At 43.9% G+C, this 144,179-nt stretch overlaps 2 protein-coding genes across 4 annotated transcripts in view; one reads left to right on the forward strand and one right to left on the reverse strand.

Moving 5' to 3' along the window:
* Positions 1-29,086: 29,086 nt before the first annotated feature.
* On the forward strand, positions 29,087-110,487 carry AHNAK2 (AHNAK nucleoprotein 2). Of its 2 annotated transcripts, none has more exons than XM_034767862.1 (7): positions 29,087-29,339; positions 88,553-88,617; positions 89,572-89,667; positions 91,364-91,426; positions 94,402-94,543; positions 95,138-95,319; positions 96,276-110,487. In XM_034767862.1, the coding sequence occupies exons 1-7, from the start codon at positions 29,285-29,287 to the stop codon at positions 109,437-109,439; spliced, it is 13,767 nt and encodes a 4,588-aa protein (XP_034623753.1). In that variant the 5' UTR covers positions 29,087-29,284; the 3' UTR covers positions 109,440-110,487. The 2 variants fall into 2 exon arrangements, with proteins under 2 accessions (XP_034623753.1, XP_034623754.1); XM_034767863.1 differs by lacking the exon at positions 29,087-29,339 and adding an exon at positions 52,752-52,903.
* A 16,788-nt stretch (positions 110,488-127,275) lies between these two features.
* The window catches only part of PLD4 (phospholipase D family member 4), a 19,254-nt gene continuing 2,350 nt past the window's right edge, over positions 127,276-144,179 (reverse strand). The window contains exons 1-11 of one of the 2 annotated variants that reach the window (XM_034769815.1): positions 143,972-144,179; positions 139,809-139,898; positions 137,480-137,688; positions 136,950-137,133; positions 135,779-135,899; positions 135,247-135,374; positions 134,805-135,005; positions 133,909-134,048; positions 130,954-131,119; positions 129,506-129,602; positions 127,276-127,867 (exon numbers count right to left, since the gene is read on the reverse strand). The exon at positions 143,972-144,179 is cut by the window's right edge and continues 137 nt beyond it. In XM_034769815.1, the coding sequence (XP_034625706.1) occupies positions 127,650-127,867; positions 129,506-129,602; positions 130,954-131,119; positions 133,909-134,048; positions 134,805-135,005; positions 135,247-135,374; positions 135,779-135,899; positions 136,950-137,133; positions 137,480-137,688; positions 139,809-139,898; positions 143,972-144,097 (1,680 nt within the window). In that variant the 5' untranslated portion in view covers positions 144,098-144,179 and the 3' untranslated portion in view covers positions 127,276-127,649. The remainder of the gene's footprint in view (positions 127,868-129,505; positions 129,603-130,953; positions 131,120-133,908; positions 134,049-134,804; positions 135,006-135,246; positions 135,375-135,778; positions 135,900-136,949; positions 137,134-137,479; positions 137,689-139,808; positions 139,899-143,971) is intronic. The other variant, XM_034769816.1, reaches the window with a different exon arrangement.

The raw sequence follows: 144,179 nt of genomic DNA on the forward strand, positions 1-144,179 counted from the left end.
GAGGGCTTCCTCTGAGCCGGTGTCTGATCCAGCAATGTAATAACCTGGCTTTCCACAGTTCAGCAGCTCAAGCAAATCAACAGAAAAGCCTTCCCAGACCAGCTTCTACCACACACAAGCCCAAACACATGTTGTGCTGAATCTGTTTGCTAGTTAAAGTTCTCATCTGCTCCACACCTCCTGAGCTAGATTCAAGCAGGGTTTATGCTATGGTGAAATCCCTGCTTCAGGTTGCTGGCAGCAGAAAGTCCACTGGGTGGGGAGGGAGGTGCAGTTAGCAATGCAAGCTGTTGGTTTAGGCTTAGGCACCAGCCTAAACAGTTGGCAGGTGGGGTAGGGGTGTGGCTGGAACAGGCAAGGAGTGTGTTGATTCAGCCATTCCAGTCACTGGCTCCTGCCAGCTGTGTTGTTCTGGAGCTAATTAAAGCTGCCCCCAGCTTGGTGGCAAATGCAAGGGAGAGTAGCCACATTATCGGTGTGGAAACCCACTGGAACCACAACTGGCCTTTCTGGCCTGGAGTAGGCGGGTGTCATTTACCCCTCCCTGAATCAGCTTTGCTGAATCTGGCCCTATGAGTTTATTGGTAAGCAAAAAAATTCCAGGCTCTCTGGCTGCTCACAGGTCTTTGGTCATGAAAAGATTCACTGCACAAAGAAAGCATTTGGTGCTGTCCTATGCTGGGTTCTGGGGCAGGCCAGAAACTGCGAGATCACAGTGAGTTGTGGCCCAGAATGGGTCATGCACAAGAGGCAGAGGAGAGCACTGTACGCCAAAAGGCTTTTGGGCTTTAACTCATGAAAATATAGAACAGCATGGAAAAACCAGCCTGAGTGGGAAAACACCCAGCCAGTGTGTGCTGCAAGACTGAATTCAAGGCCAAAAAAGGCAAGAATGGGGTGGAGTCTAGTTAAATAAACAATAATTACACAGGGCTGGATTGTGGGACCGTTTCCATGCGGAGGAGGAGTTGCACACTGGGCCCCACGTTAAGTTACTTTTTCTATTGTATTTTTCTGTGCTTGGACTGGAGCTTAGTTCTGAAGACAGGCAGTTCTGCAGGAGATTTTGAAAGGTGGGAATTCCCTTCCTGTTGATTCATGCATGTAGTTGCAATGGTTTAAGGGTCTTACTTTCCCAGCTGAAGAGTTGTAAGTGTTATGCTGATGACTTAGTAATGGGGAGAAAGAGATTGAAATAAAACCCAAATGCAGGATAAAACCAAACAGAGCCATGTTTCACATACAGAGGATTTACAAAAGACAACAGTGAGAAGGCTCTGGCCTTGGCTACACTGGCAATTCACAGCGCTGCACTTGCTGCGCTCAGGGGTGTGAAAAAACACCCCCCCCTGAGCGCAGCGAGTGCAGCGCTGTAAAGCGCCAGTGTAATCAGCGCCTGCAGCGCTGCACGCTCGCTCGCAGAGCTGCAAGCTATTCCCCTCGGCAGCGCTGTGAATCCGCGAGTGTAGCCAAGGCCTCTGACACCTGCAGCCTCTGGTCAGTATTTGAAATAGTGGCCCAGGTCCTGCTCTGCAGCCGCCTTGCGCCAATGCAAAGCAACCCTAGAGCCAGCATAACCGGCCCCAGGAGCGTTAGTCCAGCATGAAATAAACACAGATCATTCAAGTATGAAAATGGGCAAATGTCAGAAGTGAACTGCAAATAAAAAGCAACAGTCCATGTACTACAGGAGGGTGGGTTGAACGGTGCCAATAACTCAGCTAAGCGGGGTTTCCATTGCCCAGGCTACTACAAAAAATTACCCCTTATTTAATTTTTTTGCATCCTACAAATTTTTGGGTCATTGGTTTCTGACCTAAATCCATATTCAGACTCATCCCCCTAAATAAATGCTGGCTTTCATCGCTGTTGGGTGTCTGAATCAATGAGATTTTTGTGCCTAAATTTAGGCTACCATATTGAAAACACTGATCTTATTTGTGTGTGTGTGTTGGAAGTCCCTCTTGACTTGGTGCATGGGGATATCCAGGGCATATTGCTGATGTAAATGGAGAATCTTTAATTTGTAGGTCACCTTTACAATGATCTAATGCTTCAGAACTATGCTGTAGTTGCATTAAGGTACTCCAGATGCATTGCTTTTGGATTTCAAACTGTTGATGGCTGTATACAGGTGGTTGGAAAGAACTCAATTACTCCAGGATAGAGGAAGATAGAGAGGATGATAAGAAAACAGGTTCACACTTGTACAGGCTTCTGTGAGGAGGGGTAGTAGTCAGTTAGTCTCGCTACATAAGTGTTGCTTTTGATACCGCCCCAATTAGGAATTTTAATTCAGTGCCAACTTTCTTTGATCAAGCTGCTGTCTATGTGAGACTCTTCTGTGCACAGGGGAATCATATTACCCCATTTCAGTTTCTCCAGGCATTTTCACACCACTTTTCCCTCTGCAGATGAAATTAAATACAATAATAAATGGCATTGCTATAGCATATGTGCTACCTCCAGACATAAACTGTATTCAGAATTATTCCCCTAGCATGGGAAAAATAAACCAGTTGAAGAAATAATAATATCGAGCATTTAAGTAGCTTCTTTGATCCCACAAGATCTCAAGGTGCTTTATAATGCCTGATCCTGAAGAAATTAAGCATGTGAGCAGTCCTGAATCCTGTGCATCAGGGTCACAGGTCTGGGCCTCACATTTACAGGAATCACCTTCCACATCTGGGTGAAAACTGGTGAAACTCTTTAACATCACACGGGCATTCCACAGGCCACTTACATATTGGAAGTGGGGAATATAAGTAGGCAGAATGTAGTTGTGGTAATTGCCATTTAACCAAGCCAGCAGAGCTAACACCACTTCATTTGTGAAAAGTTGTCTAGGATCTTTAGAGCTTGATCCTGCACGCTCTCTGGCCCTGATCCAGCAAAGCACTTCAGCACAGGCTTAATTTGAAATAAATGGGATTCTGCTTTTCTCTTCGGGTTCTTAGACCACGTCCACCACCGTGGTATCGGAGCACCTGTTCAAGTGTTTAAAGTTAAGTTTGTACTGAAATGCTTTGCTGGACGGGTTCTCGAGCACTCAGCGCCTTGAAAGATAAATCCCCCTATGACCACAGGTAGCAAAGGCCTTGTTTCTGAATCTCATCCAAAAGATGGATGCTAGCTAATAGATGCTTTGTAATCTAGTAATATGAGCACTTAGTGCTTTGAATATCCCCCAATGGTCGTTCTAATTATAATTCTTCTCTGTAAATTACAGGAAATGCCTGCTGGATTGACGTACCCAGAATCCTTAGCATGAAACTGAATATGTTTCTTTTAAGAGAGTGAAATCTAAAACATGTTGGGTTGTTAGCAGAAAACATTAAGGTCCCTATCGGTCATTACAAAATAAAATGAATACAGAAATCCTGTATGTATACAATACACCACAAACTTGAGGTGAGCTGCTGAACCTGTCCAATTATTTCAGTAAATTATATTGTTTCCTTGCAAGGGTGAGTGGCAACTGTCTGTATTACCTGCACAGTACAAAAACAGGAAAATAGATAATGCATAAAAATTCTACCTTTAACAGGGCCATAAGCCATGGGATGTTTCTCTATTCTTACACAGTTTTCATGGAAAATTTTACTCTTAATTCCTAACTACCCGCCAATTTTCTTCTCCTGTCTCTCTCTTTAATTTGTAAACCGTACAGTGCTGTTCCTTAATCGCTGTAACACAGTTTCCTGAATAGTCTGGCTCAGAGTTGGGTATTCAAATGCAAAAGAAAATGGAACAGTTTTACTTATCAGACATGAACAGTTCCTTTCATGGATTTTAATGGAGGCGTCTTTACTAAAACCTGCTTTCATAAGTATATTTCTGACTCTCAGATTTGCTCTCCTCTGGCCAGCTCAGAGATATTTTGCTGGCAGCATAGCAAGCTCTTATAATCGAGGCGTCTGTAAATCAGATGACTCTCAGGTCATTTGATGCTTACAGCCTGAGTCTATATAGTCACAAGAATGGAGGTTACAGAGTGTCAATTTAACCATGCAAAATGAATTCCCGATGAAACTTCTAAAACATCCAGGTATGGACGGGAGAGGAGTGTTCATAGGCTCTGAAAAAGGAAATTTGTCTTGTTCTTTTTAAATCCGTTGCTCATGGAGTTGCTGAGTGTGATACAGGGTGTATCAGTATGAAGAGTTATACCATCCACAACTAATATCAGTAATGGTTCATTCTGGCTACTTGTTACTGGATGCTACTTATTAATTATTATTGTATTCTTTGTATTAGTCACATACTGAAGCCCCAACCACGTGTGGGACCCCACTTTGCTAGTGGCCATAGGTTCAGAAGTTTTAAAGCCAAAAGGAACCATTATTCTCTAGTCTGCCCTCTTGCATAACACAGGCCAGAGCATTTCACCCAGTAATTCCTGTCAGGCTAAAGCAGATCTCTTAAAAAGTGATCCAGTCTTGATTTAAAGTCTCCGAGTGATGGAGAATCTACCACAGCCCTTGCTAAGCAATTCCAATAATTAGTTACTCTATTTAAAAAAAAAAATCACTGTATTTCCAGTTTGAATCTGTCTAGTTTCAGCTTTCAGCCATTGGATCTTGCTATATCTTTGTCTGCTAGATTAAAGAGTCCTCTAGTATCAGACAGTCCCCACGCCATAGAGTTTACAGTCTAAATGGACAAGGCAGAGAAAGGGTGGAAACCTGGACATATTTTCCCAGTTTGACCGATGGAAAACTGAGAAACGAGTATTTCATTTTGACTTGTCTTATAACATGTCAGAACAATTAAGCTAAAACGATGAGTTTTGACCTTATTGAAATGAAATCTTTCAAGAAGGTTGGCTTGATGTTTCCAAAATGAAATATTTCTGACTATTTATTTTGCAGTAAATTTCTAAGTGTTGACTTTTCAGTACAATTCAGGGGGAAAAGAAATTTTGAAATGTGAGAAATGCCAGCAGAATAGAAATTTCATTTCCTGGCTAGCTATTGCTACTCTCATTTCAATCTTCATTTGGCTACAGAATCTTGCCCGCATGCTTGAGGTTCAGCTGATCACCATATTTGGGGTCAGGAAGGAATTTTCCTCCAGGGTAGATTGGCAGAGGCCCTGGAGGTTTTTCACCTTCCTCCGCAGCATGGGGCAGGGGTCGCTTGCTGGAGGATTCTCTGCAATTTGAAGTCTCTAAATCATGATTTGGGGACTTCAACAGCTGAGTCAAGGGAGGGAATTATTCCAGGAGTGGGTGGGTCAGCTTTTGTGGCCCGCATCATGCGGGAGGTCAGACTAGATGATCATAATGGTCCCTTCTGACCTTAGAGTCTATGAGTCTATGAGTCTATAACTGCCAGGGTAGAAAAATTGAAGTGGCCGTGATTGAAACCTAGCATGGACCCTAGTTTTTTTTCTATGCATACAGTGGAAATATCAAAATCTGTTACTCTGTGACAGATACAGAAAAAAGACCAACATTAGAACATCTCACAGACATGATGGTAAGTCTTTGAGCGTCATCAGTGGTCTCTCTTTTTCTATAAAAAGTATAATACAGAAACATTAATTAAAGGTAACGTTAGCTAAGGGCAGATTTGTCATACCAAATACTGTCTGACTACTCATTTCTTCATTCACAAACTGACTGGTCCATAAATATTTCATTGGTGGCTCCTACAATAAGTTGTCAGTTCCAACAAGTGGCAGAATTTAGCCCCAGGAGTTCTGTGTGTTGGCATCGGAGTGCCTCTACCGTCACAGTGGCAGCATGTGCAATAGAGCTTGTTATGGGAAGTTATTTAAGGCTGGTTCTGTATTTGCTAGCCAAGTGCAGGCTCACACAGTTGCTGTGCACGTGAAAAGAAGGAGAGTCCGTCTGGCCATACTGAAATTAGGCCTCACATAATCCCAGGCAGATGCATATTTAGATTTTTATTTCTTGGTGGGTGAAATGGTATGTCTGGTGTATAGACAGTCCATTTATTTGGGGGAGGGGGGAACAAATGCCCAGGCCAAATCAGCTACAGGAGAATGGCACCTATAAGCTTATTTGCTACTTTGAATGTATCATTTGGAGGATAAGGTGACAAACTTCACAGTTTAAGGCTGATTTTAGGTCCTGATCCTTCAGCAGGATAAACAAACACAATTTCTCTGTATTTCTTGTCTGGTAGCAGCCTGTTTACTCACCACTTCTGATGTGCAGTTAGGCAACACAACCGTGAAAAGTTAATTCCACGTTGCACAGCCCCGGAACAAGCTCTCCATGCACACTGAAGAACCCAGCCTGCTATTGTCTGTGGAATGGTGAAAGGTGAGTGCTGCAGGAGAGTATGTGTGAGAGGCAGAGTGATGATGTCCCATAAGTTAGATACCAAGGCTGATTGTTAAGCAGCTATTTGGGAGTCTAGCAGTTACTTCATCCGCAGACCAGGAATACCTGCTCTTCTCAAGTGGTTATTTCTTGTGGAGGTCTGCAGCTTGGGGAATGCCATATCCTTTTATGTGTCATAATACTTTCCAGATCAGGGACCTAGTGCACACAGGAGTCCTCATCTCATTCTCAGCTGGTAGACACAGGCTGCTGAACCTGTTCCAGGAGACTCGGGGCAGCATGGGGGAAGGCCTGGTCCAAGGCGTAGATCTAGCTGTTCTGACTAATGCAGGTGGATCACCAATCTGATAGCTTTGCAGGGGCCACCGGCACTGCTTGCACTGGCTCTGAACCTCCTCTATACCTGCTGAAATAATTAAACCCATTGCTTGGCTCCTCAGCTCCAAACCAGGGTCCCTGGCGGGTGCATGGTTAGCGGACAGTCTGAGCTAGGCCTGCAGCAGTGGTTTGGGTTTTTCAGGGAGTCTTATCAATTTGCTAGATGGCATTTCTACAGCATTGCCAACTCCTGTGATTTTATCGCAAGTCTAGCAATTTTGGGGGTGCTTTTTAACCTGTCTCATGAAAACGTGACAAAAGGTGCCAACTCATGAATTTCCCCCTATTCAAAATGGCCACCATCTCTTATTACTGTCAATGGGGCTGAAGCCAGCAAGATGGCTGCCATTTCCCTACAGTTTATCTGGACGTGGGAATGGGGTGGCCCTTAATAAAGGTGGCTGACACCGCCGACTGTTTTCATTGCCATTGAGGCCACGCCTACAGGCAAAATGGCTGCCACTCTATGGTTTAGGGCCAGGACTCAGGGACTGTGAAAAACAGCAGGCACCAGAAGTGAGGAGAATGGGGGTGGAGAAGAGACAGATTTAGAGGTTGCAGGGGAATGGGGTGCTGGAGGATGTTGGGCAGGAGAGAGGCTGAGGGGGGTGCAGAGGTAGTGATGGGGGTACAGGGCCGGCTCCAGGCACCAGCGTAGCAAGCAGGTGCCTGGGGCGGCCAATGAAGAAGGGGGCGGCACGTCTGACTGTTCGGTGGCAATTCGGCAGAGGGGCCGTCACTCCCTCTCGGACCGAAGGACCTGCCGCCGAATTGCCGCTGATCACCATCGCGGCTTTTTTTTTTTTTTTTTTTTTTTTGCTGCTTAGGGTGGCGAAAACGCTAGAGCCGGCCCTGTGGGGGTAGGAGGTGGAGGAGATCGGATGTCAGCTCCCCCAGCCTGGGGGTAGTAGTGGGTCATGGGAGTCCCCACTGAACAGCTGGGGAAGGTAGTGCTGCCAGCATTCATGAACTGATGGCAAGTCACAGGATTTTGACACCTGCAGGAAGCGCTCTCTTTTCTCCAATCCTGTGATTTTCAGGATTGGGCAAGAATCTGTGTGCAAGAGCCTCGGGGCTAAGGACGCAGATAGTCCAAGGCCCCGGACCCAACAGTAACACTTCTCTGCCCCCTTTGCTTTGGGACTTCTCTATTTGGGATCCAAGCAGAGGAGAAGCTGCAGGGGGCAGGAGTAGGAACTGGTGCTACTGCATCTGGGGAAGGGGAGAAGCCCTGGCAGGCAGCAAAATAAGAGAGGGCGGGAATCAAGACAGTAATAGGAAATGGATGGCCATTCCCCTGTTTAGGGGTGGGGAGAGAGTAAGTGGAATCTCTGTTTGAGTGCCAGGGAGAGTCATGCATTTTGTGTGCTCTAAAGCTTGACTTTTCAGTCTGAAGTGATCACACACACGGGCAGAGGAGTAAAGGGGAGTTAAAGAGTCAAAAGCCAGACCAAAAAAAAAACATGGTTTGATGATGTTTTTAAAAACTTGTGATTTGTGGGGCCAGTCTTATGACTTTTTAGGAGCTGACTGATGAGTTTTGATCTCTTGAGGCTGGCAATATTGTTTCTACCACTTGAAGAGAGAAGTTAGACTTACAGGACAGTAACTGCCAGGATCACTTTTCTTAAGCTGAACCGCTTGGTAATAGCGACCATAATATAAGGGGGGAAATATCAAAGCAGCCCACCACAGTAACATTTAACTTCAGAAAGGGGAATTCCCCACACAAGAATGAGGAAGCTATTTAAATGGATATGAAAAGGAACTGTCAGAAGAGTGAAATGCCTGCAAGCTGCATGGAAGCTCTTTTAAAACCACCATAACAGATTAAATGTATACTCCAAATACAAAAAATTAGTAAAAGGACCAAAAAAATAGCCACCATGGTGAAATAATAGCGTAAAAGAGGTGGTCAGCAGCAAAAAGGCATCCTTTAAAAATTGGAAGTCAAATCCTACTACCAAAAATGGAAAGGAACATAAACTCTGGCAAGTCAAGTGTAAAAGTGTAATTAGGCAGGCTAAAAAATAATTTGAAGAGCAACTAGCTAACAAGTCAAAATATAACAGCAAGGTTTTTTTAAGTACATCAGAAACAGGAAGCCTGCCACACAATCAGTGGGGCCACTGGACGATTGATGTGCTAAAGGAGCACTCAGGGAAGACATGGCCATTGCAGAGAAGCTAAATGAATTCCTTACATCGGTCTTCATGGCTGAGGATCTGAGGGAGATTCCCACACCTGAGCCATTCCTTTTAGGTGACAAATCTGAGGAACTGTCCCAGACTGAGGTGTCAGTAGAGGAGGTTTTGGAACAAAAAAATTTAATAGTAATGTCACCAGGACCAGACAAGACTCTTGGGTGCCGGAACTATACATGCAGGGGTGCTGCTGCACCCCATGGCTTGAATTGGTTTTCATTATATACATGGTTTACGTTTGGTCCAATGGTTCTTACCTCCCCCCCACTATAAAAATTGTTCCAACACCTCTGCCCAAGAGTTCTGAAGGAACTCAATTATGAAATTGCAGAGCTACTAACTGTGGTATGTGACCTCTCATTTAAATCAGGTTCTGTGCAGATGACTGTAGGGTAGCTAATGCGATGCCAATTTTTTAAAAAAAAGGCTCCAGAGGCAATCCTGGCAATTACAGGCTGGTGAGCCTAACTTCAGTACTAGGCACATTGGTTGAAACTATAGTAAAGAACAGAATTATCAGACATGTAGATGAACACGATTTGTTGAGTCAAAAGGGAAATTGTGCCTCACCAATCTGTTAGAATTCTTGGGGGGGAGGAGGAACAAGCATGTGGACCCAGGGGATCCAGGAGATATAGTGTACTTAGATTTTCAGAAAGCCTTTGACGAGGTCCCTCACAAACAGGGCCAGCTCCAGGCACCAGACGAGAAAGCACGTGTCTGGGGTGGCACATTGTAAGGGGCGGCATTCTGGCCAATCTTGGGGCCGCACATTCCAACCGCCCTGCCGTGGTTCTTTTTTTTTGCTTTGGCAGCCCGGTCCGCAGCTCTGGAGCCCCCGGCCGGCTCCCCGCGCTCCGCCAGTCCCAGCCCAGCCCTGCAGGGGCATGGACCCTGGCCCAGGGGGGCAGGAACTAGCGATCCCCGCCGCTCACCGTGCCACTGGGCTCCCCGGGATGCTCCACTCCCCGCCGCCTGCACCGGCCTCCGCCTCCCGCGCCGCTCTGAGCCCAGCCCAGCCCAGCCACCTTTAAAGGAGCGGCTGAGCCAGCACCTCCTGCAGCCCCCGGGGGCTCCGCCTGCCCGGCCAGGAGAGGCACCCCAAGGCCGGAGGGGGGAGCCCCTCTCGCCTGGCTGCGAGGTGCTGCCCTTCACCCCCCTGCGAGCCGCCTTGACTGCCCTCCACGCGCTCCCTGTGGCTGCTGGTTTTTTTTTGCTTCGGCAGTCCAACCGCCCTTTTTTTTGTTTTTTTGTTTTTTTTTGTTTGCTTGGGGTGGCAAAAAAGCTAGAGCCGGCCCTGCTCACAAAAGGCTCCTAAGCAAAGTAAACTGTCATGGGATAAGAGGGAAGGTGCTCTCATGGATCAGTAGCTGGTTAAAAGATAGGAAAGAAAGGGTAGAAATAAATGGTCAATTTTCAGAATGGTAAATTGTGGTGTTCCCCAGGGATCTGTACTGGGAGCAGGGCTATTCAACATATTCATAAATGATCAGGGAAAAGGGATGAACAGTGTGGTGGCAAGGTTTGCAGATACAATATTAGTCAAGATAGTTAAGTCCAAAGCAGACTGCGAAGAGTTACAAAGGGCTTTCACAAAACTGGATGACTGGGCAAGAAAATGGCAAATAAAATTCAATGTTGATAAATGCAAGGTAATGCATTTTGGAAAACATAATCCCAGCTATAAATACAAAATGATGGGGTGATGGGGTCTACATTATCTGTTACCAAGAGATCTTGGAGTAATTATGGATAGTTCTCTGAAAACCTTCGCTCCATGTACAGAATGTTAGGAATCCTTAGGAAAGGGATAGATTATAAAACAGTAAGTATCATAATGTCACTATCTAAATCCATGGTATGCCCACAGTTCCAATACGGTGTGCGGTTCTGGTTGCCACATCTCAGAAAAATATATCAGAAATGGAAAAGGTACAGAGAAAGTCAACAAAAATGATTAAGTGTATGGAACAGCTTCCATATGAGGAGAGATTAAAAAAACTCGCACTGTTCAGCTTGGAAAAGAGGGGAGGTGAGACGGGTCTATAAAATCATGAATGGTGTGGAGAAAGTGACTAGGGAAGTGTTATTTACCCCTTCACAGAGCACAGGTCACCAAATGTAATTAATAGGCAGCAGGTTTAAAACAAACAAAAGGAAGTACTTCCACATAACACAGAGTCAACCTGTGGAACTTGTTGCCAGGGGATATGGTGAAGGCCAAAACTACAACGGGATTCAAAAAAGAATTAGGTAAGTTCCTGGAGGAAAGGTCCATCAAAGACTTTTAGCCAAGATGGTGAGGGATGCAAATCCCATGCTCTGGGTGTCCCTAAGCCTCTGACAACCAGATGCTGAGATTGGATGACAGGTGATGGATGACTCTGATAATTGCCCTGTTCTGTTCATTGCCTTTGAAGCATCTGGCACTAGCCACTGTCGGAAGACAGGATACTGGGCTAGATGGACAATTGGTCTGATCCAGTATGGCCGTTCTTATGCTCATTCTTATGTCCTTATGTTCTTTCCTTCTGTGAAGATTAGTACTAGATTTGCTTGTCTCTAGTCTCCCAGGACCAACGCAGTGTTCCACAGCTCTTTTGAAAATAACTAATTCTTTTAATACACTTTATTAAAGGGTGAACCACATCTGAATAGAGAGATGGACCTATGGACCATCTTCTTTCACATTCATAATTGCTCAGAGCACCTTTCCTCCAATTCACATAACAGCCCTGTGGAAACTACAGCAATGGAAAAGTAATATTGGGAAAGCAATGTATTTTTAGCTGCCTTTTATTGGCAATTAGTGGATGGAAACCAGGAGGTGAGCCAGGACCACATGACCAGCCAGCTATTCACAGACCTCCAGCAAGTGTTCTGGTCATGCACCACAGTTTGGGAACATCTACTTTAGGGCCCGATAATCTCTTAAAGACACAGACCTCCACTGGACGTGGGCCAGAGATGCACAGTCCCATGGGAAGCTTCATAAAGGATTATGTCTTAGGCAGGCATAAAGTTCCCGGGAGCTCCCTAGTGCACTATAATTGTGTTAATTTCTTCCGGCCTGCTGAGCCATCCTATAGCCAGATATGTATTTTGAGCATCTGGCTGCTTTTATCTCCAGGACAGCCTGTCGCCCAGGGCAGGGATGGATTAACTTTTTGTGGGCCCGGCACCAAACATATTTATGGGCCCCCATTGGGGAAATAGGGCATGTGATGGGGGACACTCCGCAGAGCGAGGGGCCGGTTAGGGGCAATGAGACGCAGCACAGCAGGAGTGGCCCCACTCAGCCCAGCACAAGGGCACTGTTTACAAACGCCAAACTGCTAGACGCACACTGGCCCGCCCAGCCCTGCGCTGTCAGCATGCCCCTTCCACACTGCCCCCGGGCTCAGTGCCCTGCCCTTATGCCAGTGCCCCCTCACCCAGAGACTTCCCCCACAGATCCCTATGCCCAGCACCTCCTGCCTAGAGACCCCTCCCACTGACATCCCACCACAACTGCACAGCACCGTGCACACCATACCCCCTGCCCAGCTCCCCCACCCACAGATCCCCTACTGTCCAGCACCCCCTTCACAGTCCCACCATCACAGCTGTACAGTGTCCCATATTCCAGAGGAAATTCTGCATCAAATTCTGTGCATAATATTTTAAAATTCTAATTTTTTTTTTATAATAAATAAATGTGGAAGTTCCACCATGGCAGTGGAGAGCACAGGCCACTGGCTGCATGGAGGTGGGAGATCACCCTGCAGCCTCCCCTGGCCCTGTGGGACAGGGACTGGGCAGTGAGACTGAACCTGACCCTGACACAGCACAAGGGCCAGGCCTGCCACAGAAACACCCTGGGGCCCTGCCCCTTTTGTGCCAGGCACACCAGATGTGGGCAGGGAGGCTCAGCCCAGCAGCAGGATCCAAGTGCAGTGGGACTTACTGTGGGGGGATCCAGATGGGGGTAAGAGGGTTCAGTGTGGGGCAGTCTGGGTGCAGGCAGATCAGTGGGGGATCTGGATGCACAGGGAGGTGCCAGGTGCAGGGGCAATGGGAGTCTGCAGGGGGGACCAAGTGAAAGTGGTTGGAGCTCAGCGGCGGGGGGGAGTCTGTGTGCAGGGGAGGTGGGGTTGTTGTACTTAAAGTACTGCACCAGGATCTTTTCAGGGGGAATTCATTGGTAATACATGCATCAATCAACACTGTATCATATGCATATGATCTATATTACACTCCTGCACTCACATACACACATACACACACACAAACACACTCCGTCTTGTTGCTGTTACCAACTAGTTGCTCCCCTTAACTTCACTGGCCAGGTGAGTTAGATAGGGGAGGGGTGGAGCTGGGCTTCTGCCGATCTGGATCAATGCTCTGATGTTGACAAGACCCAGGGTCCTCTGCAAGACCCCTCACATTTATAGCAGCTTCCCTCTCATGCAAATCTATATCAGATTCAAAAACTGTGTCCATTGGTCCTTTGTGCTACATCCTTCTGGGTGTTGTCCCAATACTGTTCAAAGAGGGTGTTTCCAAAAGAAGGTGCTTGATTCTAAACCCCTCCCCCTCGAGGCCGTCAATACGTCTGCTCTTCTTTAGTGAGCCCATTTGACAAGTTTGATTGTCCTTGGGTCTGGCTTCCATCCCCTCTCCAACTAGCTGTCTGGAGGTGCTGCTTTCCATGCCTTGCTCATTCACACCTCATTCATTCAACATGCCAATTGATTAAGGGAGTGTGGGGAGGGGGAATCTTATTCTACTCCTAGCAAAAAGACATTTTTCTTCTACTTTAAGTATCCTTAGGGGCTATAACATTATACCAAGGCTTAACACAAAGTTTTCTATAAGTTTTTCTACATAGGGGTCTGATACAAAGTTCCTATATCAAAGGACTTGTTTCAAAGTTGTATGAAAATAGCTTAATACAGGGTTATATGAAGGGGCATAATACAAAGTTATATGAAAGTTAGAGGTTATATATGGATAGGCTTAATACAAGGTTATATAGAGAGGCATAATACAAAGTCATATGAAAGTTATGTGAAGATGCTTAATACAGAGATTTATCTACAGGGTTCATTTGGGTGGGGGTCTAGGTGTAGGTGGTTGGGGCTCAGTGGGGAGGGTGTCTGGGGGGGGCTCATCGGGGAGGTACAGATGCAGGGGAGGTGGGGCTTGTCAGGGTTAGGGTTTGATGGGCTGGCTTAACAGGGGAGCCCCAGCTGCTGCCAAGGGGATCCGCATGCTGGGCCCCCGTTTCCCCTATCCAGGGATCGGTTACCTTCAGCACGTGGCCCACCAGGGTAAGCCCCCTGGTGGGCCGGGCCGGTTTGTTTACTTGCCATGTCCGCATGTTCGGGCGATTGCGGCTCCCACTGGCCGTGGTTTGCCGCTCCAGGCCAATGGGGGCTGCGAGAAGCCGTGGCCAGCACATCCCTCATCCTGCAGCCCCCAATTTGCCTGGAGCCGCGATCGGCCGAACCTGCGGATGCAGCAGGTAAACAAACTGGCCCGGTCCACCAGGAGGCTTATCCTGGCGTGTCTGATTTACATAATACACTGCACATGCTACACCACTGGCATTGAGTATAAAGTGATAGTGCTATTTTCTCTAAGTGATAATAGTACCATCAAAGGCCACATCCTCATGTCCTTCCTAAGGACTGGATCATTCTCTCTAGGGGTGAAACCTACCTTTTCGGTAAAAATAAACTCTGTGAGGTTGCTCTCCAGGATCTCCCATTCAAAAGGTGGGTTTTGCTTTCCTCATGGAAGAAGCATCATAGCTGGCTCCCGAAACTCGCTGATCCCCCCACCAAAGTCCAAACAGATGTCAGAGTGTCTATCCAAGGTCAGGGTCATCCATGTGCATACCCTATACCACTGCACTAGTACCCAGGTGTCCTGCAGCTCCTCCAAACCCCTGGCTGGCTTCCAGGCCTTTTTCCATGAGTGAATGTCCCTTGAATCACACTCCCTCCAAAGGACGTTTTCATTGCACAAAGGTCTGGTGTATCACCTCAGTGGTTAAGTTCTCACTGGGTGGTGCTGCTGGTGAGAAATATGTATCCTCCTGACCCTTCCATGGACCTGCAGAGAGAGCTCAGTTCTGTGTTTGGGGAAAAGAAGGGCAACAATCCCATAGAAGCACCCATCTATGAAGGAATGATGGCTTTTATGAATGGAAGGTCCTCTCCATGAACAGATTTACAAGACTGATTTTCCTCCCTTAGCTTGTACACAGGCCAAAGTCCCATTGACAACAAGTAGTGGCTTCCTAGAGTAAGGGCTGAGTGCAATCCATGTAAGGACTTCAGCTTTTGGCCCAACCTCTGTTATACGATGAACACTAAGAAGAACACTACCCATTTATTCATGGTGGCCCCATTATGCAAGGGGCTTTTCAAATAGGCAAGAAGTGGCAGCTTCTTCCCCAAAAGAGCTCATAGGTTAAGAACAATATTTCAGTTCCCAAGTCAATAAACTAAGGGACCAGTCTGGCAATATATTAAAGCACTAGATAGAAAATATATAGAAGTCAATGGCAGAACTCTTTTCCAGATAAAATTCTGGATTTAGGAATGCAAAAGGGGTCCAGTGATTTGAATAGCTGATCTAAAATGAGTCCGATTTCTCCCCATTATGATGCAGAGCACATGCATGGGCTCAAACACGGGCACACCGCCTCCCCCCACATCTCCCCTCCCCCCAGTTCAGTCCTATGCTAAGGAAATGACAACGAACAAAATGAACTAGCAACTAAGCCTTAGGTAACTGCATATAATAAGACTCATAAGCAGCTTTTCTCTTTCTCTTAGCCCCAAAGAGTAATAAAGACCCGGCAGCTACTGTACAATACAATCATTCCCAGGCTTTGGCTCGAGATAAACACTTTGTGTAACTTGATCTCTTGAAGATCGCTAATTAAAACAGTGTCTGCCTGTGCCTTTGGAAACCGTAGATGCATTTCTTGGCAGCATTAACGTGTTTTTCAAGACAGATTTCCTGCACAGATTCAGGCACTGGCAGTCTGCCATGAATGTGGCAGATATAAACTTACCTGATCAGGAATCTATAAAAGGACCCAGCAAATGATTTTGTTTTTCAAACAGAGAAGCTGTAAAATCTGATCAAACAATATGGGAGTTGTCACTGTAATATGGAGAGGTGTGAAAATCATACTGGGGCAGACTCATGCCGGGAGTTGCTGGGCATGCAGTGGTTATGCAAAATTCTGTGGCTTACATACCAAAGAGCAGAGGTGTAGCAGCAGCAACTCAGAAGAAACTAGGATAACACAGTCGCACCTCCACCTTCCTCGGGGGACTAAATGAAGTGCTGGTCTAGACAGGATCACTGACTTTAGTGGGAGATACACCTACTTACCAGGGATCTATCCCTGCAGGAGAGTCCATCAGATGATTTTTGTCCTCTACATTTTTTTCAGTTTTTCTCAGTAATTCCCCCAAACCAATCCAGTTTTCCCCTTGATTCATAGCTCCTCAACTCTTACACACCTTTCTTCTTGTTCCTTATGTGTTCCCTTACTCCTGAATCTGTGCCCCTGACCCCTCCAATTATTTTCATGTTTTTCCTGTTTCCATTTTGAATAATTTAGCCTCTGCAACCATTATAGTATTCTTATTCACTTTCCACCAATGCTCAGCCCTATCGAGCATATCATTTAGATTACTGGCCATAGCGGTTAGGGTGACCAGCTGTCCCGATTTTATAGGGACAGTCCCGATTTTTGGGTCTTTTTCTTATATAGGCTCCTATTACTCCCCACTCCCTGTCCCGATTTTTCTCACTTGCTGTCTGGTCACCCTAATAGCGGTATACTGATGCATGTAATCCTTACAACCCTCCTGCAGTACTTCAAGGACCGTATCCAGAAATCCTTGCTCCTCCTTTCCCCACTGGTTAGTCTGAACATTTCCTAAAGTTTGCCATCAGTATACCCGTTCAGCGAAGTCACTGGGAGATTCCTCATTAAGAGGCCATAACGTAGTCAATTCTAAATGTACAGATGTTTTCCAATAAAATAATAAATATTACAGGGCTTCCCTTTCTACAATTTCTACAAATAAAATACAGCTTGGCTATGCGTTGACTAAAGGAGTGTCATCACTAAGAGGGGAGAGGAATTGTTTAGGGTAGTAAAAAGTGTAACTGGGAGAAAGGGATGGAAACAAGAAAAGGAAGATGTAACGTGACTGAGGACCAACTTGCTAAGAGTGAGATTGTAGAAAGGGAAGCCCTGTAACTTAAGAAACTAAAATCTAGAGCAGCTAAAGCCCTGGAAAATATATTGTAAGGACCAATTTTGCACAGCCTCTTTGGGGATGGAGTAGAATGGCCTGTCGGTTCTCCTCCACCTTTAAATTCAAAAGGCTAAAAATATTCCCAGTGTAATTCCAGTGACTGCAATGAGGGAGGAATTTAGCCCTGTGAGTCTTTCAGTAATTTGAAAGTGACAAGGGCAAGAAGAGTGCTGGAACACTTTCTCCCTATAACATGGTTAAAGTGCTGTGCCATGGGAAAGATAACATTCAAACACAATCATCAGTCCATGTAAACTCTGTTGGGACACAGTGAGGACTAAGCCAGCTGAAATCACAAGCTGTGGAGAGGTCACTTGTAACAATTCCAGAAAGCTGATTTCTAAGTGCCAACTCTATGCCGATAGTTGTATTTTAAATGGGAGTTTGGTGTTGTCATTAAGCTTTGTGTCCGCTGGCTTCGCTGTGAAATGGTTTTACACCTGCTCATAACTAATCTTCCATTCTTTGCTGTGATCTCACCTTGCCATTGTGCTACTGCATATGGTGCCCTGTGAACACAATACAGAGGGAACACGGTGTGCGGGACAAAACTGTAAATCAGACTGGAGGCGTCCTACCTTGCATGTGAAATGACAACTCCTAGGCTAAACTGATTTGGAAATAGGTGTCTAGCAACTAGTATAATTACTATCACCATCCAATAAGAATATCCAAGAATAGACACAAAACAAAACAAATCTAATGCTGTAGTTTTAAGGGGGAGGGATAGCTCAGTGGTTTGAGCATTGGCCTGCTAAACCTAGGGTTGTGAGTTCAATCCTTGAGGGGGGCCACTTGGGGATTGGGGGCAAAATCAGTACTTGGTCCTGCTAGTGAAAGCAGGGGGCTGGACTCGATGACCTTTCAAGGTCCCTTCCAGTTCTAGGAGATCGGATATCTCCATTTAAAAAAAAAAAAAAAAAAGGCTTTCACATGAAGATGTCAGTCATCTCAACAGTTTCAGCCTTCCAGTATGAGAGTACAGCTCACCACCTGATAGTGGCAATCAGTATGACTTAAGGGGATTATGGGACATTTCTGGAGGCCGATCAGAGCGCAGTAATGCAACACCTCGTTCACACTGACGCCCGGGCATTGTAGCCAAGGCTCAGCAAATGTTATTCCTCTTGCTGAGGTGGGGTACCAGGAGCGCTCTAGCTGTGGAGTCAGAGCATTCTATGTGCCTTGCCAGTGTGGACGGGGAGTGAGCTAGTAAGCCTGGGGCTGCTTTAATGCGCTGTAACTCGCAAGTGTAGCCAAGCCCTGAGAGACTTTGATCTGGATCCAAATGTCCTCAAATCCCAGGGGAGAGGTTGATCTTGTGTTCTAGTTTAGCATTCGCTATTAAACACATTATCTGGTAATCATTATCTGGTAACTATGGTTTGAGCCCCCACCCACAGCTGGACTCCTATTTCTGGTTCTGGGAAATTAAAATATAACCTCCCTGGTCATCTCTGCAGGTGGGTTTTCCCCACTCTCAGTCACTTGGAGTCTGTGGGAACATGGGACCGCAAGTACCTTTTATTTGGGGGAAAGGGAAAACCAAATAAAATAACCATTATAACCCAACATACAGTTACAAATGAGCAAATGACCAAAACCCAGTCAGTGTATCATGAGTGTGTTTTAAGAAGGTCTCTGCTCCAGGGGTCGGGTCCGGGTCAGCAGGGGGCTCCAGGAACGGTTGCGGGCTGCCTGGCCCCTTGTGGTAGAGACCCAGGGGTCCGGCACGGTGGGGTTCTGGGGTCTGGTTGACTGGACTCGTGCGGGGGCAGGGCTGAGGTCCCGTGGTCTGGCCACCAGGCCCCATGCCAGGGGAGGGTCCCGCGGTATGGCATAGAGGGTCCAGCTGCCTGGTCCCGCTGCAGGGTCCAGCTGCCTGGTCCTATGCAGGGGTCCGGGTCCCGGCTGCCCGGCCCAATGCCTAGGGCTCTGCTCCTGGCCCCGCTCTGGGTGGGGGCGCTAATCATAGGGGATTGTACAGGGGTTGGGGGGTGCGCTGTGGTTCTCAGTCTGCAGCACACGTAACACATTGATAAACTGGTTGAGAACTATTGATTTAGATGCAGTGGTAGTTAGGGAGTGGCTCTCTACTACTTGGTTCAGTTCTCTGACATCTGCTACTGGTCCAGGCAGGCTTCATTGCAAAGTCAGCTCTGTGCTACCGCTACCAAGTCAGCCTGGTCTACTCCTATAGAATTGCTCCAGACCAGGTTCAGAAGAATCTCCCGATGAGACACTCAAAACAAAGTCCCTGGAAGAGAGCTCCTAGTCTTTAGCATAGATTCTTCTAGCTGCTCCTTGAATCTTGTTCTCAACCCAGAGTCCGTTCCTGTAAGGTCAGGGTGAACCACTCACATGTTTTGCACAATTCATATGCCCTTTTGAAAGCAGACTCACAGTAACAATCTATTCTCATTTACACAATCAGAACTTAGACAAATTCAACTAAAGCAACAACACACATAAGGTGGAACTATGGCATAGAGGGTCCAGCATCTAGCCCTGCTGCAGTGTTATAATTTATGTAAATAAGGTTGGCCCAGTATGGATTTTTCCCCTTTCCCCTATAGAAGGAGCAGAGAGTTCTATCCTTCTAAACCTTTTAGCTCTGGGGCTTACAGTATCAGGAGGAAGGGTTGTTTCCTTGTCTATTCTTGTTTTCAGTCTCGAAGGGAGCCTTACCACACAGAAGTTGCTTTCTCTGTTCTTTTGTTATCTGTCAATTTTTCCATGATGCGTATGTCCCAAAGCCTGAAGAACCAAGCTGTTAAGCCAGGGGGTTCTTTTGATTCTGAACACCTGTCTGAAGTTAACAGGTGTGACACTAACAGGATGTTGCCAGAGGGTATGGCAACACAAACAGAGGGTGCATGTATTGTTATAAAAGTAATATTGTGTCTTTATTTACAGGTAAAACAATCTCCTGGTTGTACAGAAAAGTAGAGGAGCTGGGAATAGGCTAGAAAGTAGTAGCTCAGATTTTGGATCTGTGGAGACTGGATAATGGATTTCTCTCTCTTGTTCTGTAGCAACTGAAGGTAGATTACCAAAAATCTCAATGCATCTGGATGGCAAATACAAATTTCACTCCCATGTGGCCTGTAAGGGCAGCTGTATGTGTCCAATACTGTTTCCAAGGCTAGTTCTCCTTCACCATTACCTCAGATAATTGCATGTGCCCACATTTGCTGCTACTCCCCCATGCGGTGACACTGCATACTGGCTCAAAGAGGAGAGAATTGCTGAGTTTTCACCAGGTCCTCTATAAAGGGACAGTCATTTCCCCTGTAGATATGCAAGATCAGGACTGTTGGAAAGGGCATTACCAGCAATGCAGCAGGAACTCCCATCATCCTGCCAACAGCTGCAACTTCCGGTGAAGCACGTAAGATGGCTGGTTTCCTAAAACCCATCTGCGTTGTTCTTTAGTCAGCTAGCAGAAGGATGTCTTCGGTATCCATTGCACTAGCTTTAGGTTGTCATTCATTTCAAATGATGTAACAGGTATGTAGCTCAGTGTCCCAACTGGTGCAGATTTTATAGATAGTTTTGGGTAACCTCATTTAACTAATGATTTAGGGACATTGGACCAAATTAGCTACACAGCAGATATATCTAGAGCTGGATCAAAATCTCCAAGTTATGACTATGCTTCTGTTCCTCCCTACACAATTTATCAAGTGGGACAGTTATAGCCCAAGCATATGCAGCCTCTGACTTCAGAAGGAGTTTTAGGTACATGATACATCAAACAATGAGGCCAGATTTTCACAAGACCTCAGGTCCACTGTAGGCACCTAAAAAAGGGCTCAGCACCCAGCAGCTCCCATTGATGCTTACGGCCAGATTTTCAAGAGCTCAGGATCCACTGTGCTGAGTCTGTTTGAGATTTTGGCCACTTGTTTAGATGCCTAAATGGAGAAATCAGGGTCTTTTGAAAATCTGGCCATAGTTGTCAGTGTTGAGCCCTTCCAGTTATCTCTGAGAGCTGGGCCTAAGCCACATCCTTAGATCCCAGCAGCTCTGAACTTGGAGAGGTTTGTCCCCAGATACAGCTCTGCACTTTGACTCCGGATGTCCAGAATTGTGATCCCAGTGTGATGAAGTGGGAATTTTCTGTAATATTTTTATGAAGCCCATATGTCTCTCAGTTTCTCCTCTATGCTGAATTGTTACCCCGTGGGTGGAAAAGGACTGTTTGTTCTCAGTGCAGGCCAAGGACATAGGTATGAATGTCTGAGGAAGGTTGGGTGATTAAAAAGGACTGCAAAAAGAACAGGAGTACTTGTGGCACCTTAGAGACTAACAAATTTATTAGAGCATAAGCTTTCGTGGGCTACAGCCCACTTCTTCGGATGCATATAGAGTGCATCCGAAGAAAAACTTTTGAAGTGATAATCAAGCTAGCCCAGTACAGACAGTTTGATAAGAAGTGTGAGAATACTTACAAGGGGAGATAGAGTCAATCTAGCTTGATTATCACTTCAAAAGTTTTTTTCTCTTACTTAATTGGCCTCTCAGAGTTGGTAAGACAACTCCCACCTGTTCATGCTCTCTGTATGTGTGTATATACAGTACTCTGTACTGGATGGATGACAAAGAGAGGAACTGCACAAAAATGAGGAAGCTAGTTAAATGGAAATTAAAGGGAACAATCAGAAGAGTGGAAATGCCTGGAAGCTGGATGGAAACTTTTTAAATACCATATTGCATTTATATAAATGCATAGTACATACAAAACTTGAATACGGCATGCAGATCTGGTCACCCCATCTCAAAAAAGAGATATTGGAATTGGAAAAGGTAGAGAAAAGGACAACAAAAATGATTAGGGGTATGGAACAGCTTCCATATGAATAGAGATTAATTAGACTGGGACTTTTCAGCTTGGAAAAGAGATGACTAAGGGGGGATATGATAGAGGTCTATAAAATCATGACTGGTGTGGAGAAAGTAAATACGGAAGTGTTATTTACTCCTTTTCATAACACAAGAACTAGGGGTCACCAAATGAAATTAATAGGCAGCAGATTTCAAACAAACAAAAGGAAGTATTTCTTAACACAATGCCAAGCCAACCTGAGGAACTCTTTGCCAGAGGATGTTGTGAAGACCAAGACTATAACAGGGTTCAAAAGAGACTAGATAAGGTTCATGGAGTATAGGTCAATCAATGGCTATTAGCCAGGATGGGCAGGGGTGCAAAACCATGCTCTGAAGTTTCCCTAGCCTATTTGCCAGAAGCTGGGAATAGGCGACAGGGGATGGATCACTTGATGATTACCTGTTCTGTTCATTCCCTCTGGGGCACCTGGCACTGGCCCCTGTCGGAAGACAGGATACTGGGCTAAATGGTATGGCTGTTCTTATGTAAAAACACCATAATAGATGCTCAAATTAAATGTATATCCCAAATTAAAAAAAATAGTAAGAGGACCAAAAAAAAAAAAGCTAAACAACAGAGTAACAGAGGCAGTCAGATACACAAAGGCATCCTTTACAAATTGGAGGTGAAATCCTAGTGAGGAATATAGAAAGGAGCATAAACATTGTCAGGTCAAGTGTAAAAGTATACTAGGCAGGGCAAAAAAAGAATTTGAAGTGCAACTAGCAAAAGACTCAAAAACTATCAACACCCAGCAGCTCCCATTGATGCTTATGGCCAGAAAATATCATAATGTCACTATATGAATCCATGGTATTCCCACAACTTGAACACTGTGTGCTGTTCTCGTCACCCCATCTCAAAAAAGATATAATAGAAATGGAAAAGGTACAGAAAAGGGCAACAAAATGATTAAGGGTATAGAACAGCTTCCATGTGAGGAGAGATTAAAAGGATTGGGACTTCAGCTTGGAAAAGAGACGACTAAGGAGGACTATGATAGAGATTTACAACATCATGAATGGTGTGGAGAAAGTGACTAAGGAAGTGTTATTTACTCCTTCAGAGAACACAAGAACCAGGGGTCACCCAATGAAATTAATAGGCAGCAGGTTTAAATCAAACAAAAGGAAGTACTTCTTCATATAACACAGAGTCAACCTGTGGAACTCATTGCCAGGGGATGTTGTGAAGGGCAAAACTATAACTGGGTTCAAAAAAGGATTAGATAAGTTCCTGGAGAATAGGCTAATCAACTGCTATTAGCTATTAGTAAGGGATGCAGCCCCATGCTCTGGGTGTCCCTAAACCTCTGACTGCCAAATGCTGGGAGTGGATGACAGGGGATGGATCGCTTGATGATTTCCTGTTCTGTTCATGCTTTTGAAACCTCTGTCATTGACCACTGTCAGAAGACAGGATACTGGGCTAGATGGACAACTGGGCTGACACAGTATGGCCGTTCTTATGTTTTTCTGATACTGTAGAAACTCAGAGTTACGGACACCTCAGGAATGGAGGTTGTCCGTAACTCTGAAAGGGTCTATAACTCTGAACAAGACGTTAGGGACTTTAGCCACAGGGGAGTTGGGTCTGCAGCCACAGGGTGGGGGCGGGGGTCAAAGATCTAGGCGGGAGGAGAGGGGGTCAGAGCTTCTGACCCTAGGTGCTGCCAGGGCTCTTGGCGGGGGGCTCAGGGCTTCTGCCACCTGGGAGCACCAGGGCTGAGGACTTTAGACCTGGGGGGAGCACTGGGGCTTCAGCCCCACGACTCCATTCCTGGCTTCTGTCCTGTGGGGGTTGCCAGGGATCGAGGCTTCAGCCCCACAGCTCCATTCCCGGCTTCAGCCCCACAGGGGGCACTGGGGCTCAGGGCTTTAGCTACAGAGGAACAATGGGGCTAAAATCGACGCTCCCCTTGTAGCTAAATCCCCGGCACCCCCCCACACACTCAGGCTGAATCTGGGAATGGAGTCGCGAGGCTAACACCCCAAGCCCAAGCACCCCCCCAGTCTAAAGCCCTGAGTCCTGGTGCTCCCAAGGGTCAGAAGCCCCCAGCCCTACCCCTGCCCGGAGCCCTGACCCCTCCACGCGGGTGCAGCCCCAACCCCCCCATGGCTGAAGCCGTGAGTCCGAGGGCTAAAGTGCCGAGGCAGTACAGTATTTTCTGTGTTGTGGGGTTTTTTGTCCCTGCTGCTGCTGCCTGATTGATGACTTCCAGTTTCACATGGTGTCCAGTTGACCAGTAAGTCTGTAACTCTGGTGTTCGTATCTTTGAGGTTCTACTGTATATATTATGCTGCTATATCTCAAACTTTTCCTGCCTATGTACTGAGAGGCAAAAATAAACTGAACCAACAGGAACTTTCAACAAACAAATATTTCAGCTTTGTGACTGAAACATATGGTTAAAGTGAGTAAAGGAACAGAGGGTTCCAGCTGAGTTGCCTTCCTGTGTTTGTTCTGCAACAGTTGTCATCTTAAACTCAATATTTACCATGTTAATCTGAAAAGCAAATTTTGTGAATGATCATCAACAGGGATTGTCATGGTTCTGTGTTTGTGTAGTGCCTACCACAAGGAGGCCCTGGTCTAGTAGTGGTCTCTGGAGTAGTGCAAATAATATATAATAATAATAAATAGGAAATAGCACTTGGATTTTTCTTTCCCTTCTGCACTAACAATAACCCATTTGTTGGCTACCACGTGCTGGAAGCTCATACTCTCTGGTCAGCTGGCTCTGAAAATATAGAGGATTCACATCAGATACAACTGGAAAATCCGTGTGAGTCACTGATTCATATTTATAGTTCAGGCTGTGAGGCTCAGAGCTTGGAATGGCCTGTCACTACAAGGCTGTGTTCAGTAAGGCTTTTGAGACAGAGAATCTTCTTGTCTCCTACTGGGTCAGATGCATCACTGGGTTAGGGTTCTTGAATCTCTTGTGCAACGTAAAGTTGTGCAAATGTAATATACTGGCAAAGAATATGTTATCTCCTCATCAGGGCCGGCTCCAGGCACCAGCCCACCAAGCTTGTGCTTGGGGCGGCACCTGGAGGGGGGCGGCGCGGTGTTCCGGCTCTGGCCGCCGGGGAGAGCGGGGCCGCGACTGGGCTCGCTGCCCTCCCCCTGGTGCTCTGGCCAGCTGGGGAGAGCGGGTCCGCAGCGGGCTCGCCGCCCTTTTCCCGGCGCTCTGGCTGCCAGGGAGAGCAGAGCCCCGGCCGGGCTCTCCGCCCTCCTCCCGGCGCTCTGGCCGCTGGGGAGAGCGGAGCCGCGGCGCTCCCCCCAGCGCTCTGGCCGGTTGGGGAGAGCGGCCCGTGGCTGGGCTCGGCGCCCTCCCCTGCCACGCTGGGGGGGGAGAGGACAGGGGCGGCGGGAGGCTTTTTTGCCTGGGGCGGTAAAAAAGCCAGAGTCGGCCCTGCTCCTCATCTAGTGGCTGGATCTCTAAAAGCTAGTAGCCTACTACTGCTCCCAGCTAAAGGAGCTACCTTTTTAGCTCAAGTGGTAGAGTTCTATGCTATGGTGTTCAAGCCCTGCTGATGATCCATGTGGATGTAGGGGAAGCATTGCACAAACAGTTTGACTAGAACCTTAAACCACTCCCATATTAAGGTACATTCAGATTCTGGTCCTCTCATGATCATCAGTCCAGAACCACGAATGTTTGTGAATCTGGGATGATGTATTTCACATAATCTCAGGCCCCCCCAGTCCTGGATCGCTAGTTGGCCTCCCCAGTCTCACTTTATCCTAGACACTTGGAGCCCCGCAAACTTTGTAAAGAGGGCAAAGGCCTGATCCCACACATCCCATTGCCATCAGTGAGCCCTCCCTGGAATCTTTGAGGGGTATCAAGTATCCACTCTCCCATCTGGGTAGTTCTATGTACTTTAAGTTGACTACAGTCTTCTTCACTTCCTGTCCTCTACTGTTGTCTGTCACAGGTCTATCCGTTGTCATCCATCTTTAGTATGGGACTCTGAACCTAGGACCTCATAGACTCATAGACTCATAGACCATAGACCACTCAGAAGGGACCATTATGATCATCTGGTCTGACCCCCTGCATGCTGCAGGCCGCAAGACCCTTCCCTGTACTCTACCGTTGAAGTCCCCAGTCCTGTGTTTTAGTGACTTCAATCGGCTGAGACCCTCCTGCTAGTGATCCCTGCCCCATGCTGCGGAGGAAGGCGAAAAACCTCCAGAGGCTCGGCCAATCTACCCTGGAGGAAAATTCCTTCCCGACCCCAAATATGGCGATCAGTAATACCCCGAGCATATAGGCAAGAGTCTCTAGCCTGACCCTTGTTGGCCATTATGTTGTTCATGTACCATTGCTTGGTTTTCCTTGGCTACTATGTTTTATCATTAAACCATTCCCTCCATAAACTTATCCAACTTAATCTTAAAACCAGACAGGTCCGTCGCCCCCACCGTTTCCCTCGGAAGGCCGTTCCAATATTTCACCCCTCTGATGGTCAGAAACCTTCGTCTAATTTCTAGCCTAAACTTCCCCCCGGCCAGTTTGTATCCATTCGTTCTCGTGTCCACATTAGTACTAAACTGGAATAATTCCTCTCCCTCCCTTGTATTAACCCCTCTGATATATTTAAAGATAGCAATCATATCCCCCTTCAGCCTTCGCTTTGCCAGACTAAACAACCCAAGCTCCTCTAATCTCTTTTCATACGACAGGTTTTCCATTCCTCTGATCATCTTAGTCGCCCTTCTCTGCACCCGTTCCAGTTTGAGTTCATCTTTTTTAAACATTGGAGACCAGAACTGCACACAGTACTCCAAATGAGGTCTCACCAGTGCCTTATACAACGGAAGCAGGACCTCCCTATCTCTACTAGATATACCTCGCCTAATACATCCCAAGACCGCATTGGCTTTTTTCACCGCCACGTCACATTGCCGACTCATAGTCATCCTGCGGTCCACAAGGACCCCTAGGTCCTTCTCCTCTTCCGTTACTTCTAACCAATGCGTCCCCATCTTGTAACTAAAATTGTTATTATTCGTCCCCAAGTGCATAACCTTACACTTTTTACTATTAAATTTCATCCTATTTCTAATACTCCAATTCACAAGCTCATTCAAGTCTCCCTGCAGAGTATCCCTATCCTCCTCCGAGTTTGCAACTCCTCCCACCTTCGTATCATCCGCAAACTTTATCAGCCCACTCTTGCAATCTGTCCCGAGGTCAGTTATAAATAGATTAAATAAGATGGGTCCCAAAACCGAACCTTGAGGCACTCCACTAGTAACCTCCCTCCAACCCGACAATTCACCCTTTAATACGACCCGCTGCATTCTCCCCATTAACCAATTCCCTATCCACCTCTGGATTTTCATATCGATCCCCATGTTTTTCATTTTAACCAATAGTTCCTCATGGGGTACTGTATCAAACGCTTTACTGAAATCCAGGTAAATTAGGTCCACCGCATTTCCCTTATCTAATAAGTCCGTTACTTTCTCAAAGAAGGAGATCAGATTCGTTTGGCACGATCTGCCCTTCGTAAAACCATGCTGTAATTTATCGCATTTGCCATTAACTTCAAGGTCCTCAACTAGTTTCTCTTTCAGAATCTTCTCCAGCACCTTGCACACTACTGATGTTAAACTAACAGGCCTATAGTTACCCGGGTCACTTTTTTTCCCTTTCTTGAAAATAGGAACCACATTGGCTATTCTCCAGTCTAACGGGACTACCCCCGAGTTTACAGATTCATTAAATATAGTCGCTAATGGGCCTGCTATTTCCCGCGCTAATTCCTTCAATATTCTCGGATGAAGATCGTCTGGTCCACCCGACTTAGTCCCATTAAGGCGTTCTAGTTTTGTTTCTACCTCGGATGCGGTAATCCCCCATCCCGTATGCCCCTCTGTAACGGTGCTAGTATCCCTAATACCTGTCTTCTTATCGTCATTATGGATTCCATAGCAATGTTCCCAAGCAAGCAGCAGGGGTGACTTGGCTGCACTCTGATTTGGATAACTACAATCTGCCTTCCTAAATTCCCCACATTCATATATTGTTCACATTCTGTGACACACTGTTTATTGTTCTTGGGCTCAATCCAGGTCACACTGAGATCAGGGGAAAGACTTCCCCTGATTTCAGTGGGTGTCAGATCAGGCATTTTGCATTGCTGCTAAACAGCTGCTATGCTCTGCCTTTGTGGTGAGCAATGTCATTCTTCTGTATCTTCTATAAACAATGAGTAAAGATTGTAAAGTGCTTTGGGATCCACCTGGCTGAAACGCACTGCCTAAATCTGGCTGAAACGCACTGTATTATTAGTATTATTCCATAGAACCAGCACCATCATGTAATTCACACCCCACTGTATTTCACCCTTGATGGCTGTTAAAAGGGCCACATGTGAAATGAGTTCTCCTAATGCATTTCTCCTTCTTTGGTTACGATACAGATGTTTAAACACGTCACACAGGTTTTAATCAGCCGAATGGCCCAGTCGACCGGCCTACTGAAATCAATGAGAGTCTCACTGACTTCAATGGGTCTTGGATCATGCCCTAACTATCAAGGAGCACAAAGGCAGAACAGCGGGGTGTCCATTCCCCTGCAATAATGTTTCTTTCAAGCTCCTGCTTCCCTACACAGAGACTAGTGGGACCTTGACACTTGTTGTAGATACACGGCATGCCACCATCTCACTCCCAGGCGGCTCCAGAGCTCGCACTACCTCACAAAAGCTGCTGCACTCTCTGTATCAGTTTGCTCTCTCAATTTCAGCTACAGGAAAGCAGTAGCCAATCAGGTGAGTGAAGCAGATTGGGTCTCTTCAATCAATTTCCCTAAGCCTCTTTGGTCCCTGAGAGGAGTATCTACATCACTCTCTTTTCTTTCTCTGCACTGACCTGAGGCTCCAGCACGGCAAGCTGTGATCACTCAGGCACAATGCAATGCAGGCCAGCCTGAAATAATTTGGTGGTCGTCCAAGGAAATACATTTAGGAATGAGTAGGGAGTGTATCAGCATTAAGTTTCAGTCTAGCTGCACTTTTCCTGCATCACAGAATCACAAAGTCTCCGTCTCCTCATCTGGAGTGGGATTGATTCAACACTCGGACCCTCTGAAAAGACAGAGTTTTCCTCTCTTATTATTGCTGTGCTACCGCAATCTACCAAGATGTGTGACTGCTTTCATCTAGTTCTTCCTAACTGGCAAGGATCTCCAGCCAGTGGTGGGCTTACTTTTTCTATACTTTGCTGTATTCTGCTTCTGCTTTACTGTGCTCTGCTAGCTGCAATTCCTCCTCCTTTGAAGCAAAGCCTGCAGCTCCTAGGGTGTGGCTTTCTCTGATGCGGCATGAATCAGATAAGAAGGAATAGAATTAAGAGACTCCTCTCCTGTAGTTATTCAGTCTAAACTTTCCTCAGTTATGCTGGAGCCAAGTTTAAGGAATCCTCCAACATTGTGTATGATTAAATGAAATGCTTTCTAAATTAGTCGTTTTCAGACTGCATGCCTTACATGAAACGTTTGCCCTTCATTTCTCATAGCTCTTAGAAAGTAAACAGCAGTATGCAGTGCATGATGCAAACAAGCTGGCTTTTATTGTAGCTAAAATCCATGTTGTATATTCTGAATTTTTAAGTCCTGTGCTTCGTATTTGATCTGATGAGTGAACAATATAGCATTCCAGAAGGGTTTTCTCTCTATTTCTCTACTACAGAGTAGAGTGGAGAGAAATCAGAAATTTAAACTTTCTTTTGAAAGAAAATAGTGTACAAACTTTAGTGTAAAATATTGCTGAAACAGAACATCAGCGACTGGATGATTTAATCCAAAGACATTAAAAAACTATATAAAATAAAAAAAAACAAATTCTAAGCTGGCCAAAGCATGCTGATATATTAGAATTTTGTCCTCTAGTGTGTAGTTAGGACAGTACTATGATAGGCAACTAGTAGTCTTAAAGTTGTGCCTTCATTTCTTCCCAGGATCTGAGAGTCCTGTAGTACCTCCTTTTATCCTAAAGCAGAAATAAACTGCATTTATCTATGTGCTGCATTAAATTGACCTTTATTCATTCTGGGGAGAAGTCAATTTAAAGATTGTGTGTAAAAGTTTTGAACGGATATAAAAGGGAGTGGGTTTTAATTAACATGCTTGACTATTTCTGCTTTCTGGTTTGTAAATATTTTGGTATTCTGTTTTCCATAGCACAAGATATTAAGGAGTAGCTTATCTTACCCTTATTTGTTGAATAAAATAATACATTACACCTTGCGTAGTCCCATTGAAATAATTGGGATGGCTCAAGATGTAAATTATCCCTCAGCATGAGTAAGGGAATTACAATCTAGTCCTCTATTAACTCATTGATGTTTTGTTTAGACTGTTGAGTCAATAATTTAAGATTGTCGTTTAAATTGAGTGCACAAGCACTCATCTCATTTGGTTTACTTAAAATATACCGTACTTATGCTTCCAGAACATTGTTTGATGGCCTTTAAGGGAAGATTTTCCTTTATAAATATGACTTTTTCAAACAATAACATTGTGTTGGTATTTGCTAACATGTTTATCTCCTTAAATAGGATCACTTATTTAACAAAGTCACCCCCTTTGCGGGTATTAATATTTCCCACTGTCCAAAGAGTATTGATTGCGGTTTCTAGGTGCTAAATAGAAAAAAAAAATACTAACACTCCACTCTCACTTCACCATTCGGGCCTCACCCATAACTGATACTTCCCACAGCCATTACCCTAAGAGATTTTGTGTTAGCAAAACAATCATTCTGTTCTGCCAACGCGTGGTTTCCATAAAATTGCTGTTCATGTTCCTTAAAAATGAATGATCACCCATACATGTAGAGGGGTCTCAAATTTGTATATCAGATTTGTATAGATTTCTTAGGCAAACTATGTAATGTCATCTTTCCTGTCTAGGATATGACATGCATCTGAGAAACCTTGCCAGATAAGAAAGGGAGGGGGGAGAGAAGTGTGATTAGGGGCAGGCCAGAAGGCGGAGAATCTCAGTACAAATAAGGAACTTCTCAAGTGGAGCAAACAACACATGTTCCTTCCTTTTAAAAAAATGTTGAAAATAGATAAGGTTCATAGTTCTTAGTCTAGTTTACTGCATTTAGCTTCGCTGTGTCTCATGATGATACCCAACCCACATGGCAAAAAGATAAACAATATTTTGCATGTTTCCTGTATGAGAAAGGCAAGGACACATTTGCGACCAGAGATCAGATATCTGGGCAGGGTTTGGGACACATGCTCGCTGCACATTTTGGAATTGTTGATGAAAATTGATGAAATATTTTTAATGAATTAATTTTTTTCAAGTTTAAAAAATAATAGAAGAGAAATGCTGCCTCAGCAAAGCAGGGAAATCACCAGATCCCCAAATAACAACCATTAAAGGGCTTCCCAGCACAATGGTCTTTTAACTTACCATCTACTGGAACTTCTTTTGGGGCCTGAACCAAAGCCCACTGAAGTCAATTGGAGTCTTTCTAGGCCCTGATTCAACAAAGCATTTAGCCACACTCTTAACTTTGAGCACATGCATTTCAATGGGATTTAACAAAGTGCTTACTGTTATGCATGATCTGAACTTCAAGTGGTTTGCTTAACTGAGGCTTTGGTTCTCAGGGTTGCTGCCTCCCAAGGGCCAGCTTCATCTTTGCCCTGTATGGGAGGAACACCCAACTGGGTATGCCAGTACACATGTGGCTGATGTCAGCAGCAACTATGAACGGGGCCAGAGACAGAATTCTAATGCAAGTAGTAAAAAAGAAGGAATGACCAATAAAAACAGAATTTCCTTTCCCCTTTGGGCAGATTGTCTTCTCTGTTATATGATACCATTGGCTCACTGAATTTTTGGATGTTCATTATGAGTAAGAAGCTGCTGATTATGGGCATCAACCTTGTAGATCTAAAGTAAAATAATAAATACAGTTGATTGAATGCCCTTTTTCTCTGAAATGCCCTCTGCTGATGTTTGTCTACAAGAAGCAATGATTTAACAACATGTATTCCAGTATCGTTAGGAGGCAATGATAAGGAAAACATTTTATGCTATTGTAAACTGGCATAACTCAATTGACTTCAACCAGCTTAGGGTCCGGTCTTCTATGCCATATTTCCCTTTTCCTTCTTTAATTCATTCAAAGTGTGAAAACGACACTGATTCTTAACATTTTCAGCAGAAACGTTATCGAATCTCAACTCCCCGCCTCTCCAATAAGCCGCCACAAATCCATGCACACTTGAATTCATGCTGACACCAAAACAATTGTGGTGTCAGTAGAGGCTGCAAAAGAATCTGATTCATTTTGGCTTCTGGTATGGTGATGGTTGCCAGCTCAGTCGGGGAGCCTATTAAGTTATCTCCCTGTGGATTCTTTTCCCCTCCTTCCAGGGTCATCTCACCAGCTTGTATTTGTTGCTAATGATTTTATATCTGTGTTTCCACTGGACACCCGCAGGTTCTTTTGTACATTGGTAAATGTATTAAGTACCATGTGGAATGGAAACCTCAAAACCACAGAGGCTCAGAATCAGCGAGGCTTTGTTGGTCTGTCATCACTGTGCAGTAAACACTATTACTATTTTGTACTTAATTGGGCAAACAAGGGATGGTATGTCCTAGTTAGTGGAATAATAGGTTGCCACTGCCAAGATTTCTGATTCATAAGGGAAATGAGCTTGATGTAGGAACCATTCCAAGAGGAATGAAAACGGGGATGCTTCTTAGCATGTTGTTTAGAAACTTCAAGAAAGGGAGACAATTTCTAGAGGACCCACAAGCAGTCTTGGTAGCAAATTTCCCCCAGGACAAATTTGTCTTTGGGATGGTAAATGTTCAGGCCTCATCCGCGTCTGTCCAACCTGCTCAGTATGGGACACTGCCCTTTTAAGTATTGTTACTGCGCAAGAAGTCTGCGAATGCAGGCCCAGGGCCAGGGTTAGGGTTTGCCAGCTAGAGCCGCTGGGTCTGTTGCGATTGCTACTGGTAATGGTGAAGGCTGTTGCTGAGTGAGATAACTGGCGCCCTTGGTTCCCATGATTGTCTGCTGTCAATGGAAACAATCACGTTTTAAGTTCTTAGGGCCTGATCTGCAGCCCACTGAAGTGATGAGATGTCTTTCTGTTGACTTCAGTGGGTTCTGGATCAGGCCCTTAAAACAGTGGTGCCCAAACTTCTCCTGTGGCACCCCCCACCCTTTACCAGTAATAGAATCTGTCCTCCCTTCCCCAAGTGCTGCAGAGCCAAGACTTCCTCAGCAGAGGAGCTTGGGCTGAAGGCAGAGTTGGGGGAAGAACCGGGGACGGGGAAGGAGCCCGGGGCTAGAAGTGGAGCTGGCCTGTGAGCAGAGAGGGAATGAGGGCAGAGCTGGACTGGGGATGGAGTGGAGCTGTGGCTGGGATCGGAGCTGGGCTGGGAGCAGAGCAGGGGGCAGAATAGAGCTGTGGCTAAGGGCAGAGCTGGGCTGGGAGTGGAGCAGGGCTTGGTGGCGCTCCCTCCCTGCCCCTGGGTGGGGGTCTGGCCCAGGCCTCACCGCACCCCCTCCTCCCAAACACTCCTCTGTGCTCCCCTTGGGGGGCATGTCCCACAGTGTGGGGACTACTGCTGTAAAAAGTGACTTCTGCAGCTTTAACTCATGCCACAGAAACAGTGACATCTTAAGAACACACCTTTGTTTTCCCCTTTAACATGGATGTTTATGTCATCTGATTTGGTTACTAGACATAGGCAGGTTTTGAAATGCCAGATATGTCCTGATTTGATATACTTACCCATACAACACCAGGTAACTGAATAAACTGACTTATGGGTACTGAGCTATGTCTGAGACAGATAGTAACTGATCAAATTACTGTGTCTGAGGGCTTGTTTCCATGTAGAACTATAGTGATACAGTAATACCAGTATAAATCCTCGTCTGGATGCTCTTATTCTGGAGTTATACCAGTACTGCTATAGCAGCATAAATAATTATAATGGTGTGGTTCTGTCGGTAAATTTCCCTGGGTTGACCAGCAATAAGACATGGGAGCCTAAGGGAAAACAATATGTCTCCTCAGTTGTCCTGTGTTATGGTGGGACTTTCTGTCTCACCTCTAAATGGATTCTCTCTCTTAAATCATGCAGCTGGCGTGTTGGGTGCTGCTCTGATGCCTCAGCCGCAGTGCACACATATGCAGATGTGCTAATCCGGTATACACTCATACCACACTAAAAGGAAAAGAGAAAACAGCCCAGTCACCTTCATCATTCTTGGAGCGACAAATCAGTGGTGGCAGGTGCTCTGAATAGACTCATTTTTTTAAAAGCGAGCTCAACACAAGCAGCCCTAAACTGAGTGCTTGAGTCTAGAGCAGCACCATGAATTGCACTGGAGATGTGCTCCGAATATGGATGAATGCAGAAGACAGTTTGAGGTGGACACAGTCAAGATCAGAGTTTCCATTACACAAAGGCGTTCTCTGACACATGGAGACCTTTCTGCATGAAAATATTCTTTCACTCAGTTCAGCCTTTTTTTATTTCACGAATATTTGCATTCCATTTTGGAATCAGACTAAATGTATCCCTATGGTAAACAGCATTTACTGTGTCTCAGAAGAGACACTAGCAGTTTTGCTGTAGCCGTTGTTACAACGGCTGTTGACGTGTGCGAGACGGTGTTGTATTTGGTTGGAATGGGGCTGGGAGTAACAACTGCTAAATTCCATTGGTTAATCTGCCACAAACCATGAGTCTGACCTTGCTTGCAGTAAAACCAATGGGAGAATTACCATTGCCATCAATGAGAGCAGGACTGGGTCCTAGATACGTGGCTTTGGCAGTGTTGCCAACTCTTGCGATGTGATCATGACTCTAACAATTTTGGTTCTTTTTTTCACTTATCTCATAAAAAAAATGATGAAAGGCGCCAACTCACTCCCTTATTCAAAATGGCCACCATTTCTTGTCTCACCATCTCATGACAGTCAATGGGGCTGAAGCCAGCAAGAAGGCTGCCATTTCCCTACGGTCCATCTGCATGTGGGAGTTAATAAAGTGGGCTGCCAACTCCCACTGTTTTGAATGAGATTTAAGTCATGCCCACAAGCAAAATGGCGGCCACTGTGCAGTTCAGGGGGCTAGATAAGACAATTTCACTGCCATTTTTAGTTGCGTTAGCTACATTAAAGCTGGTGTGGGCATGCCTACTGAACTGCAATCACACCTCCGATTGCAGTGTAGATATACCTTGGGAGAAGAATTTGTCAAACAGTGAGATTTAGTGGGTGGAGATGAAGTCAACAACTAGGAAAAAAGACCAAGATTATCAGTCAAGGTAGCAAGATCTGTAGGTGAAAATTGTAATAAGCTGAAGTCACTGGAGCTAAATCAATTCACCTCAGCTGAGGATTTGGTCCAGTTAATTGTAATGGTATCTGTACATTCAGCAGCTGTTCTCTGAGTTACAGAAAAGAGCAAAGAATCTTGCTAGGGTGGGCGAGCAATGGCTTGGTCTCCAAGTCAAATACAAAGAAAGGAGGGAAGCAAGAGAAACCTTGAGATTCAGAGATCTCAGCTGGTGAGCAGTGCAAATAAGGGAATAGTACAAAAGGAAATAAGAATAAACAAGTCCTAGGAAAGTTCTGTCATGGTCAATCATGCAAATATATCTCAAGCCATCTTAATGATTCTGAGTAAAGGGAAAGATGTCAGCTGCACTGAGAAAACACTACGAAAACAGCCTCTCTTCTTGTCTCTCTTCCATCCCCTCTGTGTTGTCTCTCGGCTTTGAGTCACATTAGTATAGTAACACAAGGATGCTCTGGCACAGCCTAGCCAACTCCCAAGGTGACTTACCTTCCCCATTCCATTTTCATGCCTCCATCTCTTCTTTACGTGTATGGTGTGTGTCTCCGATGCTCTTTTCTACACCTTATGAGTGACAGTAGATAGTAGGGACAGGAAGACACTTCAAACTTTTCCCAATTGAACTGACCAGTAATGGGGGAGGTCTCATGATGCCTTTGCTTGATTAATGAATTTATTCGCTAATCAGAAGGAAGCTGCCATTTGCACAAGAATATCTTGTTAATCAGCAAAGATGGAAGAAAAATGGAAAACATGCCTACCAGTCCAGTAGTGCTGTAGCGAAATATTTGCTGGGCTAGCTATATAGATAAGCATTAGGACTGCTTGTGAAGGGGTTACAATTTTCACCCCACAGTGGGTTTTGGTGTGGAAAGTAAGGATGGACAATGCTCAAAAGGTTCCGAATTGGTCCCACTCAGGTAAACCCTTAAAATACTGGATATGCTTGAAAATCTTCTGGAATCTCTCTAAATTGTTGTCTCTCCCTCTTCTCCCTTCCCTCTGTGCTACCTGTTATTCTTTTCTCTTTCTTCTCACAATGCTCTGTGGGAACCAGTGGAGGCTAGGCACTGAGGATGGGGCAAAGAGCTAGAACTCCTGAATCCACACCTTGCTCTATCATTGATAAACTATGTGATTTAGGCAAGTCACTTGACCCCTCAATGACTCAGTTTCCCCACCTTTAGCCTGTGGACAATACCGCTTACCTGTCCCACCTGGAGGTTAAGAATTAATTAGTTAATATTTGTGCAGAACTTTAAAAAATAAGGTGCTGAGCCTTAATTTTCATTCAGTGGAAGTCCGGCAGAAAGAGACAAAGGATGTTTGAAATCAAGGAACAAGCAAACAAAACCCTGGCTTGTGTTCAAAGAGAATACAGACACATCAGTGTTCTGTAGTCTGCTTACAAAAGCAGAAAAGCTCATCAAAGCCAAAATCCTAGACAAACTGAAATGGCTTTTGAGAACTCTGTTAAATCACAGATAGTTCATATGATGCAGGGTGTGGTTTCAAAACTAAAAGCACCCCACCCCATGTTATCATTGCAGGAAACTGCAGATGAATAGCTAAAACACCTAACCCATTGGAGTGGGAACATCTGGCAGACTGTGGCTAGAAAAGTATCTATATCTCCCCAGGTAGATGGTCACTTTTTAACTGGACATGCTCAAACTTTGATGAACGTGTTCAGTCTATTATGCTATATTCACTCTTGTAGATAAAAGGGCTAGTCAGTAGCTCTTGAGAGACTCCGTTTCATGCCTCTCTGAGTGAACAGCGTATTGGCTGGAGCAATTCTGAGTGTTAGAGCGCTCTTGATTTTTGTAATTCTTAAATCTGTTTGCTGTCAGGTTATATTTTGCTGGATATGTGCCCAGATTATGAGGTTTTTTTCAATGACATTGCTGCAAGCTGTGTCTTACTTTCCACACCAAAACCCACTGTGGGGTGAAAATTGTAACCCCTTCACAAGCAGTCCTAATGCTTATCTATATAGCTAGCCCAGCAAATATTTCGCTACAGCACTACTGGACTGGTAGGCATGTTTTCCATTTTTCTTCCATCTTTGCTGATTAACAAGATATTCTTGTGCAAATGGCAGCTTCCTTCTGATTAGCGATCAGAAAGGATAATCCCATTGTTCTGATAGATAGAATCTACCCATTACTGTGCTGTGTAAATGTGCTCTCTGAAAGAAGAGAAAATGGAGAAGAGCTTCTTTAACCGATTAGGAATCATTGGACCTAACTGGCATCTAGCCCTACTCCAAAATGGGGAAAAGGTAGCTATTTTTAAAGACACTTGTACATTCCATTAAAAATATGAAGTACAAGTTACCACAACTTCTCTATTTGTATGGGCCAAATTCAGAGGTGAGTCTAAGCAAGTCTAAGGAAGTCAAGGGGCATCAAACTTGGAGTAGCTCACACATTCTTTGGCTGTCGACAGTGAGTATGTTATATCAATTTATACTCCCTCTGTACTTGCTTTGGCAACCCGTGACTTAATTACTCATTTAGGCTCTCTTCGACTCACAGGGCCAAAATGCATGAGTTGGATCCTAGTACATTAGCTTGTGGCTGGTCTACACTACAAAGTTAGGTCCGCTTAACTACATTGCTCCAGGCTATGAAAAATTTCACACCCTGTGTGATGTAATGAAGCCAACCTAAGCCCTGGTGTAGACACTGCAAGGTTGACTGAAGAATTCTTCTGTTAACCTAGGTAGCACCTCTCGGAGAGGTGGATTTACTACAGCGACAGGAGAACTCCTTCCATCGCTGTAGTCAGTGTCTACATTACCCTGCTGCAGCTGCGCTGCTAGCGTTTCTACTGTAGAAGGGGTGGGGATTAATACACTCACAGAGACAAAATATGTGCAAAGCCTTTGAGAGAGGAAGTATGGTCTTGTGATTAGCCACATAACTAGAACACAGGAGGTCTAGGTTCTATTGCTTTGCCACAGACTTCCCATATGATGGCACACACTTTGAAACGTGCCCACTAAATTTGGATGCCCTCATTTTTTGAGTTACCTTACCTGCCACAGGTTAGGCAAACAAAAATGGAGACATCCAAAGTTAGTGGACACTTTGGGAAATTCTGGCCCCCGTACTGCAGTCGGGTGCATGTAAGTGGACCAGGATCTGGGAAGCACAGGTGCTGTTTGCTTCTGTTTTTCCTCTCGAGGGCAGGTTGCCAAAAGGGGCTTGGGTGGGGCAGGAATAAATTGGGGTCATGGTCCCTCTGAATCAGCCCCAAGAGAGTTTTCTGCTCCATCCCAATGGATCAGCCTTGGAGAGGCTGCACAGTATGGGGAGGAGGTGAGTAGCCCTCAGTGGTGAAAGAACAGGTTAAGGACTACTTAGAAAAGCAGGACATGCACAAGTCCATGGGTCCAGGTCTAATGCATCCGAGGGTGCTGAGGGAGTTGGCTGATGTGATTGCAGAGCCCTTGGCCATTATCTTTGAAAACTCGTGGTGATCAGGGGAGGTCCCGGACGATTGGAAAAAGGCAAATATAGTGCTCATCTTTAAAAAAAGGGAAGAAGGAGAATCCGGGGAACTACAGACTCACTTCAGAAGAAGTGCAACCAGAAATATAACTCTCCTTGCCAGAGTTGGATTGGCTCTGCTGTGCTAATAGGAGTAAAAACTAGTAAAACCTATCCTTGTCCCTAAACTCATCAGATCGGACTGACGGAGCAGATCTGTTGATTTCATTTGCAAGCAGTGGCCCTCTACCATATTTACAGCATCACTGTTCAGGTTAGAGCTCAGCCTTAAAGGGAAAGACCGGTATTACTACTTATTGGGCCAATTGTCAGCCGTTGTAAATCAATATAAGTCCACTGAGACCAATGGCACGACACTGATTGACACCCGCTGAGGGTCAGACACATTATTATCGCCCACCAATTTCTTTTACTCACGAGTTTTACCTTTTAATTTTCCATTCCCCTGGCTTTCCTTATGCTGATGAGTAATGGATCATTTACTGTACATCAAAATAGTACAGCTGTGCGATGACAGCTTCATTCCGTTTAATCTGTTCAGACAGCTCATAGCGCAGGAGCACACGTCCTTCGTTCGCCAGATTATACCCCTATAATGTGAACCAGCTGCCGAAAGCCACATCCTATTTTTGCAAAGGGGACACTAGCCTGGCAACTTCTTCCCACAAGATCATTTCTAAAAGCGATCATCTGCCATTTTAACAGCTGGCAGTAGCTGATAATAAGAGGAGCCCGGGGTAATGAGAGATCCAGTAACTGATGCACAGCAATCAGCTATGTTAACAATTATAGAAGCAAGAAGGCTTCAGACACCAGACATCAGTTTATCATAAGGAGAACTGAGCAGACTCAACAATTGTAAATAACTGTGTGGATAATCTTTATTACATCAGAATAAATAAGCACTTGCTATGTAGCTTTGTTCTCCTGCATTAGGTTGATCCTGCTTCCGCTGACTACTGCATGTAGTTCCGTTGGCTCTCATGGGGCTACATGCAGACATGGAGGACTGAATGCTAACTATTCATGTATCAAACTGAGTGAGATGACTTCAGGGGTAGATGTTGGTAGATTTAGGTACCCTTAATGTATATTTTGTTGCATCTATAATATGCTTCTCCTGATGCTTGTGAGTAAGGGCTAAAAGATTGTAGGATCAGATCTTTAATTCTTAAACTCACAGCACAGACTTATTATAGTTGTGCCTACTTTCACCAAGCAAGACATAGGATTTTCTTGTCAATCGTAAAATGCCCCTCTTCTATATACTGGTTATTGCAGAAAAATGAGTATTTGCAAAAGGAAACTGTTTCTTTGAGTATAAGAATATTTCATGTAATGAAGGAGATTTTATTTAATATACTGCATCAAGGATTTTGCTTTTGGAAACATGTGGTCTGATCCTCCAAACTCTTGCAAGAGGTGTTCAACACCTGTTAGAGTAAGGCCATCAATCAAACTTATAGATGGAACAAAATGGGAAGAATTAGTTTTTGAATGTTGAGGTGTGTTTATATCCTGAGTCATTCTGGTTCTCAAAAGCATAAGCTCTGATCCTACGTGTTTCTGCACAGGTGGACCCCTCGTCGTATCATGTAGAGCCCTACAGAAATCAATGGGCTCTGTGCAAACGGGCAAGGCTTGTCTGTGTACAGCTAATTGCAGAATGGAGGCCATAAGGAGTATATGTGCACATTGGCTCTAAATTCATAAGCCATTAGAATGGCAAGTGGGGAAAAAACCTGAAAATTTTGAAATAATTTTTGTTGTGTTAGTTTATGATCAGAGATGACTTTTCATGTTGTGACATTTTTCACAACATTTGTACTGATACTTTTATTTTAAAAAAATTGGAATTTTTCATTTTTTAAATAGGATTTTTTTAAAAAATGAAAAATATCCACCATGTGCCTAAGATGATTAATCAAAACTTTACACAATAGTAAAGCAAAAAATGTGTGTGTGTGTGGGGGGGGGAGAAAAGTGAATTCCTCTCTCCTTTTCTCTGTGCTAGTTTATAATTTTTGATTGATTAGCTTAGATACATGGTTGATTTTTTAATAGATAAACATTTCTGAAAATTTCCTATTTTGAAAAGAATTAAAACATCAGAAAGATTTAAAAAATGAAAAACACCACTAAGTTTTTTGAATATTTTTTTTTCAAAAGTTGATTAAAATATTTGAAAAAAACATTACGATTTCCCTCTCGAAATGGTGTTTTTTGACAAAAAAACAAAAGTTTGAAAAACTTCAACCAGCTCTAAAAGCAATAGATTATAAAAAAGAAAATCAGTAGCTCTCCTGGATGATGGGCTCTGGTGACTGTATACCAGAAAGGGTATGCCTCCCGTTTTATGAGCCCTCCTCCTTTCAAAGTAAGAGCTCCCTGTTTTTTGTTTGTTTTTGTTTTTTTGACTTTCAGGTGCTTTCTGTCTGTATGGCCTTTCCATTTAACTCCACGTTCACTGAGTTGATGTAAGAGACTGACATCAAACTTTTATGCTGAAATACTTCTGAAATGTTTAATGTTTAATCTATCTTCCCGAAACAATATAAAGTCTTGGTTCATTGATTTCTACCAATGAACAACTGCAGCCAATCGAACAGAGCAGCATGCACTATAATGATTAAACATTAGCTCAGTGCACCACTTCTCTATATCATCAAATCATGTTCCCTTAGTTATTAGCTCAAGAGTTTGTTCTAGGGTGGATAACAATGGCCATTCAACAGTCACTTACAAGCAGTGGCCAATAGACAAACTGAACTACACCAAATGTAGAGAATTTTGAAACAAAACAGAGGACTTCTTGCGGGAGGAGGGGAGCGAGGAGGAAAAGGGATTTCTCAATATGTCAGAATTATGAGCAGTCCCTCCTTTTGGTGCATGCTACCTGACACAAGGTGTGCCACTCATAAGCATCCCACTTCGAACAACACAGATTCAGTTCAATCTACCAGACGCTATGATTGTTCTGCGGCTCTGGCAGATACCTAGTGCATTTTACTTATTACACATAATCATGTCTTTTAATTCTAGACATAATCAGATCCTGAGCTTTCTATTTACGCTGTTCAAAATGACACTCCTGGCAAGCAGCATCTAAAATAATTAGAATTTCTGGCTGCATTCATAGCAACTAGATGTGCTTCAGTGCTAATCACAATAAGAATATTTTACTCTTCTACGGCACCTTCCTTCTGAGGATCTCAAAATACTTTAAAAACATGAATGAGGTAGATAAGCATTGTTCTCCTCATTGTTCAGATGGAGACGCTGAGGCAAAGAGATCAGAGGGCTCCACTCTGCTCCCATTGCAGTTAAAGGCAAAACTCCTATTGACTTCAATGGGAGCAGACATGGGACCTGAAGGGCCTGGTCCTACAAGATGCTGAGCACATCCTGAGAGACTTAACTTCCATCAATTTCACTGGGACCTGAAGGTGCCTTAGAATCTTACAGGATCAAGCCAACGTCAAAAAATCTATTGCAGAGCCAGCAATCCTATCTGGCCACTTTGCTGCAACTGCCATTTCCCACAGACTGGTCTCTAGGGCCATGCGTTAGCCAGTCCAATCAAACCAACAAACCAAACAAGCAGAAAGCAAGGAGATATGTAGCTATCTTGCACAGGATCCCATCACCTTTGGTTCTTCCTCCAAAAGTGAGTTCCTCACCACCACAGGTCCTAGAGGCCCCACAGAGTTTATTTACAGTGTGTGATATTCAGCCCATGCAGTGGGCCAACCCAAGACACAGACACGATGTGTGGGAGAGTCTGGGGGGTGGTGTCAGGTGCTCCACCCAGATTTGCTGCTTGGCTTGTACTGAGCATGCTCAGTAACACTGCTGAAGCCGGTTGCCCTCACTCTGCCCTCCGGCCTATTTGCAGGCTCGGTGGTCTCTGCCAAGGCCCATGTCAAGTCAAGTCCTATTTTGAGGGCTTAAGTGGGGCATGGGGCTTTGGGGTAAATTTCACACAGCTTGATTATAAATTTCAGCTCTCAGGAAATCAAGACACCTACAATCCTCAAATCTAACTAATTAAAATCATATCCACATCCCAGGGATGTCACATACACAGAGAATTAACACGAGCAGTGAATGCCATATCTAACACATCAAATTTCACTGACACATGAATCTACCCAGTTCTATGAATAACAGGCGGACACTTGACACCGATGAGGGGACTCATTTTATTAAGAAGTAAATCCTACCTGAACTGCTGACTTCAGAACGGGAACAATAAGTCCTATTGTCACTTCCTGAATCTTTCCACTCGCCTAGACCATGTTCACACACACTTAAAAAGCATGGGACACAAAGCCCTTCTACTGGGTGAGCTGAGGGGGAGCCTTGCCCTGGACAAACGAAATGGAGCTGTGTTAAGCTATTCTCAGTTAAAAGGTGCTCCTTTAATTTCTCTCCCTTTCCTTGCTTTCTGGAGCCTCTCTTCCCTCAGGAGCTAGTCTCTTCCTTGCCACCAATTGCCAAGTCTGACAAATCATGACCAAACACCAGAGCAAAACCATGACCATTAGTGATCCAGTAATAAGTGACAGGCAAGGGTACCAGCTCTCTAGGGTCTGTGGTACAGCTGTCTCAGCAAGTAGTCACTGTGGATGAAATTCACCCCTGTGCAGAGAGCCACCACAAGGGACCACTTAAAAACCATGTAAGTCCTATTTTGATTGAGACTTAGTAGTGCATAGGCTGAACCCACAGTGGTGTAATACCACATTACAAAATCCATTTTAAATAAATAAAAGGCTACAGTCTGATGTTTGCCCTCTGCACGGGGATCAAATTCACCCTTGTTGCATTTATAACACCTATTCCACTGCTAATGCCATATCCAGATGAGACCCCCCCCTCTCAGGGTAACCTAATCATTTTCTCTTTCTTTTCCAATTATTCCTTTGCCTTTCTCATGTCAGCATGTCCTCTATAGAGTTCATGGAAACCCCAACGTTTAGCCCTTCTTTGTTGAGATCTTTTGGTTTAGGGAAAGTACTGAAGAAGGATTAATTCTGAATCACTTCCACTTCTGGTTACAGTCTTTGTCATACGAGCTGATTGCAGCCGTATCACTGTCAACATCTTTACTTGCGCAAGAAGCAAAATGTTTAACTCTTTGTAAAGCCTGTGAAGGACAGGAGCGCTCAATCCCAACATCTGATGCTTAACTTATTTCTGCTCCTCTAGCTACAGCTTCAATGGTTTATAAAAACAAAAAAGGGGAGGAAAAGGGGTGGATTTTATTTATCAATTATTTTATTTATTGCATTTCCGTAATAGGCTACTCAGACGAAGCTGTAAAATTCCATGGGAATTTGTTATATAAAATACGGTAGTTAATTTACCGTACAAGATGTACCAGTGAAAACACAAATACACAGAGATGCTAATGTACAGAGCCCTCCCCTCCAATCACCATACAGCATGGATTCAGTTCCCCAGCAACTTTTCAGTTCAACTGAGCTCAGAACTTAGTCAGGGTTTTTGTTTTGGTTGTATATGTCACACGAACTATATCTGTACGTAACAGTGAAATATGGACAGATGGCTAACAACAGGTAGTGTTAAGAAGAACCCACAAAGTATCAGTAAGGAGAAGGATAGGGGTACGTGTGCAGCTGGTAGATCTGGAAGCTGGTACGCAATAAGAAAAGTTTGGGAACCTCTGAACTAGAGCGTATCTTTCAGAAGAACATTTATTATTGATTTAAGAATCATGGTTAAGCCACGAACATTCAAAATGTGTGTTTATTTAATTTGATTAATTCATTAAATAATTATTTTTGTTTTGTTGAATACATCCATACTCTGGCTCCAGGTGGTTGCACCAGGTTAAACATATTTTCAAAAGAAAATCATCCCTCTCTCCTAGCTAGGTACTGTTCTACTTCGATATATGATCAGGGAATGCCAGTGACAGCTGTTGATTTGATAGAAAAAGCCTGTTAGTCAAAAATAGAGCTTGTTGGGAAAAACGCGGGAAAACATTTCATGAATTTTTAAAATAATTTTTACCCTTTTCTTGAAGAATCAAAATATTTCAAATACCGGTGTAATTGGTCAAAAAGAACAGAAAAAAATGAAAAATATGAAAAATATTTAAAAATGTTCTTGTTTCCCCCCTCAAATTCCATCAAAATTTCAAAAATGTTCACCAGCTGTAGTCAGGAACTTGTAGTAAGAAAAGAGCTGAGGCAGTCAAATGCTATATTGATTAATGACATTGTACAAAATAGAGAAATCCTCTTATTTCAGTGGTTTGAACACTGCTGCTTAGCTCACTCCGGGCAGGGACACTTGTAGGAAGCCATCCCATTCTGGTCTATGTTTCCTGCGCAAGAGGATGTTCTTTTTCCTGTGATGCCCTCAGTTCCTCGTCGATTTTCTCGTCCCAAGTGCAAGTCTGGTTACACCTTCAGCTTGCCAGGATAGCTTTCACGTGGGGATTCTAGGCAGCGAATCCTGAACCCAAGTTGCCTGAAGAATTAAGACAGATAGGACAAGTAGGGGAAACAGGAAAACAATACTATGGAATAAATGATGCCATTTAGTCACAGCCCTTTACTGAGGGCGGTGCAGGATCACATCACCACTGGGGGAGCTCTCTGTGCTCCCAGGCGAGTACGGGGATTACATTTGGTACCATCTGGTGGTGTTCATGGCCTGCTCTACATGCAGGTGTGGAGAGTCAGCACGCCATAGCCCCACTTCCTCCTCTCCCTTCCCTGCCCCTTCTGGGGCAATGTGCACCCTATGGGTGCACTGAGAAAGCAGTCCTGTCACTTCCATGAGCAATAGGACTTTGATTTTTTCCCCTGATCCCTGTCAAGAGCTTGCAAGGCATTGGGAAGTTTCTTTAAATCAAGAGCTGACCCTCTCTGGCCTCTGGGCATCTATATAAGAGCCTGGAACAACTGGACCATAGGAAGGGGGTTCGTTATTGAGCAGGAGCTTTAATCATAAACCAGAATAGTCTGTTGCCGTGGTTGCAATGTCAGTTGATCCAGTTGTCCTCCTTTTTCTGGTTCATTCTGATCTGGTCTTTCTGGTTTCCTGCGGGTCTGTCCTGGTGCTCTAATGTCCAATGGGGTAGAATTCAGGAGACTCAGAGACTGAGAGTAAAAGAGAGAATCAGGACAGGACAAAGAGAGAGACTGTCCTATGTGAGATCATTTTTTCCTCTTTTCTCTTTTAGGATATTTCTGGATCATTCCAGAAACATTCACATTTCTGACTGGCTGAGCAGAGAGTGATTAGGTGAGATGATAGAGATTTTAGTCTCATTTGAGAGACATATGTAAAGGAGAGGACATGCAGAAAGATTTGGGACCAGATTCTGATATCAGTGACACCACTGTCATTCAATTATACCCATTAACTACACTGGAATTACTCTGAATTTACCAGCATCAGAATCAGGCCCTTGATCTCCAACACTAAGACTTCTTGAGGGAGACAGCATTGAAACCTAACTTGCTATACACAAACACTCAAGGTTTGTGAGATTATATGCCTACATGCCATTTGGTTGATTTTGTACAAGAAAGGCTGATATGGAGACATTAGCAATAAGTACATGTGTTGTATAGTGGTTATTAGTATTAAAATTAATAAGTTTTTTTAATGTAAGATGCACAGTAAACTAGAACCATTCTTGTTCAAGGGAAAATTTTCAAAAGCATCTAAGTGACTTCCTAAGTCCAATTTTCAAAACTGACTCATGCATTTGAGGTCCTAAATCCCACTGACTTTCAGTTAGACTTAGGCTAAGTCTCTCTTGAAAATGGGACATAGGACCCTTTAAAAAGTGTCACTTAGACCCTTTTTAAAAGTTTATCTGAAGCCTGAGAATTGTACTCTGGTTAGTCAGTAGCCTTAAAAATTATACATACATTAAATATAGAGACTAATTTCTATTTCCTCAAAGCAGCCAGCAGAATTTTCCTTCCTATCTATCTGTGACAGAAGTGGAGTTCTGTAATAGTTCATGGGATCTTTAGTGTGTAGATATATTGATCTAGTTTAATAGAGAAAATAGAGAATAGTAAAGAAAAACAAGCAGGAAAAGATTACAAGCAGGTAAGCACAGTTGATGCATAGGGCACTGCAGTCCAGGGCTGGTCTAAGGGTACATCTACACTACAGGGGGGAGTCGATTTAAGATACGCAAATTCAGCTACGTGAATAGCGTAGCTGAATTCGACGTATCGCAGCCGACTTACCCCGCTGTGAGGACGGCGGCAAAATCGACTTCTGCGGCTTTCTGTCGACGGCGCTTACTCCCACCTCCGCTGGTGGAGTAAGAGCGTCGATTCGGAGATCGATTGTCACGTCACGACGGGACGCGATAAATCGATCCCCGAGAGGTCGATTTCTACCCGCTGATTCAGGCGGGTAGTGTAGACCTAGCCTAAGATGTGGAAGAATTATGAAATTCCATTCCAGATAGGTAACGGCGCGAGGCCTGACTACTGAGGGTGTGCAGAAAGACCAGGAAAGGGACAGAAATGTAGCTAGCCCTGTAAGCGTGACGCTATCTATCGATCTAGGTTTTCAGAGTTTTCTCATCTTTTTCCTCAAAATGTCCAAATGACCACACTTCTGAAAAGAATGACTCATCAAACATTCATATACTTCACATGACATTATGTGTACTTATAAATTGGATGTGGTATGTTTTGTTATCACTTTGAACATGTTGTTTCCATTTTTTTTTGCAAATATCTAACAGGTTATTTTATTATAATTGCTATTTAGTTAGTTAGTTTAGTTACAGAAAAAGATAATTGGAGAAACTTCCCATTGGGTCTAGTGTAAATCCAGGGGCATCAGTGAACTGACATCTGATCAGCCCATGAGAGGTTTGGTATTTTAATAAAATTTACATACAGAATGTTCGTCATTCTTTTGCATATTCTAGTCTTCCCATGGAACCTGAGTGAAGACAACAAATCTGTAAGAGTGAGCCATGAAAGTGCTGTTGGAGGTGGGGTGGACAAGGGGAGAGGAAAGATCAGATCATGTAACAAATCTCACTGGCATGTAAATGCAGAAGCCAAGAACTTTCATCATTGCCTCTGCATGCTGGAAAGAGTTTCTCTTTATATTTTCTTGACAGATGTCTCAAAATTAAAGAGACATTTTAAAGGCTTTATCTAGAATCCAACCCTAAATTAGAGCAGCTGGACAGAGTAAACTCAGAAGAATGGGCCACTTTCTAAAGAACCGGAATCACTAAGGGAATTAGCTGTGACCATCTTGGTGTAATCATGACTCAGTAGGGAAGTTATTGATTACATAAACCTGTGCTGCTCGATCACTTGAAGTCTCCTTTTCTTAATGCTCCTCTGCTTTATATGTATTTGAGACAATATAAAATGGTTTAGTACCAATAGAACAAGGCAATATAGATTGAGATTCTACTGTAGCATAGTCCTTCCTGTAGCCAGAGTTACGAATACCTTGGGAATGGAGGTTGTTCGTAACACTGAAATGTTCATAACTCTGAACAAAACGTTATGGCTGTTCTCTCAAAATTTACAACTGAACATTGACTTAATACAGCTTTGAAACTTTACTATGCTGAAGCAAAATGCTGCTTTTAACCATCTTAACCTAAAGGAAACAAGCACAGAAACAGTTTCCCTACCTTGTCAAATCTTTTTTTTAAAACTTTCCCTTTATTTTTTAATAGTTTACGTTTAATACAGCACTGTACTGTATTTGCTTTTTTTAGTCTCTGCTACTGCCTGATTGCGTACTTCCAGTTCCAAATGAGGTGTGTGGTTGACTGATCAATTCGTAACTCTGAGGTTCTACTGTATCTACTAAACCAGTGCAATAAAGTAGTTGAAGTAATGGGGTTAGTGGTGTAGCACTGATGGCCATCTGTTCAACTCTGAAATCAAGTTAGAAACAAGATACTAATTGATGTACATATATATTCCCAAATATCCGTAATACAGAACATGCTCATTCCCTCCAAGTTCATTTGTGTTTTGGAGAAGCAGCCTGCGTCTGTCAACAGAGACGTCAATCTCGTCTCCTGTGTTCAGTAGGAAATCTACCCCCGCAACAAAATATTTAGTAAATGTTGTTGGAATAGACTGTTAAATGGGAAAGCACACACACTGCTGCTTTTACAAATGCCATCAGGGCCCTGCTCGAATGCTGTGAATATATGAGTGTGTATTATGAGCTGGGTTAATCCTTGTTATGGGTTGACTTAAAACCATATTGAAACTGATGTGTGAACATGCCCTTCATTTGAGATAGTTGTAAGAGTTAAGGGGCCATACCTAAAACAAGACCTGACAGAGTCCTCAGAAACCAGCACCATCTGGGCAGAGGGTTCAACTCTGTGTGTGTATGTGTGTGTGCGTGTGTGTGAGTGTCAGAGAGAGAGAGAGAGAGAAGCAGAGTGTGAGTGTATGTGTGTGTGGGAGAGAGAGAGAGGCAGCAACCTGTAAGTACATTGCGACCCTGGAAAAAGCTAGAAAAAGAGCTTTTGGGTCTGGCGTTGGCTAAAGAGACTTGGGGCTGTTAGCTAAGAATGACTTCTTTTGCTCTTGGTTCCTCCTGCATTCAGAGAAGCAGGACTTTGTACATTCCTTGTTAATAAACAAGACAGCATCAAAGAACATACTAGTCTCCATCAATTTTTACTCCCACCTAGAACATTCCCAGGGCCTTGAAATTTGACTAGCCAGTCAGGTCAAAGAGAGGCAATATATAATGGTTGGCTCCAAAGAGACAAATGTCTGAATCCAGCTGAGCCACCTTTGACTTCTGTCAGCTTGTGGTTCTTAGTTTTGCATACCTGGTGTGAGAAATCTTTGTCACACGCTAACACCCTCCTGACTGACTGGTCAGAAAGACTGCACCAGATGTTACATTTTCATATTTCAAACAGCGAGTGCCAAGGATTGAAATGCCCAGCTCAGCCTGCGATACTGACAAGTAACCATATCATCTGACTCACCCATCAATAAGAGAAGGCTGGGTGCATGGTAACCAGACTAAGGGATATTTCAGTGGGAATTGGGCTGGGCCCATGACACTGTACAATTGCTCTTCCTCGGGGTTTGGGCATGGAGGGGAAAGGAACTAGCTAGCTATTAAAGAGCCCTTGCTCCATTTCTCATCTTCCGGAGTTCACTCCTGTTATTTCTGCTGACTTCACCAAAACTCTGTTGCCCAGATCTTCAAAGGTATTGGGTGCCTAACTCTTATTCATTTCAATAGGAGTTACACAACTAAATACTGATTCCAATCCAGATTGCTTGGTAAACTGTGTGCAAGCAAAAAAATCTGTGTTTTAACATTTAGCTATTTGGGAACAAAGACTGTAGGCTACACTTACAGGATGGGGGACTCTATCCTGGGAAGCAGTGATTCTGAAAATGATTTGGGGGTGGTGATATAGAATTAGCGGAATATGAGCTCCCACTGTGACACTGTGGCCAAAAGAGCTAATGCAATCCTGGGCTACAGAAACAGGGGAACCTCAGGTAGGAGTAAAGAGGTTATTTTACCTCTGTATTTGGCACTGGCTCAACTACTGCTGGAATCCTGTGCCCAGTTCTGGTGCCCAAAATTCAAAAAGGATGTTGATAAATTGCAGAAGGTTCAGAGAAGAGCCATGAGAATGATTAAAGGGTTAGAAAACCTGCCTTATAGTGATAGACTCAAGAAGCTCAAGCTACTTAGCTTAAGAAAGACTAAGTCGGGGGGGACTTGATTAAGTCTATAAGTATCTACATGGGGAACAAATATTTAATAATGGGCTTTTCAGTCCAGAAGAGAAAAAGTACAACAGGATCCAGTGACTGGAAGTTGAAGCTAGATAAATTCACACTGGAAATAAGATGTACTTTTAGCAGGGACAGTAATTAATAATTGAAACAATTTATGAAGGGTCGTGGGGGATTTTTCATCACTGACAATTTTTAAATCAAGATTGGATATTTTTCTCTAGGAATTATTCTGGGGAAGTTCTCTGGCCTGTGTTATACAGGAGGTCAGGCTAGATGATCACAGTGGTTCCTTCTGACCCTGGATTCTGTGAGTACCTTCGAGGATTTTGGGCACATGCTTTTTTTCCTAATGCCGGAGACCATCTTCATGCTGCCTCTGTACCATAGGCCTCACATAAAAACACATTGCTTTAGGGAGGCTTATAAACCATCATAATATACCCTATGTAATAAACAGGCGTGACTGACAGGTGCACTGCTTGCCCAAGCATCCACATAACCTCACCCTTGGTCCTCCCCTCCCTTAAACTCTTCCTGCATTTGCTACCTGCACCTTCTGTATTTGTCTTGGTTTCGATGGCAAATTTGTTAGGACAGGGACTCTGGGTGCATAAATACCTTTAACAAGCTGGCACTCTGCCTTTATTTGATTTGTAAAGTGCTACTTGCGGTGTTATATAAACACCATAATTGGTTTTATCCTGTACACATTTCAGTGTTTGGCACTTGATTTTTATAAAGTGTGTGGCGCTGCACGCACAAAATAAAGCACAATTATACAGCTGATTTTCATGAGCAAATACCTGTTTGCCACATGGAGATGCAGTAAATGTGTGTGCAAATTAGGCACACCTCTGTTTTATAAACTCAGGTCCAAAGAACATTTAGTGTATCGAATTCTGCATGTTTAAACATTTTTAAAGCTCGAAAAATGCCGAACTATACAACATCTGCCCTGACGTGAAATGAAGCAACCCTGCAAACACAGTCATTTCCCCCTCGCTAGCATATTTTTTACCTATTCCTGTTCTGCTCTGGTGTGTTGGCAAAGTAGCTGGACACATTGTGGGACACTTTGTTTCCAGTTTGCATTTTGCAGTATCCCGTGGGCCCGTACATGTTTTAGCGAATGTAAAAAATTAGTACAAATCTTTGGAGGAAACAATGATGCATTGCATTTCCTCTGCCCTGATTTCTGGAAGTTTAACAGTCGCTGCCACATTATCAAAGACTTCTCTTGGGGAAGGGGGTTATTAGAAAACAGGAGGAGAGGGGAGGAACTCTGAACTTGAGCAAACCAGTTTTTGCCAATGCTAAGCAACGTTCCTCATGTCTTAATATCAGGACACATTGCCAAGACGGCAGTAAGAACAGAATGGCACTCCCTATCTTTAAGTCACAGTAAGGTAATGGTGCAGCCAGATCTGTTAGTTTCAGTGTCCAATTTTTAACAGTAATAAGCTGTTGACAATAAAAGAAAATGAAAAGAATTGTGTGTTTGAACTGAGCTGGTGTGAGAAGCTATATCCAGTACAAATATATTGTTAATGACGCAGTTATGCCTGGGAACGGATCTCAGGAAAAGAGATGTTTGATTTGCTTTCTCTCTCATACCCAATGTGTTTTAGTCACAAAGAAGTTGTGCTTGTCTCTCCACCCTGTATACATACAAGTGCTTGCAGTCGTAGGCTCACAGTGGTACAAAGACAGAGCATGTATTGAAACCCACACTTTCCTTCTACACCCCAGTGTGAGTTCCTAGCAAGGAACAAGCGCAGAGTTCAGTCCTGCCCTAAATGAAGCATTACAGCTGTTGCTTCAGTACAGTGGGTATTGAATTTCACAGGCTGTGTCATCTGCGACTGCACTCTTTGGCTTGGGGTATGGCAACAAGCCTCACCGGGGCTCAGCCACTCCCTTTCTGACTGTAGAGAAACGCCCCAGTCTACATAGAAGGAAAAATGTTTTGCTGGATTTCTGCACTGCCCTTATTCCAAATGCAATAGAGAGTGAGAAAGAGCGAGAGCTTGGGGGGGCAGGCTCTGGATTGGTGTTCTGGGCTATTTCAACTTCAGGGCAACTTTTGAGAACTTCAGTTATTTTTGGTAAGTTTGTTTAAACATCCCTCTCTCTTTCTATGATGCAGTTTGCTCACATTTGCAATAAATGGAGGGGATCTTAAATTAGAATTGTAGCTGTGTGTGTGCTTTGATATAATGACTGTCATAAAGGTGCCATGCTACCAGCTACGCACTCGATCAGTGAAACATACACAGACATGCACATATACCGACCATCGGAAATCTGATGATGCTGAGGGAGGAAAATAGCTGAGACTTAAAATAAGGTGCACCCAAATATAACACATGTGGCTGCATGTAGAGTTAAGTGCTTCAACATCTCATTTGTCTAGTTCTTGCATTTGGAGAAGCAGTGTTACAAATTAGCAAGCAAGTTCACAGCAGGATTGAGAATCTTCTGATCTCATTCGCAGTCACACACATAGATATCAAAAGCTTTCAGTGCACAATCAGCTTCGAGTCCTGCACACATCTTAAGATTCAACAACTTGTCTATTTCAGTCACATATCTTTCCCTCCTCCCCACTCTATATACTTTACAGTGAAACCCCTCATAGTGACCTAGGACATAGTGAAACTGTTTATACTAAGTTAAAATCCTACTCCCAAATTGTTTCAATGCACCACAATGTGCAATTGGCTTGCAAGTGAAGTTGTCTTATCATGAAGATGATTCTTCTACATGTGGTTTCCACTGTATGTGCACAGTTGTATTTTACAGTAGATAATATGCTCCCGCAAGAGGGATACTGTATATATGTGTACTATATATAATAAATACCATATACAATATATAGAGAGTCATAATATATGTGCATGGCACTAAGCACCCTATATATTGGTAGTATGTGAGGCTAGAATCAACCTCAAAGATTTTAAAGACAGAGATGCACAACCTTGCTGGTGCAAATGGGATCTCAGATATCTTTCCTATGGGAGATTGCTCCAGCAAAACCTGCTAATCAAACCTGGCTAAGATCTGTTTGTCTACCTATCTAGGTTCTTATATAATCCCATCAACACAGTTACTGTGCACCTTAGAGATCTTTGATCAGATTAACATAATGCTAAATTCAGTGCCAGGGGATTTGAAGTGGGGCAGCATTGCATTTGTAACTACCCAGAGAAAGATCTGGCAGTTTTAAAGTCTTTGATAGAAAAGAGAAAACATTATTCAAATTAGAAAACACCAAACAGATGGGACTGTGCCACAGAAGTAACAGTTGTTCTCTATGATTTGTGACACAAGACACTCTGAAGATTTAATTCTACTCCATATAATTATCATGATTGGTGTCATGAGAACGGTAATTGTTGTTTTTCTTGTACAGGTTGTTATACTAAAGAATAACCGTATATAAATTATTCACAGCCCTAAAGAGAGTTTCCTCCCAAAACTTTATGCTAATGTACTCGTATATACAGTGTTTTAGGAGTTTAATCAGCACCATAAAATGCATCATGCCTGAGGACTTTTTATTGGGCTGCCGATTTTTTTTTTCTTTTTAAACTGACAAGTGGGATTGAAACATTTATTTGCAATAACCTTAAAAGTTAAACTATAAAACAGCACTAGTCCTGCTACTGTGTTAATACCTTCTATGCTGGCTTTAGCTTCTCTGTTGGATAATGTAGATTTTTAGCTGAAATAGCATCAACAAAGTTTCTTTGATCTCGTCATTTTACTATTTTTGGTGTGGCACTCTCGTAAAGTACACTCAACTATTAGGTTGCATGGTTTGTATAAATCTTATTAAAGTAAAGTCAGTTTGACTGTATACTCTGCACTTAAAAGTAATTCACTGAAGATGGCTAAATTCCAGTCTACTGTACAGCTGTGTTTAGTATGAAAGATGGCAAGGTCTTTAAACCAGAAGGGGTGTCTGTACGGTTTGTTAGTGATAATTCTCCAGGGGTTTGGAGACAGTGAATATTTTAGGTTATTAATCATCTTGGGAGATCAATCTGAATTCCCCAAAATGAGGTCAACATGCCTTTATTCACTTTTGGCTGGACAAGGAGCTCAACACTGCAAGGAAATCCAGGCGTCTGTCTATAATATACCACCAGTGCTTCACTCTGTAAGAGGTGCCATTGTTTATAAAGGCACGATATTACTTAATGTAAATAAGGGTGGCAGAACCTGGCCTTTAATGATTTATTCCAAGAAGTATGCCGCTCTTTGCAAAGGAATAAGAATTTATGCTTCTTGGTTTGAGTCTTTAAAGAATCACCAAAGCTCTTGTTCTTGAATGTACTGACTTTGGAAAAAAAGGGTCTCTGTTGTACTGTAGAACCAGAAAAACACTAGCGAGTTGAAATAATAACCAGTCAGGGAAGAAATGGGGGCGTTTTAAAGGTGGGAAAGTAACCTACAGTGGATCATATAGAGGTAGCCATTTCTGTGTGCTATAAAATCAGACCAGGATATATAGCCAGCAAAACGCGCTTTGGAAAAGTCAGGACTGTCACCCTCAGGAACAACAACCTACCATGCTGCTGCTGGGTCTAAGGCTGCAGGTTCAGCCGTACACGACTGGGTCATTTCAAGAATGGCTCCATATTGCTGCAACCTTCCACCAAGAAATCTCCTAGCCACAAGCATGAATAGCTCTGCCTGAAGGTGGGGGACCCGACATTCCGTACAAGCGGGGGTAGTTCCATAGCTCAGGCAGGACCAACCTCTGCCGAAGGCAGTAAAACTGGAGCTCCCACGCTTTGCTTCCTCTCTGGGTCCTAGTGCCAGCTCTCCTTCCCTATCCAGGCCACCCAACAACAGCAGCCCAACCCACTCCCTGTAGCTCCCAGTGCCTGCAGCATTCCCTTTCCCTCCAGAAAAGGCCCTAGTCCTGAGGGGCTAGCTAGAACCTAGCTCTCTCTGCCTGCTCTGAGGCTAGGTCAGATGGAGATTAGGGCACTCAGCCTGGAGGCCCAGCAGGTTGGAAGGGGTCAGGAGGATGCTTCAGCTTCATCTTTGGGACAAGTGAGGAGAGGGACCCCTCCTGTGAATGGCAGCAGTGCCTGGCCCCTGCACAGGAAGAGTAAAGGTGTGAGAGGGGAGGGCACCTAAGACCACTCAATAGCCAGGCACACTTCATCCTCCAGATATTGTAAGGCAGCGCTTTACTGCGAGTGGTGGAAACAAGGGAAAGGACGGGGCGCTCCATGTGCTACAGCCTTCTTAATGACCTTCCTATTTCAAAAAAGGGTACGTCTCCGTTGGAGCTGGGAGGGGCAGGGCCCAGCTCACCTGGACGTACCTGACCTAGCTGTGCTCAAGCTAGCACCTAAAAATAGCGTGTCTGTGACAGCTCGGGTGGCTGCTCAGGCCAGCCAGCGAAGTACATACCCTGTGGGTAAGGGGGGATTGGATTGGGGATGGCTAGCCCGTGCAGCTGCCGTGGCCGCACTATTTTTCTGTGCTAGCTTGGGTATGTCTACGTGAGCTGGGGATCACCCCTCCCAGCTCAAAAGTAGCTGTGCCCCCCGAAGGCTGTAGGTGGGTAAATAAAGTCACTGAAGGACAGTGCCTTCTTGTGGCAGTCAAGGGAATCGACCCTTGATTGTCGGAGAACAAGCAGTGACTCAGGGGTCATTCACAATCTGATCCACCGCGGGGGGGCAAAGAGGGAAAACAATGGCTTTAATGGTGGCTGAAAATAATCCAGACTGGTTAATATGCAGAAGCAATAAAGGATGTAACTGGTGCAGGGCCTTATCTTGCTCCCAATGGCGAAACTCCCATTGACGATTAACAGAACAAGTTCAGGCCCACGGTGACAGCGCATGATCGCAAGCCAAACTTAAGAGAGCAGAAACACAAACACATGACACAAAGGGATGGGCTTCATCTGCCAAGTAAAGACTCCTCGGTCTCTGTAGAAAGTTACTTTTTTGCCCAACTGCAAATAAAAGTAATCAGATTAATATCTTTGCCAAGCCAGCTGAAAAACACTTGCCATTAGAAAATGGTCTAAGAGGATCGTAAATATCCAGTCTGCTGTCCACACAGCAGAATGAATACGCCCTCCACTTAACTTGGGTAGCACTAGGCTGTAACTTTAGTATACAAACAACGTAACTGTCATCACTGCAGCTATCTGGTTTTAAAGTACGGCTTTACCTAGTTTCTGCCTTCATCCTTGCGCCTCATGCGAGAGCTAAGGACCCTCCTGTTGAGAGGTGAATCCTCCGAGGTGCCTGCTGATTGTGGTTCTAGTTTGGCTTCCCTCTACTCCAAAGTTAGGGATCAATCTGCTAAACTTTTTTCTCTCCTTGTTCAGTACCAGAAGCCAGGCAATCTGGCCACCTCCCCCTACTTAAATTAGCTTAATGAAGCAATGACAGTTCCCATGGCCATCAGCATTACCGGCTGTACCAGAGCACCTTGCAAGCTGCAGTCACAATTTGAGAAATCTGATGTATTCAACTAGTCCAGCCACCCATTTTCCCGTCCACTCCCTACCCCTGTGGTTCTGCCCTAGTCCTGGAAGGGCAGCCTCATTCAGCTTCTCCTTAAGAATCTCCCTGGACCCCTCACATGCTCTCTTTCCAACTGTCATAGACTCATAGAATAGCAGGGCTGGGAGGGACCTCAGGAGGTCATCTAGTCCAACCCCCTGCTCAAAGCAACTAAATCCCCTGCTCCCAAACCTTTCACCCTAAGCCAGTGCTGATCTAAAATTCTTTACCATTCCACCAGTGCCCAGATGCCCAGTCTTTCCTTGCCCCTGCCATGACTGGACCTCATGCTGCTCCAGCCATCCAGCCCCACCAAATTATTTGGAGGGCTGTGGTGAAGAATATGAGTCTTAGACTAAAGCGAATACTCAAAGTACATGTGCAAGAACTGAAATCCTGTGGGGACTGTGATATTCCTTTACCTGCGTTGTGAGGACTATTTAATTAATAGCTGTACAGCATTCTGAAGATGAAAAGTGAATTATAAGTAGTAGTTAATCATTTTTAAGTATTGCTTCTATCCAACAAACGTGGTTAAAACTAGTTGAAAGTGAACCTCAAAAAGGTTTTAAGTGTCCATTTAGTTCAGATAAGCACCCAAACATCTTTTTATGTGAAATGTACCCGAGTTTATTAGAAAGTCCAAGCTCAGAAAAAAAAAAATCAGTCCAGAAATTTCAAAAGAACCAGCTTTCTCATGAGATGGCAAACATTTCCTGGTTCTAGCTGAGCCTTTCCTGTACTATTTCTGCATCTAATATCAGCTATAGACAGGTTAGAGAAGCAGGCAAAAATGTCATTAAACATTTCCCAACATTTTCAAAGCTCAGACAAGGTCAAGTTTTGGTGTGGTTCGTGTTTTAGGTGAAAGTTTGAGTTGATTATTATTTTATCTGACCTGTGTCTCCTATCACTAGTTAAAGTTGACTTCTTGCACATTATGGGCCTGATTATGGGGGGGTTAGGGGGAATGAGGCATGTAATTGTGCGGCAAAATGTGCACACAGTTCTGTGCCTAACTAAAGTAAGCAGTTACTCCACCCCCATTGTACTGGCAAACTGAGTAATTACATGGCTATTTACACAGTTGTGGTAGCAGTGTGCACTTGTGAGCCTAACTTTTTATAACCAGGTTTCATATTTACAGTTATTCATCACTAGAAAAAATAAGAGTGGTTAGTGAGTGGTGATATGTCACTATTAAACTCTTAACGAACTGTTGCGCCGGGGCATAATATGACCATTAATTAACTATTATAATATGGTAAGCAGTCGAAAACAAGATGTTTTTTAGAAATATTTCACACAAAATATTCATAGAGGGAGATTTCAGTTACTTTGGTGATTTGCAGAGAACTGGATGGAAACAGTGCATGGAACAATCGTGGAATGCATAAATTTAGTGATACCGCTTAGTAAAGCAGTGTTAAACTAGATCCATATTTGGATTGTATATCCATAGTGGATTTAACAACTGCTTCAGTCAGTCTGGCAGGAATTTATAAATGAAATGGATTAGATAAAGTTAACTCAGGAGTGATCAACCTTCACTTTTAAAAACTGTCTCTCTTTGGAGTTTTAAGAGAAACTGATTGGTATAATTGTATTGGCTGATGCAAGGAAATCAGACATCTCAAATGTTATGACACCAGTTACAAATTAATTGGTAAATTGTATGTTTTATTGGCCAAATATGTAAACCCGGTTTATCCACAAGAAAACCAAAAAGCCACAAAAGGAAGCCTAGCGCTTGCAGATTAGTTTCAGGGTGTGTGTAATCTCCTGCATATACTGATTTGTTTTTAGGAAAGTAAATAGAGACTCTACTGTATGCAGCTACTAATGGTGCGACCCTTGTAAGAGGAGGTTACTGCAGAAAGTGGCTCTGTAGTAGCCAGTTATTTCCAACAAGTACCACTGGGCATGCCAAGCATTTTGTTTGCAAAGGTGCTCTCTGCCTCGTTTCTCTCCTCCTCCCCACCTAGGACTACTAATCCCAGAATTGCCCACTTCACAGCTGCACAAGTCCATTTTAGTCCACAGGACTCCTCCTGCAGAAGACCAGAGCAACATTTCCATACCGTTGCCAGTGAGGAGCACAGTATGGATGGGAGCGTGGGCATTCAAAGGGTATTCTTATTAGAAGGGCCTGTTATACAGGGAATGCTAGAATATAAAATACTATATGATGGAAATAATAAAAGTGAAATGTAAATATAGGAAGGGGAGGCAGGACAGCGGCACAGATGGTTGTAGAATAGCAGTGATTTGTAGGTTCCTAAGACTGAATTCTAAGGAGAAGTACTGACATTGGTTTTGGGTAATCAACCACTGAAACAACTTAATAAGGGTTGTGGTGGATTGTCCAACACCAGTAATCTTTAAATCAAGACTGGATGCTTTTCTAAAAGCTATACTGTAGTTCAACCACAGCTGTTGGACTTGAAGCGGGAATTAATTCTGGGGAAGTTCTATGGCCGTTGTTATGCAGGTGGTCAGACTAGATGATGATCACAATGATCCCTTCTGGCCTTACAATCTATGACATTTACTATAGCAGCTGCTACCAAGTATGGCTGATGACAGATGCAGTAGCGAGTAGGTACTGTCATTTACTCTAGTCTGCACAGTGTCTAGCACAATGATGCCCCAACTTAGTTAAATCTCCTGGGGACTACTGCAGTTTAAATGTGAATGCCGCAATGTACACAGCTACCGATTAAAAAACAAAACACTCCTTCCTGCTAAAGGGTGGGCCACAAACAGCATGGGAAATAATTTCACAGCAAAGCATCAAGCAGCAGCAGTGAAGGACGCTGGGTGGCAGATGTACTTTCAGCTGTGTTACCAACAGGAGGAATTCACTATGTATGCAAATGTGTGATGCAGAAATCTCATAGATAGCATGATTAGATGATAAGATTAGATGTCTCTGAAATAGATTAAATTAGATAGATAAGGGGGACTTGAGGCAAGGTGTTTTGGTGGGGGGGGGGGGGGAAGAAGTTGTTCAATTTTTTCAGTTCTGACAATGCTCTTGAAGGAGATTTCAAACTCATGCAACATCTGAAATGAAGCTTATTATGGGCCCAATCCAGCAAGTTCTGCACACAGAACTCTTGAGTCAAAGACAACTAACCCTGGATACAGAAGAGCATGCCAGGAAACCAGAAGAGAAGCAGCTTTGCAGTAAGAATGCCAAATAGTTACGCCCATTGAAAGTTGGCAAGCAAGTTCGCTTTCAAACAGAGAAGCATCTGGCACCCTGCCAAGATAGCAGCTAGCTCATGCACACCAAGGTCACATGTCATAACTACTTTGAGGAGCACTCCTACGAGAACAGAAAACATCTAAACCCAGCCAAAGATAACGCTGTTCTCTCTTTCTTGAGGACGGTGAGAATGCCGACAGGAGCAACGCATCCCAGTTGGGGACACTGGAAAAGCCTGCAAGCAGCAGTCTCTGGGCAATGGACCCACCTCAGCAGTCAGCCAAGCCACTGCAGAAGGACCTGTGTTGAGAGGTGGCCATGTGATCAGAGAGCCTTTGAGGTTCATAGCCCATATGTACCGACACATGACCAATAAGAAGCAACTTAATTCTCTCTTCGGTCAGGAGGTTCAGGTCATTTGCCCTGACATCTCCATTTGTGTTTGATTAATTGGCCACGTTCGCTGTGCTTGGACTTTTTGGTTGGTTTACAATTGATTTTTTTTTTTTTTAACGGCAGCTGTAACAGTTATCACTGGAGCCTGCAGATACTGACCCCTGCCACATGACGGGTGCGTGGTTCTTGTGTAATGCTGGCCGAGCCATATGACTGGGACAAGGAATCAAAGCTCTGTCTCTTACCAGCACTTCTGTGGGTGGGGAACTGCAAGTAAATTCAGATGCTTTAAAGCACAGCCTTGGAGTAGGGTGGATACAGAACTGCAAAGCCCCACTGAGTGCTCCCAGAGATATACACAATGGGTCTGATTCTCCATTGCCCTGCACCTTGCAGGGTAATTTACCCAGTGCAAAGTGAGTGCAAAACAGGTGTCAAGTGCCACCAAATCAATCAAAATTTGTCTCCCCCACATTTTTCTCCTTTAAAAATGTATAATAGTGAAAAAAACCACCGCTCCTTCCAAAATTGGGCTGCAAATGGCTGTAACAGCCCAGCATCTGGGCTGGCTGACATGCCAACAACAAGCAGGCTGTGCTGACTCTGTTCTTCTAGAGATTGACAGTGATCAGATTTTGATGCACTGGCTTGCTTGGAGACACGTATGAGTCTGGTGAGTTTCAAGCACACCAGGCTCACAGAGAAGGGAACCTGGGCATGATGAGCTGGTACTAGGAGAGCCTGCTTATGTGCTAATAATACTACCTACCTCTGACCTAGCGCTTTTCATCAGCAGATCTCAAAGCGTGTTACAAATTAGGTCAGTATCATATTTTACAGATAGGGAAACTGAGGCAAAAAGCAGGCACATAACCTACCCAAGGTTACTGTGCAGGCTAGGGGCAGAGCCAGGACTAGAATTCAGGTCTGCTGACTCCCACTATAGTGCTCTGTCCACTGAATTATGACTAGCCCTATTTTTGAAGGAAGGACTAATAAGGTCTCTTCCAAGGGATAAAAATCTAAGTTCAAAAATGTCCTTGTGAGGAAGGCAGAGTCAAATCTGGGGTTTATCAAGCTTGCTATTGTTTACAGAAAAGGAACAGTCAGATTGCTTATAGTCTTATTCCGATTACGTCTTTCTACTGATTATTTGTATTATGGTGGCACCTCTCAGAGCCCCAAACAAGGATCAAGGCCTTCATGCTGTTAGGTGCCGTACAGATATGTAACAAGACAGTTTCTGCCCCACAGAACTTACCGTCCAAGTACCAGAAAGGTGGATAAAACAGACAAATGGGTAAAGGTGGAGGAGGGGAGGGTGAGATCTTTTCTGGAGGTGTTGGGTTTGTTTTACTATCTGTGGGGCTTCCAAGAACTCTCAGTGATTTCTAGTCCTCATAGGCCCCTGCTGCTCGGGGCAAAGCGACAGCTGCACTTATTCAGTAAATCACTTAGTGCAAGTTTCTCCTCTCAGAGCCAGGCAGCAGAAATTAGCGTCAGTGTTCTGATCCTGCTACATGTGGGGCTCACAGTCTGCTGTCATAGAGAAGAGCAGAATGTCAGAGCAGAGGGCTACCTTTGCAACACTGACTTCTCTGTTCAAGAGAAATCACGAGTGCAGGATTTTTGTAAAGGAAGCATTTTACATAAACTGCAGCAGGGTCAAGTGTTTTTGTTTACACCAGCATCTAGGTGGGGGGTGATAAAATGCCTGTTACCTGCATCTGCCCTTTTAATTACTGACCAGGTCCTCTGAAATATCCTTTTGCCAGAGCTACAGGCAATGAAGTTACAGCAGCAGCACCACAAAACCTGCCTGTCCAGCATTTCTTGATTCGTACAGTGACTGGCAGTAAAAATGGAGTGGTATTTGCCCTGAAAGGAAAAAAGGGAGGCAAGTAATAGAATACCCTAGCTGATGATCACCCAGATATCCAGGCTTACCCAGACAGGAATATATTGGGGATCTTGTACGGAGCTGAAGAAGCAGTAGATACCAACACGTCTCAATAGAAATAAAAATAAAAGTCCATAACTCCTGGGAAGGCTGTGAGAGTGACCCCCTAGACAGATACTGTGTCTTATATTGTATTTTAAAGGGGATGTGAAATTAACACTGATTGGACCACCCGTTTTTAAGGAGAACTCCTCACTGAGGTCAGTGCCAGGGCTCCACTGCTGTGGCCCACCTCCCTTGCCAGTACAACACAGATGCATTGAAGATTTTTTATTATTGTATATAATAAATCCTAGTGCATACTTATCAAATCTTGCTCCAGTAGGATTTGAAAGAAAGGGAGCTAGATCAATCCGTTATCATTGTTATTACAACTGTCGCCCCTAGGGGCCCTCATCATATTCCAGGACTCCAGCGTACTAGGCGCTGCACAAACACATCAAATCTCCACAAGAATGTTTTCATTCACGGAGGCAGTGCAGTCAGCTGGACTGAGCACTATACTGGGACTCAGAATACCCAGGTTCTATGCCTGGCTCTACTACTGGCTGACCTTGGGCAAGTCACTCCCTTGCCCGTGCCTCAGTTTCCCCATCTCTAAAATGGGGAAAATGATACTGACCTCCTTTGTAAAGTTCTTTGCGATCTACTCAGGAAAAGTGCTATATAACAGATATTAATTATTATTTGAGTAAATACATTGTTTTCAATTTTATATATATATATATAAAAAATTAGAGGACTCTTGCTGTAGTTGGCAAAGAAATCATTTCCTAGCTCTCTTTTAGGGCTGGATTCAATAAAAATGCTAACTGACTTCCTTGCCAGCGTTGGAAACAATTGCCTTCTCAAGGCTTGGTTGGTTCAGTTTCTATTGACAAAGGGAGAGCAGGGAAGATGTGGAAGAGTAAATATGAAGCATTTCCTTTCCCCCATTAGCTGAGGGAGGTAGTGTCGTCTTGTAGAGCTAGCCCTGAGCTCCAACACAGTTGGGTTCTAGCCTTGGTTCTGCCACTGATTTCTTGTGAAACTTTGTGCTAGTCACTTCACTGCGCTGCCTGAGTTTCCATCACTGTAAAACAGAGATAGTGATATTTATCTTCCTTTGTAAAGCCCTTTGAGAGCGATTGATAAGAAGTGCCATATAAGATCTAAGGAACAATAATCACATTAGTGATGTTAGGCTAGTGACTTGAGCTTTGCTCTCCAGGATGGAACAAGAGTTTGTTTTGCGGCCCACCTCTGCCCCCATTTTTGATTGGACCATCTCCCCTCCTAGCCCAGATCACACGGCATCCCTCCATCATCCACAGCAGTTATTGACGTGGATAAATAAATAACGTTAGGATACTGAGCTATTTTTAATTGTTACGGTGGTGGCTTCAGTACCTGCAGGTTCTTTCAGATTCTTGTCCACAGCATGGAGCCAGCTAGGCTGGCACCTTTTCAGACATTTAATGAAAAGCCTGGGCATCTGTAGACACAGCTGAAAGCAGAGAGGTGGAGCCAGCATCCTATGACCTCCTAGGACCTCTCCACGGACCACCAATAAGTGCTCCCGAGTCCTATAGTGAGCGACAGTCCACAATTCCATAAACCACTGCCTTATAGCTATTTGTGTTTGGTCTTTATTTTCTACCTGGTTCAGATGCCTCCTGTTAGTTGCCCTATAAATAGGGCCCTACCAAATTCTTGGCCGTGAAAAACGTGTCACAGACGGTGAAATCGGGCCTCCCCTGTGAAATCTGGCTATTGTAGGAGGGCCGTGGTATTACTTCTGTGCTGCCTTCAGAGCTGGGCAGCTGGAGAGTGGTTGCTGCTGGCCATGCCCCTAGCCCAGAAGGCAGTGCCGCCACCAGCAGTAGCACAGAAGTATGGTATTGCCACTCTTACTTTTGTGCTGCTGGTGGTGGCAATGCTGCCTTCACAGCTGAGTGCCCAGCCAGCAGCTGCCACTCTCCGGCCGCCCAGCTCTGAAGGCAGTGCTGAAGTAAGGGTGGCAATACCGCGAAGCCTCCTACACTATCCAAGGGTAGCCTTGCCACCCCCCAATCTCTTTTGGGTTGGGACCCCCACAGTTACGACACTGTGAAATTTAAGATTTAAATATCTGAAACCATGAGATTCAAGATTTTTTAAAATGCTGTGACCGTGAAATTTACCAAAATGGACCGTGAATTTGGTAGGGCCCTACCTATAAATGAATTCAATTAAGAGTTAAGTGACAAAGTACTTGATCTTTTGTGAAAATATTTAAAGTTAAACAGATTGAAAAGCTAGCTTTAAACAAATTCAATAGTTATTACTGGGTACAGGATGGAAATGATCATGTAGCTTCCCCTTAGTATTTAACATGTCATAATATCAGTTTCACAGGAGTCCAGTAAAGCTTTGCTCGACAGAACGAAATCTGGGTAGTTGAGAATTTGGTCCTATGTAATTAAATGATCAGCAGCTACCATATAAGTCCCATGAAATTTGCATTTCAAATTATAGCAATATGCTGTATCCCAGTCATTTATCTTGTGTTCACTAGTCAAAAAACAGACACTTCCTAAGGTCTACAGGGAAGTCAATGGCCGCTTGGAATCAGACTCTGTTGGAATCTCTCTCAACTGAGCTATACATGGAGCTCAGATAATTTTCCATTGAGGACTCCACCAAATGATGAAACCCTTTGAAAATAGTTTTGATAATGGAAAAATTCTGGACAAAGAGGCAGCATGCAGGCTGTGGTCAGATATCTAATATCAATAGAAAATGTTGATTTTTCCTATAGACAATAATACCTTACCCTGACATTTGTATAGCCTGGAAGAAAAGGGTTATTTAAAATAAATAATGAAGCAACAATAACATAAATCTGGTCTGGCAGAATATAGATTAAATAATAAGTTATTCTATTTTAGAAATGGCTTGAACTTTGCTTTAGATAGGAAACTTCTTCTTGTAGGTAGGAAATTCTTTTGTTAAACAATAAAAGCTGGGTATCCTGGTCCAGTGACCTGGACAGTGACACGTACACCTCTCTCACCCGGGAGTGGTGTGGGGTGGGTGGTGACTGACCAACCCAACCCAGCAATCTCTGCCCTCCATACCTGGCTGGACCTCTGGGATGTACCCGCCTCTCCTGGGGCCGCGTCTTCCTGAGGCAAAATGTGGGTGGGTGGGGGGTTTCTGTCCCTGACTCTACCATTGATCTGCTGTGTTAAGCAAATCACATCAGCTCCGTTTCCTCTCCCGTCATGTGCCTCGTCCATTTAGATTGTAAGCTCTTTGGGGCAGAGACTTTCTTTCACTTTGTGTTTGTACAGTGCCTAGCACAATGGGACTCTGATCTTGGTAGAGGTTTCTCGATGCTACCAAAATACAAATAATAATAGAAACTGAGAAAATTAAAACCAGTGACTTATGTGTCATTGAATCAGATAAAAGGATTTTGAGTGAGCAGGCTGTGAATGCCTTGGGGTCTGATCCCAAGAGGCCATTGATTTCCAGAGGCTTTGGATCCATCCCGTAACGCCTGATGAGAGCTCCCAGTACTGCTCCCTGCACAAATAAGACAACTTTCTGTGTTTCATTTTAGACAGAGGCTCTGTTTGGATCACTGTAGTTTAAAGCCAACCCAGCCGCACCGTTCCCATTTCTAATGTTTTCCACTCTCGGTATTCTTCTTTTTAATGTTGGTGGCTCTTGTGCCAAAAAAGGTGTTTCCTCCCACAGCCTCCTCAGATTGTTTTGTGATTCCATTTTTCAGTCCCCAGAGAGCGAAGGTTAGTCATAAGAATGCTTTTGGCTATCAGATTCATGTGTGGTTCGCTATAGCAACAAACAAAAGCATTAGTCAGAAACTGGCAGGGAGCTATAAACACATATTTTTAGAGATATTACCCAGAGTTTGCTTAATTTATGTGGTACTCTGTTGCCACACAACAGCTCCCTCATGGGGCTGTTTGGGCTTTTTGAGTAAAAACCTTAAAGAAAATTTGCAAAAAACATACTACGGTGAAATTAAAGGGATTTTAATTGATGCTGTAATTTAAAGATCACAGGCCAAATTCTGCTGTTATACCCATGTAAATTCAACCCTGTTATACTAAAGTCAGTGGAGTTGGCTTGAATTTACACCATTGTAACAGAATATGGCCCTATGTACATGGAACAACAAGAGAGGCATACCGAGTGAAATTAATCCTGCTTCTTTGCTGTATTCTCCTCCCTAATTTGACCGCAGCATAGGGATTAGGTATAAAAGAAAGTGGTTTGCAATCTGTGGTTTAATCTCACTGCAGACAGGCTTGGAAAGGAGTATCTGCAGCCTTACAGCGAGAAGTGAAGAACGATGAGCTGCAGGGGCAGCATGACTTAGCTAGAGACAGTCTCTCTGGTAATGCCGCAGCCCAACCATTTGTCTTCTCCTTAGCTCCATCACTTCTGGAATCTAAACCTTTCCCTTTTTCTGACAGCTTCACTTAATAAGAAACACATGCATGTAAAATGTATCTTCCAGCATCCTCGGACTGGAACTGTTCAGCAGGGAGATTCTCATGTTAACTAGAAGCCGGAAGGGCACATTTTCAGACTGCTCCCTTCATACATGTGGTTGCAAAAGTCTGCATGCATCTACATGGGGAAAACATCTCTGCATGGAATTTCAATAGCTTAACAGCTACGGGTTCCCTTGTGTTAGACTTTGCACTTATAAAACTCATTAAGCCCACTTGCACCTGCAGTAGACTATTCAAAGTGTGCGCACAGGTGTCAACGTTTTTCAAGCATGTAGCCACGTCTACACTACCCGCTGGATCGGCGGGTAGTAATCGATCTATCGGGGATCGATTTATCGCGTCTCGTCTGGACGTGATAAATCGATCCCTGAATCGACGCCCGTACTCCACCTTGGCAGGAGGAGTAAGTGGAGTCGACCGGGGAGCCGCTGTGAGGACGGCCAGGTAAGTCGGACTAAGATACTTCGACTTCCGCTACGTGAATAGCATAGCTGAAGTTGCATATCTTAGATCGATTCCTCCTCCCCCCCAGCGTAGACCAGCCCTGTGTGTAGGTGTTGTACATGCATTGCACACACACATGAAGGCTGAAGGAAGGCCCACTGGAAGGTTTACTTCTAAGTAAGGTGACCATATTTCTCTATGCTGAATACAGGACAACTGGTAAAATTACTCGTATTCAAGCGAGTTCAATGGCAAACAGTCAGAACTATGAAGTAGAAACGTTCAAATCAACATCAAGTTGACTGAGCCCCTGCTAAAAAGAAATACTGCGTAGCTGGATTATTTTTATTTACCTTCTTATCTTTAAGGCTTTAGGGTTCACACAGGGAGTAGTGACATACACATCCCTACCACCCCTCCCCCCCCCACACGGAGAGAAGTGAACCACACGTTCACCTCTCTCCCTGGGGGGGGGGGGGGGGGGGGGTGACTGACACACCCAACCCAGCAATCTCTGCCCTCCATACCTGGCTGGGCCTCCGGGATGGACCCGCCTCTCCCAGTACCTAGGGCCACGTCTTCCTGAGGCAACATGTGTGGGGAGCGAGGGGGGATGGATGCAGGGTCACATGCTCCTCCTCCCCAGATTTCTGCCAGGGTTCATATCAGAATGTGGCCAGCAGCAGCCTTTCAGCATTGTGTGGGAGGGAAAGGATGGAAGCTACTTCCAGCTCCAGGGGAGGAGGAGAGGAGAAGGGATGACCTGGCCCATGTCTTTACAGAGCTTATCTTTTCTGTGCGCGCACGCACACACACACACTCTCTCTCTCTCTCTCTCCCCCTCTCCAGGCTGCTGCTGACCACCGACATAACCCAGCCGCCTCCGGCTACAGCATGGGCAGGAAGGGGTTAGGCCTAAGGCTGCATTGTGCACCAGGGCCCAGGGAACCTGTCTGCAGGGGCTTCAGTGAACTCGGACAGAGAGTGGCTTAGCAGGGGAGAGAGCAGCTCCCACCCACTCTCTGGGGGCAAGACCCATGGTGGAGGCGTGGTGAGGGGGGTGAAGAGGGCCCGGGGGGCTGCTGTGGAGCCTGCAGGTTCGGGGCGTGAACAGCCTGGAAATCCCTTCCCCCACCACCACTCTAGAGCTCATCTGAGGGGTAGAGAGGCTTCCTCATGCCAGCTCTGTGCAGGATTTTGAGACATGCAGGGCTTGGCTCCTCCTGGCCAGCCCAACCAGAGGCAGTGGGGGAAGGAAGGAGCCTGCCGGCCAGGCTGTTGGTGAGCTGAGAGCTCCAACCAGGGGCTGGTTCTCCTCACAGCGCTGGGAGCGGGACGTGCCCTGCCAGTGTGGCTATGGAGGAGCAGCAGGGCTGGGGGGTGAAGGGGCAAAGCAGGGTGAGGACAACAAGAGGGGGAGCACGTAAAGGGCGGATGGGTGGGCAGCAGAGGCGACACGCTGGCCTGGCATCTGCCCACACTCATCAGTCACTGCAGCTCACACTACGCAGCCAGTGCTGGCCAGAAACAGGACCAGGGGGCACGGCCCTGCTGGCTGAGAGCTGGCACGCAGAAGGGGCTGTGCTGATGACCAGCAGAGGAGTGTCCGGCCCCGCCCGCTGCATCTTCACCCTGCCACCAGCTTTGCAAACCCACTCTCATCGTTGGCCACTGGACCTCCCCCACCCCCGAATCACTGCTGGTGGCAGGGCAGCTGGCAAGCGGGGATCCAGTCAGCAGCAGGACCCGCCAGTACTGATGGAGGGAGACAGAAAGTATGGGACAATTTGCCTGTTTTTAAGAAAAAGTCGGGACGCCTGCAGGAGGGGTTAAATACGGGACTGTCCCTTTAAAAACGGGACATCTGGTCACTCTACTTCTTAGAGTCCAGACATTCAGAATAGAGAAACTACCAAATAATCATGGCCAAAACTAAGTTTCAGAAGTAATTAACTCTTTTCTCAAACTGAATCCATTGAAATACATCACAAGTCAGCGCTGATAGATCAGTGTGGTCTGAGCTCCAGAATGAGAATCAGGAAATCCTGAGCGCTAGTTCTCACTCCTTGTGGAAGTCAGTTATTGTGTGTATAAAGCACTTGAAAATCTGTCCCTGAGCCCTTTTCAAAATCTGCCACTTTTGATTTGATATTAGGAGTGCTGAGCACTTGCCACTTTCACTGAAGGCACTGGGAGTTCAGCTTTTCTGAATATCAGGTCACTCGGTCTCAGTTTCCCCATAAGTAAAATGGGTATATACCATAGTCAGATGATGATTAGGTAATGTTTCAAATGTGCTTTAAAGATGAAGGGCCAAAATTTATTCTCAGTGACACTGGCATAAATCTGGAGTAACACTTGAATCTGGCCCAAAGCACACAATATACAACAAAATATTTTAATTATTGGTATAAATGTTAAAATGCTATTAAAATCACAGTTGAAGTAGGAATCCTAAAACTGCTGTGTCTAAAAATGCAACAAGGGTTCAGATTTCAGACAATGTCCCCCGCCCCCCCTTATGAAAAACAGATTGGACAATATCAAGTTAAGTGGTGCAATCATCCTTTGTTGGTTTTTGTTGTTGTTTTATTGACCGGGAGCCTAGTCTTGCAAACACTTGCTACTGGGCCTAGTGCTTAATATTGGATGTAGTCCCATGGAAATCAATGTTGGGATTAAGGCAGAGTTCTCTAGAGCAGTGTTTCCCAAACTTCGGACGCCGCTTGTTCAGGGAAAGCCCCTGGCGGGCCGGGCCGGTTTGTTTACCTGCCGCGTCCACAGGTTTGGCCGAACATGGCTCCCACTGGCCGCGGTTCGCTGCTCCAGGCCAATGGGAGCTGCGGGAAGTGGTGGCCAGTACGTCCCTTGGCCCGCGCCGCTTCCCGCAGCCCCCATTGGCCTGGAGCGGCGAACCTCGGCCAGGGGGAGCCGCGATCGGCTGAACCTGTGGACGCAGCAGGTAAACGAATCGGCCCGGCCTGCCAGGGGCTTTCCCTGAACAAGTGGCAGCCCTAGTTTGAGAACCACTGCTCTAGAGTATCCAGATACCGACTCCTGCAGCTCATGGCTTCCCTGAATCATGGAGTCTCCCTCTCTTTTTTTTCGGGATCAGCTTCCTTTGGTCTTACCCTGGGCTGAATCGATCCCTCAGTCAGAAAAGTCTCTCTGCTACAAAAAAACATGCCTCTTTGTCCCTCCCACTTGCCCCAACCTTCCTTTTTTGATTCTGAGAGTCTCTCTGTGCTTATAAGTAGGACCCTACCAAATTCACGGCCATAAAAAATGCATCACGGACCATGAAATCTGTTTTTTACTGTACTTTTATCCTATACTATAAAAATACCCAATAATATAGGGTAAAAGTATACACAAGTACACAGCGTTTCTTAAACTGGAGGTCCTGACCCAAAAGGAGGGGTCTCAAGCTTATTGTGGGGGTGGAGAGGCACAATATTACCACCCTTACTTCGGTGCTGCTGCTGGCGGCAGCGCTGCTTTCAGAGCTAGGCACCCAGCCGGCAGCTGCTGCTCTCCAGCTGCCCAGCTCTGAAAGCAGCGCAGAAGTAAGGGTGGCAATACCATGACCACCCCCCTACAATAGCCGTGTAAACCCCCCTTTTGTGTCAGGACCCCAGTTTGAGAAACGCTGAGTCTTAAGGGCTTTGCATGTTTATATTCTGCCGTTTTTAAATACAAATTCCTGTTTTGTTACAATACCGTGATATTATATCTGAAACCATGAAATTCAAGATTTTAAAAATGCTATGACCGTGAAATTTACAAAAATGGACCATGAATTTGATAGGGTCCTATTTATAAGGTCCTACCACTAACCCTGGTTTCTTTGGCCTTGGCTACACTGGCAATTCACAGCGCTGCACTTGCTGTGCTCAGGGCTGTGAAAAAACACCCCCCCCTGAGCGCAGCGAGTGCAGTGCTATAAAGCGCCAGTGTAATCAGCGCCTGCAGCGCTGCGAGCTATTCCCCTCGGAGAGGTGGAGTACTTGCAGCGCTGCGAGAGAGTACACACAGCCGAGGCAGCACTGTTGTGAATCCGCAAGTGTAGCCAAGGCCTTTGTTTCCTCTTTTCTGCTCCCAACCCCAACCTCCCTCAGAGAAGCTGGAGAAAACTAGTTCTCCTAGTTTCAGCCACCCTGTTGTCCTAAGGCCGTGGCTACACTCAAAACTTCAAAGCGCTGCCGCGGGAGCGCTTCTGCGGCAGCGCTTTGAAGTACGAGTGTGGTCGTGTGCCAGCACTGAGAGAGAGCTCTCCCAGCGCTGCAGGTACTCCACCTCCACGAGGGGATTAGCTTACAGTGCTGGGATCAAGGATCCCAGTGCTGGGGCACTGTTTACACTGGTGCTTTACAGCGCTGTAACTTGCTGTGCTCAGGGGGGTGTTTTTTCACATCCCTGAGGGAGAAAGTTGCAGCGCTGTAAAGCGCCAGTGTAGCCAAGCCCTAAGGTGCTTCCATCTGAATGGGAGCCATTCAGGTTAACGACTCTCCATTGTCCCTGGTCTGGGAGAGACATGCTACAGCCCTGATAGCAGAGGGTGTCATTCAGTAATGTAAAATCAACCAGAATTCATAAATTGTAGGTAGATTCCCCAAATCATCACAGCTTTTATATATATTACCTCTGAACACGGCACTACATTTTTAGTGAAGAAAATGTTAACTATGTAGCTCCAGGAAGAATGCACTCAGCATTTTAATTCACAAAATATGTTTAACCTTTACATGTGAATGGTCCTCAATGCCAAGCTACAAGATAAAAAGACAGCTATGCATTTAGATAAAGATGCCATTATTTTCTACTTAATAGAACTGCTTTGTACGTCTGGAACTATTATGCATCAGTGTTAGGATTAGTAATGCCAGGCAAGACATGGTGTTATTTTAGATTTTTGAAACAACTCCACCCCTCTCAGTTCATTCACCGCCTGCTGGAGCTAGAAAGTACAGTGCAATTATGTTCTCTACTATATGAGACTTAAAAGGAAACCCAAGACATTATCAAGGAGATAATTTTTAAAGCTATAAAAAATATGTTCACTATTGTTTATAATAACCCTTGTGAAACATACAACTGAAATCTGATTCCTTAACTAAATCGTATTTTTCTCCGTTGTGTGTGAACATTGGTTTGTTATCTTTGGGTGCCCCAGCCGTGCTGGATTGATGGTGCTGACACTGCTTCCAGGGAGCGAGGAGGGAGAGGTGCAGGGTGAAGAACATTAAATTATTTACAATACCCGCACAATGGTTCACATGGACTTTGCAAAAACTACAATAAACTAATCAATTAAATTTGTGATCTTCAAGCTCCAGCACTGTCTGTCCGTCTGTAACAGCCATGATCTTATGATCTTAAATGTACTTTCTAATCACTTGAAGATAATTATCTAATTTCCAACAATGTAACTGCAAGCTCAGAAAACAGATTATGATTATTTAACAAATACATAAAGAGTAGTTTTTCCAACTGCATCCTCGCATGGTTAAAACATACTGGGCCAAATTTACCCCCGTGTAACTAGGCCAGATTTTCCGAAGAGATCAGTTCCCATTTAGGAACCAAAATAAATGGTCAAGATTTTTCAGAAGAGCTCAGTGTTTTGAGTGCTCTGCTTTTTTGACAATCTGGTTCTACTAGCTGAGGTTTTTTGAAGATCTGGTGTCAATTGGCAGTTCTGAGTACTTGCAAATCTGTCCCCCTTCAGGTGAACCCAACCAAACGTCAATTTTGTTGAAGTCAGTGGAATAGCACCAGGGATGAATCTGGCTGTATCTAGATTTATCTGTAAATCTGGGTTCCCTTTTGTGAACCCAGAGTTTACAGTTTCCGGAAACTTTCTGAATTTAAAAGAGTTTCCTCCCCATTGAAGTGCATACAAATAAAGCAAAGTGTTCTGTGCTAAATATTATGTTGCTACAGCCACAGCGTCTTGGCAGAAAAGATTTTTATCTAACTAAATTTAGGAAACTAATAATGTTGTCTGTGATATAAAATATTTTCCCATAGAAAATTTCTGTTGCATTCCCCCCCACACTCAGACTTTCGTTATTGCTCTTAAATTGAGTAATTTAAGTTACAAGTCTTTTCTTTTGTAATGTTTAACATCAAAACAAGTTGCTTTCCTCAAATAGCAAAGAAGTTTCCAAGGGCAGATATTTATGAGTCTTTATAAATGGTTGTACAAAAGCTACAATGTTTTGATTGCATTCCTGTTTTGAAAGGCAATTCGGTGGACGGCCCCTCACTCCTGCTCGGAGCGAAGGACCTCCCGCCAAATTGTCGCCGCAGATTGCGATTGTGGCTTTTTTGTTTGTTTGTTTGTCTGCTTGGGGCGGCCAAAACCCAGGAGCTGACCCTGCTTGTTGCCTCTCCAGGTCAGTGCTGAATCACATTAGGCCAGTGGAAGCTTACAGCTATGCTCATGCTGTACCTGTTCTCTGGTTAGACAGAGAACTAAAGCCTCCAGGGCTGCCAGTCTAGTGCCGTATTATTGCCTAGGCCAACAAGGCCTAGGCCTAGGGTGGCAAATTTTCAGGGGCGGAAGCTCCCCTCCGCGCCCTGCCCCCCTGCTCCAGCTCATCTCCGCCTCCTCTGCAAGCGCGCCACGGCGTCCTGTTTCTCTCCCCTCCCAGCACTTGTGCCGCGAAACAGCTGTTTCGCAGGGCAGGGAGGGAGGGGGGAGGAAGGGGAACGCCACGCGCTGGGGAAGAGGTGGGGCCGGGGGCAGGGATTTGGGGAAGGAATCCAATAGGGGAAGGGAGGGGGCAGAATTGGGGAGGGGACTTTGGGGAGGGGGTTGGAATGGGGGCGGGAAAAGGGCGGAGTTGGGTTGGGGCGGGGCCAGGGCGGCAATTATTTCCCGGCCTAGGGGCGGCAAAATTATTAATCCGCCACTGCCTCAAGCAATACATTCATTTTTTATTTGATCAATATTTCAATTGGAACCAGGCTGAGTTTTGACAGTGAAGCAGGAAATCTACTGTAGAAAAAGCTTGGTTCTTTGGCTCAGTGGGTTGTGGATGCATACCAATGCAGTATAGATAACATGCTTAAGCTTGGGGGATCTTGTTTCACATTAGATACTCATTGCCTGCCTTTCTAGAGGAGTAATGCTGAATTCATGGCTATCTAGAAGGCAGTATATTAGGGAATTATTCCACTACATTGTGAAGGAAAGCCAGAGACTCAATTTTACCTGGATAGACTGGTTGGTGATACAGATCAAGGATTAGCTTAATGAGAATCAGTTTATTATGGAAAAAAGGCTGCAACTTAATTAACCAAAACAACTAGCCAGTCAGTTGTTGTGACAAGTTGTAACTCCCTTGTAATTCCAAATTCCCAAGCCTGGTGAGACACTAAGATCAGACACAAGCCCCTGAGGGCTTGCTTAAAATACAAAAATCTCAATAGGGCATTGCCACAGGCTTCCACTCACCGCTGGGGCACCTCCTTGTGGCCACGTCTGGTGATTAGCTCCACTCGGATGCCATATCCCTTTCCTCGCCCCATGGTCTCGCTCTCTCTCTAGGACCTGGTGTATTCCTTCTTTGTGACTCAGCCTTCCAGCCAGGTCACTATAATCCTCCCTTCCAGGGTATCATAGTCCTATTGGACAACTGTCCCAGACAGTCTTTGGCTCCACTGCCCAGTCTGTGCCACTTCTCCAGCAGCTTGTAGGGGATCCCAGCCTGCCTGCACTCTGGGTTCCAGTTCTATGTCCAGCAACTGCAGTCTGCTTGTGCCCTGACCTAGTTGCTATTTCCCTGGACTCCTTCCTACTTCTCTGCTCTTATCTTCTGATCAGCCCAAACTCCCTCCTCCCAGGGAATAACTGCAGACTACCTAACACCATAGCCCTGGACACACCTCCTTCTTCCAGGGAGTGACTGCAGACTACTTCCCTGTCACCCCTTTCTGCTGCCAACTTCTGGCTTTATACCAGCGCAGTCTTCACCTGCTCAGCTGAGCTTTCATCTTCCATCAGTCTTTCAATCCCTGGCTCTCCCTCAGTTGCGCCAATCAAGTTAATTAACCTTACTTAACCTACTCTGCCTTGTGTGGGGGTGAATACCCCATCACAGGCCTAGATTCCAAGGCCAGAAGGACCATTGTGATTATTTAGTCTGACCTCCTGTATAGCACAGGCCATAAAACCTCCCCAAAATAATTCCTGGAGCAGATCTTTTAGAAAAACCTCCACATCTTCATTTAAGAATTGTCAGTGTTGGAGAATCCACCACGACCCTTCGTAAATTGTTCCAATGTTTAATTACTCTCACCATTAAAATTTATGCCTTATTTCCAGTCTGAATTTGTCTAGCTTCAACTTCCAGCCACTGGATCCTGTTATACCTTTTCTCTGCGAGATTGAAGAGCCCTTTATTAAATATTTGTTCCCCATGTAAGTACTTACAGACTGTAATCAAGTCACCCTTTAACCTTCTCTCTGTTAAAGTAACTAGATTGAACTCCTTGAGTGTCTTACTAAAGGCAGGTTTTCTAATCCTTTAATAATTCTCATGGCTCTTCTCTAAACCCTCTCCAATTTAACAACATTCTTCTTGAATTATGGGCACCAGAACTGGACACAGCATTCCAGCAGCGAGCACACCAGTGCCAATTACAGGAGTAAAATACATTCTTCAGAGCTACTTGAGATCCCATGTTTATGCATCCCAAAATTGCATTAGCTCTTTTGGCCACACTGGGAGCTCATGTTCAACTGATTATCCACTACGTCTCCCAAATCTTTTTCAGAGTTACTGTTTCCCAGAATAGAGTCCCCCATCCTGTAAGCACGGGATACATTATTTGTTCCCAGATGTATACATTTATATTTAGCTGTATTAAAATGCATGTTGTTTGCTTCCACCTAGTTAATTAAGCAATCTAGATTGCTTTAAATCAGAGACCTGTCCTTTTCATTATTTACCACTCCCCCAATTTTTGTGTCATCTGCAAACTTTATCATTGATGATTTTATATTTTCTTCTAAGTCATTTATAAAGATCTTAAAGTAGGGCCAAGAACCGATTCCTGCAGGACCCCTACTGGAAACAGACCTGCTCAGTGACAATTCTCCATTTACAGTTACATTTTGAGACCCATCAGTTAGCCAATATTTAATCCATTTAATGTGTGACATGTTAATTTTATATTGTTCTAGTTGATACAGGCTTGATTTCCTGCAAGAAATGAGCCGTCTCCCAGGTTTGCCCTCACAAGAGTTGGCTCTTGAGTATCACCTATGGTGAGACTGATTCTGAACATTTTCACCATACGCCTTGTTTGGGAGGCAAAGCTGTAACCCATTTTTGGCCTTCCAAATTTTGGCAATGAATTTTGGACCAGTCATAAGATGTGACATATGATTTGAAACTTGAAACAAATATAAAAGTGCTTTCATGCTGGCAGTGAAGGCGTGAGAATGGGAGCATCATAATTTTAAAAAGAAGTTACTATAACGGATGGTAACTTGACTCATTAGAAGATCATCCTGACATCCTTATGGTTATTACTATAACTATGGCATACTATAAAACACCAAGAGAATTCATACAGAAAGGAAGACACATATCAACATCCCATCCTATCTAGGGTGACCAGATAACAAGTGTGAAAAATCAGGACAGACTGTGGGGGGTAAGAGGCGCCTATATAAGAAAAAGCCCCAAATATCGGGACTGTCCCTATAAAATCGGGACATCTGGAAACCCTAATCCTATCACATAAAAAGACTAACATATAGAAAATTCCTATATGTCCAAACCAAAAAAACACTAGAGCACAGGATGCCCATATATCCAGGGAAATTATTCCTACCCCTTCAGGACAAAGCAAAAATCAGAACAAGCCCTAGCATTAATGAGACATGGCCATTAAAAACACAAAAACATTGGGTAGATTGACCCAGGATAAGATTTCTTGAATCTCAGGCCAGGGCCTTTGCCATAAGAATATACTTCTCCATCCTGCCACTCCCAGCTGTATTCAAACCAATGGAGAAGGGGAAGAACCAGAAGGGATATATTCAAACACTTACTATTACTGCGTGGTCTTTATGTCTCTTGGGATATCACTCCTCACCAGGGCCAACCAGAGGATTCAGAGGGCCTGGGAGAAAGCAATTTTGGGGGCCCCTTCCATAAAAAAAAGTTGCAATATTATAGAATACTATATTCTCGTGGGGTCCCTGCTGGGCCCAGGGCCTGGGGCAAATTGCCCCACTTGCCTCCCCCTCTGGGTGGCCCTGCTCCTCATTCATTGGTTATATCCTGCTGAGGGTCCTGCAAATGTGGGGATATTCCCTTAATAAACTTTTGCTGAAGGGCTTGTTGCCAAAGGCTACATTTACCTCTGGAAAACAAGTTTAGTTTTGGGTGTTAGCCTGAAAATGTTCTATTAATAACAGAGGTTTCATCCTGGCAAACATGAGAGTTTTTGTGAGCCCCACCAAACGGCATTTCCCAGAGAGATCAGGAGAGAAAGTGTAAGCATGCTGCAGTATTCCTCAGCCGAGTGATGAGGAATGGATGTTCTAGAGAGAGTCTGATGAAACACATTAACCCAGGACCTGGGAAACTTCATTTTGACAATAAAGAAAAAAAGGGGTTGGAAAAAACCCCACTAGCATACTGTCCTTGTTTAAAATATGACACTGAGAAAGCCTGTGTATAACCCAGCCTGAGAACATTAATTCTCATGCTCTGAAATGTCCTCTAAGTCCGTTAAGTTTATCTTCCAAAATACAGTAGAGATGTGCCACTGTGCCAGGAAACAGCTCGTTCCTGAGTGAGCTGGTTAAATTCCTGGTTCCCATTGCAAATGATGGTTCTTTTCGTGAGCAATATGCCTTTTCTGGGGATTTTATCTGTGAAGAGGGCATATCAATTAAAACACAATCATTAATAAAATCATCCACCTCCCTTTCCACCCGTGGTTCGTTAGATCCTGTACTTAGAATAGTGTGAATATCCATCCTGCTTTGACTTCCATGTTTCTATCCCTCATCTTTCACGGATAGTTGGATAAGCCCAAAGAAAATGTTTTATAAGCCTTACGTTCTTTGGGACAGGAACTGTCTTTTTGTTCTGTTAAAAGCACCTAGCACAAAGGGGTCCTGACTGGGTGTCCTAGGTGAATTTGTAATAAATAAATAAATAATAAAAGATCCCCCAGAGTTCAGTCCAATCCAGTGGTCCCCAAACTGGGACACAGAGGAATGCCCAGGGGGCGCGGCAGGGCCCAAGCCAGCCCCCACAGAGGGTGGGAAGAGAGCATCATCTAGCCCTGTTCTGCCCCCTGCTCTGCTCCAGCCCTGCCCCCGGCCATGACCCCTGCTCACGGCCCCGCTTCCGGTCTCCACTTTTCATCTCAAGGTCATTAATAATCACTTTCCCGCCCCCCTCCCCACTTTTTTTAAAAAATACTATTCTCCAGTCATAGAGTACATGGCGTGTTCTAGGAAATCTCTACTGAAAATGAGTCTCTCAATTCTTGGCAGACCTTTCCTAGAGATGCATATTACAGCATTCGATTAACCTGTGGGCATTCAGTTTCAGGCATATATGTACCACATGAAAGCCAGGCAAGCATACGGGCCTTACAGCTCATTGTAGTTTTATCAGTAAAAGCCATTTATTGCTTTTTTCCCCCACAAATACATTTTATCTTCAGCAAGTGAATCTAGAAAGATGTTTCCCTAACAGCTGAGATTGCTGACTGCCTCAGGAGGGGGAACTGACCAACCAAGACACCCCCAACTCAAATGTGTATCCAAACAGCCTAGATCTTTGGGGAAGTTCATACTGGAATGTCATAGGCTCATGCCAGTGCATAGCCACTAGCACCGCTAATGAAAATGGGATCGACGCCCATGGTAAGCAGGAAGTTTTCTCGGTTTCTCTTTCAAACAAAATATCCCACGGGGAAGAGGAAAAACTAACAGGCAGGCGCTGAGTCACCCTGTGGTTATAGATTTTATTGTTCGTGTTCCTGTGTTCAAACAACATTGTCCTTTAAAAAAAAAACCCTCTCAGCTGAATCGTAGCTAAGATGTTTTAGCATCAGTTGAATCAGATGCACGAATCAGTCATGTCATGGCCCTTCAAGACTGCAGTTTCATTAAGCGAATCTACAGGGGGTTTCTTTTATAACAATAGATCTTGAAGCTTATGAAAATGTTGGCTTTTTTACTCGTTAGTGTAGCAATGGGTCATCATTTCCATTTGTAACTTGTGCAAAAAAAAAAAAAAAGAAGGCGGAGGCTCTGGGGAAAATCAGGAGGAATATTGGAATATTTTAGGCAGCTGATTACAAGGAGTGCAATAACTATTTTTATGCTGTACATACCATTTGCACAGCACATTTAGCAGATGGACTGGCAAATTCTGTCTAGTCCAGCCACATGATGCAATTAGGAAAAAGAAAGTGGTTCTGCTTATTGATTCATGAATCTTTATTACGGTAGATTTTGGAAAGTGCAGAAAAGGAAGCCAAAGAGCCGAGAGTAGTTTAAATACTGCAGAGTCATGCTTTTGCTCAGAAAATGGTAAGTAGGAGAGATGATGGGGTTGGTCTGTTTCACTGTTGTTTTAACATTGGTTTTGTTTGTTTGGGATGCTTTTTAATTAAATTAAAAGTTCCAATTTAGGAAACTTCCAATTATGAGAACTTTAGGGAGACCAAACCCAAGAATTCACTAGTTTAGTAAAGGCTGGGGGTTGACTGACTGTCCAAAGCTCTGTTGTGATTGGCCACATGAACCTTTTGGAGGATGTCTCAGCTATTCACCAGCTCCCCAAAGGGCATTCTGCGAGGATCTCACCATTGAAACACAAACAATCCCTAAGCCCATTAAGTTAATGGGAAAGGTTAATGGGAAATAAAGGTAATAAGGGCAGTGGATGGGAATGCTGGAAGAATGGGTGAAAAGATGCAGTTAAGGGACTGGTGAAGGGCTGAAAGAGGAAAGGAGCAAGTTTGAACTGCCCTTATCACCACCACCACCAAATGCAATGCCACCAGATATGGCCCTTTCAGCGACTGTTAACCCTCTTGCAAAGCAAGCAAAAAGCCCAGATTCAGGACAACCTGCCTATCCAAGAACGGTTCTTATGCATGTGTTTAAATCCTATTGACAATAATGAAACTTAAGCACATGCTTAAAGTTCAGCATGGGCTCAAGTGTTTTCCTGAATCAGGGGCTAACCTAGGAACTGTTTCATATCCTAAATTTAGCATTTGTCAGAGAAAGTGAATTGAAAGTAGCCATTGGGCCACAAACCACAGCTGCAAGCGCAGCTGGGCTTCTGAGGGCTAGAAGGAAAAAGGAAGAGTTCACATAGGAAGGACACTTTAAAGAAAGAGAAAACAGGCTGAGAAAAAATAACAAATAGCTCATATACTAAAAATAATGGAGAATAGGTGTTAGAAACATTTCTTAAATGTTCTTGCTTGTGCTTTTAATAGACACTACTCCTCAGAGCGAAGGACTACATTGCACTGATTGCCACAATAGCGTATTTTGAAAAAGGGTTTTCAAATAAAAATGCATAGAATTACAGAGTTGTTCTCTGACAGCAATCAGCCACTCAAGTGTGTGAGTTAATAGGCACACATCTGGGGTGACTAAAGGCATGGAGCTAAATGCATGTGAGGTGCTTCCACCGGTGTATTACTAATGCACATCTTGGAATGGCTTATTGGTATAAGGGCTTGTTTAAAACCTTCCAAGATGCTAATTACGCAGGTCCTCTGTCACAGGGTCCACTCACCGCTAGTGGCGCCTCCTGCTGGCCATCCTGGGGATTAGCTCCGGGCAGGCATTGCGCCTTGGTGGTGTCTCTCCCACCATCCTCTCACCCTGCAGACCTCTCTCTCTCCAGGAACTGCAGCCTCCTCTTCATGGTTCAGCTCTTCAGCTGGGTCACCATGTGTTCCCCACTTCTGGGGCTTCAGAGGCCTTCTTGGCAAATGGGCTCAGGCAGTCTTCCTGCTCACTGCCCTGTTGGTGCCACTTCATCAGCTGCTGGTCAGGGGACCTGGGCCCACCCTCTACTCAGGGGCCTGGCTCAGGGGCTCTCTCAGCAGCAGCCAAGGTTTGACCTACCTCACACCTTGCTGCTCTTTCTCCTAAGCCCTGCCTACCTCTCTGGCGTTCCCCCTTCTCTGGGTTTGCCAGTCCAAACTCTCCTCACCCAGGGAGTAACCTAGGCTACTTGCCTTTAGCCCCAGACACACCTCCCTTCTCCCAGGGAGTGACTGCAGACTCCTTCCCTGCAGCCTCTTTCTGTTGCCAGCTACCTCTATACAGGCCCCTCCTGTTCCTGTGCAGTGGAGCCTTGCATCTGATTAATCAATTCCTGCTCCCTGGCTCTTCCTCCCGGGGCAGCCTGGAAAGTTAATTGGGCCTAGCTGGCCACCTTAACCCCTTCCAGTCCTGTGTGGAATGGACACCCCATCACATCCTCCTTATACTGTGAATTTATTTATGTGCGCTGATTTACACCAGCTGAGGATAAAAACCTATTATGGCTCCAATCCTGCAAAGGCTTACACAAATGCTTATATTTAAACAGGAGAGAAAAGGTGGGGGAGGTAACAGAAGTTGATCCAATAAAAGCTATTACCTCCCCCACCTTTTCTCTCTAATATCCTGGAACCAACATGGCTACCACAACACTGCATGCATACATTTAAGCATGTGAGTAGACCCAGTGACATCACTTGACATTTATTTATATTGTACATGATTTGCAAACTTGCTCTTAAAATCCAGCGCAGGCTCAAAAATCTGCTATTATTATTTTCATTATTGTGTTATTATATGCTCAAAATGTGTTAGGCCCTGTACAACATGCAGTATAGGAAAACACAGTCCTTTCCCTAAAGAGATTGCAATTTATGACTGCATCCTGCAAACACAATGCACATGAGTACTTCAACTGAACTCAAAGTTAATCCCATACGTAAAACTGCATCCACATCACGAAAAAAGGCGTTTTCTTACCATGTGTTACCTAACATGTAAAAAAATCACAGTGAAGACAAAGCACTTTGTAGTTTTCACACATGTTAACAGGTTGAGGTAAACAAGAAAGGGGAGTGTCACATTTGTCTGCTAATATGCATTAAAACTACAACAGCCGTGTCTTTACTTGTGTTAGTTGCCACATACTAGGGAACACATGGTAAGAACACACTTTTTTTCCTGGTGAAGACAAGGCTTGAGTGTTAGCATGATTCAGGCTAAGGCTACACTAGGAAAAAGGTGAATTTTTACCCCTTGTTAAACTAACCCGTGTTAATCAACCCATATTAAAATCCTAGTGAAGACAAGAGAATTGAAGTTTTAACTCATGTTAGTGCGGGTTTTTACCATGAGTAGCCACAGGGATAATTACCATGCATTAGCTATAATGCTGTAAAAACATAGTGGTGACAAGGCACTGTTAAACTAGGTGAAGTCAGCCACACACAGGGAGTATAGTGTTGACGTCACCTACCTACCTCATCATAAAAATTACAGATGCCTTGTCTCCATTTACAGTGAGATAACGATCACACATTCGTTATCTTGTGGTAAAAACACCTTTTTGTCAGTAAAGACAAAGCCTAAGAAGCTAACTGTACAAACATTTATGCACATGTGTAATTTTAACCCTGTGAGTAGACATAAATGGAACTACTTAAATGAGCAAAATTACTCACATACCTAAAGTGTTTCAGGCTCAGGCCCTAAAAAGACAAGAAAACAGAACAGGGTGGGGAGAAGAGATACAATATGCAAGCAAAACAGAGAGTATACTGATTGGTACACACACAATTCATTCAAGTTTTTAAAATACACTTTTAATGACATTTTATATGAATTTTCTTATTTTCTCTTATTTTCTTAAATATATAAATATTATTGTAAATTAATTTCCCAGTCTCCAAATTAAATCTAGATTTTAATTAAATGTAAATGACAAATTCAAGCATGACTGTTAGATTAGCTGATACTGTCACACTTTATTTTGCTTTTTTAGAAATTGTTACAGCTGTAGATTTGAACATTGAAATAGTTACCTGGTTTTAAATTTTTGCATTTTTTTCCAAATTGAGTTGGTCACGCTAGAGAGAAATTATCAGAAAAACTTATTTTAAAAAGCTAATGTGATTTTGAGTCATATGATATGAACTTGTTCTGTTCGATATAACTCCTACTCCCTACTTTCAAAAAAATTCCTCTGTTCTGAAATCAGTCCAGTGGCTATTGGAAGTGGTTACAGACATGAATTCCATTTTGTTTATGAAAACATTTTGGACAAAGCACTGATTGTTAAGGATTTATGAAAAGAATTAAAACCTATGAAATGTTGGCATAACTGCTATTTAGAGCATGAAAATGACATACACATGAATCACAGTTTCTTGGCACAGTTATTTATATACAGAAAAATAAAAAGCTTTGCTCAAGACAGAATTAATCAGCGTAGTTTTCATTTTTATAAGTTTGATTTTAGTGTCTTGTGAAATAAGAAAAATTTGGGCCAAATCCTGGGGCTAGTTTTACTATGGCAGAAAAGGGCGTATTAGCCCCAAATGGCTGCATAAGGAGGCTGAATACAAGGCTAACTGATTTGGAGGGCAACTGACCTATGAGTAGGCAGAGGGCAGCAAGGACAGATTCATATTCACTCAGTGGCAGGACGTGCAAAGTTTCTTGAGAGGTAGGATATTTGTGCAGGAGACCTCCTCTCTCCATCACCCGAGTCATTTCTATATGGGTGAGATGGGGTTGGGTTTCCTAATTTTTTCATGAAGTAAAAGTAAATAATTTTTGCCGTACTTCAGGAAGAGATGCACGGGGTGCTCCCTCCCTTACTAACCAAAACTGAAGAAAGAGGTCTTTTTACTCTTGGGGATGGATTTGCTCCTTAAAATACACGGATGCATTTTGGTGTATCTTTTGGTGAATCTCTAATACGGTGACCAGATGAGGGAAAGTAAATATTGGGACACATGGAGGGGGGGAGGAGGGGAGGGTGCCCGCTGGCGAAGCAAAAAAAAACAAAAACAACCCCGAGTCAGTCCTGCCTGCGGAGCAGGGACACACCCCGAAATATTGGGACGGTCCCGATTTTATCGGGACATCTGGTCACCCTAATCTGTATACACCTCGATGTTCAGAGATAGGTGAGGGATTTGCCTGTCAGATGTACAATACCCCTGAATGAGTCAGAATGATGAGTGATATCTACCATCTGTAGGTTGGTCAGGTATTTGAAAAATACCTGTGGGTATCAGGTTCCCCCACCCTGTTGACCCATCCCTGGCAAAATACAGGAAACTCCCTTTGCTCCGTCACTGCTACAATCCACCTATCTGCCAGTGCTTGCCCTGGAGAAGAGATGAACTGAGAATTCAGTCACAGACAGTTAAAATCAGAATTAAAAATAGCAGTCAAGGTTGGGAGATAAGTGCCCAACTGTCACTGAAACTCAGTAGGAATGAGGTGCCTAACTCCCTTGGGCCTTTTGAACATCCCAATCTTAGGGATTAGGCTAGACCAGCAGGTGATAAAGACATATAGTAGTTATAGGTTTCCTTTGTTTAAAGCATGTGGTTTAACATGTTGTGTATAGTTTCATTGTACCTTAGTCAGAACTCCTAGTGTAAATGCATGCAGTCACCGCATAGGACATAAAAAGGTGTGGCTTTCTGCTCAGCTAAACAAGCCAATCATGTACAGTTTATAGGGCCATTCTGGTTTAGAAAACGGTGGGCTTGATTCCCTGCTGCATTGCTCCTGTTCGATAAACGGGTAATTTCACTGCAATCACTGATGTCATACCGGAGTAAAACAGGAGGGAAAACAGGGTGAGTCAGCCCTACAAACTGTACAGAGAACTTTTTCCTTTCTGTCTTCCAGTAGCAAATGACAACATTATTGCCAACTGCCCACACTCAACACTAAAATTAACCTAGCAATGGCAGGACTTCAAGTGCTGCATTTGACATGTCTGAGGAGCATGTGAGCTAACAGACTGAAATGATATTTTGTTAAGTCACTTTGCTGGCCACCTGTGCTTGTGGGTGCATTTTTGTTTTTGTTTTCCAGTGAAAATACAATAATACAAAATGTCCAAGAAAATAGTAAAGACTTGGGCTTACGGTAACAGCCATAAGACTAGGCATCTGCAGCTGCAGCTTTAGAAAAACCAACCAAATTAAACGCTCTGGGCTCAGGCCTACAGCCATGACACACACAAATTCTCTTTGAATTACATGTGGGTAAAAGCTCCCCCCTCTCCATCCCTCCCAGGCCAAACTTTTCAAACTTCAGTGCCCAAATTTAGGCTCCTAAACACACATTTAGGCTTCTAAACAGAACTGTACTGATTTCAAAGCCGCCAAACCTTTGCAATGCTCATTAACTTTAGTGAGATTTATATTGGCTCAGCACCTGTGAAAAATCAGGCCCATATAAATGACGTAGGCTCTTAGGAGCCCAACCTGCATACCTGCCTTCTTTGAAAACTTTAGCCCAGAATTGTTTTGGACATTTATATTTGAAGAACTCTGTTCTCTTCATTTAAGTGAAGCTTTTAATCCTCAATCAGATTGTTTTGCTGTTTCTGAGTATTATTATTTAATACCAATAATATTATCTAAATAATTTCACATTCAAAGAAAAACCAGATTAGGAAAAACTAAAGAACAGAGTGCAGAGCCCTATGAAGATGAGCTAGCAACAACAAAAAAGTCACCGTAGAAAAAGTGACTTGGAAAAATCATAGCAAAAGATCAGCATTATAGAGGGTTAAATATACACAAGTAGGGCTGGCCTGTTCACACATCCCTGTTATCATTCATCAGACTGTACATGGGAGATCTGACCTGGAGATTCTTCACTCAGAGTGGTCAGTAAGTTGAACCATTCTGCTTGTGGGTCTCTTTGCTATTGTCTGAACTGCTCATACATTTCTTTGACATTAATAGGATCATCTGTGAGTGAGAACTACTCACATGACTGACAATTGCAAGATGGGCCCTAAATGTGGCATAAAAAACACAAAGTAAAAAGAAAATAGAGCAGGAAGTTTGATTGGGCGGGGAGGTAAGAGAAGTGACTAGAAAGGGCAAGAAAAAAAGGAATATTTGCTCATGAGGGAGTATTAGTGGAACAATATGCACATTAGAGAATGTGCAATTCTATCACACTATCATCGATTAGGCCTACATTTTCAAAAGTGACTAGTGATTTTGGGTATCTCAATTTTTGGGTGTCCAACTCAAGGCACCTAAAGGGGGTCTGGTTTTCAGGAAGTGACAACAACCCAGCCTTTGAAAATTAAGCTTTTTAGAGATGTTTCAGTTTAGGCACCCAAAACTGAAGGATTCAAAATCCCTGGTCACTTCTGACCATCTGGTGTCCTTGGATAAGGGATGGAAGGCCTTCAAACTTTAGGAAATTTGGTTCCACTAGACAAAGGTTTAGTTTGCTTTTTATTTTGTCTAAATAAGTTCAGCTATCCCTGCATGGCTATCTGATACTGACCAATAACAGCTGAGTCTTTTTGGTTATCATGGCCCTAAGCACTCTGCACAAAGATAGACCTACATTCCACAGCAAGGCCCCCTGGTTCTGATCTATCCCAGTGCTGAATTTGCAGCCCATTGGAAATTTTCTGGCAGCTTCAAGTAAATTCAAACTCTGACGCTTTTATTGAATCATATTTGAAAAATAAATCTTGCAACCAGCATAATATTCCATGTGCTAATTCACCTGATTTTATCCTGCCCCCAAATTTTCCATTCACTGCAGATTTTTGTATTGCCAATGCATAACTGCATTAGAATGGCGGTGGCTTTGGTGGAAAGAGAGTTTTAACCTTGAGAAGCTGTAGGCAGCAGTTTCAGATTTCATATCCACGAGGCAGTTGAATCTGTTGGCAGTAAGGAAGTTCTGGACTTCCTCTTTCACTCACCCTGAGAGGGCAAGGGCAGAGGTGACTTGAACACTTTGGAAAGTGGAACTCCAAGTTTCCTATTCCAGCAACCAACCCCAACCCCCATCTCCCAGTCCCAATATGCTTCAATGCACCAAACAATTATGGATAAGCACATTAACTAGATGCTTCAGCTAAAATGATTGATGTAAAATAGTTAATGTTGATATTTAAAATGCCATCATTAAGCTTCAGCATTAACACCCACGGCATGAGGCAATGCCCACATTTCAGGAACTATTATTTCAGGCCACCTGACTGCTGTATGCTTTCCTGTCTCTTTGAGTGTGCAAGTCAATTAAAGAGCTTGGAATAGAACTCAGATGCTTAGTGCCTGTCTCGAGCCATTAGGCCACAATCCCTCCCATTAATTTAAAAGATTCCTGCCAGTCTGTAATGTATTTTTCCAGGTTCGGGACTTCTTTCTTCTTTTCTCTTTACAAAGTTTGCATCAGTGGAGGTGTGACTATTTTTTGTACCTTTGGGAACACTAGCAGGATGAAATTTGAGAAACCCTGCCATAAAGATTGGATTTGAAGGATATCAGGCCATCCTGAGACTTTCCATAACCATACTGCTCTGTAAACTTTGTATTTGTAAAACTCACTGCCTTCTGCACTGAGTTGATGGAGTAGCACCTAGGATTGATGGCTCATATGTTGTTTCCAGGTTCTGGCATACAGCTGAGACCAGGGGAGCCTGAGGTTGATGCTGATGCAGAAGAAGACGATTCTGTGAGTAATGTTACTGTTCACTTCTGAAAGCTTGCTAATTAATGTTTTAGTTACACTTTTTTTCACAAAGATGTGTCTATTATTACTTCTGTTAAGGAGATATCCTGGCAGCTTGATCGGCCTTTTGATAAACTGATGTTCAGATATACAGAATTTGGGGCAACGTCACATGCATTAGAGTGGGGCTCTTTGCATTCAAGAGAGGGCTTTCCCCCTCAGAGATTTGTAACGTGCCAGTAAAAGTTATATTCCATGGTATAGCAAATTCTTGTTTTCACAGTGGTTGAATTTTTGTCCACTGGCATGAGCTTCCCGAGAGACCCCAGAAAGAATTTTGCTGAGTCATCCAGAATTCCTCCTAGAAATTCCAACTGCTATGAGGCTCCACTGCACATCTGAGGTTACTGGGGGCATAATTAACCCTAAAGCATGGGGGGAAAGTCGTCATAACCTCTTGTGATCATTATTTCTGTCTAATCTGTCTGTATTTCAAATATCAGAGGGGTAGCCGTGTTAGTCTGAATCTGTAAAAAGCAACAGAGGGTCCTGTGGCACCTTTAAGACTAACAGAAGTATTGGGAGCATAAGCTTTCGTGGGTAAGAACCTCACTTCTTCAGATGCTTATGCTCCCAATACTTCTGTTAGTCTTAAAAGGTGCCACAGGACCCTCTGTTGCTTTTTACTGTATTTCAAATGTATCCTTAGTTAAGAAAGACATTGTGAAAGCATCATTTCTGTTTCCAAGGACTATATCCTCTGTTGTTTATATCAAATTCTTAAATGGGAATTATGTTTGCCCCAAAAGAAAATAACGAATGGCCATTCTGCAGCCACTGTGACTGGTATCAGGCTTGCACAGAGAGGAATTTTATATTATATTCATTGCCTCCTGACCAATAGGGATTACTGTTGCTAAATGTTGACCATTATTTCCCCTCATTTCTTTCCTGCAGGTCAATGAAGTGACAATAGAAAACATACGGCCAAGGCCACAAGGATCCTCTCCAGTTTATGAGTATTCCATAGAAGAAGAATATTTTAACAAAAAGGCAAGACATACATAAGGTTTTCATGTTACACTCAATTCATTTTTGGCCAAATTCTCATCTTTTGGGGCTTATTAGCAAAAATCCCATTGACTTCTGTAGGACTAGAATTTGGACATGTATAAAAAGTACTTTGAAATCCACACCCTCACCTTCTCAGTCCTTTCATAGCCGTTTTAGTTTACCAAACAGTGCATAATTACTTGTATTTATGGGCAGGAGAGTTTCAGGATTCAGCTGACATTTCATTGTGAAGAAAAAGCATGATCAGTAATATATTAAGAAAATATTTGGTTTTCTATATGAAAATGTAAAGCATTCAAGGATTTTTTCCTAATTCTTTCCTGATTGGAGGTGGGGTGGAGAGTATCAGGAAACAACTTCCTCGACCTTCCCTCACCTCTGGGTTCCAGCCCAGGCACCCTTTAATAAGCAGCCAAGGTGTGTCTACACAGACCCCTTGCTGCCTCCTTGGACCACTTCCTTCCTCCACCTGTCTTGAGCCTTTCCCACAGCCTTGTCCAAGGCTCATTGTCTATCAGCCTCTCTCTCTCTCTCTCTAGACCCCTTTCACAAGCTCACTGCAGAGCTTTAGCACTTTCTGCCACTCATGTGGCTTTGCTGCAGGAGAGTTTCTCTACTTCCCTAGCAGGGCAGTCCCTGACCCTGTGGGAGTTTTCCTGTCCCTCCACCAGCATGCAGAATCCTGGGAAACTCACTTTCTCCATCTTGCCTTCACAACTGCCTTGTACTCCCAGTTGCAGGCTGGCCTGCCTTCCTTCAGGGAGGCTCTATCTGCCAGCAGGCCAACACAGATACCTGGATGCAGCCAGTCTTCTGCCCCTGAATCAGAGCCAGATATCTGCTCTCCTTCCTGGTCAGTACCCCACTGAGCTTTTAGCTCCTCCCTCTAAGTTTGACAGCTACTACTGGTGTAGTGAGGCGGAGCTGATTGACCCCACAGGCTCTCATGAAATCCTCTTGCTCATTGTGGGGTTATACACACAACCAGTAGGGTTGCGCCCTGTCCAGGGTTTCCCAGGATTGTCTCTTTTTTGAGGTAGCTGTCCCAGACAAAATGGTTCGGCTATCCCATTTTTTTGTACCTCAGACATGCATGTTTAAACAAACATGATGAATCCACAGCGTGACTGACATACAGTTTGTTCCATCGAAAAAATATGAAATCAAAATATTTGGGAATTCTTGTCGGTTTCATCTAAACGTTTTGGTTGTAAAAAAAATTCTGTAAAATGATTTCTCATTTTGAAATGGCTTTTAATTTTATTTACAATATTTAAAAATGTTAAAAATGCTCAAAAATAAAATGAAGTATTATCTGCTTTGACTAAGCTGAAATGATTTTTTTTTTTCGGCTTTTTTTGGCCTTTTAAGTCACCAAAAATTAAAAAAAACTGAAACTATTTTTTTAAGTGCCAGCAAACAATCTGCACAGCTCTTATCATGCGGTTAAATCCACACACACTGAGCTGAAAATTAATATTATAGACTCTAATGGAGACATCCGCTACTGGTTTTTAAAACAGTAATAGACTTCAGTGTGAATTATGAACTTTAGCTCTCACCAAAATACAGGCTAAGAGCCCTGTTTTGAGCAAGGCACGGGCCATATAATCTCTGTGTGAACTTTACAATACTATTTTAGCCAAACACTAAATAATTACAATTGCTTTTCCAGCGACAAGAAGATACAGAGAACGAAAAATATTCTACAGACAAACAAAAAATGAGTCATTCACAGGTGAGTTTAAATGGTTACACAGAAAGCAAATTTCATTAGACAGTGCAAATATGGCAAGAGTAAACAGAGGAGAAAGAACAATGGATTCAGATGAGTTTTGGCAACCTGCTTAATAAATAAGATTTCTATTGTATACTTTTGTATATTGTATACTGTGTAAATCACAAGAAATGACTGCATCATGGGAATGTATGCATCACTGATATTTTCCCCTTCCCAATGGAAAGAACTTTGTTATAATGTAAAACTCTTGCCTTAATGGGATGGGATAGAGAGAGAATATAATCTTGCATGCCACACCTCTGTAAAAACCCATGAGCAATTTTTTACAGTTAGGCTCATTGTTTTCTACAGTATAAAAGCTTCACAGGTGTGTGTGACACACCAGGGTACAATCCAGACTAATGAGCAGCTGTATCACTCCTGCCCTGCAACCTTGGGTGCCTTACAATGCCTTGCTAAAGTAGCTGCCACCCACACCCTGAGTGTGTGTAACTGCAGCCTGCCAGCTACATGTGGGTTACATTCTGGTTTTCACCAGCCTTGACTATACTGCAGGGTAACCCCAACACACCTCCCACCCTAACCCCCATCTTAGATTTTCCGCAAAAATGAATGTCCTGTATTGCCCAGCACTCACCTGGACAATACAAGTTTTATTAAGTCCATTATTCCTTTATGAGACTAATATGCACACAACTTGAACCAAATGGAGTTATCCCGAGACACTTCAATTTAAACACACTGAAGCATAAAAGTCAGAAATGGTTACAAGAAAAATAAAGATAAGACGTTTACTAATGCCTAACAAACTATATCAGAGTCAAGCAAAGTTTCTCACCACATGCTTTCAGCAGTCTTACTGACCAAAACCTGTAGATCAGGACCCCTCTCCCAGAGTCCAACTTTGTCGCTTCAGGTGCAGAGAATGTGATTGGCAGAGAGAGAGAGGGGTGTATTGGGGTATTTGCCCCTTTTTACAGTTTCAGTCCCTCTCCTGAAAAACATTTCCAGCTGGCACTAGGAGACAAAGAGTCTATGTGGAAGGATGTTCCCTGCTGTTTTTTCCACCTGTTTGAACTTCCTTTGTCTTCTCTTCCTGCTTGAATACTCTGGTTACAGCTTACATGCAAATTAAGCAGAACACATATTCCTTTATTTAGGACAGACCTGTTTGCCAACGTCTGCTTGGGCAGGGCTGTGAGGATTGGAATATGTACACCATACAGGGAAATCTTATAAACTTTACGTACAATGTTGCCACACAATATTTTATCAGGACAATAGTGAACAGAAAATTATGAGTTTTCAAATGATACCTTACAAGGCATACTTTGTACATGTAGTGTGTAGGGTGCGAATACAGGGGTACATTCTGTCACTGCGAGTCCATGAGGTGATGGAGATCAACACACAGAATAAAGAAAAGAAAATAAGACTACAACACTTGCTTTCAGATGTGCCCTCTAATCCCTTGCTGGGAATAAAGGTGCACACTCTTCTGCGATACCCCTCTCTCTTTTATTTGCTCCACTGATCTCAGGATTGGAGTGTTCTAAGAAGAGTGAGTGGTCTCCCACATTTCTTATAGGTTGCTGCCATACAGAGACACATAAAAGCCAATTTTCTTGGTATGGTTGTTGTCAGACTCTACCATTATTTTATCTATTTGGGGCAAGTTTAACATACAGCCTTTTTAAGGTAAGAGTCTACATTTTTTACACACTCAAATCTCACGCTCGGGCAGATCATCAGCTGATATAAATGCTGACTTATCTCAAGAGTAGGGTAAGTCAAGGATCTGGCCCATTCAAGGAAATACAGGGCCAAAAACTGACCCTGGAAGATCTGAATGGCAATAAAAGAAGGATTAGTTTACGAATTAATATAATTTTTATCTATTGCTCACTTCTGACCAATCATATAGAGGAGCCAACGCAATCTTATGTCTGGCACATTCTTGAAAGTGCATTATTATTTACTATTTGTCTTATCGTAGTACCTAGGAGCCCTAGTCATGAATCAGGATGCACTGTGCTAGATGATGGACAAATACAGAACAAAAAAACATTCTCTGCCCCAAAGACACCAACAGCAAAGACCTGTGGAGAAGGTCAAACTCCTGTCAAGGGGTGGTGGTGGGAGAACAGGAAGACAGACCCTCAGGGGCTGAGCCCAGCTTGGCATAGGCACCGACTCCGTGGGTGCTCTGGGGCTGGAGCACCCATGGGAAAAAAATGGTGGGTTCTGAGCACCCACCGGGATTCCCCCTATCAGCTCTCCCCACCCACGTAGCGCCTCCTGCCCGTTGGCGGGCCCCGCTGATCAGCACCTCCCCCTCTCTCTCCACGCTCTCACGTGCCACAATCAGCTGTTTCACGGCATGCAGGAGGTTCTGGGGGGGGGGGAAGGAGCGAGGGCATGGCACGCTTGGGAGAGGGGGTGGAATGGGGCAGGAAGAAGCGGGGTGGGGATGGAACGAGGGCAGAAAGAGGCAGGGCAGAGGTGGGACCTTGGGGGAAGGGATGAGTGGGGGCAGGAGGCAGAGCCCTGGCAGAGCCAGGGATCCAGCACCCCCCGGCACATTGGAAAGTCGGCGTCTGTGCAGCTTGGGACTGGGGCGAATGAAATGAACTTTAAAGAGAGGACCCAGCCCTTCCTTCCTGAGGCTCTGTCTTTCTGCTCCCCCAGCCGTACTTGAACTGAGCAATCTGGCCCCTGTCCAATACAACACTTAAGCATGTGCTTAACTTTAAATATTTGCACAGTCCCATTGGAATGGAGTGAAGGTGTTCAGCACTTTGCCCATATTGTACATATAAGTTCCCATTTTTAAGCAATCTTTCTTGAGGGAGATATGGTAAGTATTTCTGAAGATGCTCATTTTGTGTGTGAGAGGAAGATTTCAATATAGTGTCAAGTGGTCGGTATGAATTAACAATGAATTTTAACATGACATCTTTCTGGGCATCTAGGAGTCTATGGAGGTGACCCTGAAAACAGAAGTGGAATCTGGTGCTAGCGGTTTTAGTGTGACTGGTGGAGGAAATGAAGGAATATTTGTAAAACAGGTGCTCAAGGGATCCCCTGCTTCAAAAATATTCAGTTTGAGAGAAGGTACAGTCTGATATTCTGGATTTTTTAAAAACACTATTATCTAGAAATTTGAAAAAAAAAATCACAAAGTTTGTTTATAAGTACACACACACACACTCATATTTTCAGATACTAGCAAAAATAGGTCCCCGTCCTGCAAACACCGATGCACATGTTTAACTTTACTCCCATGAGCAGTTTGCAGGATCAGTACCTGAAATAATAATGAAATATGGATTTCCTATAAATCATGGAATACACTACTTTTCACTAGAACTAGTCAGTAATTAAAAAAAAAAAGAAATATGATACAATTAATTCATTAAATTTCAAAGATAAAAGTACCTTACATCTATGAAGAATGTGGCCCAATATGCAGTAAGCCTTTTATGAACTATTATGTGTATGAATACACAATAATACAATAAATAATACTATTTAAACAAATAAAACTCCAAAACATACATATTAAAACAAATCATGATATGCTTTATATAATCATCATATGTTTATGACCCTTCATGTTTATGTGATCATCAAGAACAATGTGATTTGAAAAACCGCATGATATAGCAAACTGATATCTTAAAATAAAATGTCTGGTACCGTTTGCAGGTGATCAGCTATTAAGTGCCACAATATTTTTTGATAATATCAAATATGAAGATGCACTCAAGATTCTACAATATTCCGAGCCATACAAAGTACAATTCAGTCTCAAAAGAAAACTTGCTGGGAAAGAAGAGCTAGAAAAAATACATTCTACAGCACAACACAAGAAGGAAAAAATAAGTCAGGTAAAATTATTTCTGTATCATGTTAGAAAGAATAGGAAAATACTACAAATGTACATTATATAGTAACATTGGAGATGGGGAAATACAGGCCTTTGTCCTGCAAATACACACATGCTTCACTTTACTATCTTTATGATACTTTTGGACAAAACCTGCAGTTCTCACTCAGGGTGAAATCCACTCCTATGAAGAAAGCCAGCACAAAAACTATGCACCTCTTTAGTCCAAATTAAGCCCTGTGTACAAGGGAGTATTTCACTTAAGTCCTTAATCAAGCTAAACTTGCATTGAATATGATGGAAGTTTAGTTTTCTTGAAGGGAGGAGACAGCTCCTGATCCAGCTTCCATTACATTGAATGGGAAAAGGAACAGGTCCAGAGTGAAAAAGGGATTTGGTTCTTCGACTATAAACTAGTGATAGAGAAAATATAAAATCATCAAACAGTAAGGACAAACTTATTTTTAATCACAATGTTTTAGAGTTCAGTTAGGTATCCTAGGGATCTGAGCCTGCTCCAAATGAAGTCAGTATTAGCCAGGGCTGGAATTTTTCATCATACAAAATGGCAATGAAAAATAGCTGTTCTTTTGAGCACCTCTAGTCAATATTGGTTTAGTCGCTGACATCTGTCGCAACAGAATCTAATCATGGGTCTCCATCTGATTGAAATGCATCTTATTTCTCACATTGCAAATTGAATAATCTCTGAATAAAATATATTTAGGAGTTGCTGTTGACTACAAGCCAGCATGTTTTATATAGAATCTAGACTTTGGTAGCTATATACATCTATTAACTTAGTATAATAATTTCATTTCATGTAACTTTGGATTGTAGTGCACCCTCAATTTTTAGTGTGTTTATATGTCCAAAAAGTAGTTGATTTTAAACAAAACAAGATGAATATTATACACATTTTATATTAATATTTACAAAAAACAACCTCTTCTTCAGGAAAAAGAGCTTACTGAAAAAATTCCTGGAACAACACTGGAAATTTCAGAAAAGATTATTTCAGAAGAAGACAAGGAAAAGGAAATTGTAAAACAAAGGGTGGGAAGAACAAAACGACCCAGAAAAGAGAGATTGTCATGGCCCAAATTCCAGTCAATGAAAAATAAAAAGATTTTGGGGCACAGAAGATCTCATAGTACATCAGATGCATATGAGCATGCTATACAAGATATTTCCCCAACAAGCACTGACACTGAGTCACAGTTACAACAGGAAGAATTCTGTGCTAAAGAGAAAAAAGGAAGCCAAAAGAAACTGAAGTTCCCTAATATTGGATTCAAAATGCATAGAACAAAAGCAGAAACAGAAGAGAAGCAGAGATTAGAAATAAAAACCGTGACACCAACAAAAAAGGATAAAATACGAAAAGAAGATATCAGCATGGAAACTCCAGAAATACTAACTGTACAATATAGCACATCTTCTGCATATGAAACAAAAGCAGGTGACATACAAGACAATGTCAAAAAAGACTTAAAAGACATGGAAAATGGTTTACCAATTTATACAAAGAAGTACCCTGAAGTTGAAATTAACATTAAAAAACAAAAAAAACAGTTAGCAATATCTAAACCTACTACTACAATATCACAAATACCACCAATAACAACACAAATATCAAAACCTACTTCAGAAATACAAACACCTGGTTTCGAAGACACACAAAGCAAACAAATACCACAAGCTCTACCAAGGACCAGAAAAAAGAAACAAAAAAGTTCATCAGAACAAAAACCCACAAAAGTTTCTCTGCAACATCCTGGAGAAGAGATAACAAATAAAGAAATGAGGGATCACCTAGAACACACTTCGGTTCAAATAAAGGGTCTAGAAATAAAAACAACAACAAAAGAAACTGGAAAAACAAAACAAGAAAAAGAGATAAATGAAGAATATGAGCAGTATCAGACGCAAATAGCAGATCTACAAGAAAACTTTGAAATTTACACTAAAAAGGGAAAGCAGCCAGAAAGTGAAATCACATTACACAAAGTGGAAACTGACATGCACAAGAAAACAGTAAAAATAGAAGGACTTGAAATTGATATGGAGGTCCCAAAAGCACCAGTTCAAATTGATACTGTGACAGAAGACTCAGGCTGGACAATGCAAATGCCATCACTCAAAATACCCAAACTACCTAAATCAGACATTCAAGCACCAAAGGTGGACATCTCCTTCCCATCAGTAGACGTTTCTCTACCGAAGGCTGAGGTGGATATTAAGGGTACAGAAGCAACAACTAAAGTGGTAAAGAAAGAAGGTGAAATAAAAGCCACAGATAAAGATGCCAAAGGAAAAGAAAGTAAGTTCAAAATGCCAAAATTCAGTATGCCTTCATTTGGTTGGTCCACCACAAAAGACACCAGTGATGGAGTAGCAGATGTTGAAGAACACCTCAAAGAGCCCCAGGTAACAATGCCGTCAGTTAGGGCAGAAGGAGAGATAACAGTGTCGGGACCTGCAATCCAGGCTCCAAGTGTTGAATTGGAAATCGGGACTTCTGCAGGAAAAGATGGTGAGAAGGGGAAAATTAAAATGCCTGATGTTAAGCTGCCGACTGTAAAGCTTCCCAAAGTCAAGGCTCCCCAAGTACAGATCAGCCTGCCAAAGGTGGAGGCAGATATTTCCCTTCCCAAATCACAAGCCGAAATTGAAGAGGGGAGACTTGAAGTGAAAGTTCCGAACATGGAAAGCAGTATTGAAGTTGAGACAGGGAAAGCAGAGGCAACAGGGATGAAAATACACATGCCAAAAGTCAAGATGCCTTCTATGGGATTTTCTAAACCAGAAATCAAAGCTCCCAAAGTAGACGTGGATGTTACTTTACCCAAAGTCGATGTCACACTTCCCACGTGTGATGTCAGTCTTCAGGAAGCTGACCTCAAGGCAGCCTCTGTTCCCGGAGATGTCAAAATCTCAGCACCTGGAGTCAAGATTCCCAAAATAGAAGGTTCCATTCAGTTGAAGGGTCCAGAGATAGAAGCGAAAGAGCCATCAGCTGAAATTACGGTGGAGGGACCAGAGGGGAAAGCTGCCGGTTTGGAAGGGAAAATTCAAATGCCTAAATTTGAAAAGCCAAAGTTTGGAGTTTCACTTCCAAAAGGCAAAGTGCCAGAAGGCGAGATCAGCTTACCCAAAATGGAAGCTGACATTCCCAAGCCAAAAGTCAAAGGCCAAGTGGGTGCAATCGGCGTGGAAACCCCGACGCTAGCAGTGGAAGCTGATGTTCCCGACGTAGAGACTGAAGCTTCCGGCTGGAAAATACAAATGCCATCACTCAAAATGCCCAAAATGCCTAAAGCAGACATTCAAGCACCAAAGGTGGACATCACCCTCCCATCAGTAGACGTTTCTCTACCAAAGGCCGAGGTGGACATTAAGGGCCCAGAAGCCACAGCTAAAGCGGTAAAGATAGAAGGTGAAATAAAAGCCAGAGATAAAGATGCAAAAGGAAAAGAAAGTAAATTCAAAATGCCAACATTTGGCATGCCTTCATTTGGCTGGTCCACCTCAAAAGAGACCAGTGGTGGAGTAGCAGATGTTGAAGCAAGCCTCAAAGAGCCCCGGGTGACAATGCCGTCAGCTAGGGCCGAAGGAGAGATAACAGTGTCAGGACCTGCAATCCAGGCTCCAAGTGTTGAACTGGAAATCGGGACTTCTGCAGGAAAAGATGGTGAGAAGGGGAAAATTAAAATGCCTGATGTTAAGCTGCCGAGTGTGAAGCTTCCCAAAGTCAAGGCTCCCCAAGTACAGGTCAGCCTGCCAAAGGTGGAGGCAGATATTTCCCTTCCCAAATCAGAAGCCGAAATTAAAGAGGGGGGATTTGAAGTGAAAGTTCCCGACATGGAAAGCAGTATTGAAGTTGAGACAGGGAAAGCAGAGGCAACAGGGATGAAAATACACATGCCAAAAGTCAAGATGCCTTCTATGGGATTTTCTAAACCAGAAATCAAAGCTCCCAAAGTAGACGTGGATGTTACTTTACCCAAAGTCGATGTCACACTTCCCACGTGTGATGTCAGTCTTCAGGAAGCTGACCTCAAGGCAGCCTCTGTTCCCGGAGATGTCAAAATCTCAGCACCTGGAGTCAAGATTCCCAAAATAGAAGGTTCCATTCAGTTGAAGGGTCCAGAGATAGAAGCGAAAGAGCCATCAGCTGAACTTGCGGTGGAGGGACCAGAGGGGAAAGCTGCCGGTTTGGAAGGGAAAATTCAAATGCCTAAATTTGAAAAGCCAAAGTTTGGAGTTTCACTTCCAAAAGGCAAAGTGCCAGAAGGCGAGATCAGCTTACCCAAAATGGAAGCTGACATTCCCAAGCCAAAAGTCAAAGGCCAAGTGGGTGCAATCGGCGTGGAAACCCCGACGCTAGCAGTGGAAGCTGATGTTCCCGACGTAGAGACTGAAGCTTCCGGCTGGAAAATACAAATGCCATCACTCAAAATGCCCAAAATGCCTAAAGCAGACATTCAAGCACCAAAGGTGGACATCACCCTCCCATCAGTAGACGTTTCTCTACCAAAGGCCGAGGTGGACATTAAGGGCCCAGAAGCCACAGCTAAAGCGGTAAAGATAGAAGGTGAAATAAAAGCCACAGATAAAGATGCAAAAGGAAAAGAAAGTAAATTCAAAATGCCAACATTTGGCATGCCTTCATTTGGCTGGTCCACCTCAAAAGAGACCAGTGGTGGAGTAGCAGATGTTGAAGCAAGCCTCAAAGAGCCCCGGGTGACAATGCCGTCAGCTAGGGCCGAAGGAGAGATAACAGTGTCAGGACCTGCAATCCAGGCTCCAAGTGTTGAACTGGAAATCGGGACTTCTGCAGGAAAAGATGGTGAGAAGGGGAAAATTAAAATGCCTGATGTTAAGCTGCCGAGTGTGAAGCTTCCCAAAGTCAAGGCTCCCCAAGTACAGGTCAGCCTGCCAAAGGTGGAGGCAGATATTTCCCTTCCCAAATCAGAAGCCGAAATTAAAGAGGGGGGATTTGAAGTGAAAGTTCCCGACATGGAAAGCAGTATTGAAGTTGAGACAGGGAAAGCAGAGGCAACAGGGATGAAAATACACATGCCAAAAGTCAAGATGCCTTCTATGGGATTTTCTAAACCAGAAATCAAAGCTCCCAAAGTAGACGTGGATGTTACTTTACCCAAAGTCGATGTCACACTTCCCACGTGTGATGTCAGTCTTCAGGAAGCTGACCTCAAGGCAGCCTCTGTTCCCGGAGATGTCAAAATCTCAGCACCTGGAGTCAAGATTCCCAAAATAGAAGGTTCCATTCAGTTGAAGGGTCCAGAGATAGAAGCGAAAGAGCCATCAGCTGAACTTGCGGTGGAGGGACCAGAGGGGAAAGCTGCCGGTTTGGAAGGGAAAATTCAAATGCCTAAATTTGAAAAGCCAAAGTTTGGAGTTTCACTTCCAAAAGGCAAAGTGCCAGAAGGCGAGATCAGCTTACCCAAAATGGAAGCTGACATTCCCAAGCCAAAAGTCAAAGGCCAAGTGGGTGCAATCGGCGTGGAAACCCCGACGCTAGCAGTGGAAGCTGATGTTCCCGACGTAGAGACTGAAGCTTCCGGCTGGAAAATACAAATGCCATCACTCAAAATGCCCAAAATGCCTAAAGCAGACATTCAAGCACCAAAGGTGGACATCACCCTCCCATCAGTAGACGTTTCTCTACCAAAGGCCGAGGTGGACATTAAGGGCCCAGAAGCCACAGCTAAAGCGGTAAAGATAGAAGGTGAAATAAAAGCCACAGATAAAGATGCAAAAGGAAAAGAAAGTAAATTCAAAATGCCAACATTTGGCATGCCTTCATTTGGCTGGTCCACCTCAAAAGAGACCAGTGGTGGAGTAGCAGATGTTGAAGCAAGCCTCAAAGAGCCCCGGGTGACAATGCCGTCAGCTAGGGCCGAAGGAGAGATAACAGTGTCAGGACCTGCAATCCAGGCTCCAAGTGTTGAACTGGAAATCGGGACTTCTGCAGGAAAAGATGGTGAGAAGGGGAAAATTAAAATGCCTGATGTTAAGCTGCCGAGTGTGAAGCTTCCCAAAGTCAAGGCTCCCCAAGTACAGGTCAGCCTGCCAAAGGTGGAGGCAGATATTTCCCTTCCCAAATCAGAAGCCGAAATTAAAGAGGGGGGATTTGAAGTGAAAGTTCCCGACATGGAAAGCAGTATTGAAGTTGAGACAGGGAAAGCAGAGGCAACAGGGATGAAAATACACATGCCAAAAGTCAAGATGCCTTCTATGGGATTTTCTAAACCAGAAATCAAAGCTCCCAAAGTAGACGTGGATGTTACTTTACCCAAAGTCGATGTCACACTTCCCACGTGTGATGTCAGTCTTCAGGAAGCTGACCTCAAGGCAGCCTCTGTTCCCGGAGATGTCAAAATCTCAGCACCTGGAGTCAAGATTCCCAAAATAGAAGGTTCCATTCAGTTGAAGGGTCCAGAGATAGAAGCGAAAGAGCCATCAGCTGAACTTGCGGTGGAGGGACCAGAGGGGAAAGCTGCCGGTTTGGAAGGGAAAATTCAAATGCCTAAATTTGAAAAGCCAAAGTTTGGAGTTTCACTTCCAAAAGGCAAAGTGCCAGAAGGCGAGATCAGCTTACCCAAAATGGAAGCTGACATTCCCAAGCCAAAAGTCAAAGGCCAAGTGGGTGCAATCGGCGTGGAAACCCCGACGCTAGCAGTGGAAGCTGATGTTCCCGACGTAGAGACTGAAGCTTCCGGCTGGAAAATACAAATGCCATCACTCAAAATGCCCAAAATGCCTAAAGCAGACATTCAAGCACCAAAGGTGGACATCACCCTCCCATCAGTAGACGTTTCTCTACCAAAGGCCGAGGTGGACATTAAGGGCCCAGAAGCCACAGCTAAAGCGGTAAAGATAGAAGGTGAAATAAAAGCCACAGATAAAGATGCAAAAGGAAAAGAAAGTAAATTCAAAATGCCAACATTTGGCATGCCTTCATTTGGCTGGTCCACCTCAAAAGAGACCAGTGGTGGAGTAGCAGATGTTGAAGCAAGCCTCAAAGAGCCCCGGGTGACAATGCCGTCAGCTAGGGCCGAAGGAGAGATAACAGTGTCAGGACCTGCAATCCAGGCTCCAAGTGTTGAACTGGAAATCGGGACTTCTGCAGGAAAAGATGGTGAGAAGGGGAAAATTAAAATGCCTGATGTTAAGCTGCCGAGTGTGAAGCTTCCCAAAGTCAAGGCTCCCCAAGTACAGGTCAGCCTGCCAAAGGTGGAGGCAGATATTTCCCTTCCCAAATCAGAAGCCGAAATTAAAGAGGGGGGATTTGAAGTGAAAGTTCCCGACATGGAAAGCAGTATTGAAGTTGAGACAGGGAAAGCAGAGGCAACAGGGATGAAAATACACATGCCAAAAGTCAAGATGCCTTCTATGGGATTTTCTAAACCAGAAATCAAAGCTCCCAAAGTAGACGTGGATGTTACTTTACCCAAAGTCGATGTCACACTTCCCACGTGTGATGTCAGTCTTCAGGAAGCTGACCTCAAGGCAGCCTCTGTTCCCGGAGATGTCAAAATCTCAGCACCTGGAGTCAAGATTCCCAAAATAGAAGGTTCCATTCAGTTGAAGGGTCCAGAGATAGAAGCGAAAGAGCCATCAGCTGAACTTGCGGTGGAGGGACCAGAGGGGAAAGCTGCCGGTTTGGAAGGGAAAATTCAAATGCCTAAATTTGAAAAGCCAAAGTTTGGAGTTTCACTTCCAAAAGGCAAAGTGCCAGAAGGCGAGATCAGCTTACCCAAAATGGAAGCTGACATTCCCAAGCCAAAAGTCAAAGGCCAAGTGGGTGCAATCGGCGTGGAAACCCCGACGCTAGCAGTGGAAGCTGATGTTCCCGACGTAGAGACTGAAGCTTCCGGCTGGAAAATACAAATGCCATCACTCAAAATGCCCAAAATGCCTAAAGCAGACATTCAAGCACCAAAGGTGGACATCACCCTCCCATCAGTAGACGTTTCTCTACCAAAGGCCGAGGTGGACATTAAGGGCCCAGAAGCCACAGCTAAAGCGGTAAAGATAGAAGGTGAAATAAAAGCCACAGATAAAGATGCAAAAGGAAAAGAAAGTAAATTCAAAATGCCAACATTTGGCATGCCTTCATTTGGGTGGTCCACTTCAAAAAGAACCAGTTATGGAGTAGCAGATGTTGAAGCAAGCCTGAATGAACCCCGGGTGACTATTCCGCCAGCTAGAGCTGAAGGAGAGATAACAGTGTCAGGACCTGCAATCCATGCTCCAAGTGTTGGACTTGAAATTCCAAGTAGTTCTGGAAAAGATAGCATTAAGGGGATATCTAAAATGCCTCATTTTAAAATTCCAAAGGTGTCAATTTCTAAGATTCCTAAATCTGAAATTAGTGATCCCAACTTGCAGGCTGATGTTTTTCACCCTATAACTGAATCTAATGTAATAGCTGAAGGAATACCATTGAAATTTTCAGGCCCTGAGAGCAGCGTGGACCTTCCTGAGTGTGGAGGAGATTCAAGGGCCAAAAATGTTAATTTACCAAAATTTTGGATTCCTGATTTGGGTTTTTCCAAAGTTGATATCAGTACCCCTAAAGTTTACCAGGATGCAAACTTACTGAAAGATGACATCACTCTTACTAAGTATCACATGAGTATTCAAGAACCCAAAGTGCTATCTGGGTCTGCTGTTAGTGATGTAAGCATTCCAGAGACAGATATTAAAGTTGCAATGACAGAAAGTTCCACTGAGCTGAAGAGTCCAGAAATAGTTGCTAAAATACCATCAGCTGACATTGCTCTAGATAGAGGAGAAGTGAAGCTTGAAGGTTTCGAAGGGAAGAGTAAAATGCCTAAATTCCAAAAAATGAAGTTTGGAATTTCACTGCCTAAGGGAGAAATTCCAGAGAGTGAGATCAGCTTACCCCAAATGGAAGCTGACATTCCCAAGCCAAAAGCGATAGCTGAAGTTACTGAGATTGCTATTGAAACTTCATCTTTAGATATTAAATCTGAAGACTCTGATGCAGGAACAGACGTGTCAGGCTTAAAAATGCAACTGCCATCACTCAAAATGCCTCAAATACCTAAAGCTGTCGGAGCACCAAAGGTGGACATCAGCCTCCCATCAGTTGATGTTACCATGCCAACAACAAAGGTAGACATTCAAGGCCCAGATTTAGAAAGTAAAGTGGTAAAGACTGAGAGTGAAATAAAATCTGGAGAAAAAGACATTGAAGGGAAAGAAAGCAAATTCAAAATGCCAAAATTCAAACTCCCATCATTTAGTTGGTCACCAAAGAAAGAAGCGGTTGTTACATGTGATACTGAAACAACCCTTGAGGAGCCTACTTTGGCCTCTTCTTTAGGAGAAACAGAAGCTGAACTAACATTAACTGTAGCTGAGGTTCAGTGCCCAAGTGTGGATCTCGAAAGTGATATGCCTATAGGAAAAGATGCTGAGAAGGGCAAAACTAAAAAGCCTCAGTTCAGCATGCCAAAGATATCACTTCCTAAAATGAAGGGTCACAAAGCACAGGTCTCTCTGCCAAAATTGGAAAGTGATGTTAGTGGTCCTAAACCAGAAAATGAAGGAGATGTTTCAGTGCAGAGATCAGAGAAAGGAAGCAGTGGAGATGGAGAAGGAATAGCCATAAAAATGCCAAAGGTTAAGATCTCTACTTCAGAATTTTCAAAACCAGAAATCAAAGCTCCCAAAATGGATGTGGACGTTAGCTTACCTACGGTTGATGTCACACTTCCTACATATGATGTGACTATTCAACAAGCTGACTTGAAATTGAGGTCTGCTGGTGCTGATGTCAGCCTGTCAGCCCCAGCTATTAAGATTCCAACATCAGAAGGGTCCATAGAGTTGGAAAGTCCAGAAACAGGAGTTGAAGGAATATCAGCTGGAATTGCTGTGGATGGAGCAGAGATGAAAGTTGAAGGTCTTGAAGGGAAAATTAAAATGCCCAAATTCCAAAAGCCAAAGTTTGGAATTTCACATCCTAAAGGGAAAGTGCCAGAGAGTGAGATCAGCTTACCCAAAATGGAAGCTGATGTTCCCCAGCTAAAAGCGATGACAGATATTGTTGACATTGCTGTGGAAGCACCAACAGTAGAAGTTGAATCTGCCATCCCTAATGCAGAAACAGAATCTTCAGACTGGAAAATCAAAATGCCCAAAATACCTGAAGCTGATATTAAGACACCCAAAGTTGACATTAACCTCCAATCCAACGTTTCTGTTCCAGTGACAGAGATTGGCATTCAAGATTCAAATATGGCATCTAAAGCAACAATGTTTGAGGGAGAAATAAAACCTGGAGATACAGATATGGAAGGGAAAGAAGGACATTTCAAGTTGCCAAAATTCAAATTGCCATCATTTAGGTGGTCACCAAAAAAAGAAGCAAGCGTTAAAAATGATTTTGAAGCACCTCTGGAAGAACCTAAAATTACTGTATCATCAGGCAAAACAGACACAAAACTAGCAGAAACTGTAAATGAGGAACAGGGTCCAAGCATGGATCTTGATATTGAAATATCTACAGGAAAAGAAGAACAAAAAAGCCAAATTAAAAAGCCTCAATTTATCATGCCTAAAATTTCATTCTCCAAAATTAAGGTTCCTAAATCTCAGGTGAATCTGCCAAACGTGGAAGCTGATGTTACTGTTCCTAAATCAGAAAGAGATGGAGAAGACTTAGTGCAGATACCTGATATAGAAAGCAGTCATACCAAAAGCATAGAAGAGGGAGCACAAATAAGCATAAAAATGCCAAAAGTTCAGATTCCTACTCTAGAATTTTCCAAACCAGAAATCAAAGTTCCCAAATCAGACATGGACATTAGCCTACCTAAGGTTGATGCCGCCTTTCCTACATATGATGTGAGTCTTCAACAAGCTGACCTCAAATTAGGGTCTGCTGGTGATGATGTCAGCTTGTCCCCGGGTATTAAAGTTCCCACAGCAGAAGCTTCCATTGAGCTGAAGGGTCCAGAAACAGGAATTGAAGGACCATTGATGGTGGAAGGAGCGGAAGTGAAAGTTGAAGGTCTTGAAGGGAAGATGAAAATGCCTAAATTCCAAAAGCCAAAGTTTGGAATTTCACTTCCAAAAGGAAAAAGACCAGAAAGTGAGATCAGCTTACCCAAAATGGAAGCTGGAGTTCCCCAGCTTACAATGACAACAGATATTGCTGACATTGCTGTGGAAGCTCCAATACTAGAAATTAAATCTGATGTCTCTGATGCAGAAATAGAGGTTTCAGCTGGGAAAATGAAAATGCCTCAAGTTTCTATCACTGACATTAAAGCTTCAAAGATGGATGTTAGTCTCCCATCAGTTTCTGTTTCAACCACAGAGGTGGCCATTCAAAGCCCTGAGGTGGAGGATATGAAAGTGCAAGGAGAACGTGAAATGAAGTCTGGAGAAATTCAGACTGAAGAACATCAGGGCTGGTTTAAAATGCCAAAATTCAGAATGCCAACATTTGGTCGGTCATCTTCTAAGGAAAAAAGAGGTGACATTGATAGTGAAGGGAGCCTGAAAAAGCCTCAAGTAAGTGCTCCTTCTGCTGAAATGCAAACTGAAATAGAAGCTCCTGAATATGCAACATCATTGCCACATGTGGACACTGAATCTGCTGCTGGAAAGGATGTTTTGGAAGGTAAAATCAAATCTGCTAAAGCAGAGATTCCAAAAGTGGGAGTTTCTCTCCACAAAGGTAAAAGTTCTGATGTTACCTCATCAAAGTTTGAAGCAGAAGTTTCACGACCTCCAGAAAAAGCAGTTATTAAAGTGAGCATTCCTGAAACCGAAACTTATGCTGATGTAGTTAAACGCGGTGCTGAAGGACAACAATTGAAAACACACACTCCAAAAGTCATGATACCTCAGGCAGAACTCTCTACATCAGAAATTAGTGCTTCAAAAACTGGGATGGACATCAGCTTACCAGAAGCTGACATTACACTCCCTAAATGTGATCTGACCCTTCAAGAACAAAAAGCCAAATCAGAGTGTGCAGAGATTCCAACAGCAGAACATTCCATTGAGCTGAAAAGTCCAGAAATAGGAACTAAAGCACCATCTGTTGAAATTGCTTTGGATGGAACACAGAAGAAATTAGATGTCCTCCCAAAAGTAGAGCTGGACATTCTACACGCCGATGCAGGAGTTAAAACTGAAAAGCTAGGGAGTGTAATAAAATCGACAGGAAAGGATGTTCAAGGAAGAGAAAGTAAATTAAAAATGCCAAAATTCAGTGTACCCTCATTTGGATGGCCTGCCACAAAGGGAACAGGAGATGTTGCTGATGTTAAAACCAACCTTGAAGAGACCAAGATAGGTGCTCCGGGAATTAAAATGGATACTGAAATAAGTGTTGTAGACCATGAAATAGAGTTTCCAGCTGAAAGTGTTGAAAAGGATATTTCTGCAGGAGTCAGAGTGAAAGTGGAAGATGGAGATGAAGCAAGCAAAATGAAAACATCTAAATTTAAGATGCCAAAGTTTGGAGTGTTACATTCCAAAGCAAAGGGTTCTGAAGTTGATGTCTTTCTCCCAAAGTTAGAGGCTGATGTTTCACTGCCTAAAACTGAACTAGGCATAGTAGAAATCCAGTTTAAAAAAGCAGATGGCTCCATTGACCTGCAAAGTCCAAGTTCAGACCTTATGGAATCATCAACCAGGATTTCAAAGGACAAGCCAGACAAACAAAGTGAAAGTGTAGAGGTAAATATTAAAATTCCCAAGTTAAAAATACCAGCGTTCACTTACAATGCACCCACAGTTGAAACTGACGTTTCAACGTCAAAAGTGGCAACAGACTTAAAAGGTGCTGGTACTGACATTGAAACACCAAAACTGGAAGTAAGCACTAGGATCCCTAAAGAAAAACCAGAGTTTGCGGGTGGTAATTTCCGAACGCCATCAGTCAAAATTCCAACATTGGCTGAATGTGACATTAAAACCCCACAGGTATACGTTAAGATCCTAGACTCTTCGGTTTCAAAAGCAGCACTACAGATTCAGGGACCACTTGCAGAGAGTAAAGAAATAAAGACACAAGGTGAAGTTGAATCTGGACATGTTGATATTGAAACGCATGAGACTTATTCCTCTCAGATAGTGAAAGAATCTGAGATTCCTTCATCAGAAATTAAAACTGCTAGTTTTGGATTTTCACTTCTCAAAGTGAAGATACCTGAGTCACATGTTAAACTAGACATGCCAGTCAAACTGCAGTCTTATACAGAATATAAACATGAGGTGTCTGAGAGTGAAGTTCACCAACCTAAACTTTCTGATGAAAATTTAGGGGTAGCAATACAAAAGACTGGCACTGCTGAGTTTAAATTATCTGGTAAACCACAAAGTGAAACTGATGAATCTAATGATGTCGTATCTTCCAGTGTGAGTTTGCCAAAATTGAAAACATTTACAGTTGAAGTACAGCCTTCCAGTAAACTTGGAGACACTCAATCTGATAAGCAACCAGAGGAAATAGCTGTATCTCCTCTTTCTAAAGATGATGAAATAGCTAAAATACCAGAAGATGAAGAAAAAGATATGAAGGATCAAAAAGAAAAAACTGACAGTAAAAGATCTGGCAGATTCAAATTTTGGCTTCCAAGTATTGGGTTTTCTTCCTCTGTTGATGACACAGGCTCAGATTCCAAACCTGAAGTCCAAAAATCAATTCCTGAAGAAACCCAGCCTGTTGACTCTTCTGTGTCAGATACTGACTCTTCTAAACAAACTGAAAAAACTGGATGGTTTAGATTTCCCAAATTAGGCTTCTCATCCCCATCAAAAAAGGCTACGAACGTTGACAAAGAAGAAGAGACAAATCTAAAAGAAATGAAAACTTCAGATGATGAAAGTCCATCAGAGAAACCTGAAACATTTTTTGATGCAGAGGAAAGCTTATCACCTAAAGAAGAAACAATTAAGGGTGAAGAAAATGAAACCACAGGGACCTCATCTAATGTCCAAGTTTCTGGTGCTATAGTTACATCATCAGCAAGAACTGAATTAATTTTGTTGGAGAGGGAAAGAGCTAGTCAGCAAAGTATTCTTGAAAAGACCACCAAATGAGGTTTTTTTTCTGATCTAAATGTATATGGAAAGTCTGAATGTAGAACAAACTAAGAGAAAAACATATGCAGAAAAATGCTGTCTTTCCAAAGAGTTTTCCAGAAGAAATGAAAGTGGAACAGAACTTAAAACTGATATTTATGAAAACAGTCTATGGATCATTCTTCACTACACTGGCATTTGCAAGCACATGAACATACTGTAGGTCCTAATGAAACATTTGTTTCATGAGATGTAGCCAAGAAGAAACACACAACTACTGATGAAAAGGAGGCATTTATACTTTTAACAAAGTCTGATAAAATTCTCCTAACCATGCAAAATAAAGTGTTGAATGGAGCAAAGATAGTGAAAAGATTTTATTAAATATAATTCTCTAAAACATGCCAATTGTGTTTAGTTATAGATTATTTGCAGAAAGGAGTATAAAGCTAGTGCTATGAGGACTAGAAATATACATAACTGTTTAGATTTTATTTTATTAAATATATTTCTGCCTTGATGTTGCTTTCTTATGAAAAATATATTTTCTTTATCTTAGATAGAGCAATATTTGTATTCCATTATCATTTTAAAATGTAGAACAAACAGAAATAATACTGTAGATATGACAATCCTTTCCCCCCCCCCAGCTAGTAGAGTGGATAATATTTAGCCTTAAAAAAAAATAAAAACTTCAGGAAATGCTCCAGATTCCTGAAAAATATATACTGCTGATTCACATATTCAAAATACAAAAATAAAATATGGCAACTGAGAAGAAGAATAAAAAAAAATTGGGGTAAGAAAGTTCATTATGTAAATATTTATCAGAATAGTTAATGCATAGAATGGGGCATATGTGAGGAATCACTGGAAAGGTTTTTCTGGAGAAATAAGATGTAAATAGTTATTTACCTTTTGTTTATATCAATGCTTCTCTTAAGTACACGACCAAAATGATAGTACCATATATGTTAGCCATCACTGTACATGTATTACTAGAATGTTGAATGTATTCTCAATTCACAGTACAGTCACTGTATTGATAATAAATGCAGTAACATTATTATTGTGATAACTTTTTGATTATGAAAACTACAATACAAAGTAGCATGGACATTGCTTGAAAGGTTGATGTAGCTGCAACTTCAGTTAGAGGGGGGGAGAACTTTTTTTAAGAGACATTGGTACTGGCAAATGACTAATCACCATTGTAATTCTGCATATTGTATTTTCACATATTCACTCACACTTCTTTATCCCAGTTTCTTTATATTATATTTTTGTTCCCATCTATTCAATTTAGTTGGGGCTAAGCAAATGCAGCAGAAGAAAAAACTGGAATGTTACTAGAGCATATTTCATGAGTCCCAAATCATATCTTGCTAAATTAATATATTCAAGCTCTCAACTGTCCCAAAGGAGAATTCCACACAAACTGCACTCACCAATACAAAGTCCATCATTTCTCAACAGTTTCCACACAGAGGTACTGGACAACCCATATTATTTCAGGCCAAGCTGGACCCCCTTGGGGCTGCTCTAAGTTGTGTCTGGCTGCTCACACAGCCCCAAGGGGCCATTCAAGCTGCTTTCTTTAGTGGTCCCTGGCTGATGGAATGGCTGTAGGCAGGGGCGCACAGCTTAGAACAGAGCTAAAGCAGAGTAGCGTGGACAGACCAGAGAATCAATAATGATGACCACTGTGATGCTGGAAAAAAAGGACATCCTGCTTTACAGCAATTCAAATAGAAGCAGACAATGATCTCAAGGCTTATTTCAAGCTTACAGAGCATTAAAGTTAACAATAAATACATTAAAAATACTCCCAGTGTTGTATGCACTCTCTTAGCCCCACAAAATGAAACGCTCTACGCAGCCCCCATGGGAATTGGATACCACTACACATGTGAGACTGTTAGCAGAGAGAGGGAAATCCTTGAAAATGCAGCATGAGGCAGTACCGGCTGCATAGCAAAAATGAATATAGTGGATTGGAGAAGAACAGTTGTGAAGCGTAAAGAAAAGTAAAACCCACAGAGAGTCTCTCCAAAAAGTCTACTGTCAATACTGGGGAAATGGAGGAGTTGAGAGAAAGCAGTTAGATTAATGTGACAGTCTAACAAAGACTGAAAATGGGAATGGCCAGCATAAGAGTTCATTAAGGGGTGTACAGAAGAGGGGCACAAACCTAGAGAACACAAAGATACTGTCTAAACAATAAAGAGGCAGAAGAGATTGTCCCTCGAGAAGGTTTGACAATGCTCTTTCCGGAGTGCCAGAGCGGGGCCAAGCCGCTGGTGTTGCCCCAACCCAGCACCCCGGCCAGAGCGGGGCCATGTTGTCTGTTGTGGCAGCACCCCAGAGCCCTAGCTGGAGCAACAGAGCAGGGCCGAGCCGCGTGGTGCGGCTCGCAGGCCGGCTTAAAACAGCTCGCAGGCCGGATCCAGCCCACGGGCCGTAGTTTACCCACCTCTGCTATGGACCCAGATCTTCAGAGGAGCACTTCTCCTATTTAGGCAAGTTCAGTTAAAAAAAACAAAAAAACCATCAGTGTCCAGAAGCTCCCATTCAGAAAGCTGGTGCTGAGCACTTTTGAAAACCTGGCCAATAGAGAATTCAGCATAGTTGCTCCTACATGGTCCTGCCATGCGGGAAGGGGACTGGACTCAATGACCTCTCGAGGTCCCTTCCAGTCCTAGAATCTATACATGCACCAGACCTGAGTCTGCCCCATGGTCAAATGCAGTGGTTGGCTAGGGAAAACAAAACACATCTACAATGTGAGAGCATTTGAAGTTAGAGCTCAGGGAAGCCAGTGAAGTCTGGTGTCTGCTTTGTGAGAAACTTATGACCCGGTGATAAATCAAAGGCAGTTTCAAGGGTTAAAACAAACAAAGAGAAAATAAGAGTGCAAAAAATAAAAGAAAATGGAGGAATGCAAGCCCAAATATGAAATATACTACATAAAAAATAGAGCAGATACATCTTCAACAGCCACTCTGCACTCCCCCAAATGTTAAATCCAGAAGAAACTGCATTCCTTCCCTTCCACATGTTAAAATTGGTGTATTCCGATTACACAGACAATGCCTTGTAAATATTTTAAAATAGAGTAAGAAACAGCAGTTAGAGGCGATGTATATGTCAATTTCAATAGTGACCATTCCAGCAAGAGGCAAAGAAAAGCATTTTTTCAGTACAGTGAAGATTTTCCCATAATTGTTAAGGTGACTGTTCTAAATATGCTCATATATAACTGCAGCAGTAACAGCAGCAAAAGTTGGAGTGAAACCTGGTTGAAGTAGTTTATCTGTTTGTCTCTTATTTTCTAAGGCTTGGTCTACACTAAACCACCAAATCGAACTAAGGTACGTAGCTGAAGTTCAAAGTACCTTAGTTCGAACTTACCTCGGTCCACACGCGGCAGGCAGGCTCCCTCGTCGACTCCGCGGTACTCCTCTCGTCTAGCTGGAGTACCGCAGTCGACGGCGAGCACTTCCTGGTTCGACTTATCGCGTCCAGACAAGACGCGATAAGTCGAACCCAGAACTTCGATTGCCAGCCGCCGAATTAGCGGCTGGGTGTAGACATACCCTAAGGAATCTACATAAACTTTTACATGACACTAAAGCTTCCTCACATTTATTAAACACAACTTGTATTTTAAAATAAAGTTGTACAGAAAAATGAGTGCCTTCAAGGTTACTTGATGGCTCAGAGGGTTAGGTAATGGGTTATGGCAGAGCTTCACCTTTAAGCATCTGGTTGGAAGTGTCTGAAAAATGCACCATACAATGCTATTGGGTAGCTTATCTGACATGAGTTAGGGGTCTCATTCTTGTGCAAGTGGAAGAGCGTTTACACAAAAACCACCATCATAAATGGTCCCTTTGTTGGCATTTTCAGCAGAGGCCAAGGCCTGAATAGCAATGGAAAATGAACTACCTCACCTCTCCAGGGCTTTTTGGGGAAGCTCTCATTGTCTCTGCCCAGGCAGTACCTTGTCTGTGGATAGAGGACTTCAGTTTCCTGGGCTGTCAATCGGCACAAACACTAAAATACTGTTTTAAAGGACTTGAGCATTTTTCACTGGTGCCCTTTCAGCCTTGCAGAAAACTGGACTCACGTGTGACACTGACAACTGTCATCTAGCAGACCAGTTTCCCTCCTCATTTCACAATCAGAAAAGGTTGACAGCAGTTTAGCAAGGAAAGTGAACTTTTATGGACTCAGCACCATTACCTATAGGCTTATATGAAGCTGTTATATAGTGTGTGTGTGAGTGTGTGTGTGTGTGGGGGGGGAGAGACACAGGGACGGGACAGACAGTGCTGGAATTTTGCTGAGTTCAAGGTGCTTTCATGTTGGGAGGTGAGGCTAAATGAAATTGTAGCCTTCTCAGGTTCTGACACGCATTCCAAGGCCGGGGACAATCCCAAAAGCTATAGACGAGTTAAATTCTTGATTCAACCCACACTTATTTGAACAACTAACCTTTCATCACATCTTCACTCTTTGTGCACCGCCATTGTAACACCATTAAACTCACTATAAATCTCTTATGAACAAAGCTCTGACATATGGTGACCAGACAGCAAATGTGAAAAATCGGGACAGGGGGTGGAGGGGTAATAGGAGCCTATATAAGAAAAAGACCCAAAAATCGGGACTGTCCTGATAAAATCGGGACATCTGGTCACCCTACTCTGACAGCATAACCATAAACATGCAGCCTTCTGAGGGCAGAAGTATTATTTTCAAACACTGTCACCTTGTGGTATGTTGGAGCTACAACATAATCCTTTAAAACAACAAGGAGTCTGGTGGCACCTTAAAGACTAACAGATTTATTTGAAGAAGTGAGGTTTTTTACCCACGAAAGCTTATGCCCAAATAAATCTGTTAGTCTTTAAGGTGCCACCGGACTCTGTTGTTTTTGTGGATACAGAATAACACGGCTACCTCCTGATAGTTGACATAATCCTTTAGTACAGCTGCAGAATTAGCTTTGGGATGTATGGCCAGCCATACAGGGCAAAATTCTGCAGTCACTTACACCTGTGCATTGCCTGTGATACGTAATGAAGGGTAGAGCTTAGCCCATAGATTCCACTGCAAAAATAGAACCTCAGCTGGAGTTAATTCCCTTGATTCTGTCTCTGAAATCATCTACCATACCTCTGTATAAGACACTTCAGAGAATTTATGCCATATCATTCACGTTGTTTAAAACCAAGCTTGAACAAGATGTTCTGGGATGACATCCATTTGGCCCTAAAGTAACCATTACTCATGTAATCTGGGATAGTCCAATCACAGAGCTGCCAAGTTTTGTGCTGTTTCACGTGTGGCATTACCAAATGGTGGGGAAAAGCCACTGGGGACCCCTTCAGGGTCCCCTGAAAGCTGTCAGTCGGAGTGAGAAGGCAGGGACCTATTCCTTGACAAGGCCGGATTAACCTTTTCTGGGCCCAGCGCCAAACATATTCATGGGCCCACCAGGGGCAATGGAACATGGCACTGGGAGGTCGGTCACCGGAGCAAGGAGCCAGCCAGGGGCAATGGAGCATGGCATGGTGGGGTGGCCCCCTCCACCCAGCCCAGGGCGAGGGCACTGTTTACAAACTGGCAGTCGCCAGACGCACACTGGCCTGCCCGGCCCTGTGTTACCAGCGTGCCCTTCCCCTTGGGGGTGGTCCCATGCCATACCATACAGCTCCCCCGCCCAATACCCCCTGACTCTATATATCCAGTGCCCCCCCAGACCCACTATGCCCAGTGCTTCCCTGACAGCCCCCCCCCCCCACAAATGCACAGCACCCTGCACACCACCATCCCTGCCCAGTGCCCCCCCAGCCACAGCCCAACCACAAGTGCCCAGCACCCCACACAGGCCTCCCACTGCCCAGCACCCCAACACACACAGACCTCCCCCATTGGCCAGCTCCTCCCCAATAGACCCCACACTGCCTAGCACCCCAAAACACAAAAACCTCCCCCACTCCCCTATGCCCTGCCCCAACCCCCACCCAGGCCGCACTCACCAGCCTTGCTGAGCCTGGTGCTGATGGTGCCCATGGTGGAGGAGCTGTTTCCTTGCAAGGACTGGGGGGCAGCGCGCCAACTTCCCCAGCCCGCCGCTTCCACAAAGCGGCAGGGACAGGCGGGCCCCGCGCCTGGGGAGCCTGAAGTGCACGGTTACTGGGCTGGAGCAGCTGCGGTGGAGGGCTCTTCTCCATCCCCATCTGGTCACCAGTTGAGAGCAGCAAGTAGTGGGTGGGAGAGGGGCCAGGAGGCGGAGAGTAGCCAGTGGCTAGGGGCGCAGCGCAAGTGGAGTGGGCCCAGCCCCATGGCGCCACTGGCACCATTGTAAACCCGGTGCCTACTGTCCCTGAATGCCCCAGATGCAAGGAGGGCTTGGAGGAACCTGGAGCACAAGGGGCGCTGGGGAACTCAGAAGTGCTGAGTTATAGTGGGGAATCGGAAGCCATGAGAGAGCTGGGCCGTGGAGGGAGTCAGGAGCCGACACCAATGGTAGTTGGTGTGGGAGGGAGCCTGGTGGAGGGATTGGTGATGACGAGAGGGACTGGTGGGCAGGGCGGGGGAGACAGCCTGGGGAGGGGGCTGTTGTGGGGTAGTAGGAGCCAGGACCTTGGGGAGGGATTTGGGGCAGGCTTCCTCACTCTGCCCCACACCTCATTAACCTCCCCAGCTGTACCCCTACTGTGCTCCACCCTAGCACCTGCCCCCTTGTGTCCTCCTCTGCCCTGTCCCCTAGGGTTACCATATTTCAGCAAGCAAAAAAGAGGACGGGAGGAGCCCCGCCCTAGCCCCGCCCCTGCCCCTCCCACTTCCCGCCCCCCCAGAACCCCCAACCCTCCCCCCGTTCCTTGTCCCCTGACTGCCCCCTCCTGGGACCCCTGCCCCTAACTGCCCCCCAGGACTCCACCCCCTATCTAAGCCTCCCTGCCTCTTGTCCCCTGACTGCCCCAACCCTTATCCACACCCCCACCCCCAGACAGACCCCTGGGACTCCCACGCCCCATCCAACCACTCCCCACCCCTTGACAGCCCCCCGCAGAACTCCCAACCCATCTAAACCCCTCTGCTCCCTGTCCCCTGACTGCTCCGATCCCTCTCCACACTCCTGCCCCCTGACAGCCCCCCCAGAACTCCCAACCCATCTAAACCCCTCTGCTCCCTGTCCCCTGACTGCTCCGATCCCTCTCCCCACTCCTGCCCCCTGACAGCCCCCCCCAGAACTCCCAACCCCCCACCCCCCGCTCCTTGTCCCCTGACTGCCCCCTCCTGGGACCCCTGCTCCTAACTGCCCTCCAGAACCCCACCCCCTACCTAAGACTCCCTGTTCCTTGTCCCCTAACTGCCCCCTCCTAAGACCCCCGCAACTGCCTCCCAGGACCCTACCCCCTACCTGTACCCTGACTGCCCAAAACTTTCTCCACTCCCCCCAAAAAGCCCCCCCCCCGTTTCTTGACTGCCACTTCCAGAACCTTCCTGCCCCCTGGCCCCCTTACCCTGCTGCTCAGAACAGGGTGTTGGGCTCTGTGCGAGCCGGACACATGGCTGAGCTCCCCAGCACAACAAAACCCGGTCCCTGGCCCTGCACAACAAAACCCGGTCCCTGGCCCGGACCGGGCTGCAGGGGAGAGCTGCCCTTGTATCAGCACAAAGTGCTCTCGCTCCCGTTTTGCTACGCTGCATGGCAGAAACCGCTCCCAGTTGCAAAAGGGGAGGGCTGCACTTTGTGCTGATACACTTGCTCAGAATGCAGGGCGGATCCGGCTCCTCTACAGCTGCTCCGGAGTCCAGCCCGGGACTTCCCTGCAGCCCTCCCAGCCGCTCACTCTGCTCTGCTGGGGGAGGGGGGAAATCCCGGACATTGTGAGTGCTTTACAAATTCCCCCCGGACGCTATTTTTAGTACAAAAAGGAGGACATGTCCGGGTAAATCCGGACGAATGGTAACCCTACTGTCCCCTCCAGCCCCCCACCTCCCATCCATCAACCCCTCCACTGGCTGGCCTCTGGCCTGGCTTCCTTGAGCCAGGCACCACTGCACCCCCCAGTGTCCTGAGGGAGCAAGTGCATTTTGGATGCAGGCGAGCACATGACACTTGGCCACGCTACTGCATGGCTGAGTGGGAATCTGCCAACCAAATTATTAATGACCCAGTTATTAAATTCCAGCTAATGATTAAGGTTTCAAACGACCAGTATCTAAACAAACAAAAGCATCCTCCCCAGGTTTAACACTCTTTTATATCTAAGTAACCACCTGGCAGCTGATTTTTATATTACTGTGCAATGGCAGTCTTGAGACTTTACACCCGATAACTGGAAATATTTGCTTGTCAGAAATGTACTGATGTGCTCCCTGATTGTGTTGTATATGTAAACAGTTATGATTCAAACAAACGGTGAATTGATATTCCTTTTCAAGGCTTCAGACTAGAAGGTGCAGGGCACCCACAATCCCTGTTGATCCCACCCTTTGACGTCAATGGGAACTGAGAGCACCCAGAACCCCGCATGACTAGGCCCTAAAATAGGTTCTTTGGCTGATCAAGGGGCCCATAAAAGCGGCCGCCCAGCCAGGCAGCGGTACAGCTGCGAGCAGCGGCAGCAAACAGGGCTGCTAACAGGGGAGTTTGAGAGGGAGTTCTCATTGGAGGAGAAGGTACCTGTATTTGCATCTGTCCTGTGTGTTCTTGGGTGTTCTTGTGTGTGTGTTTGTTTGTAGGGGCCGGCAGGGGCTGGGTGCTGGGACGGACGCCGAGCCCTGAGCAGGGGGCGGGGCTTGGCTGATCAAGGGGCCCATAAAAGCGGCCGCCCAGCCAGGCAGCGGTACAGCTGCGAGCAGCCGCAGCAAACAGGGCTGCTAACAGGGGAGTTTGAGATGGAGTTTGCAGGGGGAGGTAAGGGGGAGGCAGGAGGGCACGGTGTGGTGTGTGCTCTGAGTCCACAGGTGCTGTGGGCAGGGAGTGAAGCAGGCATGAGCCAAGCAGCAGGAGCAGACAGAATGCAGATGCTGGCATGTGGAAGCTGTGGTATGTATATGGTCCTAGCAGGGGAGCTGGAACACAGGTATGTGTGTATGAAGTGTCGCCTGATAGTGTTACTGGAGGAAAAGATTAAGGGGCTAGAGATGCAGGTAGATACCCTGGTGGAGTTTAGGCGGGGGTTTGAGCAGCTGATGGAGGACAGGCAAGGAGGGGCTGAAGGAGAGTGTCCTGCAGCGCAGGTAGAGGCAGAGGACGGTGAGAGGGGAATGGAAGGGGGAGAACATGGGAGGTGGAAGCATGTGACTGTGAGAAGCAGGCCAAGGAAAAGAAGGGCCAGCGAGGGGGGAATAGAACTCAGGAATAGGTTCGAGTGTTTGGATAGCGAGGTGGAGGGGCAGCAGGTGGCGGCTGAAGTTGGGAGAGTGAGGAAGAAGAGAAGAGCAGCTAGTCCGAGAGAGAGAGGGGAGGAGTTGATGGAGACAGCACCAATTCTGGGCCCCGGGAGGAATCAGGAAGGCGTAAGGGGGAGCATAACGGAAGATAGGAACAGGCACAGGTCAGGACTAGAGGGACTAGAGACTAGATTACTAGATTGCACTGTTACCAGGCGAAGGCAGGTGTATGTAATTGGAGACTCATTACTGAGGAGATTGGACAGGCCTGTGACCAGGGCGGACCCGGAGAACAGAAGGGTGTGCTGTCTACCGGGCGCAAAGATACGCGATGTGGACCTGCGGTTGAAAAGGATCCTAAAAGGAGCAGGTAAGAACCCCTTGATAATCCTTCATGTAGGAACGAATGACACGGCTAGGTTCTCGTTAGAGAGAATCAAGGGAGATTATGCTAGGCTGGGGAAGACGCTCAAGGAGATAGAGGCTCAGATTATCTTTAGTGGGATTCTGCCCGTTCCGAGGGAAGGGCAGCAAAGGGCTGATAGGATTGTGAGAATAAATAGTTGGCTAAGAGAGTGGTGCTATAAGGAGGGCTTTGGGATGTATGGCCACTGGGAGGCTTTCGGGGACAGGCACCTGTTCTCGCGGGATGGGCTTCACCTGAGTAGGGAAGGAAATAGACTTCTGGGAGGGAGGCTGGCTCATCTTATCAAAAGAGCTTTAAACTAGGAAGTTTGGGGAGAAGGTTGGGAGATGCACAGTTAATCTCCACGCCAGATTCCAGTATGGAAAAGGTGAGTAAAATGAGAGGAGACATAGCCGGGGAGATGAGATTGGACATAGGAAGGACAGGGGGGACGGACGCAAGGAGGCCCGCAACTTATAGTGCTACGAATGGGAGACAGGCTAAACGACATACATTAGGGTGTTTATACACCAATGCCAGAAGCCTAGGTAATAAAATGGAGGAATTGGAGCTCTTGGTCCAAGAGCTGAAACCAGATATCGTAGGAATAACAGAAACGTGGTGGAATGGCAGTCACGACTGGAACACAGGTATGGAGGGGTATGCGCTGTTTAGGAAAGACAGGAACAAAGGTAAAGGTGGGGGGGTGGCATTGTATGTCAATAGTGAAATAAGCTGTAAAGAAATAATAGTTGATGGATTAGATAACACAGAGTCCGCCTGGGCAATACTCACACTGGGTAATAGGACTACTAGAGCCTCTCCGGGGATAGTGCTCGGAGTGTGCTATAGACCGCCGGGATCGACCCAGGATATGGATAAGGAACTATTTAATGTGTTTAGAGAAGTAATTACTAATAGAAACTGTGTAATTATGGGGGACTTTAACTTCCCAGATATAGATTGGGGCACAAACGCTAGTAGTAATAATAGGGCTCAGATGTTCCTAGATGTGCTTGCTGATCAATTCCTTCATCAAGTGGTAGCTGAACCGACGAGGGGGGAGGCCATTTTAGATTTGATTCTGGTAAGTAGTGAGGACCTCGTTGAGGAAGTGGTAGTGGGGGACAATTTGGGCTCCAGTGATCATGAGCTAATTCGGTTCAAAATACATGGGAGGAGTAACAGAATTAAGTCAAAGACTAGGGTTTATAATTTTAAAAAGGCCAATTTTAACAAATTAAGGGGACTGGTAAGGGAAGTGGATTGGGCAAACGTATTAATGGATCTAAAGGCAGAAGAAGCCTGGGATTACTTCAAGTTAAAGATGCATGAGCTGTCGGAGGCCTGCATTCCAAAAAAGGGAAAAAGATTACAAAGCAGGAGATTTAGACCGAGCTGGATGAGCGACCGACTCAAAGGGGCGATTAGGAAAAAACAGAAAGCGTACAAAGAGTGGAAGAGGGGAGGGATTAGTAAAGAAACTTACCTTAGCGAAGTCAGAGAATGTAGAGATAGAGTGAGAAAGGCCAAAGGCCGTGTAGAGTTGGACCTAGCGAGGGGAATTAAAAGCAATAGTAAGAGGTTTTACAGCCATATAAATAGGAAGAAAGCAAAGAAAGAAGAAGTGGGACCGCTGAAGACTATTGCCGGAGAGGAGATTAAAGACAATCTAGGCATGGCGCAATATCTCAATGAATATTTTGCATCGGTGTTTAATGAGGCCAATGAAGGTATTAGGGATACTAGCACCACTACAGAGGGGCATTCAGGATGGGGGATTACCGTATCCGAGGTAGAAACAAAACTTGAATGCCTTAATGGGGCTAAGTCGGGAGGACCGGACGATCTTCATCCGAGAATATTGAAGGAATTGGCGCGGGAAATAGCAGGCCCATTAGCGATAATATTTAATGAATCTGTAAACTCGGGGGTGGTCCCGTTAGACTGGAGAATAGCTAATGTGGTTCCTATTTTCAAGAAAGGGAAAAAAAGTGATCCGGGTAACTACAGGCCTGTTAGTTTAACATCTGTAGTGTGCAAGGTGTTAGAGAAAATTCTGAAAGAGAAACTAGTTGAGGACCTGGAGGTTAGTGGCAATTGCGATAAATTACAACATGGTTTTACGAAGGGCAGATCGTGCCAAACGAATCTGATCTCCTTCTTTGAGAAAGTAACGGATTTATTAGATAAGGGAAATGCGGTGGACCTAATATACCTGGATTTCAGTAAAGCATTTGATACTGTACCCCATGAGGAATTATTGGTTAAACTTAAAAACATGGGGATCGATATGAAAATCCAGAGGTGGATAAGGAATTGGTTAATGGGGAGAATGCAGCGGGTCGTATTAAAGGGTGAACTGTCGGGTTGGAGGGAGGTTACTAGTGGAGTGCCTCAAGGTTCGGTTTTGGGACCCATTTTATTTAATCTATTTATAACTGACCTCGGAACCGATTGCAGGAGTGGGCTGATAAAGTTTGCGGATGATACGAAGGTGGGAGGCGTTGTAAATTCGGAGGAGGATAGGGATATCCTGCAGGGAGACTTGAACGAGCTTGTGAATTGGAGTATCAGGAATAGGATGAAATTTAATAGTAAAAAGTGTAAGGTGATGCATTTGGGGATGACTAATAAAAATTTTAGTTACAAGATGGGGACGCATTGGTTAGAAGTAACGGAAGAGGAGAAGGACCTAGGGGTCCTAGTAGACCGCAGGATGACTATGAGTCGACAATGCGACGTGGCGGTGAAAAAAGCCAATGCTGTCTTGGGATGCATTAGGCGAGGTATATCTAGTAGGGATAAGGAGGTCCTGCTTCCGTTGTACAAGGCGCTGGTGAGACCTCATTTGGAGTACTGTGTGCAGTTCTGGTCTCCCATGTTTAAAAAAGATGAACTCAAACTGGAACGGGTGCAGAGAAGGGCCACTAGGATGATCAGAGGAATGGAAAACCTGTCGTATGAAAAGAGACTAGAGGAGCTTGGGTTGTTTAGTCTGACAAAGCGAAGGCTGAGGGGGGATATGATTGCTATCTTTAAATATATTAGAGGGATTAATACGAGGGAGGGAGAAGAATTATTCCAGCTTAGTACTAATGTGGATACGAGAACGAATGGATATAAACTGGCCGTGGGGAGGTTCAGGCTTGAAATTAGACGAAGGTTTCTGACCGTCAGAGGGGTGAAATATTGGAACGGCCTTCCGAGGGAAACGGTGGGGGCGACGGACCTGTCTGGTTTTAAGATTAAGTTAGATAAATTTATGGAGGGAATGGTTTAATGGTAAAACATAGTAGTCAAGGAAAACCAAGAAATGGTAGGTAAATTGTATAATGGCTGACAGGGGTCAGGCTGGAGACTCTTGCCTATATGCTCGGGGTCTTACTGATCGCCATATTTGGGGTCGGGAAGGAATTTTCCTCCAGGGCAGATTGGCTGAGCCTCTGGAGGTTTTTCGCCTTCCTCCGCAGCATGGGGCAGGGATCTCTAGCAGGAGGGTTTCTGCCGATTGAAGTCACCTAAAACAGGATTGGGGACTTCAACAGCAGAGTCCAGGGAAGGGGTAGGGACGGTTTTATGGCCTGCAGCATGCAGGGGGTCAGACCAGATGATCATAATGGTCCCTTCTGACCTTAAAGTCTATGAGTCTATGAGAGAATCCAGCGGAGGGCAACGAAAATGATTAGGGGGTTGGGGCCCATGACTTACAAGGAGAGGCTGAGGGAACTGGGGTTATTTAGTCTGCAGAAGAGAAGAATGAGGGGGGATTTGATAGCAGCCTTCAACTACCTGAAGGGGGGTTGCAAAGAGGCTGGAGCTCAGCTGTTCTCAGTGGTGGCAGATGACAGAACAAGAAGCAATGGTCTTAAGTTGCAGTGGGGGAGGTCTAGGTTGGATATTATGAAACACTATTTCACTAGGAGGGTGGTGAAGCACTGGAATGGGTTACCTAGGGAGGTGGCGGAATTTCCATCCTTAGAGGTTTTTAAGGCCTGGCTTGACAAAGCCTTGGCTGGGATAATTTAGTTGGTTTTGGTCCTGCTTTGAGCAGGGGATTGGACTAGATGACCTCCTGAGGTCTCTTCCAACCCTATGATTCTATGATTCTTAGGGCCAGATCCAGAGCTCCGTTACACTCAGACAAAACAGGAGTAACTCCAGATTTCAGCTGAGTCACTAATTTTTCCACTAGTTTTACTAAGATTTGAATCTGCTTCTCTGAGTCCTTATTGCTCCCGGGTACGATGTATCAGTTCCCAACACTAATTCAAGCAAAAGATGGTTCTTTGATGCAATATGCGTTAGTAAACAAATCTAGCTGTCAATGTTTCATTGTAAATATGGGCTTACTTTAATCAGGGCTAGCACAACAAATATTGGCTATCTAGGTCTCTGCTGCCGGGCAGTGTAGTAGAGGGGATCTTCTTAAAGGGATAAGCTTACCCACATCCTACTTCCCCACATCCCATAGCTGTGTTCAGAGCTGGAAGTGGGGCAGCTGTGCCATACCTGCATCAACTCCTGGCCTGAGCTGTCCTCCTAATGGCATGAAGGGTGCCCTGAAAAGTACGGACCCCTCCAAGCTGTCCTAACTATTGAGGTGCAAGGAGTAGCTGGACTGAAGCCAGCTCTAAAAATGTAGGGCCAGATTTTTAAAGGTATTTAGGTGATCAAAGATGCAAATAGGCACCTAGTGGGATTTTCAAAAGCCTCTAGGCACCTATCTGGTATAGACTGAAAACTATCTATCTATCTATCTGGTGGTCACAGCCTGCTTATCCTCATCTGTCTCCAGCTGTGAGGAATGCCAATGTGATCGATTGCTACTAGTGGTTATGAACTGCCAGGCCTCCTCTCTCTGACTTCCTGTCTCTCTGACTCCTTCATAGCCAGCTCCTTTCTTTCCTGAACCTGGGGTACTGATTTTCCTGAACCTTGCAGTCTTTGAACTTCTCAAAAGCATCTCTACATGCCCCACCCATCCAAGACTCTTTTCCTCCAGCACAGCCACCACTGCTTGTGTCCCTTCTGGCTTCCAGCAGGAAAGAACCCATGACACATCCATTGCAGATCATCACCACTGTTCCATAACTGGCAATTTTGAAATCACAACTGCAGAAAATTGTTAAGGAAAGCAAAGGGCCACAAGCAGAAATCTATGGCCAGCAGAGTTAAGGGCAATAGGAACAAGTTTTTAAAGTATATTGGGAACAAAAAAAAAATCCTGACAATGGTACTGATCCAGTACTAGATGGAAATGGTAGAACTATCAATAATAATGCAGAAAAGGCAGAAGTAATCAATACATATTTCTGTTCTGTATTTGGGGAAAAAAGAGATGATATAGTCATCCCACAGGATGATGATCATAAAATAGCTTCCATTCCAAATGTAACTCAGGAAGATGTTAAAAGCACCTACAGATCCAGATAACTTGCATCCAAGAGTTTTAAAAGAACTGCCTGAAGAGCTTGCTGGACTATTAATGTTGATTTTCAATAAGTCTTAGAACACAAAAGAAGACCCAGAAGATTGGAAGAAAGCTAATGGGCCCATTTTTAAAAAGGGTAAATGGGACGACCCAGGTAATTTTTGGCCTGTTAGTCTGACATCAATCATGAGCGAGATAATGGAATGACAGATACAGGACTTGATTAATAAAGAATAAAAGGAAGATAACCAACCAACATGAGTTTATTGAAAATAGATCCTGTCATACTAACTTAATATCTTTTTCTGATGGCATTGCAAGGTTGCTTGATAAAAGTAATAGTGTTGATGTAATATACAAATACTTCTGTAGGGCACTTGACTTGTACCACATAATATTTTCATTAAAAAACTAGAACTATATAAAATTAACATGGCAGACATTAACCAGATTAAAAAATGGCTAACTGATCTCTCTCAAAATGTAATCGAAAATGGGTAATCATCATTGAGCATGTGTGTTTTTACTAGGGTCCTCCAGGGATCTGTTCTCGGCCCTATGGTATTTAACATCTTTATCAATGACCTGGAAGAAAACAAAATCATCACTGATAAAGTTTGCAGATGACACAAAAATTGGAGGAGTGATAAATAATTTAGAGGACAGGTCACAAATTCTGAGTGATCTGGATCACTTGGTAAACTGGGCGTGTCAAGGCTGATTCCCCACTCTGGCAATTTGAGTGCAGAAGGTGGGGGCGCGCAAGAATTCTAAAAATTAATACTGGCCACTCCAGGTTTGTATTAAACTCCCAAGGTTACAGCTTTTCTCTGACCTTGGATGGGTAGATACTGCCAAGTCCAAAACCCCTTTGAGAACCCAGGAACGCACACTTGGGAATTCCTTCCTGTGGGGTACCCTCAAGCCCTTTCTCACACACACACACACACACACACACACCCTGGGGAAGAGCCAAGAAAGAAAAAAACAAAGGAAGTCAGCTGTTGCCACCAGCTAATTAAACAACCTGTGCACAAACCTCTTAGGACACAAAAAATTCAATCCTGTTCTTAAAAAAGGTACATTTTATTAAAAACGAAAAGGAAGAAAATACATCTGAAAACTTAGGCTATTGCTAGATTTAAAAAGAGCAAATACAAGAATTAAGCATCAAGAATGGTTTTCTTGAGGTCCAGCTTAAAGGTTACAAGCAAAACAAAAGCATTTGAGGTTAGCACAGAGGAGTCCACAAGCCATAAAGAAATAAAAGGAGATAAACCTGATCGTGTCTTCCTAGACATTTCCTGATCTACTTACATACCTGGGGATTTCAAATGAGGAGTTTCTAGGTATGATCCAAATCATTTTTCATACCTAGCTCAAAGCTTCTTAAAGCATAGTTGCTACCCTGTTCCCTCTCTCCGGAGAACAACACAGACAGACAAAGGTGAAGTTTTTTCCCAATTTTAAAAAGTTCTAGCCTTCCCATTGGTTCTTTTGGTCAGGTGCCCACTCCCTTCCTTTTACCTATGCAGGGAGACATTTTAACCCTTTACAGGTAAAGCAAGTCGAGAACAACTACTAAGAGGGATTTTATAGCTAACTGGCTAACTGGGTGTCCATAAAAGGGAGCTATCCCTCCTTTCATTTATCACAGAGTGTAAGCAAACAATATGTATTTTAATATGGCTAAATCTAGGAACTAAGAATGAAGGCCATACTTACACAATAGGGCACTCTATCCTGGAAAGCAGTAACTCTGAAAAAGATTTGAGGGTCCTGGTGGATAATCAGCTGAACACGAGCTCCCAGTGTAACACTGAAGCTAAAGAGCTAATGCGAGCCTGGGATGCATAAACAGGAGAAGCTAAAGTAGGAGTAGAGAGGTTATTTTACCGATATGTTTGGCACCAGTGTGACCGCTGCTGAAATATTGTGTTCAGTTCTGGTGCCCACAGTTGAAGAGAAATTGATAAAGTTTCACTAAAGAGCAGAGCCGGCCCCAGCTTTTTTGCCACCCCAAGCGGCGAAGAAAAAAAAAGAAAAAGAAAAAAGCGGCACTTCGGCGGCAGCTCTACCGTGCCGCTTCATTCTTCGGCGGCAATTCGGTGGCAGGTCCTTCCCTTCGAGAGGGACCGAGGGACCCACCGCCGAATTGCTGCCGAAGACCCAGACATGCCGCCCCTTCCCCTTGGCCGCCCCAAGCACCTGCCCCCCTGCGCTGGTGCCTGGAGCCGGCCCTGCTAAAGAGCCAGGAGAATGCTTAAAGGATTAGAAAACATGCCTTATAGTGAGAGAGACTCAAAGAGCTCGATCTATGTAACTTAATAAGGAGAAGAGGAAGGGGTGACTTGATTACAATCAGTAAGTACTTACATTGGGAACAAATATTTAATAACGGGCTCTTCAAACTAGCAGAGAAAGGGTATAACAGGATCCAGTGGCTGGAAGTTGAAGCTAGACAAATTCAGACTGGAAATATGGTGTAAAAATTTAATGGTAAGAGTAATTAATCATTGCAACAACTTATGAAGGGTCATGGGGGATTCTCCATCACTGACAATTTTAAAATAAAGATTGGATATTTTTCTGAAACATCTACTCTAGAAATTATTCTGGGGAAGCTCTATGGCTTGTGTGATACAGGAGGTCAGACTCGATGATCACAATGGTCCCTTCTGACCTTGTAATCTATGAATCTGCATCTTTAGGTGATTAAATCTGGTCCTTATTGTGCCCTGGGTTGTTGCTTATGTGGCCCATGCCTAATGCTGTCCCAGACAAATATACAAATATTTCACATATTACCTGCCAAAAATTATTTGATTATACAGGTATATTGAACTATGCTCCAAGAACATTAAGTAGTGGGCCATACCAGTAGAAAATGATTTCTTTGACAAATAATAAAAAATAAACTATGTAGTTCGTGTATGTTACATTTCAAACAGAAAGAAAAATGTTGATAAGTTTATAAGTAACTTAATCCCTCTTCCCAGGCACAGTCTTTCTGCCCATGTAGATCTTCCATATTTACTGAATATTTGGAATTCCAGTCTCGTTCAAAAAGATTTTTTAATTGTTCCTGTATAACCGGCTTCTTTCTTTGAGGATCTGTTGAAGTCTGGTTGACAATCAGCCCAACTCCAGCTGTATTACTAAAGTAATCTTTTGACCAATTGGAAGTCCCTACAGGATAGAAACATCGATGGTTAACAAGGAAGAAAAATTTGATTTCAAATATTTTGTTGGGCAGAGGGGCAAATGAGAGATGTGACGTTGGATGAAATGTCATGCCTGGGGCCTAATGTTAGACTCTTCAATACATATTTAAGGCACCTAAATATAAGTGGACTGATTTTCAGAAATGTGGTACAACCACAAATGCCATGAAACTCAATGGGAGCTGCAAGTCATCAGCATCTTTGAAAATCAGGCTGTTTCTCATTTGAGGGCTCCAATATAGACGAGCAACTTTAAATGTCAACTGGAGGCTCTTTAGGAGTCTAATACAATGGAGGTTGTGGCACAGAAGCACTGAATGTACCCATTATAGAAATAGGAGCAAGACACAAAGTTTGGATTGGGGCATGAGGCGGGAGGGGGGGTGTTTCCAGGTCTGATATTTTGGTTCAGGTCCATATCTAGTAAATTTATTTCACTCTGCACTCTCTCTCTCTCTCTCGGTTTTCTGTGCAGCAGAGCTTTAGCTGCCTCAGTGACAATGCAATCTCTGCAAAGCTTTTAAACCATCAGAAGAAAAAGACTAAATGAAAATAAGGTATACAGCTGAACTTTACTTGTTACAAGAAAACAGGTCTAGCTGAATACAACACCTATAACCACTGTGTCCTATACTTGGGATCTAGCTAAATGTGATTTCTGGTGCTCTGTCAACAGCTACCATAACACAAAGCATTGAACACTGTGAATAAATCCAAATTTTAGTACGTAGGGTTTCTGTGGCAGGTTGTCTCACTCAGACAAATCTCTCATCCATTCCAAGAGGTGCTTTGGGTAGAAAATACATTTTCATTGTAAGTAACTTCACCTCTATCTTCTGAAGAGAATTCAATAGGACACAAACGCACACTGACAGGGGGTGAACTTGGTGACCTCTTCCATCACTTACTCTCATCTAGGATTCTAATATGAGAATGAGACATCAACACCAACATGATGGTTAATAATTTAGGGTGTCTGAGGCCCCTGTATCCTCCACTCCTGAAATTCTGCTTAACAAACAACTGGTTAATGGATTCCTCACATTAAGCTTTTGTTAAAGCAAAATAATGTTTTTTTCCCTGGAATACTAAGTGTCATTGCATGAATCTAAACACACAATTTATGAGATTATTGCGAGTGCTTGACAATAAAACTAATCTCTGCTCATTCAAGGCCATGTACTTCATTCTTAATGGTTCGCAATCCAATAAAATAATCTCTTTCTGAATTTGCCCTACATTATTTTCTCCCATCATGTCTTTACTTTTCTATCCAGTGCAAATATTTTGCTAAAGCTACCACTATGTTTCTGCACCCTTCCTGGTAAATTTAACTAACATTTGACACGACACCCAATGCCATTTCAGCTCTGTCCCAACCCTGTAGTTCTGATCATGTCAGAGGAGGGGGGGCATTATTAGCCCCATTATACTGATGGGGAAACTGACACACAGAAACTTGCCCAAGGTTCCCCAGCAAGGCTGTGGTGAATTAATTTCCTTAACGTATTCTCCTGCCACTGGGAGATGTCGGAGTGCTTCCAAAGGGAATTATTAACCAATAAAACAAAGAAACTATACATATTCAAAATAGGACGCTTACCAATATACGCCACTTTATCAGTGACCATATATTTGTTGTGGTTCACTCTCCCGAAAGGGATGTTTGTGTGATTCAGAACTGGAACAATGAAGATTTTCTGGATGGAAAATAATTACAAAGCATACATAGAATTACTGGAGTGAAGCATAGATTATATTATTGGATGCTGCAAACTTTCTTTGTTTTCAAATAAAAATCTATATAGAATAGAATAGAATAGAACAATATTTTCAAAAGCTCTGGCTTTAGATGGTTTATAAGACAGATTTTGCTATTAGTCAAGAAAACTAACTTGGACAAACTGGTGACTGCACTGTGAGCAAAACTGGATAAGACAGTGTGATCAGATAAGTATAATATGTACTTCACAATGTTCCATCTGTGAAAGAGCTATCATATTACAGTAAAGACAACTAAATACAGATGTAGACAGCTGTTTAATAGTCTTACTATTCTGCATTCATCACTGATTGTTGAGCGTTACTGTACAGTTGAATGGGCTGATCCCAGACAGAGACTGGTATTGCAAAGAGCAACAGTGCCTTACAATTTTTTTACTTTAATTAAAATTACATTTCAAACCATTGTTTGTTATCTTCCCTGCTAAAAATCCATCCATCTTGATTCTGTTATTCTCCTCTATCCATCCACCTGAACCAAGCTGGGCTTTCACCCTAGTAACCACATTGGTGTATTTGCAGGGAGGTCACTAGTAAGGAGTCCCATTCATAAAAGTGTGAGTGGTGCTACTAATCAGACAAAGTGTAATTTCTTAACCATGCCACACCAGAAAGATGATGCTGTGAAAGTTGTTAGAGACTGTGAAGAAGAGCTTATCAATTAAATTACCACAACAATTGTAATGAGTCAGCTATCCTCTTTGTAGATTTCTTTGCATGTGCACTAATATTGCAAACTGGCTTGAAATAAGTACAGCCATTGCTTCCTAGAAGAATATCATCGTCATCATGACCAATCCCACAGGGATGTAGAATCATTGCAGATCAAGTGCCAACTGGCTCCGTCTTTAGCTAGGTCCTTAAGATGGTCCGGCTGTATATTCTGTTTACATCTATCACTGGCAATCACATCGCACCACCAAAGCTTTTGGAAGCTACGTAATCGCTATCCATATAGTGGCATTCCTCGGTAAACATGCTTCATAATTCACTGGTTTTCCACCCTAATAATATGTCCAAGAAAGCTGCTGAAATCAAACCAGTGCTGGTGGAAGCAGTTGCTGGGTTCAGTTAAGAATAATGTTGAATAACATCGCCTAGACCCAAATTTCAAAGGGCTGTTGCTGCAAGGTCTGTAATCAAATTTGTATGCGCATGCATTTGTGTATATAGCTGTACATTTATACACACAAGTAGTTGTGGTGCCTGCCTGAAAGCTGCCTTTTTTAAAGGATGGCCCATTATGTCAAAAGAGTTTTCTTATCTTACCACATCGATGGTGATGTTGGTATGTGGATCATTGAGAGCATGAAGTGACTGCAAGTAATGGAACATGGATGGGTCAGTGTGAAGCCAGCAGCTGATCAAAAGCCTGATTTGTACATTGTGGTTGAATGCCACACGTCTCAGAGCATTGTCAATGTCTGGCCAGTATCTATAGGAATGAAAGTAAATGAACAGAAAAATACATTCAGAGAAAATTGAGACAAGAAATATCTCTCACTACATTGATAACAAAATAACCATAGCAATAATAATATAGAGCTGGATCATTCCTTTGAAGGTACTACCTGGAGTCAAAGACAATGGGGAGCCCTGGGGATAAACCAGGAGTCATTTTGCAGAATGCCTCCTGGATGTGTCATGTGCACAGAGGCTGTTCCCACTATATACACTGGTCCCATTCCATCAGCTAGTGCAGATGGAGGAAAGGGCATGGCACCATCTTCTCTCCACCCCCGCCTGCCCCCGTTAGTATGCTGTAAGGCCATGTGTCCGGGAAAGACCCTGCTCTGAGTGCAGGGACTACTGTTCTTCCTGGCACTTGTATGAGCCATGCTTGGGGGGAAGGCTGATGACAACTTCCATGGAGAACAGAATATGGCCCATAATTATTAACTCTTAACATCTGTGTAGCACTTTCACTCCCTAGATTATAAAGCACTTTACAGAGGAGGGGGAGCATTATTAGCCCCATTATACTGATGGGGAAACTGACACACAGAAACTTGCCCAAGGTTCCCCAGCAAGGCTGTGGTGAATTAATTTCCTTAACCTATTCTCCTGCCACTGGGAGATGTCGGAGTGCTTCCAAAGGGAATTATTAACCAATAAAACAAAGACCTAGGGCTTTGTTTCCTCAGACCCTCTCTCTCTCTCTCTCTCTCTCACACACACACACATACACACACACACACACACACACACAGAGTCATCCCACTGAAAGCAACAGAGCTACTCATGTGTTTTCAGAATTAGGGCCATGAGCCATAATATATTTGGAAGGCTTGGAAAAAGATTCTGTTTAGGGACTATTCGCCATTGTTTTACCCGTTTTTAATTAATTAACCCCTGGGTATGAAAACAGAAGCTTTGTTCCTTCTGAGTTCAGCTGCCTCAGCTGTTCCTTTCTGCCCAACCTGAACTAATCAGCCGCAGTTTGTAACATTACAGCTGGTTGCTGTGGAGATGTGCAAGGGCTCAATCCTGCATTCCCTGGACCCTCAAACCTCCATTTGCATCAGATCAGGAGAGAACATAGAGAACATAAACAGGGGATTAAAGCTTCAAATAGAGAATGCACAACATTAATAATGGACTCCTAAGGGGGAAAAGAGCCTGTTTTCATGCAAATATTCTTAGTGAAAAAGAATGGGAGAAGAGAAATACAGAAAATCAAATATATGACATAGAACAGAATTTCCTCTGAACTGTCTGATTTGCAAAATTATCCATCAGGTGGCAGCTGGTCTGTGAGTGATTGGATAATACTTTGATATTAGGAAAAACTTTCTAACTAAAAGGATAGTTAAGCAATGAAATAGGCTTCCAAGGAAGGTTGTGGACTGCCATCATTAATGGTTTTAAGAATAAGTTAGACAAACACCTGTCAGAAATAGTCCAGGTTTACTTGGTCCTGCTTCAGTGCGGGGGGCTGGACTAGATGACCTCTCAAGATCCTTTTCAGCCCTACATTTCTATGATTCTATAACCCATCTCTCTCTATAGATGCCGAGGGCTGCAGGTAATACACACTGTCATGCATTCATTATGGAACAATGATCATTTCTGAGCACATGTACCATGATATGACTGTTGATAGATGCATAAACTAAACGGCAACACAGGGCCCACTCTGTTCCTTACAGGAGACTTGAAGCAACACACACATATATGTAATTACATATGATCTCTATCAGACTTTTTTTAGTGATTAGATAACCCAGAAGTGCTAGATACAGATATAATTTAAAATACTCAGAGAGGTTGGCTGCATATAAACTTCCTAATTCAAGTGCAGCTGAGGGTTTTTGAGGCTTTTTTAAAAACACCTAATGACTCCACAGATTTCTGTATTACTCAGAGCGAAGCTTATGATCAGAGACTATATAATTCTAAACCCAGAATCTGCTTGTGGTCCACAGAGCACTAGCTGACCATATAGTGCCTGCTACTTCCCTTCTTTTATGGCTCCTTCTCCAGGCATTCACAGCCTCAGTGAAGAGTCTGAATGCCCATAGAAGTACTTGTAAAGTAGGAGGAAAAGGCAAAAAAGCTTCATCTAATACTGCAACCATAATGGGAGGAAGCAGAGGAGACCAGAGACCATTGAGAGAGGCCAGGAAGAGCAACGTTTTCTTTTGAAAATTTTACCCCGAACGTATCTCCCTAGGTTCTTCTAACTGCTATGCTTTTGCCTTGAGTAAAGTTTGGAGAGAAAGGGCCTGATTCTTCATTGCCCTACAGCCTGTGTAGGTATTTATTCCAGTAAACTTTCTAACAATAAGTGTAGTTAAGCACAACTAGGCTTCCATGGGAGATTGTGGAATCCCCGTGACTGAAAGATTTTAAGAACAGGTTGAATAAACACCTGTCAGGGAGTGGCTATGTTTAGATGGCCCTACCTAAGCACAGGGGGGCTGGACATCATGACTTCTTGAGCTCCCTTCCAGCCCTACATACATTTCCATGAAGCTATGAAGTGAGAGCAAAGTCAATGTAAAATGCTACCAAAACAGACGGGTAGTGTTTTATACACACTTTGCAATGGCATAACAACTGCAGAATGTCCAAAGTCTCAGTTCACTCCATGGGTGAAAAAATAATATTAATATTTCTAAAGGGGGAAAATGCCGCATTTTTGGTAAGAACAAATTTTTGCAAAAGCAAAGGACATTTAGTTATGAAACCAGTTGACTGCTTGATCCAGGTTTAATCTCCTACTTTGCTGGGTGTCTGAAGCGGGTTGTAGGAAAATACTCCATGACTGAGATATACACATATTCTTCTGCATCATTTATAACATCAATAATAGAAATGAGGTCGTGAGTACGACCCTTTGGGCAAAACACAGGAGGAGAGGCCTGTAAAGGAGGGAAACAAAGTCTGATGATCATCGTACATTTCTCTGTTCCTGTCCTACTATTTACATTTTCTTTCAACAAAATTTAATTGATTGAATTATATTAACCTCTACTCAGTTTTGATTACACATACAGAATTTCCTGAGCTGTATTCATTTACAGGTTCAGGAACCGTGTATACAATTTTTAGATTCGAAAACTGGACCCAAAATCCCAGAATATAATCAATGTGTCCATCAGATAGCTAATATAATAAAGAAGAAACCCTATAGAATAGGTCAGTAATTCTGTATTTCAAATCTACTAGCCATTACAAGGTAGTAAAAGAAAATTTAAAAACCATCATGGGCTAGAATTGCAACACACTATTTACTACGGGCCAGATTTTGCCACTCTTATTCACACTGAGTGATGCATTAATCCTAAAGTAGTCTCTTTCAAATGAATGGGAAGACCTGAGCAGTAAGTTACTACAAAATGTGAGTGACCTATGGCAGGATCTGTCCCTATGTTTTCATCTGAAGATACGGGGCCTGGTTCTATATCCCTTACTCATGTTGCGTAGGACCTTATTCCATGAGTAGCCCCACTGAATGGAGGGGATTCAGTATTCCACTGAATTGTGGACTAAGTTGCTACTCAACCTGAGTAGAGCATAAATGAGCCCGAGTAAAGAGAAAAATACAGAATAGGACATTTCCAGGAAACAGTTTACCACAGTTTACCAAAAAATATTTTAATTTTAAATCTGCTTACAGAAAAATAGGCTGTTGTCAAGGTTCCATTAAACTGCACGTCCAGAGGCCTATACTTGTTAATTTTAGTGGAATAATTGCTCGGCCATGGAGAGGGAACGGTGGCATTAGCGTGCCCAAGATCCCAGTATGTTCTGAACGTTTTCCATAGATCATTGGCTAAGCAGCTGCAGTTGTATATCACGGCACCAACTTCTTTCACCTGCAGAGAGAGTAAACATATGTCAAAACCCGCTATCTTACACCTCAAAGGCTTTCTTCACCCCACATTGTTTTCCTGATGTGCCCATATTTTATATTACTGTCATGTGTTGGCACGGAGAATTATAATAAAATATGTGAATGATCATTTCTCACATGGCTCTGAAATTTATCCCATGGATATCATCTCCACCATGTGTATTGAGGTGAGTTTATGTTTAGCAGTATAAAGTACATCTGACCTGAGAAAATGACCTCCAGTCCATATTTGCACTGCCAATATACATGTGTTTCATGTCTACAATCCAGAATTTGGAATGCAGCACACCTTTTGTCAAATGTCCAAAATTGACCCTTCTTACATGAGCCCCTAAGGAAAGATATTGAGTGCGGGGGGGGAAACAAACATGTTTTAGCTAAAGTAATTCCCAAAACAGCTTTTAATTTTAATATTAACATGAAAATAGAGTGTAATCTGTATCATTCTTGTGGTGACCAGAACGTGTATGGATTTCTAGTACTTGTATGATATGAATACTTGCTAAAGCTTAACTTTCAGAAAAGTACCTTAACTGTATATCAATATTCACAAAGGACCCAATCCAGCAAAGCACTTAAACTCATGCTTAACTTTAAGCATGTGAGTAGTCTCATTGATTGCAAATTAAACATGAGCTGAATTGGATCCTTGGGTCCTTGTTTACAACATTGTTTACTTGGGTCCGTGTTTACAACACTGCAGAACTGTAGAGACCTTGTGAATTACATAGTTACCTTTTTTCTTCAAAACCTTAAGATCAGTTGAATTGACAGCTAAAGTTGGCAGGCTTGTTGCAATATACACTGAGACATTCTCCATAAGTAAACTTTCGAACTTCTTCAGAATATCTTCACCCTGCGCATAATGCACCATTCATTATGCTGCACTATGGCAATAAACAGCAAGGACCTTCTAAAAATAGGCACTTAATTTGAAGGAAACACACACAATACAAGGATGGGAATATCTTATCTTTAAGTGAGTTTCAGCTAGAGATGGACTAAAGACACAAAATAAAGATCTTGATCCAATTTATAAATACAGCTTTGCTTCCTATCAATTAATATCATTTGCTGTAAGGTCATTACAGCCAAACACAGAAAACATTAGAACTGAAATATTTCTGGAGTTCAAAGATGAAATGCAAACGGCAACAAAAACTATTGGCTGCTGATACATCGAATTAATTTTCTGAATCATTTTTATTTGAGGATGAAAGTAGTAGGGATTAGAACAGGATGAGCTGGCCCTTTAAGAGGGTAGGGGCTCAGTTGCACCTCTGCCACACTCGTCTCTTCAACCAGGTGGAGGAAATGAGCAAAATCATGTGACAGGCAGGTCATAGGAAGGAGGAAGGGATAAAAGCAGCTTCTGGGTCACAGGGAGAGAGAGAGAAGTACTGGGATGGCACATACTATAGGAAGAGGACATTGGAAGGAGCGGCAGGCAGCCGAGATAGTGGAAAGCCCTGTTGTGTCGGGTTCTGAAGGCTGGAAACCCATAGAAGAAGGTGAGCAAGGGTTTCTCCTACACTGCCACCTAGTGAGGTGAAGCCGTGATCCCTGCAAACAAGGGCAGGCACATAAAGACTGAATAGAGGCCAGGAGAGGGCAGAGCTGAGCCCAGGGGAAGGGCAGCTTTGGAAGAGAAGAGAGACTCTTGGAAAGGAAGATCAGGGTGGAAGACTCTTGGTTTTGTGTTTGCTTGGGCTTTGGTGCCCCGGACGGCGTGGCTTTCTTGTGATTTGGCTGGAGGGCTAAGCCGCCTCTGTCATGTCAATCTCTGAAGGCCAAGAGGATGGTATGAAATGAGGGTAAACTGTGGCAATGGAGGGTCCTGGAGCCAGACTGGATAGGTGCACTGCTCCATGGATCATATGTGAGCTTATTCCTGTTTTTCTCTTACCTCTTCAGAAGATGAGTCGTTTACATTTATATCTTCTCCTGTGAGAGACCAGTAGTAAGAAGCCACATGAATTCTTTCCTGTGCCATGTTGAGAAGACCCATCCATGCTTGGTACAAGGGTTTCACAGTGGTGCTATTTGTCTCATAAGGCATGTCATAAGGAATACTTTCCACAAGTTCAAAACTGCAATGGCAATTGCATATCATGAGGCAAACATTCATGAACTGAGAGTCCTTCATGAAGGACACTGAAGAATATTCCTCTCTCTATGCGGTAATGGACAATTCTGAATTAGAACCCCTAGGGCTGGGCAAGATGACCAGAGAGTGTTTGCTGGCTCTAGTTTCTGTAATCCTATGAGATGTGTAATCAGAAAGTTTAATTATCTTCCCAAATTAGTGGTGCTTTATAAACTATTACAGTATGTTGCTTTGCTATCTGCCTCCTTTTGCGGTTGTTAGCATTATGACTATTTCTCTATCAGTTAATTAACTCTCTCTCTCTCTCTAAACCATCAGATCTGGCTTACTTGCATGAATCATTACATCTATTGACATTGTCTTCATTAATCATCTTGTCTTCCAAGATATCACCAAAGAGTCCTTGCTCCTCCATCTGCTGGTAACTGCTGATAATGGTTTCTTTGTCCTCTGGAAAATCTATGTTGACTGGTTTTATGATGTAAATAGCCATCAGAACAACAAACCCAACTATTGAAATCACCAGTAGGAACTGGACCTAGAAGAGAGTTCATGTTAGAGGTGGTTTGTCATAGCTGAAAAGCCTTCCAAGAGCCATTAATACTGTAACGGGTACCTATCACTTTACAAACAAGTACCTGAATGTTAACTCTGCTTTCAGCTACTATCAGACAGTTCATTTGCACCAGATACGTCATTCAGACCAAGGACCCTGAGCTTGGGGCTGATTTTACTTTTTACATTTTATTTTATACCAATACACCAAAAATCCTTTCTTTACCCAAACTTTATTTGACAAGTTTCATTTTTCTTTAACACAAGAATAGCAGATATTCATCTGTAACGCAGCCTGAAATATGGAGTCAAAACCATAATTGGTATATTTACAAACTTGGGGAAAAAACAAACAGGCAGTTTTGCAGAAGTCAGAAACATAAATATAAATACAAATCAGAAACATAAAGCCATTTTTTGGTTCAGGCCATTGTTTGTTTTTAGACTTCTATACCTCAAATGTCACTTTGGAAAGTGGAACTTAGCAAACCATTAGTCCATGAGATCGATAGTGTTCCTCTTTATGCTTTCATTTTGGTCTAACAGCATGGTGTTTCCCTTTTTCTGTGTCTTTCATAACCCAGAATGTTTGGCGAACTTACTTATATACAGGTACAGTGCATGCATTCATTATGAAACTTACAACATAATAGTGACTGCTATATGACTTTCCTATATTAAGGAGATCGAGCAATGGAGCAATAATTATAAATGTTAGGATCATTTTTACCTAGTCATGCCCAGACCCTCAAAGGTATTTAGGCACCTAACTCCCACTGATTTCAACTCTAGAGAGTACCTCTTGTAACTCTTAGGAGCTGGGAGTGTTTGGCACCTTGTGGAAGGCACTCAACACCTCTGGGCTCTAAAACCTCCAGGGAGTGGACCTTCCTTTCCTATTCATTTGAAAATGCCTGATAAGCCATAGATGTAAATGTGAACAAACAAAAATAATTGTAAATAATAGAAATTAGCACAATTATTCATCTTCCATCTTAGATTTTAAACACTCTAAGAAAACAGCTAAAATACCACTTATAGTGTAAATCTCTGTGGTTTTAATTTTTGTGTAAATTCTCTAATGTTTGCGACGCTACCATCAGTTGAAGGGTGAACCTCTGTATAAAACAAACCCACCTAAGATGAGCATTTTGGCCTGTAACGCTAACAGATTACAGATGGATCATCTAATTAAGAAATGGTGTGACTCACAGTCCATTCCCACTCTCATTGATGTCAGTTGCAAAATTCCCATTGATTTCAACAGGGTGAGGATTTCACCCTATGAATGTTAATGGCATGAGTTATATTGTAATATGGGTTCGCAAGGGAAGAAATCCACATAGAAGACAACCTGTGCTTAGCACCCCTATGCCAGAGTGCTGGGAGCAAGTTTGGGTGGATTAAATAATTCTAATGGATTGTTACTTGGTGACTAAATCAGGGGGAACGTTCACCCGAGTACTTTCACCCCAGTCTAGATAATACTTGCCATGAGTGCAGGGGACTGGACTATGATTCTAAGACACATACACACACAAGGCTCGATGAATCGCTTAAATCCCTTAAAATAGTATCCAAGTGGTACATTGGCCTTGCAGATGAATTTCATCTGCTGTATTACATGGGCCATTTTAAAGGATAAATCCACAGTAATTTCACTGAAGTCAGTGGCCCAGATCCTCAGCTGGTGGGTAAATTGACAGGGCTCCATTGACTTCAGTGAAGCTGTGCTGATATATACCAGCTGGAAATATGGTCCACTAAATTTGTCTATTTATCTATTTGCCTCCTGTCACTGTCGGATCTGAGCACCAACAAAGTACATGGCACGGCCTGCATGAGTGGGCGTTACTCTCACAAGCAAAGGCTGCAGGACTGGTCTCTATATTGTCACACACTGTGGGGCCGATCAGGGCCCCGGATAAGTCAATGAGGATTTTGGCCACTGACTTTGCTGCAAACAGGCTCAGAGCCAACTTGTAATTCTAACCCATATAATAAAAATATTATTATTAAATTGCTATTTTTTCTGAGCGATCTTGATACAAGCTGTGTATTCTCAGTTATCATTCACTCACCATGGTGTGTTTGAATACCTACCGCTTTGATGCCTTTTTGGTCATTTGAGTTTAATTTCACATAGGAATACTCATTTAACAGCAGGGATTTTTTAAAAGCATTTTTTCCAATCTGCAAAATAGAAATGTATGTACGGGGGGGAAAATAAGAAACTGAATTAAGTACTATGGCAACGTTTGTATAAAGTCTGTTACGCACAGAAAACCAGGCTACTGCAGTTGTACTTTATGGAGTTCTGGAAATGACAAGCGTACAGAACAATCATCGTATTATGGAACTTTGGTGACATTACTAGATACCAAGATGACATGGCCCAGTCTTTGCACATGGAATGAATTCCTTGTAGCTAATTTGCAAGGAAATGACTCTCTCATTCTTCAAATCTCTCCTCAACATCCACTTCTATCATGGTGCCTACAAATAAATTAGCCAACAAATAATGCCCAAGTACAGAAGCTAGAGGGGATAGTGGATCTTTTTCAAATCTAAATGGTCTAACATTTTGACTGTATATTTTGTTCTTCTTCCCTACCCTGTGCGCTGGGGTTGGCTTCTTAGATTGTAAGCTCTTCAAGGCAGAGACTGTGTTAATGGGACACAGACCAAGTGGGTCTGCTGAAATCTGCAAGTCTCTTCTCTCCACTGCAGCCATGCTCCAGGAAACTAGCTAACCCCAGTGCTCAGGCTATGCTGTCCCCACATGCAAGTGTCATCAAGGTCTCCAGCCACAGAGTATCCCTGCTGTAGTGCTGTTCCCAGCCTGCCAGAGGTAACCTCCAGGAGTTACAGAAAGGAGTGGCAACATGGGTGGGTACTTGATGCTTTTGTAACAGTACCATATCCCCTAGACTCACTGAAGCTCACACCAGAGGACGGGGTAAGAATCGTTAGTGGATACACTAGGGGTTGCCTTTCCACATAGGTGGCTTTAGCATGGGCTTAGCTGCCCCCACAGAGCATGCAGTGCGGCTCAGGTTTGGTCCGGCAGTGGCTGGCGTGCAATCTGATCGCAGCGCCACTCAGGTTTGGCGCCCACTATCAGTAGAGCGGGGAGTGACTCACCCGCCCCAACCGGGGCCAGCTCCAACCATTGCTGCAGTTGGCATCATCGTGCTGGGGCTGGAGCTCAGGAAGAGGCAGGACTGGGAACAGCGCCCTGTCTGCACTCAGGGCAGAGCCCTCCCCCACCCCCCAGGAGGGTAGCGACCCCAGAGGCCTGAGCCCTCTGTGAGCTCCCATCCCGTTCCCAGTTCCTCATCCCCATGAGGAAGGCAGCAACCCTACAATATGCCCTCCCCCACAATATAGTGCACTCACTGAGTCGGAAGGCCATATCCACCCCTGCCTTTCCAATCACTTCACATGCCTCAGGGTCAAACTCACTCCTGAGGTCACTGTAGTTACCCAGGGATGAATTTGGGGGGATAATAGGCATTTGTATGCATTCAGAAGCAAAGAGCACATTCTGAGGAAGGGCAGATTCAGTTATGATAATGGCAAGAAGGGCGAGTATGGCATGAGCACCTATCCTGGCCCTGTATCTCCTTTCTACACCTCTGCTGTCTACAGCTCCTGTCCCTGAGCCATAATGTATTTGCAACACAGATTGCTTGTAGGGACTGGTTCCCAAGAGCTGGATGGCGTGAAGGAAAGAGGAGGAGAAGATCTCAGGAAGCAGTGGGCAATCAAGGAGTAATGATGCTGAAATGTAGATTTGGGGAAGGGAAGAGACTCAGATGAAAGAAGAGAATGCAAGATGAAAGGGTAGAGAAGCGAGAGCAAGAAACACAGAAGAGGAGGAAAAGATGACAGGATAAAATGAATGAATACAACCACGTTTAATAAACAACAGCCCACACATGCACAGGAGAGAAAGCTGTGATTCCATCTATGGGACTGTTTATTATTATTTTTAATCATGTTTATTTCAGTAGTGGCTAAAGACCAACCAAGAACTGGGCCCCTTTGGGCTAGGCAGCATACAAACATGGAGTATTGGCAGCCTCTGCCCTGAAGAGCTGATGGTCTAAATAGACAAGACAGACACCAGGTCGTGGAAGGGGTATAGAATGACTAATGTGATGGTGGCAAACTCCATCTTAGTTCCACCACATTGTTTGGGATGTGGGTTTAGTTAGGAGGCGGTCACCTAACTGGAAAGAAAAGGGAAAGGGGACATTGAAACGAAGGGTGGTGTGGGGGACAGGCCAGATGAAAAGAGGATAAGCAGGCAGGTGTGGAGTGAGGCTGAAGGGAAGAGATTGTGAGGCATAGGGCTACAGAGCTGGGGGAGGGGCACTGCCCAGGCTACGGCCTCACCATTTTTAAGCAGGTACATGGAAAATAAGGGGTTTTCTATTCTCGTGCCGGTTGCCAGTCAAGAGATGTAATCTGCTGGGGTTTTGGCTGCGCTCATGTGCAGCTGTGTGCATGGGGGGGGGGTCTCGTAACGAGTGACTGTGCACGTCACAGCTGGGAGCACCCTGCAACCGGCACCTAGGTCCCAATCTGCATGTACAGTGGGCAGTGTGCTGCACGCCTGGCCCTCCCCTGCCAGCTGCCGAAACCATGCAGGTCCTCTTAGTGCTGGGCACGGGACTGGAAGAGGTAGGGACCTGTTACCCGAGGGCGAGGATCACCAGCAGGGAGGGGTAAGGTAAGGAGTGGAGTGGGGGTGGCAGGGGCTCTTGGGAGTGGACAGTAGGGAGAGTCCCCCAAGGGCTCAGGCTCCCGAGAGGAGGTGGGTGTAGCGGTTCATTGGCCCGGGGGCAGGGATGGGCAGGCTGATGGTGAGGTAAGTGATGTGCCTGAGAGGGGAAGAAGGGGTTCAGGCAGGGGTGGGGGGGGGGAAGAAAGGGCAATGTATCCCCCCACTTTAAATGGCACTCCATAGCCCCTGCTGGGACAGAGGGGGAGACCTGGAGCAAGCAGCCAGTCAGCACAGGGCAAAGAAAGTCCAGTCAAACCTGTAGAAAGTTCTCCGAATGTCCAGAAGTCTCTGCTATGGCAGCTTTTGCAGCTGCACATGTGGGAGGCACCACCTGGGTCTTAGTCCCTCCACAATGTGTGTGGGGGGGGGCTCCCCTGCACAGTTCTGGGTCTGGAATGGGGTATTGGGGAGCGGGGATGCTTTATCCCTCCGCCCAGTGCAGCAATCCGAGCAGCTGCTGCTTCTGGCTAGAGCGCTTGGTGACAAACCTTCCACTCTGAGTGCACTTGGTGGAATCAGAAAACTCAGATATAGGAAAGCCCTGTGAGGTGCCATCTAGCCCATCCCACTCCCCATGTTAAATCCTTTTCTGCCGCATGTTGTCTGATGCCAGGTTCCCTTGAAAGAACCGCAGCCCTGTTATATGCGCCTACAGATACATTATGCCTTAGCATCTAGAACTTGCAAAAGCGGTTTCACTTCTCTTTTCCGGTATCAGTTACAAGATGGGTTTGGACAGCAGCATTTCTCTTTTACATATTATCATGAACAGCCTCCCACTTGCCATCAAAAGCACACGGAATAAAAACCCCATTTTGTTCAAATTAGGGAATTCTATGTACCACTGACTCTGATGCATTGAAGTCAATCGAACTATACCTACTTACACAAGCTGAGGATGTGGTCCCAAATTTTAATAATAATAAAAATAATAATAAAAGAATACTCTGGAATCAAACAGAACTCTTAACAGAAAAGCAGAAGTAGTAGCCCAATAAGGAACCACAACTCATTAGCAGCTTTGTTTGACTTTGGTGGACTTTAGTCGCTGAAAGTAAGTGACAAAGTGCGAAGAACAAAAGTCTTTTTTAATTTTCCTTATCAGATTTCAACAGATAGGCTAATACTAGACTACCTGGAGATACACAGGTTGGGGTATTTAAGCGTCATATAGAGGTGGATTGGGTTTTTCCGCTCCAAAATCCCTTTTGATGGTGTCGTATTAGGGGACTGTTAAATAGTAACAGCAACAAAAGAGCCTCAATTTGGGCTTCTGATGAGTTTTTTTCTCCAGGAGAAATGAACTGTTTCAGATTCTGAATTTCAAATATTTACAAAGATGAGTCTAGAATAAAACACCCCGCCCAGATAAAACAGATGGAAGCTGTTTTATGTGCCTCAAATTAGTAAGGTGCATTCATCTCCCTGTTTCCCAAAAGTACAAGATGACAGCATAATCGTTCGAAGTACTTACCATCTTGGCAGACAGTCTGCTGTGAAAATGCTCTGCCTTCTTTTGATCAGGCTGACAGCTGCTGTTCTGGCAGCCAGCAGACAAAATCTCCTGCAACAGATTTGTGCCCCCACCCCCCTTCCACATTTGCTTTTTGCTGTAGTTAACTTCCTCTTCAGGGCGGGAGTTTCACAAAGCTCATAAATAGATAGAGATCCCAAGTCAGTAT

Source organism: Trachemys scripta, chromosome 4 (assembly GCF_013100865.1).
Source record: "Trachemys scripta elegans isolate TJP31775 chromosome 4, CAS_Tse_1.0, whole genome shotgun sequence".
In the NCBI taxonomy this organism is placed as follows: Eukaryota; Metazoa; Chordata; order Testudines; family Emydidae; genus Trachemys; species Trachemys scripta.

What these genes read in the sequence shown, in the direction of transcription:
- AHNAK2 (XM_034767862.1), top strand. Translation starts at nt 29,285, where the DNA reads ATGTGTGACTGCTTTCATCTAGTTCTTCCTAACTGGCAAGGATCTCCA. An exon ending in ATGCAGAAGAAGACGATTCT is followed by an intron (nt 88,618 to 89,571) that starts GTGAGTAATGTT and finishes TCTTTCCTGCAG; the next exon opens with GTCAATGAAGTGACAATAGA. An exon ending in AGAAGGAAAAAATAAGTCAG is followed by an intron (nt 95,320 to 96,275) that starts GTAAAATTATTT and finishes CCTCTTCTTCAG; the next exon opens with GAAAAAGAGCTTACTGAAAA.